Source organism: Schistocerca americana, chromosome 11 (genome assembly GCF_021461395.2).
Source record: "Schistocerca americana isolate TAMUIC-IGC-003095 chromosome 11, iqSchAmer2.1, whole genome shotgun sequence".
In the NCBI taxonomy this organism is placed as follows: domain Eukaryota; kingdom Metazoa; phylum Arthropoda; class Insecta; order Orthoptera; family Acrididae; genus Schistocerca; species Schistocerca americana.
Window position 1 is genome coordinate 193,631,953 of NC_060129.1, and position 144,179 is coordinate 193,776,131.

Genomic DNA, 144,179 nt, shown 5'->3' on the forward strand with positions numbered 1-144,179 from the left:
TTTCACAGCTGACATCATTTTCCAAAATTTTTGAGAAGGTGATGTATTCTAGAATAGCATCTCACCTTGGCAATAACAATATCCTCAGTACATCACAGTTTGGGTTTCAGAAGGGTTGCGCTACTGAGAATGCCATTTACGTGTCCACACACTAGGTACTACAAGTATTAAATAACAAAATAGCACAGAAAGGTATTTTCTGTGACCTATCAAAGGCTTTTGACTGTGTCAATCATAATATACCCCTAGATAAATTGAAGTTTTATGGATTGATGGTATAGCCAACGTGTCATATCTAACCAAAAGAATCGAGAAAGTTCTCCTTAGTAGTAATTCAACCAACAGAATCCTGTGTGATAATTTTGACTGGGGAGAAATCACTTATGGGGGTACCCCAAGGCTCAATCTTAGGTCCGCTACTCGTTCTCATGTATGTAAATGACCTACCGTCTAATGTACGACAAGCAGAATTAGTTCTTTTTGCACATGACTCCAGTATTGTAATCACTTCCAGGATGTAGCGGGAGTTTGAATTTCGCCGCGCTACACTCGTTCCCTCAGATAAAAAATATCCCGTCGCAGCGGTATGAGCGCTCGACGGCAGAGAAAATACTAAAATTGTAACTTTTTTTTGTTTTCTATCCGTTTCTTGTTTGTCTCTTGATAGCCGAAGCTTAAGGCAGACGTGGTCTGATGCTGACGTAAAAAGCTTAATAGCTAGTCTTGATCTGATTGTAATGTGTAGACATTGTGGAAGTTGTTATGAAATTCGGAGGATGGAGAGAAGCAACTAAAATAAATTGTATTTAAGATCAAGACGATTTTGTATACATTAGAAATTCCTGGACAATGAAACTTATTGCAAGATTTCGGAGCAGACTTTTCGCGCAGAAATGAAGTAGGAGATTTTTGAAGACCTGGACGCCGCATGAAAGAAGACATTTAACCTGGTAAAGGATGAACTCTTATCTACGCCATTTCCCCCTGTCAGTTATATTTTGTTATTCTCTGTTCTTTTTCAATACTTTTTGTAGTGGAAATTGGTTTAACTTTTGCTCAAAAACGCCACAAGGACCACCCCAACAATAGCTTTTCTGTAATACGAAGTCCGATTTGCTTTTCATTCTTTCCGTTTTTTTTTTTTCACGGTCATTTACGATTTTCAAACCCCCTTTTTATTCACGATTTCTTCCACATTTTCAACCTTTTCTTCTCTTCTTATTTTTCTTTTTTATTAACCACTACAAGGATACATACAGAAATGGAAGAAATGGTGAACAGAGTTCTCAAAAGTATAATTGACTGGTTTCCTGCGAATGGTCCCGGCCCGAATTTCGCGTCATATTCGGTTCTGCACCAATGATAAGGATAAAACACATGCTGTAGCTTGCGCCTGTTTGCCTGAGAATTTCGAACACTTCGCACCATTCTACGTCGTCGAAGGCTTTTTCTAGGTCGTGAAATCCTCTGAAGGTGTCTTAACTTTCCCGGAGTGGTGCCTTCAGTGCCAAAGGCAACGCCAGAACTGTCTCTCGCGGCCCTTCCCGTAACTGAGCCTCCTTTTATTTCCTCTTTCGGTGACAGCACCTCAGCGCTGAGAAGCGGACACAATTAATGCAGAAGCCGACGCCCAGATTTTCCCACTGTGCAGAGACGGAAAGGGAGCGGCGCGGCACGTATCGTGTTACGGCGCCCCCCTTGTCCGACGCGTCACAGGGACAGTGGATGGGGGCTGGGGGTGTCCGGCCATTGTCGTGTCTTGTCTCCGCTGAAGGCGGCCCGCACCCCGACAACAATGAGCCGAGAAAGATCAGAAGCGCGAAGCCGCCGCCAGCCCAGCTGACAAGCTGTCAGCCGCTGAGCTGAAGTGTTTGGGGCGTCACTTGCGGAAGGGGCTGTGCCCGGTTTAGAAGGACGCGCCACCTGCGTGCGTGGGAGGCGCGGGTGTTACGTCACCAACACCATCGCCACACATCGCTATTCTTAGCAGAGGGTGACTGGCAGGACCGATTGGGAAATGATTTTTCCAGACAAGCGACGTTTTGTTCGCAGAACACCACTGCTGCTTTCGTAAAGGTAATTGCCTAGACCAGGGGTTCCCAACAAAATTTTCTCGAGAACCCCCCCTCATCGAGCATGATTGTTACCTTGTCGTATCACAGTATCAAGTACCTAAAAAAGCCAAATTAATAGTCTTTTTATACGTTTTCTGTTTTTGGTGCTTAGAAAAAACATTGACATATTCATTATTGAGAAAATATTGAGCTTAAAACTTTTTCAATTTAGCCATCACTGTTATTGAGATTTTCACTCTGCAGCGGAGTGTGCGCTGATATGAAACTTCCTGGCAGATTAAAACTGTGTGCCCGACCGAGACTCGAACTCGGGACCTTTGTGTTTTGCGGGCAAGAGCACACACAGTTTTAGTCTGCCAGGAAGTTTTTTATTTGATTATTGCTCAAAATCTTTGTCTTCAAATCTGGGCGTTCAGTATAACAAACTCCTTTAAAAAAATAAAAATTGAGTATGAACTGAAAATGGCGGGAAAAAATTAAAACTGAGTGTATTGGTTTTTCAAGTATACTGCACTTGAGATTGCATTTCCAAGTAATCAGAGTTATATTTTCTAATTTTTCCGCTAAGCTTAACACTAATCTTAAAAGGGTTAGGTTCAAGGACGCCGACGATTTAGGTTCAGTGGACACTGACAACTTCGGTTCGAGAGTCACTGACTTACTTGCTTGAACATCAAAAGCATTACCTTCCTCTTCATCTGTAGGCCCTTCTCATTCTAACGAACCACTTTTTAACCAACGGTCCATTTTTAGCTACGCGAACTGTAGCTTCCGCGAAAAACAAACACTACTGTTTTAATACAGAATATTGAATATGTAAACAACACGGTCTGTGAACGCACTGGCAATAAATTAACGATGGAAGATTGTCGTCTGAAATGCGAGTTGCTGTGTAAAGTGACTGTCAGTTGTCAGCTGCGAAGAGGCATACAGCAGAACTATTTGCCTCTGTCTAATTCTACTTTTGCGCCAGTGTGTGCTAGTGTCAGTTGGCTCTAGGAAGACGCTAGACGCAGAAGTTAGCGTTCGCTAAAGGTCAGCTCATGCGAAAAATCTGTTACCATACGAAATATATTTAATACATTTTTTTTATTCTAATAGCATCTTGCTGACCCCTCTGACATAGATCGTGGACCACCTGTGTGGAACCACTGGCCTAGAACGTTTGCAACCCATGTATAGCGTCGTTACACACTATGTGATCAAAAGTATCCGGACACCCCCCAAACATACGTTTTTCATATTAGGTGCATTGTGCTGCCACCTACTGCCAGGCACTCCGTATCAGCGACCTCAGTAGTCATTAGACATCGTGAGAGAGCAGAATGGGGCGCTCCGCGGAACTCACGGACTTCGGACGTGGTCAGGTGATTGGGTGTCACTTGTGTCATACGTCTGTAGGGGAGATTTCCACACTCCTAAACATCCCTAGGTCCACTGTTTCCGATGTGATAGTGAAGTGGAGACGTGAAGGGACACGTACAGCACAAAAGTGTACAGGCCGACCTCGTCTGTTGACTGACACAGACCGCAGACAGTTGAAGAGGGTCGTAATGTGTAATAGGCAGACATCTATCCAGACCGTCACACAGGAATTCCAGACTGCACCAGGATCCACTGCAAGTACTATGACTTTTAGGCGGCAGGTGAGAAAACTTGGATTTCATGGTCGAGCGGCTGCTCATAAGCCACACACCACGCCGGTAAATGCCAAAGGACGCCTCGCTTGCTGTAAGGAGAGTAAACATTGGACGATTGTACAGTGGGAAAACGTTGTGTGAAGTGACGAATCACGGTACACAATTTGACGATCCCATGGCAGGGTGTGGGTATGGATATGTGTAATCTCCTTAGGTTGGTTAGGTTTAAGTAGTTCTAAGTTCTAGGAGACTGGTGATCATAGATGTTAAGTCCCGTAGTGCTCAGAGCCATTTTGAACCAACTACCCTTCGTTCGATCCCTGCGAGACCCTACATTTCAGCAGGATAATGCACGACCGCATGTTGCAAGTCCTGTACGAGCCTTTCTGTATAGGTCCTGTATGGGCCTTTCTGGATACAGAAAATGTTCGACTGCTGCCCTGGCCAGCAGTTTCTCCAGATGTCTCACCAATTGAAAACGTCTGGTCAATGGTGGCCGAGCAACTGGCTCATCACAATACGCCAGTCACTACTCTCGATGAACTGTGGTATCGTGTTGAAGCTGCACGGGCAGCTGTACCTGTACACGCCATCCGAGCTCTGTTTGACTCAATGCCCTGGCGTATCAAGGCCGTTATTACGGCTAGAGGTGGTTGTTCTGGGTTCTGATTTCGCAGTATCTATGCACCAAAACTGCGTGAAAATGTAATCACATGTCAGTTCTAGTATATTTGTCGAATGAATACCCGTTTATCATCTGCATTTCTTCTTGGTGTAGCAATTTCAATGGCCAGTAGTGTAGTTTGAGGTTAATCAAATGGTTCAAATGGCTCTGAGCCCTATGGGCCCTTGACATCTGAGGTCATCAGTCCCCTAGAACTTAGAACTACTTAAACCCAACTAAGCTAAGGACATCACACACATCCATGCCCGAGGCAGGATTCGAACCTGCGACCGTAGCGGACACGGTTCCAGACCGTAGCGCCTGGAACTGTTCTGTCACTTTGAGATTAATCCTGCGCTTGCCACACAGCGATATAATTTCGTACAGCAAGTGTTGGAGCGTTAATTTGCGAGGCACCCTGTACCAGCTCATAACGTGCCTCCGGATTTCCCTGTATCCACCGTGCAGCGATTTAATTGCAAACATCATATAATCGATCTTGAACATGTGAGTCAACCCGTGTCATGAGGGCCTCGTGCACCACCCACTATCCACCAAGGTGCGATATCCCGCCGAACAGTAGGTGATGGAGCATGAATATATGAGACACTCGAGATCCAGTCCGCGGCGACTTGCGGATCACCCTGTAGGCGCCACGCAGCCGTTTCATTGCCGACAGCGGGTGATGGAGCGTGAGAAAAATAATGCGTTGGGGCGACGCGGCGTGGCTACGCGTGAGTGGGTGAGTGCGTGCGCGTGCGTGTGCGTGATGTTGCCGCTTGAGCCGTCACGCTCGGGCGTTTGGGGAACGCGCGCCTGCGGTGGGAACACGTGTGGACACCGGTCGTAAACGGCCTTCTTCACACTTGGCGCGTTTGGTGTCTGGCGGAAAAGATCCGATCCGAACGTCGGAACCCCAACACAGACGTTCCTTGTCGGCCGGTAACAGACACCGAAAACCCCATCCCGGCGCCAACACACGGGGGTCTTCGCCGCGGCTTCGCCGTGACTGTTATCATCATCATCATCATCATCATTTAAGACTGATTATGCCTTTCAGCGTTCAGTCTGGAGCATAGCCCCCCTTATACAGTTCCTCCATGATCCCCTATTCAGTGCTAACATTGGTGCCTCTTCTGATGTTAAACCTATTACTTCAAAATCATTCTTAACCGAATCCAGGTACCTTCTCCTTGGTCTGCCCCGACTCCTCCTACCCTCTACTGCTGAACCCACGAGTCTCTTGGGTAACCTTGCTTCTCCCATGCGTGTAACACGACCCCACCATCTAAGCCTGCTCGCCCTGACTGCTACATCTATAGAGTTCATTCCCAGTTTGATTTCCTCATTGTGGACACCCTCCTGCCATTGTTCCCATCTACTAGTGCCTGCAATCATCCTAGCTACTTTCATAGCCGTAACCCCAACCTTGTTGATAAGGTAACCTGAATCCACCCAGCTTTCGCTCCCATACAACAAAGTTGGTCGAAAGATTGAACGGTGCACAGATAACTTAGTCTCGGTACTGACTTCCTTCTTGCAGAAGAGAGTAGATCGTAGCTGAGCGCTCACTGCATTAGCCTTGCTACACCTCGCTTCCAGTTCTTTCACTATGTTGCCGTCCTGTGAGAATATGCATCCTAAGTACTTGAAACCGTCCACCTGTTCTAACTTTGTTCCTCCTATTTGGCACTCAATCCGTTTATATCTCTTTCCCACTGACATTACTTTCGTTTTGGAGATGCTAATCTTCGTGCCATAGTCCTTACATTTCTGATCTAGCTCCGAAATATTACTTTGCAAACTTTCAATAGAATCTGCCGTCACAACTAAGTCATCCGCATATGCAAGACTGCTTATTTTGTGTTCACATATCTTAATCTCACCCAGCCAGTCTATTGTTTTCAACATATGATCCATAAATAGTATCAACAACAGTGGAGACAGGTTGCAGCCTTGTCTTACCCCTGAAACTACTCTGAACCATGAACTCAATTTACCGTCAACTCTAACTGCTGCCTGACTATCCATGTAAAGACATTTAATTGCTTGCAAAAGTTTGCCTCCTATTCGATAGTCTCGTAGAACAGACAATAACTTCCTTCTAGGAACCTGGTCATAAGCCTTTTCTAGATCTGTAAAGCATAGATACAATTCCCTGTTCCACTCATAACACTTCTCCATTATTTGCCGTAAGCTAAAGATCTGGTCCTGACAACCTCTAAGAGGCCTAAACCCACACTGATTTTCATCCAATTGGTCCTCAACTAATACTCGCACTTTCCTTTCAACAATACCTGCGAAGATTTTACCCACAACGCTGATTAAAGAGATACCTCTGTAGTTGTTACAATCTTTTCTGTTTCCATGTTTAAAGATTGGTGTGATTACTGTTTTTGTCCAGTCTGATGGAACCTGTCCCGACTCCCAGGCCATTTCAATTATCCTGTGTAGCCATTTAAGACCTGACATTCCACTGTATTTGATGAGTTCCGACTTAATTTCATCCACCCCAGCCGCTTTATTGCACTGATCGTTTGATCAGTTATTCAAAATGACAGTCACAATCGCATTACTTATTTTGCCGCCAACCGGTTTCAATCCGCGATGGGGTCATCTTCAGGGCAATTTAACCATTTAGGCGCTCGCTGGAGTCGTCACACTGCCTGTGCACGGTTGTTAACGACTCCAGCGAGCGACCGAATGGTGTGAATTGACCTGAAGATGACCCCATCGCGGGTTGAAACCGGTTGGCGGCAAAATAAATAATACGATTGTGACTGTCATTTTGAATAATAGAATAGAAGTAAGTTATTCGCTGTTTGTCTACATACAACTATGTTGCCTAAAAAAATATCGTTTGAAAACACAAAACCGATATAGGGATTAGTGAACACAGGGTTGTCGTAGCGAGACTACATAGTGTAAGCCCCAAATCCTAAAAAAATAAGCGAAAAATATACCTGTTCAAAAAAGCAGATAAAAATACTCTTAACACCTTCCTGAGAGACAATCTCCACTCATTCCAAATTAATAATACAAGTGTAGACCAGATGTGGATTGAATTCAAAGTAATAGTATCGGCAGAAATTGAGAGATTTATACCGGATAAATTAACAAACGACGGAGCTGATCCTCCTTGGTACACAAAACGAGTTAGAACACTGTTGTAGAAACAACGAAACAAATATGCCAAATTTAAACAGACGCAAAATCCCCAAGATTGGCGATCTTTTACAGAAGCTCGAAATTGGCGATCTTTTACAGAAGCTCGAAATTTAGCGCGGACCTCAATGCGAGATGCCTATGACTGTTTCCTCAACGAAACTTTCTCTCAAAACCTGTCAGAAAATCCAAACAGATTCTGGTCGTATGTAAAGTATGCTAACGGCAAGAAACAATCAAAGCCTTCCCTGCGCGATAGCAATGGAGATACTATCGAAGACAGTGCTGCCAAAGCAGAGTTAACTAAACACAGCCTTCCGAAAAGCCTTCACAAAAGAAGACGAAGTAAATATTCCAGAATTCGAATCTACAACAGCTGCCAACATGAGTAACGTAGAACTAAATATCCTCGGAGTAGTGAAGCAACTTAAATCACTCAATAAACGCAAGTCTTCTGTTCCAGACTGTATACCAATTAGGTTCCTTTCGGAGTTTGCTGATGCATTAGCTCCATACTTAACAATCATATACAACCGTTCGCTCGACGAAAGATCCGTACCCAAAGACTGGAAAGTTGCACAGGTCATACCAATATTCAAGAAAAGCAGTAGGAGTAATCCACTAAATTACAGGCCCATATCGTTAATGTCGATATGCAGCAGCATTCTGGAACATATGTTGTGTTCAAACATTATGAATTAGCTCGAAGAAAACGGGCTATTGACACACAGTGTACATGGGTTTAGAAAACATCCTTCCTATGAAACACAACTAGCTCTTTATTCACATGAAGTGTTGGTGCTATTCACGAGGGATTTCAGATCAATTGCGTATTCCTGGATTTCCAGAGGGCTTTTGACACTGTACCACGCAAGCCGCTCGTAGTGAAATTGCGTGCTTATGGAATATCGTCTCAGTTTATGTGAGTGTATTTGTAATTTCCTGTCAGAGAGGTCACAGTTCGTAGTAACTGACGGAAAGTCATCGAGTAAAACACAAGTGATCTCAGATTGTGAGTGACCTCAGCTGCGGAATCCTCTGCCCCCCCTTGCCTTCTCGTGGCTGTGTAGACAAGTGCGCGGCCGCCAGCTGTGCACACACGCACACACACACACACATACAAACACACGCCCTCAGCATTCATACAAGCTGAAGATGACGTCTATCCTGCGGGTTGCAACGCCACGGCTGGCCATAAAAACTTTCTCCGCCAAATACCAGCGGGTCGCCCCTCCCATACACGGCCCGGCGCGTTCGTTTCTTCATCGCTCATTTCTCTTTTTCTCGCTGTCCACAGCCCGCAGTCTGTTTTGTCCCCTTTTTTTTTTCAGCGTCTCGCCTTCGGAAGGTACCCCCTCCTTCTGTGGGACAAGCGAGCGGCACCTGCATTCACTCCGTGTTGTGACCCTACACAAAAGTACGCTACTGCGCCTTAAAATTGCAACAACATGAACGGGCCATGCAACAAGTGTACGGTACTCGCTCAGATGTACAAGTAATTGGTATTTCAGTGCGACCACACAAACGAAGTACCATTATCGCTGTCTACACTGATGAGACAAAACGTGCTTAATAGCTATGATAAAATGTTCTCGGGTTGACAGCCGAGTCAATGTGTTGTTCTCCAGAGTCGTTTCAGCAAGTTTCTTACTTGCCATCTTCAGGCTAAGTGTCGGTGTGGTGTGCGTACTGCAAGACCTTGGTTACACACACCATCAGATTATTTGACTTGTCGCTCTAACGAAGTAGGCGAGTGTCAGCAATATGTCTCGTGGTCTTATCGTGGCGTGTTTATCTTCTGCCGTTAGGTCAGACAATAGAAATGCCACTTGCACGGTTAGAGTAGCAGATTGACGGTGACCAACTTTAAACAGAACTTGATTAATTTTCACACACATTTATTAAAGTAATAAGAAGCATAGACATTACGTAACTTGGTTCTGGGTGCTATTTACAATTGACAATCAGAAGTTCATTTGGTCTGGGTACGTTAATCTTATTCTGACATATATCTCTGATACTTGACAAAGTGCCTATACATTTCTCTTCATGGCTATGTACAGGAATATGGTAATCTTATTAGTTGCAGACTGGTACAGACTAATGCAGACAAATGCAGACTGACTAATCGGAGGTCTGTACACTCGTTATAATACCTCGCGCGTTCAGGTATCACTGCGCGAGTGTGATCCGCGAGGAGAAAAGGTTCTACGTTAGCAGCAATCTCATTGGCTGCGTGACATATTAATACGCGGATCGGCGGAAGCAGAATTTGGTCCGTCTCTAAGGCAGCGCCATCTCGTAGTGCAGAGACGGACGAGCGCTGCGCCTGCGCTGTTGTGCTTAGTGGGAAAGTTGTGTATGCGCTGACTATGCGGAACTATATACACAACAGTTGGGTTTACTTCACCTGAAGATGGGAAGTAAGAAACTTGCTGAAACGTCACTGGAAAACAACACATTGGCTCGGCTGCCTACCCGAGAACATTTTGTCATCGAGATTCGCCAAGAGACCCTGCATTCTCATATATAGTTAATAGCTACTTTTGCCTGTCTTTGGAACGACATACATCAGTGATTCTGCTATCAGGGATCCGACAGTTGGTAGGTTTACGGAGCTGTTTGAAATTATACGTCTACGCACAGGTCGTGTAATTTACGTAAATAACAGGCCGCTGATGTGCGTACGCGCTGACGGCGCCCGATACCGACCCAGATGCGTTCCGCAGGATTTGCGTCGGGATAATTTGGGCGGCGATACGTGAACGCGAGTTCACTATAGTGCCCCTCAGACCACTGTAAGCACGGTTGTGGCTCCGAGACACGGACAATTATCCTGCTGAAAGATGACATCGCCATCGGGAAAGACATCGAGGGTGAAGGGATGCAGGCCATCCGCAGCTGTCAGCGTATCTTCGATTACAGCCACAGGTCCCACGCGAGCGCAGGAGAATGTCTCCACATAGCACAGTACTGCTCCCACCAGCCTTCGTCTGTGGTGTGCTGCACGTTTCGAGCCGCCGTTCACCTCCATGACTGCCTCTGTGGAGACGACGGTCGACCTACTGCAGCAAAAAATGTGGTTCACCCGAAGAGCCGGCACGTTTCCACTGGCCAACGGTCGTATCTCGATAGCGCCCACTGCAGTCGTAATTGATAACGTCTCACCAACTGCGACATGGTCTCACATATACAGGGCTATTACAAATGATTGAAGCGATTTCATAAATTCACTGTAGCTCCATTCGGCGATGATATGCCCAGTTTAAAGCTTCTGGATGCCTCTGTAAGGGGAAATCGACGGGTCGGCCTGCAGTGAGCGAAGAAACGGTTGAACGCGTGCGGGCAAGTTTCACGCGTAGCCCGCGGAAGTCGACGAATAAAGCAAGCAGGGAGCTAAACGTACCACAGCCGACGGTTTGGAAAATCTTACGGAAAAGGCTAAAGCAGAAGCCTTACCGTTTACAATTGCTACAAGCCCTGACACCCGATGACAAAGTCAAACGCTTTGAATTTTCGGCGCGGTTGCAACAGCTCATGGAAGAGGATGCGTTCAGTGCGAAACTTGTTTTCAGTGACGAAGCAACATTTTTTCTTAATGGTGAAGTGAACAGACACAATGTGCGAATCTGGGCGGTAGAGAATCCTCACGCATTCGTGCGGCAAATTCGCAATTCACCAAAAGTTAACGTGTTTTGTGCAATCTCACGGTTTAAAGTTTACGGTCCCTTTTTCTTCTGCGAAAAAAACCTTACAGGACACGTGTATCTGGACATGCTGGAAAATTGGCTCACGCCACAACTGGAGACCGACAGCGCCGACTTCATGTTTCAACAGGATGGTGCTCCACCGTACTTCCATCGTGATGTTCGGCATTTCTTAAACAGGAGATTGGAAAACCGATGGATCGGTCGTGGTGGAGATCATGATCAGCAATTCATGTCATGGCCTCCACGCTCTCCCGACTTAACCCCATGCGATTTCTTTCTGTGGGGTTATGTGAACGATTCAGAGTTTAAACCTCCTCTACCAAGAAACGTGCCAGAACTGCGAGCTCGCATCAACGATGCTTTCGAACTCATTGATGGGGACATGCTGCGCCGAGTGTGGGAGGAACTTGATTATCGGCTTGATGTCTGCCGAATCACTAAAGGGGCACATATCGAACATTTGTGAATGCCTAAAAAAACTTTTTGGGTTTTTGTATGTGTGTGCAAAGCATTGTGAAAATATCTCAAATAATAAAGTTATTGTATAGCTGTGAAATCGCTTCAATCATTTGTAATAACCCTGTACAGTGATCCAATATTGTCAGATGTTTTCTATTCCAGTCTTTGATCACAATATGAATTCTTTAGACTATGACTGGTTTCAGTCCGTAATGAGCATCACTTTAGGACATGGTGTAAAAAAGATCTGAGGATGGTCATTATAGACTGAAACCAGTCATCGTCTAAATAATTCGTATTGTGGTCAAAGACTGGAATAAAAAACGTAGCGGTTGTCTGCTGCGGAGCCCCATATTCGACAATATGCGACGAAAGACTTGCGCGCGCACCAGCGTTGTGCTGTTTCGGCACAGATGCTGCAGATCAAAACCCTCCAGACCGCAGGTTCTGTGAAGAGTCGTGGACAGTCCAGCTATTCAGTGCCTGCTAGATGCTTTCTGAAGAAAGCACTGAGACTGGACTAAGCCGTCTTCAGATGCTGCAGGACTGGTTTTTTCCAAACCTTCTGGACGACTCGAATGACCTCATCTCCCATCAGGATAGTGCCCCACCACACTGTCACGACGAAGTACGTCAGTTTCTGAGTGAATGACGCTCTGCCTCAAAGCTGGATAGGGCTCAAGGGACCCCGAGACCCACTCCCCTTCCATTCTTGGATACCGAGATCGCCAGGAATGAACCTTAAGCGATTTTGCCTTATGGGGCCTTCAACTGCGCTCCTTCTAAGGCCGGTATTACACTATCAAATTTCTTTGTCAAAGATTTGATCAATGATGTGATCAAATATTCCGTCAAATATATTTGACAAAGATCTTTGACGTAGCGCTAGAAGGGGTATTACACTGTCATCATATTTTTCGTCAAAGTTCAAGATGGCGGACAACAACAACTTGTTATTAACTGCAGCAGTTGCATGTACCACAACTGCACTGTGTGCACATGCGGAAGAGAAGCGGGGGGGCAGAGGGGGAGGAAACATACCTGGGTGATGCCGTGGATTTTACAACGACACGATAAAAGCATTCAACAAAACTTGTTACGTGAGCTTATAGTGGAGGACGTTAAGTCGTATATCAATTACTTAGGAATGGATGAGCATACATTCCTGTATGTGCTCAGTGAAGTGTATCGTCATATCACAAATCACAATATTCACTTAAGAACTGCTACATCTGCAGAAGACAGGCTCACTAACACTCCGATTCCTTGCTACAGGGGAGGGTTAGGTTATGTTAGGTTAGGTCAGGTCTCCAATTTTCTTAATCTATTTTTGTATTCATCGTGCCTCACGTTGTAAAGCGCCTCATCAGCTTCATACATCTCTATTAATTCTGTAGTTGTCGGCACTCACCAATTGTATTTACTGGCGATGTTTATAAAAACACTACAGACGACAGAATGCAGTGATGCTAGCGCTCCATGTGGTAACATGTCACATTGCAGTGAACAGAAGACAAGCGACTTGTTTGATCAAATCTACGGCGAGGCCCTAGATTTGATCAAATATTGGACGAAATTTGACAAAGTTCCCTATTACACCATCCAATATTTTTGACAAAGATATTGGACAGAGATATTTGACAAAGAAATTTGATAGTGTAATACCGGCCTAAGTAATAGAACCCAGTATGTTGTCCTCGACTGCGAGTGTTCATCAGAGACAAGGGTATGGTCAGGAGTGCCCCAGGGAAGTGTGATAGGACCACTGCTGTTCCCTCTGTATACGTAACTGATCTGGCAGACAATCTGCGGTTGTTTGCTGACGATGCCGTGGTGTACGGTGGGGAGTCGAAGCTGAATCGCCGTAGGAGGATACAAGATGATTTAGAGAACATGACGGATGACAGCTGGCTCAAAATATAGAAACATGTAAGTTAACACAGATGAGTTCGAAAAATTATCCGATAATATATGAGGTGCATTCAAGTTCTAAGGCCTCCGATTTTTTTTCTCCGGACTGGAGAGAGATAGAAACATGCGCATCGTTTTAAAATGAGGCCGTGTTCATTGTCAATACGCCCCAGAGATGGCAGCACCGTACGGCAGATGGAATTTTACAGCCAGCGGCGAGAATGAGAACTGTTTTAAATACTTAAAATGGCGACGTTTTCCTTACTCGAACAGCGTGCAATCATTCGTTTCCTGAATTTGCGTGGTGTGAAACCAATTGAAATTCATCGACAGTCGAAGGAGACACGTGGTGACGGAGTTACGGATGTGTCGAAAGTGCGTTCGTGGGTGCGACAGTTTAATGAAGGCAGAACATCGTGTGACAACAAACCGAAACAACCTCGGGCTCGCACAAGCCAGTCTGACGACACGATCGAGAAAGTGGAGAGAATTGCTTTGGGGGTTCGCCGAATGACTGTTGAACAGATCGCCTCCAGAGTTGGCATTTCTGTGGGTTCTGTGCACACAGTCCTGCATGACGACCTGAAAATGCGAAAAGTGTCATCCAGGTGGGTGCCACGAATGCTGACGGACGACCACACGGCTGCCCGTGTGGCACGTTGCCGAGCAATGTTGACGCGCAACGACAGCACGAATGGGACTTTCTTTTCGTCGGTTGTGACAGTGGATACACGGCCGTCACTGGCACCGAGGCAGAACCAGCTTTCACCAGAAAACTCAACAGACCTCCACCCTGCCCTCCAATCAGCTCTCGCTTGACACCACTGATACTGCGAAATGGCGAGTAGTTTGTCGTCCAGTGGAATGTACTCTACACGGCGTCTGCGTCGAAGCTGTCCTTGAACTAATCGAATTGGAACAGTTTTTGTTGTTGTTGTGGTGAGGTCTTATGGGACCAAACTGCCGAGGTCATCGGTGGTCCCTTTGCAACAGTTCCTTATGCCACACTGTGCTGCTCAAATTGCTGGTGCAGACGGAGCACGATACGCCGCAGCCATTCGCCCAAGACGACGGCCTCCCCTGCCGGTAGTGGCACGTTGTTGTGCAGAGCCCGGTCTTCTGACGACCACCGCTGCCAGCAGTCATACACAGTGGCTACATTCCTGCCAGGTGTTTTTTCTGCGGTATCGCTGAAGGAACACTCAGCTTCTCGTAGCACTACTACACGACCTCGCTCAAACTCAGTGGGGTGTCCATAATGGTGTCTTTGCAGCCTTGTAGGTACTCATGACAGACATCAACTAACCACGTCCGGTCTCAAATGGATGCCTGTTAGAAGATGACGTCATCCGAGTCGTCCAGGAGGTTTGGAAAGAAGCCAGTTCTGCAGCATCTGAAGACGGCTTATTCCAGCATCCCACCGTCGTTTGATGAGCAAAGTAAGAGCGTATGGACTATCAGACCAACTGTGTGTTTGGATTGAAGAGTTCCTAGACAACAGAACGCAGCATGTTATTCTCAATGTAGAGAACCCTTCCGAAGTAAGAGTGATTTCAGGTGTACCGCAGGGGAGTGTCGTAGGACCGTTGCTATTCACAATATGCATAAATGACCTTGTGGATGACATCGGAAGTTCACTGAGGCTTTTTGCGGATGATGCTGTGGTGTATCGAGAGGTTGTAACAATGGAAAATTGTACTGAAATGCAGGAGGATCTGCAGCGAATTGACGCATGGTGCAGGAAATGGCAATTGAATCTCAACGTAGACAAGTGTAATCTGCTGTGAATACATAGAAAGAAAGATCCCTTATCATTTAGCTACAATATAGCAGGTCAGCAACTGGAAGCACTTAATTCCATAAATTATCTGGGAGTAGGCATTAGGAGTGATTTAAAATGGAATGATCGTATGAAGTTGATCGTCGGTAAAGCAGATGCCAGACTGAGATTCATTGGAAGAATTCTAAGGAAATGCAATCCGAAAACAAAGGAAGTAGGTTACAGTACGCTTGCTCGCCCACTGCTTGAATACTGCTCAGCAGTGTGGGACCCGTACCAGATAGGGTCGATAGAAGAGATAGAGAAGATCCAACGGAGAGCAGCGCGCTTCGTTACAGGATCATTTAGTAATCGCGAAAGCGTTACGGAGATGATAGATAAACTCCAGTGGAAGACTCTGCAGGAGAGACGCTCAGTAGCTCGGTACGGGCTTTTGTTAAAGTCTCGAGAACATACCTTCACCGAAGAGTCAAGCAGTATATTGCTCCCTCCTACGTATATCTCGCGAAGAGACCGTGAGGATAAAATCGGAGAGATTAGAGCCCACACAGAGGCATACCTACAATCTTTCTTTCCACGAACAATACCAGACTGGAATAGAAGGGAGAACCGATAGAGGTACTCAGGGTATCCTCCGCCACACACCGTCAGGTTGCTTGCGCAGTATGCATGTAGATGTAGATGTAAGTTACGCCCACGACCGATACAGCACGCATTTAAAGCAAACCTTAGCTGTATCCTCATATTCATCCTTTGCATCTGCAGCTCTTGTCTTTCTTTCCATGTCTGCAGTTAAATTATAGTATATAGGTTCCATCTGCATGCAGAAACACTGTTTTCCCTTTTGTGTTGGCAGAAGAGCCAACACCGTGTTACGAGTGGAGGCCGAAATGCACGCGTTTTAGCTGACGCAGGCTGGCGTGAGGAGGGAAGGACTATACTGACGTGAGGTCTGGAACATGACAAGGAATTAGAATTCAGAAAGCGGACGTAATTTGATACTTGATTTTAATCCATTAATGATGAACGTCGCTCTTGACGGTACATGATTCACAATATTATCTGTTCCTATAGTAACTGAATATGGCGCCTTGCTAGGTCGTAGCAAATGACGTAGCTGAAGGCTATGCTAAACTGTCGTCTCTGCAACTGAGAGCGTATGTAGGCAGTGAACCAGTGCTAGGAAGTCTCTCTAGACCTGCCGTGTGGCGGCGCTCGGTCTGCTATCACTGACAGAGGCGACACGCGGGTCCGACGTATACTAACGGACCGCGGCCGATTTAAGGGCTGCCACCTAGCAAGTGTGGCGTCTGGCGGTGACGCCACATTCTCTTTTTACCCAAACATGTTTCGGCTCCTCTGTTCCATCACCAGTGGGTTTTGTTTACTAAAAACTGTAAAAAGTGAACGTAAATCAGCTTGTAACTGATTTTTTTAGCTTGTAACTGATCTATCAAAGTCACTTTGTTACATCATTTACAACCTAAAACTTGTTCACTATGGTTTTTTTTTAGCTTGTAACGATCTAACAAAGTCATTTACTTAGGTCTGTAACAACCTAAAATATAACTTAAATGTTTGACACTACAAAAGTGAAGCCATAGTCACAGTGTATAAAATTTTCAATTAATGTAATTAATAATAACGTAATAATTAATTGACTTACATTTGAAAATTACAACGTTTCGTAGAAACCGGTAATGTCATTGAATTGACTGAAAATTTTATATACTGTGATTGTGGCTTCGGTATTGTAGTGTCAAGTAAACATTTAAGTTATGTTTTAGTCACACTCCTTGTGACAATCACGTCGGAATATAGGACCTACAATATTTAAATCTTTTCAACATTTCGTGGCCCTGTCAGCAACTGTATAAATATTAGTTTTAATCTTAGTAACCTACAGCGTCAGTTGCACCGTTTACCTAGAAATTACCTAGGTTTCAGTCGGGATAACCCAATCTTTTGCAGAATAAAAAGTAACTACCGCTTGTCCATAGTGGACATCGTCAAGCTAAAACTACAAATCCATAAATTATCATCAGAGTATCAAAACTTACCTGGAACTGCCTCGGTCCCACTTCGCGACCGCGATGCGGCAGCCACGAGTTCTGTACTGGAACTCAGGATTTGTAGTTTCAGCTCGACGATGTCCACTATGGACGAACGGTAGCTACTTTTTATTCTGAAAAAGCTTGGGTTATCCCCACTGAAACCTAGGTAAATTCGAGGTAAGCGGTGCAACTGAGGCTGTAGGTTATTAAATTTAAAACTAACCCGAAATATGTTCACTTTTTACGCTTCTCGGCAAACAAAAGCCACTGATGATGGCACAGAGGTGTCGAAACGACTCTGCGTGAAAAGGAAAAAACAATGTTCTTACGTAAAGGTGGAGCCTATAACTTGTAACTGCATCCTTATAGTGGAATACGTATCATTTTCCAGATGTCGAAACACACCCACTCACTTTCGTTCATGTTGCCCAACTCCTCCTTGGTGTTACGATTTTTTTCCGTGAGTGTAAATCGTCTCCAGGACGACGATAGGTCTAAATGTGAGATTCCAGATCACTGTCGTCAACACGCGACACCCGACGGACATTCCATTATATTACTGAACATAGACGGCACATTTCTTGGAAGTATGCCAGTCCGTCAACACATGATGGCGAAACGACATGTTCCGGTTTGTCTCTGACAGATATCTCCATCTCGGCTACAAGACGCAATGCCTCTAACTCGAAAATGGAAAAACAGGACATGGTCCAATCCTTCATCAATTAAAACTTCCGGGCTGAATTGCCGTGGTCCATATATAAAACTTCTTCTCCTTCCTGACGTTTCGTTGCCTACTGCGGGCAACATCTTCTGAGCGCTTAGATGACCCCAACCACTCGTCACGTGCTTCCGACATTAAAACTATCTCTGGCTAGTCCATCTCTCTCCATTACAGGTAATCGATTGTCACTTCGTTGGTGCAAAGTCGACCGCCGTATCTTGTCTAGTTTTAATCCTTCCTCTTTTCTATTAAAATTATTTCCCTGCTTGTAGATCTCTATAGCTTCTCTATACATGCGACTGTAATAATGTGAGGTCCTAGCTATCACATTTGCCTCACTACATTTTATTTCGTGATCACCGTCTTTGAAAACGTGTTCCGCTACAGCTGATTTGTCAATCTGTCCCAATCTACAGTTCCTTCTGTGTTCCGTTAGGCGGGTAGTAACACTCCTTTTAGTTGTTCCAATATAAACCGTGCCGCAGCTACACGGAATTTTACACACACCTGGGTTAGCTAAGGGGTGTCGTGCATCTTTCACCGATCTTAAAGTTTCACTAATATTCTTGGTAGGTCGAAAGAGTGTCTCCACTTGAAACTTGGCCAAAACTTTACCAATACAGTCCGTGATGTTATGAATAAATGGAAGAAAAACTTTTCCAGCCGACGGTTGTTGTTGTCGTCTACTTTCGGACACTTTTCTTCTAGGGTGGAGTGCTCGATCTATTTACTTGTCAGTGTGCCCATTTCTCTTGAAAGCTGTTCGCAAATGGCTTAATTCATCATGCAAGTAAATTGGCTCACAGATGTTATTAGCTCTGTCCACTAAAGTTTTTATGACTCCTGCCTAGGATGATGATTCGAATTCTTATGCAGGTAGCGATGGGTGTGTGTGTCTTTCCTATATACCTTGTGCCCTAAAGTCCCATCTGCCCGTTTAATAACCAAATACATCCAAAAAATTTAGTTGTCCATTACTCTCTTTCTCCGTGGTGAATTGTATCTTTGGATTGAAACTGTCTATGTGCACCAAAAAGTCACTCAGTTCTTCTTCAGCATGATTCCATATCACAAAGGTGTCATCCACGTATCGATACCAGTTGGCCGACTGCAGCACCTGTTGTTCGAAAAATTCCATGAATAGATTAGCAATAGCAGGGTTCAGAGGGCTACCCATGGCCACCCCATCAATTTGTTCATAAAACTCGTTGTTATATTGAAAATAAGTCGAGGATAGGCAATGTCGAAACAGAGCTATTATATCAGTAGGAAACATATCAGCTATGTAAGAAAGAGCTTCGTCAACAGGGGCCATGGTGAACAGGGATACTACATCGAAACTGACGAGGATGTCACTTGGACTAACTGTGATCTCCCTAAGTTTTTCGATGAATGCATGGAATTTTTAATATGAGTGTCAGTTTTACCTATATACGGTTGCAACAAAGAAGTAAGATATCTAGCCAGCTCTTGAGAAGGAGCTGTCGGTCTCAGTGGCACATTGGGCTTGTGTATCTTTGTTTGTTGTTGTTGTCTTCAGTCCTGAGACTGGTTTGATGCAGCTCTCCATGCTACTCTATCCTGTGCAACCTGCTTCATCTCCCAGTACCTACTGCAGCCTTCTGAATCTGCTTAGTGTATTCATCTCTTGGTCTCCCTCTACGATTTTTACCCTCCACGCTGCCCTCCAATGCTAAATTGATGATCCCTTGATGCCTCAGAACATGTCCTACCAACCGATCCCTTCTTCTAGTCAAGTTGTGCCACAAACTCCTCTTCTCCCCAATTCTACTCAATACCTCCTCATTAGTTATATGATGTACCCATCTAATCTTCAGCATTCTTCTGTAGCACCACATTTCAAAAGCTTCTATTTTCTTCTTGTCCAAACTATTTATCGTCCATGTTTCACTTCCATACATGGCTACACTCCATACAAATACTTTCAGAAACGACTTCCTGACACTGCCATAGCCAGTCTACATTTTATATCCTCTCTACTTCGACCATCATCAGTTATTTTGCTCCCCAAATAGCAAAACTCCTTTACTACTTTAAGTGTCTCATTTCCTAATCTAATTCCCTCAGCAACACCCGACTTAATTCGACTACATTCCATTATCCTCGTTTTGATTTTGTTGATGTTCATCTTATATCCTCCCTTCAAGACACTGTCCATTCCGTTCAACTGTTCTTCCAAGTCCTTTGCTGTCTCTCACAGAATTACAATGTCATCGGCGAACCTCAAAGTTTTTATTTCTTCTCCATGGATTTTAATACCTACTCCGAACTCCTCTTTTGTTTCCTTCACTGCTTGCATCGGGGAGAGGCTACAACCCTGTCTCACTCCCTTCCCAACCACTGCTTCCCCTTCATGCCCCTCTTATAACTGCCATTTGGTTTCTATACAAATTGCAAATAGCCTTTCGCTCCCTGTATTTTACCCCTGCCACCTTTAGAATTTGAAAGAGAGGTAACCCATACAGTCTAGGAGGGTAAGCTTCAGTTTTGCAAAGGTATCTTTTATCTTCTGTAGGAATGGAAGAGCTTTTTACTAATCGCTGGGTAGCACTTAACACTTTCGTTGTAGGGTCCTTTTTCAGTTTCTTATAGGTGGTAGGATCCAAGAGGTCACTGATCTTTCTATGATAATCCTCACTCTTCAGCACGACAGTAGCATTACCCTTATCAGCAGTAAGTACAATAATTTTCCTGTCCACATTAATCTCCCGTAACGCCTTCCTTTCTCCTAGGGATAAATTACTGCTGGGTGCCGTGGCTTTACGTAATATCCTGGCTATTTCCATCCTGATTTCATCGGCAGAATGCGGTGATAACAGACGATTCCCTGCTTCTATATTGGCTACAATATCTTCCGTGGTCCAGTTCTGACTTTTTTTTTCTTTGTTTTTCCTCCGCCATCGAAATCAGGGGTTGTTGGTTAGACGCAGGTGACAAACAGCAGGTGGTGGCCGATGTTTTCGGGCCGGGCTATAGCGGCAACGCAGGCGCCCGCTATCAGCCGATGAACCGACAGCTTCCGGCTGCACCCCCTCCCCTCTCCTCCCCCCCCCCGTCTCCCTCCTATTCCCCCACCCACTCCTAGTCCTGTCTGTCTATCTCGCTCCGGGAGGCGTGTGTCCTTACTCCAGGGGGGACCGACCGAAACAGACGCCGACATCGCCTTATCGGCTTACTCTCGCGGCTAGCAATGTGTGGAGCGGCGAATACGAGGTAAAGTCTCCAAACACCTGACTTACACCTAATTACTGCAGGCGAAGTAGCTTTTACTGAATGCCGCACTGCACTTCAAAGAGACAGAGCTAAAACGACACACTGTTTTTCGACACGGTCGCCAGTTTTCTGTAACCAAATATCTGAACGCCCTATCAATCTTCCGGTTCCTCGACGGCAGACATCCGCTTCTCGGTCACGCAGGCATTCGAGAAACGGTGTGTGAACATCGTCGTCGTCGGTGAATCTGCGACTGATTCCAATCGGTTCCTTCCGATTTTCTGGACTTTATATATAAACTATGATGGTATCTGTTCTTTCGGACATGTCCGAATGTAGTGCGGGACAATACTTTGAGAATGTCAGTTTCGCGGGAGGTGTGCCAGAGATAAATCCCTGTAGTCGCGCTATCCTCTGTGTCCTCGGTGGCTCAGATGGATGGAGCGTCTGCCATGTAAGCAGGAGATCCCGGGTTCGAGTCCCGGTCGGGGCACACATATTCATCTGTCCCCGTTGACGTATGTCAACGCCTGTAAGCAGCTAAAGGTGTTCAATTCATTGTAATTCTCTGGACTTTGTCGTCTGTACGATACGATAATGATGGAAACTGAAGAAATAAATTAAAATTTGTGCCACTGCCGAGACTCGAACTTTGGCCTTACTGCTTACTTGATAGAAATCCTTATCATTACACTGCCGTAGCACTATGGTGAGTATTGCTGCACGAACTGCAGAATTCCAATTCCTCCCCCCCCCCCCCCCCCCTCCCAAATGCAAACTTCAATTCATATCTTTAGTTTGTGTTGGGAAAGGCATTGGACTTCTGTTGTTGTTGTGGTCTCCAGTCCAGAGACATTTGATGCAGCTTTCCATTCTACTCTATCCTGTGCAACCTTCTTCATCTCCTACTACCTACTGCAGCCTACATCCTTCTGAATCTGTTTAGTGTATTCAACTCTTCGTCTCACTCTACCATTTTTACCCTCCACGCTGCCCTCCAATACTAAATTGGTGATCCCTTCACACCTCCAACTAACCGATCCCTTCTTCTACTCAAGTTGTGCCACAAATTCCTCTTCTCCCCTATTCTGTTCAGTACCTTCTCTAATCTTCAGCATTCTTCTGTAGCACCACATTTCGAATGCTTCTATTCTCTTCTTGTCTAAACTGTTTATCGTCCGTGTTTCACTTCCGTACCTGGCTACACTCCTTACATATACTATCATTTCTGCCTAGTAAACAGCAAAAAGGAGAGTCAATAAAACTTGTCTGGGTTTGTGAGCGCATTGTTAATATATGTAAAAATATCGACGTTTCGGTCCCTATTGCAACTGACCTTCTGAAGAATGGACCGAAACGTCGGAAGTTGTATATACAGGGTGATTCAAAAAGAATACCACAACTTTAAAAATGTGTATTTAATTAAAGAAACATAATATAACCTTCTGTTATACATCATTACAAAGAGTATTTAAAAAGGATTTTTTTCACTCAAATACAAGTTCAGAGATGTTCAATATGGCCCCCTCCAGACACTCGAGCAATATCAACCCGATACTCCAACTCGTTCCACACTCTCTGTAGCATATCAGGCGTAACAGTTTGGATAGCTGCTGTTATTTCTCGTTTCAAATCATCAATGGTGGCTGGGAGAGGTGGCCGAAACACCATATCCTTAACATACCCCCATAAGAAAAAATCGCAGGGGGTAAGATCAGGGCTTCTTGGAGGCCAGTGATGAAGTGCTCTGTCACGGGCTGCCTGGCGGCCGATCCATCGCCTCGGGTAGTTGACGTTCAGGTAGTTACGGACAGATAAGTGACAATGTGGTGGCGCTCCATCCTGCTGAAATAGTTGATTGTGGAATTTGCAGCTCTCTGCTAGCTCTGCGAGTCGATTTTCCTGGGTTGCGAACAAATGCTTGCTGGATGCGTGCTACATTTTCATCACTCGTTCTCGGCCGTCCAGAACTTTTCCCTTTGCACAAACACCCATTCTCTGTAAACTGTTTATACCAACGTTTAATACACCTCCTATCAGGAGGTTTAACACCATACTTCGTTCGAAATGCACGCTGAACAACTGTCGTCGATTCACTTCTGCGGTACTCAATAACACAAAAAGCTTTCTGTTGAGCGGTCGCCATCTTAGCATCAACTGACGCTGACGCCTAGTCAACAGCGCCTCAAGCGAACAAATGTACAACTAAATGAAACTTTATAGCTCCCTTAATTCGCCGACAGATAGTGCTTAGCTCTGCCTTTTGTCGTTGCAGAGTTTTAAATTCCTAAAGTTGTGGTATTCTTTTTGAATCACCCTGTATATTGACAATTCGCTCACAAACCCAGACAAAAAATTTTATTGAATGTGACAATAAAATTATAAACAGCCGACCAGTTGCAATGGATAAAGAAATTCTTTACGTAGGTTTCGACAAATACAAATATGTCTTCTTCAGAAGGTAGAAGATCCATGAACTATTTTATATTTACGTGACGAACCCTAATTTTATGGCTATATTTTATTTTTGACACATGGATCTATGCCGACAATTGTAAAAAGTGCGATGGTTCATTAGTCTTTACTAATGTAAAATTGCCGCCTTCTGAAGAAGATAAATTTTAAATCTGTCGAAACCTAGGTAAAGAATTTCTTTATCCATTGCAACTGGACGGCTATTTATAATTTCATTACGTGAAACCGTTGCTGTTGTGCAGCTATGTTTAAAATATTGAATGTGACAACGTTATGTTATTTTGCGTCGTTTTACTGATGGTAAACAATTTTTATCATTAATAACGCAAAAAAAACTACACTGCCCTTGGCCTGGTACTGTAAAACACGTCTGTACTGCTCACCAACACCAGATATGCAAATAAACAATTCTCCACCTCAAGATGGATGCTGTGAACCATGGAAACGCGCAGTGGGAAAATAAGCAAGTGGCTGACGAAGAAACTGTTTTTCATTTGTGTTTATCAACAGTCGCAGCCTTCGTAATGCTGTCCCTTACGGACGAAATATTCAGTGTGTTGACATGTACTGCTTTCTTTTCTGGCTAGGTTGTGAGCATTGCCAAGCTGTGAATAGATTTTTTTTTATCCGTAGTCGTGTGGGTATGGGTATGTGTGTGTGTGTGCGTGTGTGCGTGCGTGCGTGTGTGTGTGTGTGTGTGTGTGTGTGTGTGTGCGCGTGCGCGTGTGCTTGCTTCCGTGTGATAGACGGAGGTTAGATTAAGGGGGGTGGGGGGGGGGGGGGAGGAAGAGCACTCTTCCTCACACACACACACACACACACACACACACACAAACACACACACAGATACATCTGCGGCGATGACAAACCTCCTGTCGTCGATTCATCGCGCCCGACATTAATTACTTTAATTGGCCGAGACGCCATCTCTCCTAGCGTCTGCCGGCTGAGGCATTAGCGTAGCAGAAAACAAAAAACGAGGAGAGTGAGAGAGAGGGGGGGGGGAAAGAAATAGATAGAGAGAGTGAGAGGATGAAAAACAAGTCAGTGGTGCTATAGAAGAGACAGTGGAAGTGAAAGCGAGAGGAGAGTCAGGGGGTGCTAATGGAAACTTGAGTGGGAGCAAGAAAAACGGGCGACGCATTCCTGTGCGGTGTGTCTCAATTACGGTAAACATTACGGCAACAGGCGTTCCGTTGTTTGGGAGAAGCGTGGGTGCTCAACGGAAGCGGTCAATCAGCTCGCGTTTGGGAACTGGATGCACCGCCTGGACCAGATCTTCAACCGTACAGGCATATTTCTCACGTCTTCCTCCGACGCATCTTACCGTGTACCTGAAGTCTCACTTCCCTGGTCGGTTATTAGGAACACTGCTGTCAGTATACAAGTATGTGACATTTGTACGCTCATCCACTTTAAAAAGAGCGAGCTGGTCGCTCCGTAGCAACACCGACTCAAAGGAAGGCCTCGGCGCTTGTTGGTGACGTCACGTCAGCTAGGCACGGCGAACGCCAGGTCTGTTGCAGGCATACTCATAATGGTGGTGTCTCCCTCCCTGACACAGGAAAATGTGAAACTATTGGCGGTAGTTGACCAACACACATTGTTCTGAGAGATTTCATTACACTTCCTGACAAGTAGTGTACTCCTGAACTTAATTTTCCACCTGTTTTAAGGGTTGACATACAGAAACAACATCAGGGTCCAGCAGCAACAGAATTCGTGCTTCTTTACCTTGTTTGTAAATCTGAGGAAGTTACGTTTGTAATGGGTTTGCTTTTACAAGAAACTGTGAACATATTGGTGCTCTTCTTTAGGTATCTTGGTTGACTATGGGCTGAGGAGCACTGAATGATAATGAAATATCTTGCGACTGTACACGTTGGGGGAGGGGGTGGGGGACAGAAGATGAGGAAAAAGAGAGATACTTGTTTTAACAAATAAAGTTTTTTTTATCTTATAAAGTTTCTCCTTTCATTTGCCAGAGGGGAATACTTATCTTTTCTAATGTGCATGTTTAAAAAAGTTTAAGCTCAGCAGTACTTTCGATGTATGAAGCTATTTTGTTTCCTGTTTAGAATTCATTTCGTTCAAAACGACTGTAATCTTATGACTGGCAACAGTTGGACATTTACACATGTAAATTGGTTCACATTTCCAGTGACGATGTCGAACGAAAATAAATAAATAAATAAAAGAAACGAGTTCATTGTAAGGGGGTAGGGGTAAGTTTCGATAACAAAATGGATCAAGTAAATATAGTTACTTGTATGTAAAATTTCCGAAGCTTGCGATGGGGCAGAGCATCTTCTCATATTGATCTACGTTTGTTTCGACAGGATTCAGTAATACAGAACTACAATCTTCATTTGTAGCTTTACGATAGTAAGAAAATCTTTCACCTAAAATAAAACTGCAGAATCGAAAACAATACCAAACATTTTGTCCAAAAATAAGAGATTTATAGTGATATGAACGCCCAGGCGTTTCTGCCTGCAACAGACCTGCCGTTCGCCGTGCCTAGCTGACGTGACGTCACCAACAAGCGCCGAGGCCTTCCTTTGAGTCGGTGTTGCTACAGAGCGCTTTGGACAGTGTACGAGGAGCGTTCGGTAAGTTATGCAAATTTTTTTTTTATCGGCCAATGTCCGGTGAAAAAAAAGCGAAATTTCTTGTGGGACATCGCGGAAAATTCCCGCTTCAGCCCCTATAGTTTCATGACAGGTCTCGGCGCTGTACGCAACCTCCAAGATGGCGTCTGTAACGGAAGTGAGTTGTAAGCATAGAGCTGTCACTGAGCGGCTTTCGGCGTAAACCCAAAAACGTCGCAGATATTCGTAGCAGCTGGCGGGGCGTCTACGGAGACCTGGCAGTGAACAAAAGCACGGTGAGTCGTTGGGCGAGGCGTCCGTCATCTTCGCAGCAAGGTCGCAGAAAACCTGTCAGATATCGCGCGTGCTGGCCGGCCGCCAGCTCTGCCTCGTGCAGTGTTGGAACGTGCGGACACTCTCGTCCGAGGTGATGGACGGATTAAAAACACGTGGCTGCTCGACTGGACGTCTCCGTTGGTATTGCTGACGCACTCATCTGCCATCTTCTGTATTAAAAGTTGTTAGATTAGATTAGATTAAATTAAATAAATACTAGTTCCATGGATCATGAATGCGATATTTCCTAATGATGTGGAACGAGTCAAATTTTCTAATACATGACATAATTAAGTTAATTTAACAACATAATTAAGTTAATATAGCAACTTTTTAATTTTTTTGTTTTTTAATTATTTTTATAATTTTTTGTTTGTTTGCTTTTTTTCTTTTTTTCTTAATTTATATCTAAAAATTCCTCTATGGAGTAGAAGGAGTTGTCATTCAGAAATTCTTTTAATTTATTCTTAAATACTCGTTGGTCATCTGTCAGACTTTTGATACTATTTGGTAAGTGACCAAAGACTTTAGTGGCAGTATAATTCACCCCTTTCTGTGCCAAAGTTAGATTTAATCTTGAATAGTGAAGATCATCCTTTCTCCTGGTATTGTAGTTATGCACACTGCTATTACTTTTGAATTGGGTTTGGTTGTTAATAACAAATTTCGTAAGAGAATACACTGAGAAGCTACTGTGAATATCCCTAGATCCTTAAATAAATGTCTGCAGGATGATCTTGGGTGGACTCCAGCTATTATTCTGATTACACGCTTTTGTGCAATAAATACTTTATTCCTCAGTGGTGAATTACCCCAAAATATGATGCCATATGAAAGCAATGAGTGAAAATAGGCGTAGTAAGCTAATTTACTAAGATGTTTATCACCAAAATTTTGCAACGACCCTTATTGCGTAAGTGGCTGAACTCAAACGTATCAGCAGATCATCAATGTGTTTCTTCCAATTTAATCTCTCATCAATGGACACACCTAAAAATTTTGAATATTCTACCTTAGCTATATGCTTCTGATTAAGATCTATATTTATTAATGGCGTCATACCATTTACTGTACGCAACTGTATGTACTGTGTCTTATCAAAATTCGGTGTGAGTCCGTTTACAAGGAACCACTTAGTAATTTTCTGAAAGACAGTATTGACAATTTCATCAGTTAATTCTTGTTTGTCAGGTGTGGTTACAATACTTGTATCATCAGCAAAGAGAACTAACTTTGCCTCTTCATGAATATAGAATGGCAAGTCATTAATATATAATAAGAACAACAAAGGACCCAAGACTGACCCTTGTGGAACCCCATTCTTGATAGTTCCCCAGTTTGAGGAATGTGCTGATCTTTGCTGGGTTGCTCACCGCCTAACAGAAGACCACGAAGGACAACAAAGGACATCTACATGCTATATCTTCCGCGCTACGAAACAGATTGTGGCGATTTCCCTAAACTTTCGTGTCAGGCGATGGACCACGGCTTCGTCACTTCGAACCGGAAACAGAACGGCATTCCGTGAAAATGCGCCATACCACCTCTGAAGAAAAAAGTTCAAAGTCGCGCTCTACGCCGGTAAAGCCATGCCGACTGTCTCTGAGGGGGTAATTCTGTTTGATGTCCTCCTCCATGGTGCCACTGTCAACTCTAAAGACTATCGGACTAGCAATCAGGAAATTCTAGAAACGACTTCATCTTGTTCGCCGCCATAAAAATCGCCAAAGAAATTCTGCTTTTCCATCCGACGCAAGACCTCGGCCAAGTCTGTGCAGGCGAGAGGAGCTCACAAGACTTCACTGGACTGTCCTCCCTCACGCACCCTGCAGCTCGGATCTCGGGCCTTCCGACTTCCACCTGCTTCGCCCGATGAAGGATGCACTCCGCGCGAAGCAGCACGCGGATGACGTGAAAGCTATTGATGCACTCAAGACATTTTCTCTGACGTCGACCAGTACAGCGGTGCCGTTTGGAGGGGGGTGGGGGGGGGGGGCATGGGCCCTCCCAATAAGATGGCGCCAGACAGTCACACTCAGCGGAGGGTATGCTGAAAAATATGGTTTTGTGGCGAGAATAGTGGGGAATACTGTGATGTATTGGAATCCTAAGGCGAAACAAGGCCCCGGGAGTGGATAACATTCCATTAGAACTAATGATAGCCTCGGGAGAGCCAGCCATGACAAAACTGTACCATATAGTGGGCATGACGTAAGAGACAGGCGAAATACCCTCAGACTTCAAGAAGAATATAATAGTTGCAATCCCAAAGAGAGCAGGTGTTGACAGATATGAAAATTACCGAACTGTAAGTTTAATATGTCACGGATGCAAAATACTAACACGAATTCTTTACAGACGAATGGAAAAACTGGTAGAAGCTGATCTCGAGGAAGATCAGATTGGATTCCGTAGAAATGTTGGAACACGTGAGGCAATACTGACCTTACGACTTATCTTAGAAGAAAGATTAAGGAAATGCAAACCTACGTTTCTAGCATTTGTAGACTTAGAGAAAGCTTTTGACAATGTTAACTGGAATACTCTCTTTCAAATTCTGAAGGTGGCAGGGGTAAACTACAGGGAGCGAAAGGCTATTTACAATTTGTACAGAAACCAGATGCCAGTTATAAGAGTCGAGGGGCATGAAAGCGAAGCAGTGGTTGGGAAGAGAGTGAGACAGGGTTGTAGCCTCTCCCCGATGTTATTCAATCTGTATATTGAGCAAGTACTCAAGGAAACAAAAGAAAAATTCGGAGTAGGAATTAAAGCCGAGGGAGAAGAAATGAAAAGCTTGGCGTTTGCCAGTGACATTGTAACCCTTTCAGAGACAGCAAAGGACCTGGAAGAGCAGTTGAACGGAATGGACAGTGTCTTGAACATCAACAAAAGCAAAACGAGGATAATTGAATGTATTCAAATTAAATCGGGTGATGCTGAAGGAATTAGGTTAGGAAATGAGAAAGTAGTAAAGGAGTTTTGCTATTTGGGGAGCAAAATAACTGATGATGGTCGAAGTAGAGAGGATATAAAATGTAGACTGGCAATGGCAAGGAAAGCGTTTCTGAAGAAGAGAAATTTGTTAACATCGAGTATACATTTAAATGTCAGGAAGTCGTTTCTGAAAGTATTTGTATGGAGTGTAGCCATGTATGGAAGTGAAACGATAAATAGTTTGGACAAGAAGACAATAGAGGCTTTCGAAATGTGGTGCTACAGATGAATGCTGAAGATTAGATGGGTAGATCACATAACTAATGAGGAGGTATTGAATAGGATTGGGGAGAAGAGCAGTTTGTGGCACAACTTGACTAGAAGAAGGGATCGGTTGGTAGGACATGTTCTGAGGCATCAGGGGATCACCAATTTAGTACTGGAGGGCAGCGTGGAAAGTAAAAATCGTACAGGGAGACCAAGAGATGAATACACTAAGCAGATTCAGAAGGATGTAGGTTGCAGTAGGTACTGGGAGATGAAGAAGGTTGCACAGGATAGAGTAGCATGCATCAAACCAGTCCCAGGTCTGAAGACCACAACAACAACAACACTATGTGATCAAAAGTATCCGAACACATGGCTGAAAATGACTTACAAGTTCCTGGCGCCCTCCATCGGTAATGCTGGAATTCAGTATGGTGTTGGCCCACCCTTAGCCTTGATGACAGCTTCCGCTATCGCAGGCATACATTCAGTCAGGTGCTGGAAGGTTTCTTGGGGAATGGCAGCCCACTCTTCACGGAGTGCTGCACTGAGGAGAGGTATCGATGTCGGTCGGTGAGGCCTGGCACGAAGTCGGCGTTCCAAAACATCCCAAAGGTGTTCTGTAGGGTTCAGGTCAGGACTCTGTGCAGGCCAGTCCATTACACGGATGTTACTGTCGTGTAACCACTCCGCCACAGGCCGTGCATTATGAACAGGTGCTCGATCGTGTTGAAAGATGCAATCGCCATCCCCGAATTGCTCTTCAACAGTGAGAAGCAAGAAGGTGCTTAAAACATCAATGTGGGCCTGTGCTGTGATAGTGCCACGCAAAACAACAAGGGGTGCAAACCGCCGCCATGAAAAACACGACCACACCAGAACACCACCGTCTACGAATTTTACTGTTGGCACTACACACGCTGGCAGATGACGTTCACCGGACATTCGCCATACCCACACCCTGCCATCGGATCGCAACATTGTGTACCGTGATTCGTCACTCCACACAAAATTTTTCCACTGTTCAGTCGTCCAATGCTTACGCTCCTTACACCAAGCGAGGTGTCGTTTGGCATTTACCGGCGTGATGTGTGGCTTATGAGCAGCGACCAGACCACGAAATCCTTCTCACCTCCTCCGACTAACTGTCATAGTACTTGCAGTGGACCCTGATGCAGTTTGGAATTCCTGTGTGACGGTCTGGATAGACGTCTGCCTATTACACATTACGGCCCTCTTCAACTGTCGGCGGTCTCTGTCAGTCAACAGACGAGGTCGGCCTGTACGCTTTTGTGCTGTACGTGTCCCTTCCACTTCACTATGACATCGGACCAAGGGATGTTTAGGAGTGTGGAAATCTCTCGTACAGACGTATGACACAAGTGGACACCCAATATCACCTGACCACGTCCGAAGTCCGTGAGTTCCGCGGAGCGCCCCATTCTGCTCTCTCACGATGTCTAATGATTACTGAGGTCGCTGATATGGAGTACCTGGCAGTAGGTGGCAGCACAATGCACCTAATATGAGAAACATATACTTTTGATCACATTGTGTATCAGAATAAGTATAACATAAAATACCTTGGAACATTTGTATATGATGCTAATTTCTCTAATCATATCTCAGGGCATTGTCAAGCCATGTGAACACACTACAGCAAACTGGAACTGCTAATATTTACAGAATTAATACACTCTCATAATGAAACATAGTTGTACGCTTTCAATAAATTTATCGTACACAAAATACTTAATCTTGATTGTTGTGACCAAGTGCTGTCAAAACTGAATCTAAGAGACATTTTTGCCCTTAAGCTGGTGTAACAGTCCCTGTTGTTTCAAATGGTTCAAATGGCTCTGAGCACTATGGGACGTAACATCTGTGGTCATCAGTCCCCTAGAACTTAGAACAATTTAAACCTGACAAACCTAAGGACAGCACACACATCCATGCCTGAGGCAGGATTCGAACCTGCGACCGTAGCGGTCGCGCAGTTCCAGGCTGCAGCGCCTAGAACCGCTCGGCCACCTCGGCCGGCTGTCCCTGTTGAGATATGTATCTATAGAGCAGAAGTTGCCTATCGAAAAGTCTTTCAAACTCTGTTTAGATTGTGTTTTATGTGAAACCAAGTTTTTGATGGTTGCTGGCAATTTACTGAAAATGTTTGTTCCCGAATATTTGACCCGTTTCTGTGCCAACGTAAGCGATTTTAGGTTTTCGTGTAGTTTCTTCTTATTCTTAGCATTGATAATGTGTATTGAGGTCTTGTTTAGAAATGGAGATAATTGCTTGCAACAAATTTCATTAAGGAGTAAGCAGTGGGTAGAGTACAATGTTCCATGAACAGGTTTCTACTCGATGTTGTTGTATTTACACTGCAAATGAGTCTTATTACACAGTTTTTATCTCCTTTCGCCAACTAAATTCAGTATCTCCTCTGAAACACTCACAATTATCTCACAAACGGCACGTCTGCGGTCACATGTTTACTGGAAAGTTTTCTGCATCTAATATTGCATACTTTTACCCCTGTCTGTCATGACATGAATACACGACTGCCGATTAATCACTGGAACCAGTAATATGGTCTGTATGTTTGATCAGTTTTAGGCGTCGTTGTAGTAGATTGACTGTGTACAGATGAGAGCAAAAATTTGTTTACTGTATTTGTGGTCTGACAATGGAGCATAGTAGTGCCCAAAGTTAAAGGATATCTGCCTACCTTGCGACCAAACACATTTTCCGGAAGGCGCACTGTTTCGTTGAACAACGATTTGTTTAGTCTCTGTTGACCCATCATGGACAGGCGACATCAGCTGGTCAAGTAATTATCAACGACATTCCCCAAGAGCGGTGTAATTAATATGTTATTTTATTTTGGCTACCAGTTTCGGCATTCCACTACACCATCTTCAGGACACATATGCATTTCTCAAAAATAAATAATATTGTTATACAGTGCCAGTTTGTTAACGAAACGTTTTACCAAAGTGGTCCAGCGGATTTACGTAGCAATCATCAGCGATTAATTTTCTAAGGCACTACACTTTCTAACCCTTTCACCTCTCTTTGTTCAAGTATTAGTTTTGAGAATTATTATCAGTTGCGTGAGAGAGAATTGGACGAACTCAGTGTCCTTCAACTGCTTAAAGAGCTGAAGCAAAGAGGTTACTCTTAGAACCTGATCTTTAATTTGAAGGTGAATGTTTTAAGTAATTGCATTAACTCATCTCGAATGACTATGTACATTATATCTTCTTCTTAGCCTCGACACAGTGTCTTGGAGTATGTTATTCCCACATGGCACAAAAGTATAACAGATTCATTTTATCCGATGTGTTAAGTCGCAGGCGCTCATGTTGGTTCTTCTGCGCTTTTATTTCGCATTGTCAAATGATATTACTCCAGGAAATATTCCCAGTAAGAATTCTCGGTACCACACGAATCCGGGTTGCACAACCGACTTCCCGTTAACGTTCTGTCAGCCGAGGACAGAACTTAAGCATACGTCAAGGACATTATTTGCCCGAAAAAATGAATAACTTATCGATAATCTTTTCTCAAATTAGTATTTGAGTTTTTTAAACTAAAAGTTTCAACATCAATGACTTCTACTGTAATTATATTGGACAACAGAATTCCTTTCTAAATAAATTCAATGTGTAAAAAATATCGAAGTTTGTTGCAAAACTAATACAGTTAATATTATACATATTGCGTTCCTCTTTAGACGTGTACCTTGTATGCAAGTGCAAATAACCAATTTATTTATTTCAAATGGCTCCGAGCACTATGGGACTTAACTTCTGAGGTCATCAGTCCCCTAGAACTTAGAACTACTTAAACCTAACTAACCTAAGGACATCACACACATCCATGCCCGGGGCAGGATTCGAACCTGCGACCGTTGCAGTCGCGCGGTTCCCGATTGAAGCGCCTAGAACCACTCGGCCACCCCGGCCGGATTTTATTTATTTCATTCAAACTATAAGGAATGCGAAATTGTCAGTCGAACTTTGTTGGATCCCATCTTGAACTTATGGAACTGATCGCGTAGTTCTTCAAATAGTGAAAGTGAGCCATTCACTTATTACATTACAACCTGCAATGTAAAGTGGGTAGTGAAACCCGCCGTTGACATAAAGTCTTCGGTGTAGTTTCCGTAGTTAACTTCATAACTTAAAGGCAGACGTTTAAATACAGTTCAAGGGTTCATTCATAAGGCAATAAAAAGATAACCATATCCGTCGGACATAGGACAGGCAGTTCAACGCGGTATTATTTCTGGTCTTCCCCAAGTTCCGAGTGTTAAGGTAACCATGAACCTGTTTCGAATTTCACGCACGAAGGAAAACGTCCTAAAGGTGCTGAACACTGTTTTAATTGCTGAATATGCCACTAAGGCGATAGCATCAGCAATACTGTGCAACGTAAAATCGTTTAAAACCCCGTCTAAGTGTAGGGGTTAAGTACCTCCGTTGTAAAGTGGCGGAATCTTATCAGCAACTTTGAGGAGTTTCTGCGGAATTATCACGTCCTCAAACCGTAAAACCTGGTGCGCATTCCTTGTCCTACGAGTGCGCGCGCGGAGCGTAATCTCGCGTCCGGGCTCTTAATTAATACTGTCGGCCCTTCTGCCGGCGCCCTTATTAAAGGGCAGAAAAGGGCTCGGCTATCAGGTAAAGCCGTGCGCGTCGCGGTCCCACCTGTTGCTCTCTGCAGGCAGAAGCGTGCGTATTTCGGCCTTCCGAAATGCCCTTCTGCCTATATTATCTGATCGAAAGCCTCCAAACACGTTTGTGTAGAGCGGAATTGACCAGTAGATGTCAGCAGAATCCGACCCGCTTGTACAGGGTACACAGAAAAACGGTAACATTTCCGCAATCCAATAAAACTAGACGTGATGAAAGGAGAGAAATTGTATTCATAGTAATTGAAAGCATACTACTCTGCCATTTACGAAACATGGATGGATGGCATTTCACTTTTAAAAATTACGTCCTGTAGACGGCCTACTCCTGTTCGTGAAATCTGCTGTTCAGATTCCTGACTGACCGCTGCAACATATCAGCTGTGCTACTGTGAACTGCATCCCGAATTCCCTGTTTTAACTCATCGAGGGTTCAGAGTCGAGTCTGCAGACTTTGCTATCGAAGTAGCCCCACAAGAAAAAAATCACAGACGCGAAAGGAGGAAAAGCCGAGTACCCGGCGTGTTTATACCAACCTCAAAGGGTCGTGCACATGACAGGTGTTTTCAAATTGTTCAAATGGCTCTGAGCACTATGGGACTTAACATCTGAGGTCATCAGTCCCCTAGAACCTAGAACCTAATTAACCTAAGGACATCACACACATTCTTGCCCGAGGCAGGATTCAAACCTCCGACCGTAGCAGTCCCGGGTTCCCGATTGACGCGCCTAGAACCGCTCGGTCACACCGGCCGGCCCAAGTGTTTTCATTTACGTATTCTGACACATACAGCGCCATGTGTTGAACAGTTTTCACACTATTTTTTCTTCTTCCCCCATACGTTTGCCCCCCTTCTGCGATAAAATTCCGTTGCAATTTGACGTCATTCTGACGAGTGATGTTATTTCTACGGCTTTTTGATAGTTTAACTTATATTACACTACTGGCCATTAAAATTGCTACACCACGAAGATGACGTGCTACAGACGCGAAATTTAACCGACAGGAAGAAGATGCTGTGATATGTAAACGATTAGCTTTTCAGAGCATTCGCACCAAGGTTGTCGCCGGTTGCGACACCTACAACGTGCTGACATGAGAAACGTTTCCGACCGATTTCTCATACACAAACAGTAGTTGACCGGCATAGCCTGGTAAAAAGTTGTCATGATGCCTCGTGTAAGGAGGAGAAATGCGTACCATCACGTTTCCGACTTTGATAAAGGTCGGATTGCAGCCTATCGCGATTGCGGTTTATCGTATCGCGACATTGCTGCTCGTGTTGGTCGAGATCCAATGACTGTTAGCAGAATATGGAATCAGTGGGTTCAGAAGGGTAATACGGAACGCCGTGCTGGATCCCAACGGCCTCGTATCACTAGCAGTCGAGATGACAGGCATCTTATCCGCACGGCTGTAACGGATCGTGCAGCCACGTCTTGATCCCTGAGTCGACAGATGGGGACGTTTGCAAGACAACAACCATCTGCACGAACGTTTGCAGCAGCACGGACTATCAGCTCGGAGACCGTGGCTGCGGTTACCCTTGACGCTGCATCACAGACAGGAGCGCCTGCGATGGTGTACTCGACGACGAACCTGGGTGCACGAATGGCAAAACGTCATTTTTTCGGAAGAATCCAGGTTCTGTTTACAGCATCAGGATGGTCGCATCCATGTTTGGCGACATCGCGGTGAACACACATTGGGAGCGTGTATTCGTCACCACCATACTGGCATATCACCCGGCGTGATGGTATGGGGTGCCATCGGTTACACGTCTCGGTCACCTCTCGTTCGCACTGAAGGCACTTTGAACAGTGGACGCTACATTTCAGGTGTGTTACGAACCGTGGCTGTACCCTTCATTCGATCCCTGCGAAACCCTACATTTCAGCAGGATAATGCACGACCGCATGTTGCAGGTCCTGTACGTGCCTTTCTGGATACAGAAAATGTTCGACTGCTGCCCTAGCCAGCACATTCTCCAGATCTCTCACCAACTGAAAACGTCTGGTGAATGGTGGCCGAGCAACTGGCTCGTCACAATACACCAGTCACTACTCTTGATGAACTGTGGTATCGTGTTGGAGCTGCATGGGCAGGTGTACCTGTACACGCCATCCAAGCTCTGACTAAATGCCCAGGCATATCGAGGCCGTTATTACGGCAGAGGTGGTTGTTCTGGGTACTGATTTCTCAGGATGTATGCACCCAAATTGCGTGAAAATGTAATCACATGTCAGTTCTACTACAATATATTTGTCCAATGTAAACCCGTTTATCATCTGCATTTCTTCTTGGTGTAGCAATTTTAATGGTCAGTAGTTATAATCATCCTACACTCCGCTTTTCGTTATAAAGATACCACTTCACCTCTGTTACGTACGTTTGACGTAGTCCGCATTGTCTGCGATTATTACTCTCCAGGAATGTCTCAAAAATGGTTTAAATGGCTCTGAGCACTATGGGACTTAACTTCCAAAGTCCCCTAGGACTTAGAACTAGTTAAACCTGACCAACCTAAGGGCATCACACACATCCATGCCCGAGGCAGGATTCGAACCTGCGACCGTAGCGCAGGAATGTCTCTGTTCCGTAGAAATTGTCGAGCATTGTATTAGTTGGTAGCCGGTGTGATGTACGAGGGACCGTATGACGTATTTGCGGATAGAGACTTAGAGCAGGGTGCACTGTTCAATCCTCGGTTCTCCGCACGTGCGACAGTAACAGGTAGAGAGACACTTAATGGAGTCTGCGAACAGTACCCGACTGCAGGAAGCGATTACTTTGCGCGCCTCGCGGGCTCTGTTAAGACTCGCCTTGCAGCCCGCTGCGGACCGGCAGAGGTACATAAAGATAAGACGCAATCTGGGTTATCACCGCCAGACGCTGATAGCCGAGCAATTTGCTTAGCCATCTCCGGTGCGTGCGGCGCGTTACCTTGCCCACGTACGCCTACGCACTTCTCTACTGTAGTCTGAATTTCCGGGAAGCCCAGGTGCGGCTGCCGCCGGCTCGCGAGTAGAGGGGCAGTCACAATTCTAGCTCCCCAGTAACGCGTCCATAAGCTCCCCCTCCTAATTAAACTTCGATATGTCCGCCCCTTTCCGTCACGTGCTACCCCCCTCCCCCCCTCCCCAATCCGACCCCCTCAGTGTACCAGAAATACTTATCAAGCATCCTATATAAAAATTTTGTCTTCTCCACATCTTCCCCTTAACTTACTTAATTTTTCTCTCAATTCCTTTCTGTCTTCTGCTAATCCCCGAATTTCACTACAAATTTTCGTCCATTGTCCTCTTACAGGGTGGTCAGAAACGGTCTTGAAAGCTAGTAAGGGCGCTGCAGGGCAGGTTGTGCTGCCCCTTAACTTACTTCATTTTTCTCTCAGTTCCTTTCCGTCTTCTGCTAATCCCCGAATTTTACCACAAATTCTCGTCCATTGTCCTCTTACAGGGTGGTCAGAAACGGTCTTAAAAGCTAGTAAGGGTGCTGCAGAGCGGGTTGCGGTGCCCCTTAACTTACTTCATTTTTCTCTCAATTCCTTTCCGTCTCCTGCTAATCACCAAATTTTACCACAAATTCTCATCCATTGTCCTCTTACAGGGTGGTCAGAAACGGTCTTAAAAGCTTGTAAGGGCGCTGTAGGACGGGTTGTGCTGCCCCTTGACTTACTTCATTTTTCTCTCAATTCCTTTCCATCTTCCGCTAATCGCCGAATTTTACCACAAAAAACCTCATCCATTGTCCTCTTAAAATGTCTCTGAGCACTATGGGACTCAACTGCTGAGGTCATTAGTCCCCTAGAACTTAGAACTAGTTAAACCTAACTAACCTAAGGACATCACAAACATCCATGCCCGAGGCAGGATTCGAACCTGCGACCGTAGCGGTCTTGCGGTTCCAGACTGCAGCGACTTTAACCGCATGGCCACTTCGGCCGGCCATTTTCCTCTTACAGGGTGGTCAGAAACGGTCTTAAAAGCTTGTAAGAGCGCTGCAGGGCGGGTTGCGCTGCCCCTTAACTTACTTCATTTTTCTCTCAATTCCTTTCCATCTTCCGCTAATCCCCGAATTTTACCACAAATTCTCATCCATTGTCCTCTTACAGGGTGGTCAGAAACGGTCTTAAAAGCTAGTAAGGGCGCTGCAGGGCGGGTTGTGCTGCTTCTTAACTTACTTCATTTTCTCTCAATTCCTTTCCGTCTTCTGCTAATCCCCAAATTTCACTACAAATTCTCATCCATTGTCCTCTTACAGGGTGGTCAGAAACGGTCTTAAAAGCTAGTAAGGGCGCTGTAGGGCGGGTTGTGCTGCCCCTTAACTTACTTCATTTTTCTCTCAATTCCTTTCCATCTTCCGCTAATCCCCGAATTTTACCACAAATTCTCATCCATTGTCCTCTTACAGGGTGGTCAGAAACGGTCTTAAAAGCTAGTAAGGGCGCTGCAGGGCGGGTTGCGCTGAGAAATAACTGCAAAGAAAAAAAAACGATACGCTTCACCATTTCGAAGGTATTTAGCACAGAAGTCAGCCGATCAGCCCGGTACGCTCACAAATTCTAGCAGCCTGACACAGGCGGTGTCGGCAAACGAGTTTTTCGTTTGGTTTCCCCAAATCGAACACACGTAGCTTCTGCTCACCTTGCTTAAATTTATGACTTCCGAAAAAGGCACATTTTAACCGGTAATGAGCATTTCAACAAGTGCTAACTGACGGACCCAAAAATGCCTGTGCATTACCACATTTTAGTCCGCCCATGGTAGCTGAATGGTTCATGGCAACTACAGTAACTGAAGACAGATTGTTTGAAGAGGTGAACTACGTTTCAGATTACGTCAGTCACGACGTTCTGAAGAGATGGGAAGATTATGAAGAGCAGCAGGGAGGAACCGTGGTTAGAGGTGTTCAACAAACTTAATGAACGGCACATACCACATAAAAACCGCCTGGCCATCGTCGAATATGTACTCGGCTTATCATGGTCGCACACACCTACAGAACGAGTGTTTTCGTTGATGAATACTATGTGGACATCGGAAAAAAACTTCTCTTAAAACTGAAACACTACATGCAGAGCAGATTGTGTAATTCAATATGGGAACTTGTGAAAATTTTTGTGAAATTCTATGTCAAAACCAAGATTTAGTAAAAAAGTGTCACTCAAGTCACAAATCAGATTTAAGAAATAAATGTAAAATTAATAAATTAAAAAAAAATGGTCAGCGTGACGGATTGTCAATCCTGTGGGCCCGGGTTCGATTCCCGGCTGGGTCGGGCAATTTTCTCCGCCCGGGGACTGGGTGCTGTGCTGTCCTCGACATCATCCTCTCATCCTCATCGACTGCAGGTCGCCGAAGTGGCGTCACATTGAAAGACCGGCATCCGGCGAACGAGGGGCCCTAGCCATACGACTAAATAAATATCACATTTTAGCGCGAGCAAGTGTTTGTGCTAAATAACTTGGAAGAGGCGCAACTTTTATTTATTTATTGTTCCGTGGGACCAAATTAAGGAGAAGTCTCCATGGTCATGGAACGAGTCAATACATGAAATTATAACACGATAGTAGAAACAGATAAAATGAAATATGAGAAACATGTTGAGGCGACAAGTCGTAAGTTTAAATAAAAAGAAAATCAACAATGTAACACGGGAATTTGCTTAATTTTTCAACTCTTCCAGGAGCTCCTCGACTTAATAGAAGGAGTGAGCCATGAGGAAACTCTTCAGTTTAGACTTAAAAGTGTTTGGGGCTACTGCTAAAATTTTCGAGTTCTTGTGGCAGCTTATTGAAAATGGATGCAGCAGAATACTGCACTCCTTTCTGCACAAGAGTCGAGGAAGTGCATTCCACATGCAGATTTGGTTTCTGCCTAGTATTAACTGACTGAAAGCTGCTAACTCTTGGGAATAAGCTAATGTTGCTAACAACAAACGACATTAAAGAAAATATATACTGTGTGGGCAATGTCAGAATTCCCAGACTATTGAATAGGGGTCGACAAGAGGTTCTCGAACTTACACCACACATAGCTCGAACAGCCCGTTTTTGAGCCAAAAATACCCTTTTTGAATCAGAAGAATTACCCCAAACAATTATACCATGTGCCATAAGCGTATGAAAATATGCGAAGTAGACTACTTTTCGTGTTGAACTGTCACTTACTTCAGATACTGTTCTAATGGTAAATAAAGCAGCATTTAGTTTCTGAACAAGATTCTGAACATGGACTTTCCACAACAGCTTACTATCTATCCGAACGCCTAGGAACTTGAACTGTTCCGTCTCGCTTATAATATGCCCATTCTGTCTGATCAAAATATCGGTTCTTGTTTCGAATTTCTCTCTTAACAGTTATTTCTAGTCATAACCTGTCCTGCAACATCGTCACAACCTTTTAAGACTCTTTTTTTGTGTGTCCATCCTTGTGAAAGGTGGTCTGGGGGAACTACGGCCGTTCACTGTTGCAAAATGAAACTCCAACAGCCGTCCTTATTATCTTATTTATTGTGTAGCCACCAGTTTCGGCGCTTCAGTGCGCCATCTTCAGGACTTAGTTGATGTCGAAGGGGTTATGACGATCCGTATATATACGACGCATCAGTGGCCAACATAACTGGTTTACTCAGACTGGCTGTAATCCAAGCATTAACTGTCACATATAAATGGATCGTGATAACCCCTTCAGCATCGCCTAAGGCCTGAAGATAGCGCATTGAAGCGCCGAAACTGGTAGCTGTACAATAAATAAGATAATAAGGACGGTTGTAGCTGTTTCATTTTCTTACAATTTTGAGAATGCTTCTGACCATCCTGTATAAACTGGTGACCTTTCGCCGACCGGGGTGACCGATTGGTTCTAGGCGCTACAGTCTGGAACCGCGCGACCGCTACGGTTGCAGGTTCGAATCCTGCCTCGGGCATGGATGTGTGTGATGTCCTTAGGTTAGTTAGGTTTAAGTAGTTCTAAGTTCTAGGGGACTGATGACCTTAGAAGTTAAGTCCCGTAGTGCTCAGAGCCATTTGAACTATTTTTGATGACCTTTCCGCATCTTCCTCCCGACACTCGTAAGGGGGTAATCCTCTGTGAAAACATGAAAAATAGGTGATTTTGATGATTTTTCTTTTTCATGTAACATAAAAAGTATTGCTAAATCTTATGATACAATTTTGTTCCTTACACCTTTTCCCTTTGAGAAATCATTTTTCTGTGCACAATGATCGCTCTCTGTAATATCTGCTCCAGATAGAAGGACCGCGTGCAGCCAGAAAGTGCATCACCGCGGAAACTCCAGAAGCCCTTCTGCTGGACCCGTAGCGAAATAAACTTGTACAAGTCATTTTCAATATATTTTCTATCACTTTACGTAGGCTAATTCAAAAACATTACTTTCCAACAAAATGGTGAAGTGTTGGACCAAGTGTCATCTTCTTTGCCCACAAAAGTCGAGACAAAAGGTTGCACCGAAAATTGGCGTTTGAAGATGTCGCAAAACTTTACGACGTTTTTTCTGGATGTACGATGGATCTTACCACTTACCCACAACTTGCATTTTAGATTACCTGTTATGGCCCACTTTGGATATATGGTATTTTCAAAATCAGCTTTTATGTTATAACGGGTCCCACTGCTGCTATAAGACACATAATAAAATTATCTCCTTCATATGAGTATCCAAAACCGTTTGCTTGACTGTTTTCATTTGTGTTGCATCAACTGTAAATGTATGATGGGTTCTGACCCATTGCTCGTGCAAAAGGGTATAACTAGAGTGCCATGTAAAACTTCCTGGCAGATTAAAACTGTGTGCCCGACCGAGACTCGAACTCGGGACCTTTGCCTTTCGCGGGCAAGTGCTCTACCGACTGAGCTACCCAAGCACGACTCACGCCCCGTCCTCACAGCTTTACTTCTGCCAGTACCTCGTCTCCTACCTTCCACACTTTACAGAAGCTCTCCTGCGAAACTTGCAGAACTAGCACTCCTGAAAAAAAGGATATTGCGGAGACATGGCTTAGCCACAGCCTGGGGGATGTTTCCAGGAGTCTCGGGTACACAGTTTTAATCTGCCAGGAAGTTTCATATCAGCGCACACTCCGCTGCAGAGTGAAAATCTCATTCTAGAGTGCCATGTATTTTTTTTGGGACAAAGCCTTTATACTTTAAAAAAGAACGCTGTTTCCTTATACCCAAGTTCTGTTTGTATCATACGAGAAATATTTCTACAAATAATAGGTGTGTCAGTAGAGGTATCTACAAAGCTGGCGTATTTCGTACACTTGTCTCTAGCCACTCACGAGTGCGCTAAACGATCTCTGCATCCACAATGTGCTTTTAAAACATTCTGCTTTCATAATTACGATGATTTTTTAAATTTATATAAAGTGTTCACATGTCCCAACGCGACGAATAAGATGTATCAGCTCGTCGTTAAATACGATAAAAAATTGTTAGTCTGCACCCTATATATATAACACGTAATGTGTTTCATGGCATTTCACCTGCTATATTGTGACATACATTGTGTAATTACCACTATTAATGTATTTCACTTCTTGGTTTCAGTGTAATATTCTATGTAAATTATAAACTTTATATCTCTGACTCCCTACGCCAGATGGTGGTTACTGTGTTATAACAAATTCTGTTATACACTCCTGGAAATGGAAAAAAGAACACATTGACACCGGTGTGTCAGACCCACCATACTTGCTCCGGACACTGCGAGAGGGCTGTACAAGCAATGATCACACGCACGGCACAGCGGACACACCAGGAACCGCGGTGTTGGCCGTCGAATGGCGCTAGCTGCGCAGCATTTGTGCACCGCCGCCGTCAGTGTCAGCCAGTTTGCCGTGGCATACGGAGCTCCATCGCAGTCTTTAACACTGGTAGCATGCCGCGACAGCGTGGACGTGAACCGTATGTGCAGTTGACGGTCTTTGAGCGAGGGCGCATAGTGGGCATGCGGGAGGCCGGGTGGACGTACCGCCGAATTGCTCAACACGTGGGGCGTGAGGTCTCCACAGTACATCGATGTTGTCGCCAGTGGTCGGCGGAAGGTGCACGTGCCCGTCGACCTGGGACCGGACCGCAGCGACGCACGGATGCACGCCAAGACCGTAGGATCCTACGCAGTGCCGTAGGGGACCGCACCGCCACTTCCCAGCAAATTAGGGACACTGTTGCTCCTGGGGTATCGGCGAGGACCATTCGCAACCGTCTCCATGAAGCTGGGCTACGGTCCCGCACACCGTTAGGCCGTCTTCCGCTCACGCCCCAACATCGTGCAGCCCGCCTCCAGTGGTGTCGCGACAGGCGTGAATGGAGGGACGAATGGAGACGTGTCGTCTTCAGCGATGAGAGTCGCTTCTGCCTTGGTGCCAATGATGGTCGTATGCGTGTTTGGCGCCGTGCAGGTGAGCGCCACAATCAGGACTGCATACGACCGAGGCACAAAGGGCCAACACCCGGCATCATGGTGTGGGGAGCGATCTCCTACACTGGCCGTACACCACTGGTGATCGTCGAGGGGACACTGAATAGTGCACGGTACATCCAAACCGTCCTCGAACCGATCGTTCTACCATTCCTAGACCGGCAAGGGAACTTGCTGTTCCAACAGGACAGTGCACGTCCGCATGTATCCCGTGCCACCCAACGTGCTCTAGAAGGTGTAAGTCAACTACCCTGGCCAGCAAGATGTCCGGATCTGTCCCCCATTGAGCATGTTTGGGACTGGATGAAGCGTCGTCTCACGCGGTCTGCACGTCCAGCACGAACGCTGGTCCAACTGAGGCGCCAGGTGGAAATGGCATGGCAAGCCGTTCCACAGGACTACATCCAGCATCTCTACGATCGTCTCCATGGGAGAATAGCAGCCTGCATTGCTGCGAAAGGTGGATATACACTGTACTAGTGCCGACATTGTGCATGCTCTGTTGCCTGTGTCTATGTGCCTGTGGTTCTGTCAGTGTGATCATGTGATGTATCTGACTCCAGGAATGTGTCAATAAAGTTTCCCCTTCCTGGGACAATGAATCACGGTGTTCTTATTTCAATTTCCAGGAGTGTATTTGATGTCATGTTATTTGCATATTTTTCTTCTTTACTAGTCCTGCAATCTGACACCATATAATTTTACCTGTTTATTTTTATTCTTACATGTTTTTTTAAGTTGTTTGAAAATAAGACGCCGGCGTGTGTTGGCAAGACGTGCGTTTCCCCCTTTCTTTTTTGCTATGCGTTTTTTAATGTAGAACTTTAAAATTGAAACATTCAATTAATGATTTGCAAGTGCACTTTGGTATTTTGTGGTAATCTCTTCCCAAATAAATTATTGTTAAGTAGCCGGCCCGGGTTGCCGAGCGGTTCTAGGCGTTACAGTCTGGAACCGCGCGACCGCTACGGTCGCAGGTTCGAATCCTGCCTCGGGCATGGATGTGTGTGATGTCCTTAGGTTAGTTAGGTTTAACTAGTTCTACGTTCCAGGGGCCTGATGACCTGAGAAGTTAAGTTCCATAGTGCTCAGAGCCATTTGAACCATTTATTGTTAAGTCTTCACGTGACACATGTCACATAGAGGGCGTTCCATGTCCGTGTCACAACGAGGCCTGCTGTATAGTTGAATGTAAACAGCGGCTTCAGTTATTGTGATCGCTTCTCAGTTTTGGTTACTGATAATAACTTGATACCAGTGCCTATGAGTTTAATTTGTACGCTAAAGGTATGTTCTTTCCAACAGTTGGTTTATACTCAGGTGTATTTGTAGACTTTTGTTTTTTATTCACTGATAGCTCGGTGAAATTTTTAAACTTCCAGCGCTGAAGATGATCACTTTGTGATCGAAAATCGATTTTGCTATCAATGAACCGTCAATATTACGGCCAACGCTGACCTTCCTCTTAATTTAACATATGTGGTCATTGGGCACACAGCGCTCCATGGAGTCACCAATCAATATTGAAAAACGGCTACGTATTCCGCTAGAGACTTCCGTTTAGAATGCCGAAATCAGGTTCGGATCAAAACCGTACACACCGTTCTCAAGTGAGGTTTCCAGCCAAGGTGCAAAATGCGGTTTCGAGAAAAACGCGTTTAAAAGTTTTGAGTTACATATTTTGCAGTTATGTTAAACATACCTCTAGTCAGCGATAGCTGCAGCACAGAGAAATCCTCCCAGATCAAAAAGGAAGCCCTCCCTCCATCTTCTTCAACTGACCTCCTTGGGACATTCTGACACACCGTGTGCTGCTCTCGCGATACTCTTTTCGTCTATTTTTGAGCAGAACTTGTAACAAGCTGGTCCGAACTCAAGTTTGAGCACGTTCAAATTTTCATATTGCCTGTTAGGCCCTTGTTAAAATTAAATGCCGCCACATTGGACGCGATGTCGACTATTGTTTCTGTTCTTTTGCCGCTGTTAATGGTTTTGGGAGATACTTATTCGGAGATCCTTTTTGGTAAATCTCTTTGTAACTGGATAACGTAGTTACCGGCGGACTCCCAGGGAACACTTTAAGAAAAAAAAATCGATTTTTAGAAATTTTGAAAGAGGACAACCCCATTAATACCTACTCCATTATAGTCCTCATTTCCTTTCTACCCGTTCTAACCCGTCAACTTAACACATACACTCATCCAACGTCTTCCATAACTCCTCTCTTCTACAAATCTTTCCTTGGCGATTTGAAAACTTAATTCACTCTACTGCCCATTTCTTTCCTACCTGTGCCAACCCTCTCAATTTGCCCCATACATGCATCGAAAGTCCTCTACAACTGTTTCTGCCTTCTCTATCCCTCTTCCTCGTCCATACAACGAGTTGCTTCGTTGCATTCTGCATTACTTTGCGCTCTGTGCTAATATCCTGAACTTCGGAAATCGACTTATCAAACGTCGTCGGCAGTTTCTGACCTATCGAAATGTTTCTCTCTGTTTTTTTCTTTGCTCCTAAGAATTGTATCTCTCGAACAAAGCTGCTCCATTTGTGAAATTTGTAAATAGCCGTTATTTGAACCATGTATGTATGAAGGACATTGTCGCCATTGCGCTGACGAACGATTTAAAAACAAAGGGTGGTATCGACGTTACAACTTCTACTTTGTTACACCGTACCTGCTAGGCGTATATTTTTTGTGATTAAATAAATGATGTAAAGAAATTAATAAATGAACGACAGCACTTTCTCATGTGGCTTTTTTCTTTATTTTCTAGGTGAGTGGAGCTGCACTGTCCAAAACACGTATGCTACACTCGTAAGTATTCATCCAACGTTTTTCCGTCTCTCCTATGTTTCTGCCTCATATGGAGGACATTATAAAAAATATAAGGAAAAAAATGTCTACATCTACATGGATACTCTTCAAATCACATTCAGGTGCATGGCAGAGGGTTCATCGAACCACCTTCACAATTCTCTGTTATTCCAATTTCGTATAGCGCGTTGAAAGAATGAACACCTACATATTTCCGTACGAGCGCTGATTTCCCTTATTTTATCGCGATGATCGTTTCTCTCTATGTGCGTCGGTGTCAACTAAATATTTTCGAATTTGGGGGAGAAAGTTGGTGATCGCAATTTCGTGAGAAGATTCCGTCGCAACAAAAAACGCCTTTCTTTTAATGATTTCCAGCCCAAATCCTGTATAATTTCTGTGACACTCTCTCCCACACTTCGCGATAATACAAAACGTGCCGCTTTTCTTTCAACTTTTTCGATGTACTCCGTCAGTCCTACCTGGTAAGGATCCCACACCGCGCAGCAGTATTCTAAAAGAGGACGGACAAGCGTAGTGTAGGCAGTCTCCTTAGGGCTTAGTAGGTCTGTTACATTTTCCAAGTGTCCTGCCAACAAAACGCAGCCTTTGGTTAGCCTTCCCCACAATATTTCTTATGTGTTCCTCCCAATTTAAGTTGTTGTTGATTGTATTTCCTAGGTATTTAGATGAATTTACGGTCTTTAGATTAGACTGATATATCGTGTAACCGAAGTTTAACGAGTTCCTTTTAGCACTCATGTGGATGACCTCACACTTTTCGTTCTTCAGGGTCAACTGTAGATTTTTGCACCATAAGATACTTTTTCTAAATCGTTTTGCAGTTTGTTTTGATCTTCTGATGACTTTATTAGTCGATAAACGACAGCGTCATCTGCAAACAACCGAAGGCGGCTGCTCAGATTGTCTCCCAAATCGTTTATGTAGATAAGAAACAGCAAAGTGCCTATGACACTACCTTGGGAACCCCTGAAATCTTTCTGTTTTAGTCGATGACTTTCCGTCAATTACTACGAACTGTGCGCTCTCTGACAGGAAATCACAAATCCACTCATATAACTGAGACGATGTTCCATAAGCAGGCAATTTCACTACGAGCCGCTTGCGTCGTACAGTGTCAAAAGCCTTCCGGAAATCTAGGAATACGTGATCAATTTGAAATGCCTTGTCAATAGCACTCAGCACTTCATGTCCGAGAAACGTGGGCTCCAAAATGTCTACTTTAAGAGAGCGGATGTGTTTCACACTAGCGAAGATGAACAGGTGCTCTTACCTCCTCACAAGTATGCATTTTAGTGTCCACGTTGACTGGCCTTTCTTTTTTGGCACCTCAAATTGATACATTTATTCTTCTCAATCAGAGCCAAGAAAGTTTGTAACATCCTCACGCAACCACCCTGTATGTGTACATACACTAGTGGCCATTGAAATTGCTACACTAAGAAGAAATGAAGATGATAAACGGGTATTCATTGGACAAATATATTATGCTGTAACTGACATGTGATTACATTTTCACGCAGTTTCGGTGCATACATCCTGAGAAATCAGTACCCAGAAGAACCACCTCTGGCCGTAATAACGGCCTCGATACGCCTGGGCATTGAGTCAAACAGAGCTCGGATGGCGTGTACAGGTACAGCTGCCCGTGCAGCTTCAACACGATACCACAGTTCATCGAGAGTAGTGACTGGCGTATTGTGACGAGACAGTTGCTCGGCCACCATTGACCAGACGTTTCCAATTGGTGAGAGATCTGGAGACTGCGCTGGACAGGGCAGCAGTCGAACATTTTCTGTATCCAGAAAGGCCCGTGCGGGACCTGCAACATGCGGTCGTGCATTATCCTGCTGAAATGTAGGGTTTCGCAGGGATCGAATGAAGGGTAGAGCCAGGGGTCGTAACACATCTGAAATGTAACGTCCACTGTTCAAAGTGCCGTCAATGCGAACAAGAGGTGAGCGAGACGTGTAACCAATGGCATCCCACACCATCACGCAGGGCGATACGTCAGTATGGCGATGACGAATACACGCTTCCAGTGTGCGTTCACCGCGATGTCGCCAAACTACGGATGCGACCATCCTGATGCTGTAAACAGAACCTGGATTCATCCGAAAAAATGACTTTTCGCCATTCGTGCACCCAGGTTCGTCGTCGAGTACACCATCGCAGGCGCTCCTGTCTGTGATGCAGCGTCAAGGGTAAACGCAGCCACGGTCTCCGAGCTGATAGTCCGTGCTGCTGCAAACGTCGTCGAACTGTTCGTGCAGATGGTTGTTGTCTTTCAAACGTCCCCATCTGTTGACTCGGGGATCGAGACGTGGCTGCAGGATCCGTTACAGCCGTGCGGATAAGATGCCTGTCATCTCGACTGCTAGTGATACGAGGCCGTTGGGATCCAGCACGGCGTTCCGTATTACCCTCCTGAACCCACCGATTCCATATTCTGCCAACAGTCATTGGATCTCGACCGACGCGAGCAGCAATGTCGCGATACGATAAACCGCAATCGCGATAGGCTACAATCCGACCTTTATCAAAGTCGGAAACGTGATGGTACGCATTTCTCCTCCTTACACGAGGCATCACAGCAACGTTTCACCAGGCAACGCTGGTCAACTGCTGTTTGTGTATGAGAAATCGGTTGGAAACTTTCCTCGTGTCAGCACGTTGTAGGTGTCGCCACCGGCGCCAACCTTGTGTGAATGCTCTGAAAAGCTAATCATTTGCGTAGCACAGCATCTTCTTGCTGTCGGTTAAATTTCGCGTCTGTAGCGCGTCATCTTCGTGGTGTAGCAATTTTAATGGCCAGTAGTGTAACATCAGAAGAGGCACCAATGTTAGCACTGAATAGGGGATCATGGAGGAGTTTTATAAGGGGTACTGTGCTCCAGACTGAACGTTGAAAGGCATGATCAGTCTTAAATGATGATGATGATGAAGAGTAGTGTACATTTAGAGGCACCAACGCCTGTAGCTTTGACGCTGTGTAGCGCCGTTTGACGAGGCTGCCCGAGACGGGTTGCTGTGTACAGCCTGAGCTACCGAGTCCCCTCTACAACCTCTAGGAGTGTGTAGCGTGAACTGTGAACGGGCCCAGCAGATGTAAGACGTCTGTACTGACGCGCTGGAGATGAAGGCAGACAGCGGGCGCCGGCAGAAACCGCTCGCAGCTTTTGTTCTGTGCCGGAGACGCCACAGAGCAAGTGAGTCCGACACAGACAATCAGAGCCGGAGCGGAGCGGTGTAAGGCCTGGAGAATTACATTCGCCGGCGACGCTGATCAAATCTCCTCTGCGGTCTGACCTGTTCGCCTCCACTTGTTACTTCATTCCCTCCCCCCCCCCCCCCCCCCCCTATCTACCCTCGTCCACCACATCAGACTCGACGCAGGAGTCGCTGTTGCCAAAGTCTGCTCAAGATCCCGGCAGAGCAACCTCCTCTCCCCCACACAGCATCCGTTGTTATCTCAGATCACATTGCTGCTGCCACCGGTCCAGATAGGAGAAGACAAAGAAGAAGTCGCCTGGAGAAATTTCTCTTTTTTTTCGTCTCCCCCTCCTCTCCCCCCCCCCTCTCCCACACACACACACACACACACACACACACACACACACACACACACACACACACAAGCCTCACCCAATTCAATGTGCTGTTCTCCAGTCAGCAGCTACGACAACGCATGGAGACTCAGGTTGCTTAAGACGAGAAAAACGTTCCAGCTGAAACACATGTCAAATGGATGGTTCAAATGACTCTGAGCACTATGCGACTTAACATCTGAGGTCATCTGTCCCCCAGAACTTAGAACTGCTTAAACCTAACTAACCTAAGGACATCACAAACATCCATGCCCGAGGCAGGATTCGAACCTGCGACCGTAGCAGTCGCGCGGTTCCAGACTGAAGCGCCTAGAACCGCTCGGCCACACCGGCCAGCTCAAATGGATGGGCCAGCAGGAATGCCTCCGACCATTCGAGGGCTCCTTCCGCTACTTGCGTAAATCCGGAATCGGCCACCTCCTACTATATCTGTCCAGTGTAGTTTCGGCGCCAATGAAGCCAACGGCGTTAATACAACCGGTTTCCGCCCAGTCACCGAAGTAGAGCAACGTTGGGCTTGGCTAGTACTTGAATGGGTGACCGTCCAGGGAACTCGCCAGAAGTGCCGTCCAACTTGCACTGGTCTCATGCGCCAGTCAACAGTTACTTATTTTAATACAAATAAACGAAGGAAAGGCAAACCTACGTTTCTAGCATTTGTAGACTTAGATAAAGCTTTTGACAATGTTGACTGGAATACTCTCTTTCAAATTCTAAAGGTGGCAGGGGTAAAATACAGGCAGCCAAAGGCTATTTACAATTTGTACAGAAACCAGAAGGCCGGTATAAGAGTCGAGGGGCACGAAAGGGAAGCAGTGGTTGGGAAAGGAGTGAGACAGGGTTGTAGCCTCTCCCTGATGTTATTCAATCTGTGTATTGAGCAAGCAGTTACAGAAACAAAAGAAAAATTCGGAGTAGGTATTCAAATCCATGGACAAGAAATAAAAACTTTAAGGTTCGCCGATGATATTGTAATTCTGTCAGAGACAGCAAAGGACTTGGGAGAGCAGCTGAACGGAGGATATAAGATGAACATGAACAAAAAGAAAACGAGGATAATGGAATGTAGTCGAATTAAGTCGGGCGATGCTGAGGGAATTAGATTAGGAAATGAGATATTTAAAGCAGTAAAGGAGTTTTGCTATTTGGGGAGCAAAATAACTGATGATGGTCGAAGTAGAGAGGAAATAAAATGCAGACTGTCAGTGGGGAGGAAAGCGTTTCTCAAGAAGAGAAATTTGTTAACATCGAGTATAGATTTAAGTGTCAGGAAGTCGTTTCTGAAAGTATTTGTATGGAGTGTAGCCATGTATGGAAGTCAAACATGGACGATAACTAGTTTGGACAAGAAGAGAATAGAACCTTTCGAAATGTGGTGCTACAGAAGAATGCTGAAGATGAGATGGGTACATCACATAACTGATGAGGAGGTATTGAACAGAATTGGGGAGAAGAGGAGTTTGTGGCACAACTTGACTAGAAGAAGGGATCGGTTGGTAGGACATGTTCTGAGGCATCAAGGGATCACCAATTTAGTATTGGAGGGCAGCGTGGAGGGTAAAAATCGTAGAGGGAGACCAAGAGATGAATACACTAAGCAGATTCAGAAGGATGTGGATTCCAGTAGGTACTGGGAGATGAAGAAGCTTGCAGAGGACAGACTAGCATCGAGAGCTGCATCAAACCAGTCTCAGGACTGAAGACCACAACAACAACAACAACAAAACAAAGAATCTTCATAAAAAGAAATGTACGCTGATGATGTGGGCCGAAGCAGCGAATTAAAATTTGTACCTTCGTCGGGATTTCGAACCTAGGTCTCCTGCAATTCACGCAACTGTGCTAGCCTTTACGACACACTGGAACTGCAGCTATCACAGAAACGTCAACTGCATGTGAGTAAAAAGACAGATGTTACTAGTAATGGGAGTCTCAGCATAAAACAAATTTACCGTATTCCTCATACATACGCAGGGAGACCCGTTTCGGTATGACTACATGTCTGCAGAACAGTTACTGGAAGCAGTTATTTCCGTAGTATATTTATCATTATGGGCACGCAGTATATTAAAGTGGAAGTACCACATAAAGCTGGTCGCAGGAAAGACAGATGCAAGACAGTGATTCATTGCGAAAAGGGATAACAAGTACAGCCCACCCAGAAAGGAGATTTCAAAACCGCATCCGACCGATGCTTCAGCATTGCTCGTCAGTCAGGGATCGGTACCAGGTAGGAATGTAGAGGATATGAAGAATATCCAAAGAAGAGCAGCGCGCTTCGTTACAGGTTCGTTTAGTAAGCGGGAAAGCGCCACAGAAATGTTCACCCAACTCCACTGGCAGACGCTCCAAGAGAGGCGATCTGTATCGCTGTCTGGTTTGCTGATAAAATTCCGAGAGCGTGCTTTCCTAGAAGAGTCAACCAATATTCTCTTGACACAGTTGCGTTAAACTTCATTGGTAGGGACATCTGAATCATTTCAAAGTCCTTCTGTAATATATACTAAGATCTTAGTGTATATATAATATAGACTAATATATATATAATATATACTAATATATACTAAGATCTTAGTATATATATATATATATATATATATATATAGTTAAGCCTCACCGGCCACTTGACCATCTTCTTCTTCTTCTCTGCGAATGCACGCACAGTGCCCGAACTCTTACGGGAATCGGCAACGCGCCGCGAGTAATGAGTATAATGGGGGGGGGGGGGGGGGGGGGGGGGGCACTACGAATGTAGTGCGGGACAATACGTTGAGAATGTGGGATTCGCGGGAGGCGTGCCAGAGATAAATCCCTGCAGTCGCGCTATCCTCCGTGTCCTCGGTGGCTCAGGTGGATACAGCGTCTGCCATGTAAGCAGAAGATCCCGGGTTCGAGTCCCGGTCGGGGCACACATGTTCATCTGTCCCAGTTGACGTATGTCAACGCCTGTAAGCAGCTAAGGGTGTTCATTTCATTCTAAGTCCTTCTGTAAAACGTCTATGGGAGATCACGCCATGGGGAACAACTCACGTTGCAGGCAGAATGTTCACTTACGCTTCCTGGCGATGCTAGCCGTCTTTCTATTGAATTCGCCAGCTTTGGAACGACAAGATTTCGCCGAACTAGCGGGGTCTACTGTGAGATGTGCTGCTTCTGCACAGTACCCACCTCCATGAGCTTTGAATAAGCAAACATAAGAATGACCGTGCCTAAGAGAAGAACGATGTTTAAAAGTGAACCAGGAAATTTGGATTTCCTCAGCATAACACCTTTTGCGTGAATCGGATGACTAGATGGTAGGCAACCCGCATCACATACGAATGTGACAGAGTGCATGTCCACTGGAGCCATTCAGGGGCATAATACACTGCTGGCCATTAAAATTGCTACACCAAGAAGAAATGCAGATGGTAAACGGGTATTCATTGGACAAATATATTATACTAGAACTGACGTGTGATTACATTTTCACACAATTTGGGTGCATAGATCCTGAGAAATCAGTACCCAGAACAACCACCTCTGGCCGTAATAACGGCCTCGATACGCCTGGGCTTTGTCCAACAGAGCTCGGATGGCGTGTACAGGTACAGCTGCCCGTGCAGCTTCAACACGATACGACAGTTCAACGAGAGTAGTGACTGGCGTATTGTGACGAGCCAGTTGCTCGGCCACCATTGACGAGACGTTTTCAATTGGAGAGAGATCTGGAGAATGTGCTGGCCAGGGCAGATGTCGGACATTTTCTGTATCGAGAAAGGCCGGTGCAGGACCTGCAACATGCGGTCGTGCATTATCCTACTGAAATGTAGGGTTTCGCAGGGATCGAATGAAGGGTAGAGCCACGGGTCGTAACACATCTGAAATGTAACGTCCACTGTTCAAAGCGCCGTCAATGCGAACAAGAGGTGACCGAGACGTATAACCGATGGCACCCCATACCATCACGCCGGGTGATACGCCAGTATGGCGATGACGAATACACGCTTCGCCAAACACGGATGCGACCATCGTGATGCTGTAAACAGAACCTGGATGCATCCAAAAAAATGGCGTTTTGCCATTCGTGCAACCAGGTTCGTCGTCGAGTACACCATCGCAGACGCTCCTGTCTGTGATGCAGCGTCAAGGGTAACCGCAGCCACGGTCTCCGAGCTGATAGTCCGTGCTGCTGCAAACGTCGTCGAACTGTTCGTGCAGATGGTTCTCGTCTTGCAAACGTCCCCATCTGTTGACTCAGGGATCGAGACGCGGCTGCACGATCCGTTACAGCCGTGCGGATAAGATGCCTGTCATCTCGACTGCTAGCGATACGAGGCCTTTGGGATCCAGCACGGCGTTCCGTATTACCCTCCTGAACCCACCGATTCCATATTCTGCTAACAGTCATTGGATCTCGACCAACGCGAGCGGCAATGTCGCGATTCGATAAACCGCAATCGCGATAGACTACAATCCGACCTTTATCAAAGCCGGAAACGTGATGGTACGCATTTCTCCTCCTCACACGAGGCATCACAACAACGTTTCACCAGGCAACGCAGGTCAACTGCTGTTTGTGTATGAGAAATCGGTTGGCAACTTTCCTCATGTCAGCACGTTGTAGGTGTCGCCACCGGCGCCAACCTTGTGTGAACGCTCTGAAAAGCTAATCATTTGCATATCGCAGCATCTTCTTGCTGTAGGTCAAATTTCCCGTCTGTAGCACGTCATCTTCGTGGTGTAGCAATTTTATTGGCCAGTAGTGTAAATAGTGAGAGACACCTGGCGTCACTGAACATTTTGTCACTAACAAAAGTTATTACCCGTGACTTTGAGTCATCGTGCATACAAAATTATTGCAGTTCATCAATTTCATGAACACTGCAAGAAACGGCGAACACAAAATGGGCTGGTTAATATTTTTCCGCGCCGGGCGGAGCGGCCGTGCGGTTTTAGGCGCTCCAGTCTGGATCCGAGAGACCGCTACGGTCGTAGGTTCGAATCCTGCTCGGGCATGGATGTGTGTGCTGTCCTTAGGTTAGGACTAGGCGACTGATGACCTCAGCAGTTAAGTCCCATAGTGCTCAGTGCCAATATTTTTTTTCCAGTAAACATCCCTCTCATCTCTCCCCCTTGCTACAATGAACATCAGACGATCAGATGATAGTAAATAACAGTTAACAAAGATTTATTTCATTAGCAGCACCTGGTTGTTTCCTAAATAGGACATTTTCGAGCTCCACAAAATCTTCGGTGGGAGGGAAGCGGAAATGTAGCTTTGAAGGGGAACAAGATAAATGCGCTCTTCTCTTGTTCTGAGTTACCCTCTTCCCCTGCCCCTTGTCCACCCACTCTCTCCTCAACCATCCCCCTCGTTATTTCCCCACGGCGTCTCCCCCAAGCTTGTGTTGCCGCGTCACGTAGCGGCTGTTGGTTACAGGGGGAGTCCCCGTTCCATCACGGGGAATCCCCTCACTGAACCTCGGGCAGCACAACGAGGTTTGTTGGTTCGTTGCAAGGCCGCCAGAGGTCTCTGCTGCTCATATTTTCTCTCTGTCTCTCTCTCTCTCTCTCACTGACACACGCACACACACACACACACACACACACACAGACACATGTGGAAGCTCTCGCCGTTGCTGGTATTACTCTGCAACTTGAAATTTCTCTGAGAGCGCAACGGAAACGAGCACTCTGCGAAACTCACGTGGGGAGAGAGACAGAGAGAGAGAGAGAGAGAGAGAGAGAGAGAGAGAGAGAGAGAAGGCAAACTTCATAAAGCACAAGCACTGTTCTCTTCTCTGTAGGCGTTTTGTCTTGCAGCTAAATGACGACATTCTTAGTTAAATTAGTTAAATTCAAGTTCTCTCATTATTTTATTATTGAAACTCTAAGCATGTTTCTTGAAAATATTCCATCTTTCGATTACCAATTTTTAATTGTTACTTATTTTTAATATGGCTGAACTACAGCGTCGGTTACAGATCAGCAGGTATAAAAGACATGCAACCAGTTGCAATAAATGGTCCTTTTCAAATAATCTTTACCATCGTTTCGACGAGTTTAAAACTCTCTTCTTCGGAAGAACAAACAAGTTGCACATTAGCAATTCGTTCAGTAATAGCTGTCTCCACAAGACTTGTCATGTATCAGGAACTGTCTGTATGTCAATAGGTCAAAATTAAGGCCCCTATAGTCGAGGACCTTGTCACATGACAGATGATGTTGGTAGCTACATGCCGTCTCGACAGAGTCTTTTGCTTGGCTGCCTTTTATACCTGCTCAACCTTTTCCCTCGAATATTCCAATTTTTACAGAACTGCCTAGTCTTCTTCCCATGTTCCCCCCTTTCCTTACTTTTGTCGCCGTTGTTCCTGGTTTGTTATGCACCAGTAACCCCTGCACCCTCGCTTCTTCAAAGAGTCGATGTCCCATCTCATATCTCCTGAATTGTGCTGAAGTTCGTGGAACCGTCATACCTGCTGTGTTCACCGCCACCGCCTACCGTATAAATGCTCTGAAGATGGTCACATTCTGACCGAAACAGCTAATCGTTTTCAATCAAATATTTTGTTCCGGTCAAGACTGTTTTTCACAAACTGCGACACGGTCCCGATTCGAACAGTGATCCAGAAAGTGTTCCCGTCGGTGATCACGAAATGTTAGGTCCTGACACTACTGGTTTCTGTCAGCAGAGATCTGCTTTAAAAACATGTCCTTATATAATGGACCCACGCCCGGGTTCCCGGGTTCGATTCCCGGCGGGGTCAGGGATTTTCTCTGCCTCGTGGTGACTGGGTGTTGTGTGATGTCCTTAGGTTAGTTAGGTTTAAGTAGTTCTAAGTTCTAGGGGACTGATGACCATAGATGTTAAGTCCCATAGTGCTCAGAGCCATTTTAACCATATAATGGAGCCATAGTGGCAACCTTGTCTTTGTCTTCAGACGGTGCCACTGCGGCTCTATTACATTAGGACATGTTTTTAAAACAGATCTGAAGATGATCATTGCTGACCGAAACCAGTAGTCTGAGGACCTGTGATTTTGTGATTATATCCGGAAATAAAGAAATGTTTTTGATCCATTTTCAAAGCGTTTTTGCCAGAGTGCTGTTTCTGCGAAAAATGTTCTCAAATATTCCCGAACAAGGAAGCGACACAAAAATTGTACATGGGACGGAAGTAAGGATCGAACCCGAGCAAAAGACTCAGCAGTCTCGTGAGCTATCGTCTACGCTATGAGAACAACTTATTGTTAGACTATTGTATCTGGCGGGCCGCTTCAACCTGCGTGATTAGCTAACTTCAGTGCTAATTATCTCCGAAACGGTACAACGTATCAAATATTTACTCTCAACAGTTATTTCTCAGCACAACCCACCGTGCCACACCCTTATAAGCTTGTCACATTCTTTCTGATCAACCTGTATACATTTGCAATTTCCATTTTGTACTGTGCACAGGACATTGTTTGAAGTGGTTATTTATTATTCCATCAACCGGTTTTCGAACCTTTTCAGGCTCATTTTCAGATGGTTTTCCGGAAATTGCATAAATATTTCAAGGATAACATGTGGAACTTCTTCCGGGAAACCTTGTAAGCCGGCCGGTGTGGCCGTGCGGTTAAAGGCGCTTCAGTCTGGAACCGCGTGACCGCTACGGTCGCAGGTTCGAATCCTGCCTCGGGCATGGATGTGTGTGATGTCCTTAGGTTAGTTAGGTTTAATTAGTTCTAAGTTCTAGGCGACTGATGACCTCAGCAGTTAAGTCGCATAGTGCTCAGAGCCATTTGAAGCCATTTTTGAAACCTTGTAAAGATGAGTCTGATAGACTACATAAATGACTATTTAGAAAAAAGTGACTGGCTGCAGTTTTATGCATTTACACTGATTAATCAGGCAGGTGTTCTAAAATATGTGTAGTCAATAAGCTTAATGTATCATGTGTGATGTCCAAGACGTGGAATTTCAGGGCAAGTCGGCAATAAGAGCCGGCCGCTGTGGCAGAGCGGTTCTAGGCGTTTTAGTCTGGAACTGCGCGACGGCTACGGTCGCAGGTTCGAATCCTGCCTGGCGCATGAATGTGTGTGATGTCCTTAGGTTAATTAGGTTTAAGTAGTTCTAAGCTCTAGGGGACTGATGACCTCAGATGTTAAGTCCTATAGTACTCAGAGCCATTTGAACCATTTTCGGCAACAAGAAGTTCGTAAATAGAAGAAACCTTCAAACTTCATGGCAGATTTAAACTGTGTGCCGGAGCACTTGACTGCGAAAGGCAACGGTCCCGAGTTCGAGTCTCGGTCCGGCACACAGTTTTAATCTGCCAGCAAGTTTCATATCAGCGCACACTCCGCTGCAGAGTGAAAATTTCATTCCAGAACAGATTTTTCCAAATCTCGCAACAACTCTGTATAAAGATGGACGAGTAATTAAAAATTGGATGTGCCTTTTATATAACTGTAAAGGCAGCGGAATTATGCAATACTTCAGACACCGGAAACTTCACGATTACATGGCATAGCACGGTGAGAACACGCTTAGAAATGGGAATCATTTCCGCAGATATGACGTGCAAAATATAAACAAAGGGAAAATTGTGAGTGGTAACAGAGAAAGTTATTTCACAAACAAACCGAAACTTGCAAAACTCCTACACAACATTAGCCTGTGCGTGAGTTGGAATGCATCAGACGCACAGATGAGGTTCTTAGAGCTGATTCCAAAGTAGGAGTTTTCTCTCTCTCTCTCTCTCTCTCTTTCTCTCTGCAAACTGTGTGACGTGTTACCCAAGTCCGTAATCCAACGCATCGCCGTCTTATACCACGACGAATCTGGCCGCCTTAGTTCATTACCCTAAGAGGGCAGCCTACCTAACTATAAAGAAGAGAACAAAATAAATAACGAATTCGGTCGGCGGGTGAGGTTAGCATTTCGGCGTAATCTACAGCATCTTGCTTTCCGTAATCTTGGGCGAGCAAAATAATTTAATAACGGCCCGCATTAAGAGTCGGGAGAGGTAAAGTAGCGATAATAGTGCGTAATAATGCGATGATTGTGTCGCGGTGTGTGCCGGTGACCGGCTATGACGTCAGCGCTGGACTCCAGCACCGCTGCAGCTGGAGCGATGCCTATCTGTCAATCTGGAGCGCAGTGCCGCAGCAGTTCGGTCACGGTCTCGTGACGAGTTAAAAAAAAAAAAGAAAAAGAAAAGAAAAGAAAAAGCATCCCTGCGACACGGGGGGGCTTTGTCCGCCGTTCGTCAACGCGGACGCTATATGCGGGAGACGGCCCATCAGCATTCGCGACGTATATATGGGTGTACAGCGGGACGCTGACTCACAGGGGCAGCCGTATACTTTTAACGACCCGGCACTGTGATGTAGCCTAGGGCGGACTGTTGACGATTCAATTGTGTCCGCGAAGGCGATGACGTCACGCTCTCGTCAGAATCCGGTTCCAGTTTTACGAGATTGCGCTATGGTCTCCTGTTCGCCATACATGGAGAGAAGAGCGAATTATGATGGCGTGTCACGGAGCGATTTTTTCGTCGTTTTCTGCCCAGAGAGTTCTTTTATAGGTACGTGGCGTCATCGCCTTGTAATTGGAGATTTAATGAGAGAACTTTGAAACCATTAGCAGCGTCATACCTTAGCAAGAGATCTTGCTGAAAACCCAAAATCGGTAAGCGCGTCGAATGGTTCCATCCAGTCACTCACCACCGATCAGTCTGGCCTGGCAACGGAAGACAGCAAAACGAAAGCTGAAATTTTAAATCTAGCACTTGAGAAACCTTTCACACAAGAGGATCGTACAAACATACCGCCGTTTGAGTCTCGTACAGATTCCCGTATGGAGGACATAGTGATAGACATGCCCGGGGTTGTGAAGCAGCTGAATGGGTTGAAAATAAATCAATCGCCTGGTCCTGTTGCGATTCCAATTCGGTTTCACAGAGAGTACTCTACTCTATTGGCTCCTTGCTTAGCCTGCATTTATCGCGAATCTCTTGCCCAACGTAAAGTCCCGAGTGACTGGAAAAAAGCGCAGGTGACGCCTGTATATAAGAAGGGTAGAAGGACGGATCCTCAAAATTACAGACCAATATCCTTAACATCGGTTTGTTGCAGGAGTCTCGAACATATTCTCAGTTCGAATATAATGAATTTCCTTGAGACAGAGAAGTTGCTGTCCATGCATCAGCACGGTTTTAGAAAGCATCGTTCCTGCGAAACGCAACTCGCTCTTTTTTCACACGATATCTTGCGAACTGTGGATGAAGGGTATCAGACGGATGCCATATTCCTTGACTTCCGGAAAGCGTTTGACTCGGTGCCCCACTGCAGACTCCTAACTAAGGTACGAGCATATGGGATTGGTTCCCAAGTATGTGAGTGGCTCGAACACTTCTCAAGTAATAGAACCCAGTACGTTGTCCTCGACGGTGAGTGTTCATCGGAGGTGAGGGTATCATCTGGAGTGCCCCAGGGAATTGTGGCGGGTCCGCTGTTGTTTTCTATCTACATAAATGATCTTTTGGATAGGGTGGATAGCAATGTGCGGCTGTTTGCTGATGATGCTGTGGTATCGTCGTTGAGTAACTGTAGGAGGATACGAGATGACTTGGACAGGATTTGTGATTGGTGTAAAGAATGGCAGCTAACTCTAAATATAGATAAATGTAAATTAATGCAGATGAGTGGGAAAAAGAATCCCGTAATGTTTGAATACTGCATTAGTAGTGTAGCGCTTGACACAGTCACGACTATTAAATATTTGGGCGTAACATTGCAGGGTGATATGAAGTGGGACGAGCATGTAATGGCAGTTGTGGGGAAGGCGGATAGTCGTCTTCGGTTCATTGGTAGAATTTTGGGAAGATGTGGTTCATCTGTAAAGGAGACCGCTTATAAAACACTAATACGTCCTACTCTTGAGTACTGCTCGAGCGTTTGAGACCCCTATCAGGTCGGATTGAGGGAGGACATAGAAGCAATTCAGAGGCGGGCTGCTAGATTTGTTACTGGTAGGTTTGATCATCACGCAAGAGTTACGGAAATGCTTCAGGAACTCGGGTGGGAGTCTCTGGAGGAAAGGAGGCGTTCTTTTCGTGATTCACTACTGAGAAAATTTAGAGAACCAGCATTTGAGGCTGACTGCAGTACAATTTTACTGCCGCCAACTTACATTTCGCGGAAAGACCACAAAGATAAGATAAGAGAGATTAGGGCTCGTACAGAGGCATATAGGCAGTCATTTTTCCCTCGTTCTGTTTGGGAGTGGAACAGGTAGAGAAGATGCTAGTTGTGGTACGAGGTACCCTCCGCCACGCACCGTATGGTGGATTGCGGAGTATGTATGTAGATGTAGATGTAGAGTGGTTGTCGGAAAATTATTTTCCGCACATGGCAAGTTGATATATGTCGGTCTTCGATCACTAGGGCCTTCTATCCTCTTACAGTACTCAGTTCGTAACAGAGAGATGGTCAGCCATTCGGTTTCTCGTGGTTTAGTTTTGTCTTGACGACAATGGAAGTGTCTCTGCCCCGTCACAACTGTGCCATATGATGGTCTCGCCGTCCATTGTTGCAGTTTTGTTTCCTTTCGAAAGCAGGTAAAGCGATTGCGTGCTGCAGTTCTGTGTCGCGGGGATTTCAGTGTGTATCAGCAGTGCATGACAAGTAACTATAAGCAAACCAGAAATTTAATGACGTAATTTCAGTTTGGTCAGTGTGATAACTGAAACTTTATGCACCTCCTATAGAGTATATACAGCGCGATTCTGCTGCCCCTACCTATAGCTCTTATACAACCCGCAACACCTTCAAATACCACTCGCAAGATATTCACATTCTCTCCCTCACTACACGTAAACTGTTAGCTCCACAAGAATATGGACGTGACCTATTTTTTTAGGATATTTAGTGTTTCATAGTTACATTTTGTACTGGCATATGTTTTCGCTAGAAGCCGTAGTTCCGAATTATTCAAGGAAAACGTGCAAAAGCAATCGCCGCGCGGGATTAGCCGAGCGGTCTAAAGGCGCTGCGGTCATGGACTGTGCGGCTGGTCCCGGCGGAGGTTCGAGTCCTCCCTCGGGCATGGGTGTGTGTGTTTATCCTTAGAATAATTTAGGGTAGATAGTGTGTAAGCTTAGGGACTGATGACCTTAGCAGTTAAGTCCCATAAGATTCCACACACATTTGATTTTGGAAAAGCGATCCTCAAACGCGTTTTTCTTGCACAACTGGAAAACAATGGCCTCCAACGAAAACGTATACAAGTACTAAATTTCCTACAAAAAACGGTTTTGTTCATTTTTTTCTGTAGGACTAGTACACTTAAGCGTCAAAGAAAGTGGTGTAGGCATGCATATTCACATACAGACTTATACACTGCTGGCCACCGTAACAAGAGGTAGCACAACAAAATTTGTTTTGTAGATAACATGTTGACCAAGTATCAAATGATTACGTTTACAGACGTCTGTGACATGTGGTTCCTGCCAGAATCAGTAGCCAGAGTAGCCGCCATTGTTGGAGATCACCGCTGCCACACGTCTCGGCATTGAGTCAAAGAGACGTTGGATGTGTTCCTGGGGTACAGCAGCCCAAGCAGCTTCCACACGTTGCCGAAGATCATCTGGTGTGGCAGCTGGGAATGTAATCTGGGTCACTCGTTGAGCAACCATGGACCACATGTTTTCTATCGGCGAAAGATCCGGAGAGCGAGCCGGCCAGGGAAGCAATTCAATCTGGTTATTGACGAAGAACCTTTGGACAATGTGTGCCACGTGTGGTCGCGCATTATCCTGTTGAAATATGGCTGTGGCCGAGCCCTGAAGGTAAGGAAGGACAACTGGCTCCAGCACCTCGGATATGTAGCGCCGGCTATTTAAAGTACCGGCAATGCGTACTAGAGGCGTGCGAGAGTAATATCCAATACCGCCCCATACCATAATACCCGGTGCAAGACCAGTGTGGCGGTGCATAATGCAGCTGTCCAGCATCCTCTCTCCACGGTGTCTCCACACTCGAATCCGACCATCGTGGTGCTGCAGACAGAAGCGTGCCTCGTCAGTAAAGACAACGTCATTCCATTCTGCCGTCAACATCCGTCTGTCATCACACCATTGGCGACGGAGACGTCTGTGGTTCTGCGTCAGTGGTAGACGAAGCAATGGACGTCTTGCGGACAGACCACTCTGCTGCAAACGGCGTCGAATGGTACGCGCAGACACTGGATGATGCGTTACAGACGCAATGTGCTGTGCTACGGTTCGGGATGTCACTGAGCGATCCGTCACTGCCATACGCACAATTTGCCCATCAGCACGTGCAGTGGTGCACCGAGGTGAATGCGATCGACCACGTCGGTCCGTCGTACCCTCTTGCATCCAACGGTCACATATCCGCATTACAGTTTTTTGGTTTCGTCCAACACGACTAGCGATTTCTCTGTATGATAATCCACAATCTCGGTAAGCCACTATCCTTCCTCTGTCGAACTCGGATACTTGATCAAACGATGTTCGCTGTTGTCTACGAGGCATAACTGATCGTCTTGTGAAACAACCACAAGGTAAACACACGCGCCGAACGTACACTCGTCGAAATCGCCAAGCCTTAAGTGGCGCTATGAGGTGGCGCCACAGGCGCGCGTGATGTGCGTCTGCGCTGAAATTCTAATCAGTCGCCTATCTCATCGCTGCAAACCCATGGTGTAAATTTCACTTGATTCGGATGCTTCCTTCAGGGTGTTGCATTTACGGTGGACAGCAGTGTATATTAACAGGCAGAATACGGCGCAGCTGTCGGCAAAGCCTGTATAAGACAACAAGTGTCTGGCGCTGTTGTTAGATCACTTACTGCTGCTACAATGGCGGGTTAGCAACATTTAAGTGAGTTCGAACGTGCTGTTATAGTCGGCGCAAGACCGATGGGACACAGCATCTCCGAGGTAGCGATGAAGTGGCGATTTTCCCTTACGACCATTTCACGAGTGTACCGTGAATATAAGGAATCCGGTAAAACATCAAATCTCCGACATCGCTGCAGCCGGAAAAAGATCCTGCAAGAACGGGTCCAACGTAGACTGAAGAGAATCGTTCAACGTGATAGAAGTGCAATCCTTCCGCAAATTGCTGCAGATTTCACTGCTGGGCCATCAGCAAGTGTCAGCGTGCGAACCATTCAACGAAACATCATCGATATGGGCTTTCGGAGCCGAAGGCCCACTCGTGTACCCTCGATGACAGCACGACACAAAGCTTTACGCCTCGCCTGGACCCGTCAACGCCGACATTGGACTGTTGGTGACTGGAAACATGTTGCCTGGGCGGACGAGTCTCGTTCCAAATTGTATCGAGCTGATGGACTGTACGGGTATGGAGACAACGTCACGAATCTGTGGAACTTGCATGTCAGCAGGGGACTGTTCAAGCTGGTGGAGGCTCTGTCATGGTGTGGGACGTGTGCAGTTGGAGTGATGTGGGACCCCTGATACGTCTAGATACGACTCTGACAGGTGACACGTACGTAAGCATCCTGTCTGATCACCTGCATCCATTCGTGTCCATTGTGCATTCCGACAGACTTGGGCAATTCCAGCAGGACAATGCGACACTCCACACGTCCACAATTGATCATGGGTGTCTTCAGGAACTGTCTTCTGGGTTTAAATACTACTGCTGGCCACTGAACTCCCCAGATATGAACATTATTGAACATGTCTGGGATGCCTTGCAACGTGCTCTTCAGAAGAGATCTCCACCCCCTCGTACTCTTACGGATTTATGGACAGCCCTGCAGGATTCATGGTGTCAGTTCCCTCCAGCACTACTCCAGGCATTAGTCGACTCCATGCCACGTCGTGTTGCGGCACTTCTGCGCACTCGCGATGTAGCAATTTCTTTGGCTCCTCAGTGTATGTATTGTGACGTCGCAATTAATATGCGTAGCTACATGATGTCCTTGGGTGAACACCACATGGTATCCTCACTGCTCTCTTTTATACAATCAAAGCTTGCTTTGTAAGTGATGTGCTACCCCAGAAAATTATTCCCTAAGGCGTTATTCAGCCTCTCTTGGAGCGTCTGCCAGTGGAGTTGGGTGAACATTTCTGTGGCGCTTTCCCGCTTACTAGACGAACCTGTAACGAAGCGCGCTGCTCTTCTTTGCATATTGTTCATTTGTATGGAGTGTAGCCATGTATGGAAGTGAAACATGGACGATAAATAGTTTGGACAAGAAAAGAAGAGAAGCTTTCAAAATGTGGTGCTACAGATGAATGCTGAACATTGGATGGGTAGGTCACATAACTAATGAGGAGGTATTGAATAGAATTGGGGAGAAGGGGAGTTTGTGGCACAACTTGATTAGAAGAAGGGACCGGTTGGTAGGGCATGTTCTGAGGTATCAAGGGATCACCAATTTAGTATTGGAGGGCAGCGTGGAGGGTAAAAATCATAGAGGGAAACCAAGAGATGAATACACTAAGCAGATTCTGAAGGATGTAGATTGCAGTAGGTACTGGGAGATGAAGAAGGTTGCACAGAATAGAGTAGCATGGAGAGCTGCATCAAACCAGTCTCAGGACTGAAGACCGCAACAACAACAACAACAACAACAACAACAACAACGGCTTCCGAAATGGAATGTTCGATGTCTGTAGCTCCGAGTACCATTACGGATTCAAATTCTTTTGATTGCCGTCGTACAGCCATAACCATGTCGGAAACTGTTTCACGTGAATGACCTGAGTACAAATAATAGATCCGCCAACGTAGTGCATTGTACGCAATATTACCGCTTTCCGTATACGTGCATATCGCTATCCCCTTTGTTTTGTGACCTCATTCTAATGACCCTGGAGGGTACTTATCCCCTTTCCAGTCGAGAACAAACATCTCCATACCATAAGAATTATTCAGCCATTTCACAACCCATTTATTCCTCCGCACGAAATTCGTCATACTACACTACTGGCCATTAAAATTGCTACACCAAGAAGAAATGCAGATGATAAACGGGTATTCATTCGACGAATACATTATACTAGAACTGACATGTGATTAGATTTTCAAGCAATTTGGGTGCATACATCCGCAGAAAACAGAACCCAGAACAACCACCTCTGGCCGTAGAAACGGCCTCGATACGCCTGGGCATTGAGTCAAACAGAGCTTGGATGGCGTTTACAGGTACAGCTGCCCGTGCAGCTTCAACACGATACCACAGTTCATCAAGAGTAGTGACTGGCGTATTGTGACGAGCCAGTTGCTCGGCCACCATTGACCAGACGTTTTCAATTGGTGAGAGATCTAGAGAATGTGCTGGCCAGGGCAGCAGTCGAACATTTTCTGTATCCAGAAAGGCCCGTACAGGACCTGCAACATGCGGTCGCGCATTATCCTGCTGAAATGTAGGGTTTCGCAGGGATTGAATCAGGGGTAGAGCCACGGGTCGTAACATATCTGAAATGTAACGTCCACCGTTCAAAGTGCCGTCAATGCGAACAAGAGGTGACCGAGACGTGTAACCGATGGCACCCCATACCATCACGCCGGGTGATAGGCCAGTATGGCGATGACGAATACACGCTTCCAATGTGCGTTCACCGCATTGTCGCCAAACGCGGATGCGACCATCGTGATGCTGTAAACAGAACCTGGGTTCACCCGAAAAAATGATGTTTTGCCATTCGTGCACCCAGGTTCGTCGTCGAGTACACCATCGCAGGCGCTCCTGTCTGTGATGCAGCGTCAAAGGTAACCGCAGCCACAGTCTCCGAGCTGATAGTCCGTGCTGCTGCAAACGTCGTCGAACTGTTCGTGCAGATGGTTGTTGTCTTGCAAACGTCCCCATCTGTTGACTCAGGGATCGAGACGTGGCTGCACGATCCGTTACAGCCATGCCGTAAGATGCGTGTTATCTCGACTGGTAGTGATACGAGGCCGTTGGGATCCAGCACGGCGTTCCGTATTACCCGCCTGAACGCACCGATTCCATATTCTGGTAACAGTCATCGAATCTCGACCAACGCGAGCAGCAATGTCGCGATACGATAAACCGCAATCGCGATAGGCTACAATCCGACCTTTATCAAAGTCGGAAACGTGATGGTACGCATTTCTCCTCCTTACACGAGGCATCACAACAACGTTTCACCAGGTAACGCCGGTCAACTGCTGTTTGTGTATGAGAAATCGGTTGGAAACTTTCCTCATGCCAGCACGTTGTAGGTGTCGCCACCGGCGTCAACTTTGTGTGAATGGTCTGAAAAGCTAATCATTTGCATATCACAGCATCTTCTTCCTGTCGGTTAAATTTCGCGTCTGTAGTGCGTCATCTTCGTGGTGTAGCAATTTTAATGGCCAGTAGTGTATTTTGTGTAAAGCATTGTACGTCCTTCACCAAGTTACCGCCACACGTGACTCACGCCGGTGGTGAGTGTAACTAGACGGCAATCGGCCCATCCATCAAACGCCCGCATAATTCGTCTAATAGGGAGCCATTATCGAAACACCTTGCGGCTGTATAATCCGTCTCGCCTCATATGCGAGCTGTGAGGTGGGTTTTTTTGGTGGTTTCGTTCGTGTATTATGTCTCATTTTCTGCTGTAAATATTGATGCATCTTCATGATTGAAACAAGGCGATGTTCAGGGCCAGAGAAATCACTACATAGTTTAATGGGTTGTTTCAGGTGTCCCCCAAGGTAGCTTTTTAGGGCCGTTTCTATCTATGTTGATCGAACATGAATTGATACATTACTTTCGCAAATTCAAAGTCAAACGTCACATTAATCCAGTGATTTGTATTTGCTTACTCAGGCTGAATTACCTAAAATTGCGCAATAAATATTGCCAAAATGGAAAGTGCTGTTGATGTGCGGTTTTCACTAAATGTATTGGTAGTCATAGGGTCTTACTGATCAGAGCGTAATAATACTTAGAAAGTGTATTTTTATGCAAACATCTACATGATTACTCTGCAATTCACACTTAAGTGCCTGGCGGAGGGTTCATCCAACCATTTTCATACTACTTGTCTACCATTCCACTCTCGAATGGCGCGTGGGAAAAAGAAACACCTCAATCTTTCCGTGCGAGCTCTGATTTCCCTTGTTTTATTATGATGATCATTTCTCCCTGCGTAGGTGGGTGTCAACAAAATATTTTCGCATTCGGAAGACAAAGTTGGTAATTGAAATTTCGTAAACAGACCTCGCCGCAAAGAAAACCGCCTTTGTTTCAGTGACTGCCACCCCAACTCGCGTATCATATCAGTGACGCTCTCACCCCTATTGCGCGATAACACGAAACGGGCTGCCCTTCTTTGCACTTTTTCGATGTCCTCCGTCAATCCCACACCGCGCAGCAGTATTCCAACTGAGGACGGACAAGTGTAATGTAGGCTGCCTCTTTAGTGGGTTTCTCGCATCTTCTAAGTGTTCTGCCAACAAAGCGCAGTCTTTGTTTCGCCTTCCCCACAACATTACCTATCCGGTCTTTCCAATTTAAGTTGATCACAATTGTAATTCCTAGGTATTTAGTCGAATTGACAGCCCTTAGATTTGTGCGATTTATCGAATACCCAAAATTTATCGGATTTCTTTTAGTACCCATGTGGATGACCTCGCACTTTTCTTTGTTTAGTGCCAATTGCCACTTTTCGCACCATACAGAAATTCTCTCATTTTGTAATTGGAATTGATCGTCTGATGATTTTACTACAGGGTAAATTACAGCAGCGTCATCTGCAAACAATCTAAAGGGGCTGCTCAGATTATCACCTAGATCATTTATGCGAATCAGGAACAGCAGAGGGTCTATGACACTACCTTGCGGAACGCCAGATGTCACTTCTGTTCTACTCGATGATTCACCGTCTATCACTACGAACTGTGACCTCTTTGAGGGGAAATCACGAATCCAGTCACACAACTGAACCGATACTCCATATGCACGCAATTTGATTAATAGTCGCTTGTGAGGAACGGTATCAAAAGCCTTTTGGAAATCTAGGAATATGGAATCGATCTGAGATCCCTTGTCGACAGCACTCATTAATTCATGGGAATAAAGAGCTAGCTGTGTTGCACAAGAACGATATTTTCTGAATCCGTGTTGATTATGTATCAACAAGTCATTTTCTTCAAGGTAGATTCATAAAGTTCGAGTACAGTATATGCTCCAAAATCCTACTGCAAATCGAGGTCAGTGATATGGGTGTGTAATTCGATGGGTTACTTCTATTTCCTTTCTTGAATATTGTTGTGACCTGTTCTACTTTCCAGTCTTTAGGAACAGACCTTTCGTCCAGTGAGCGGTTGTATGTGACTGCTAAGAAAGGCGCTATTGTGTCTGCATACTCTGAAAGGAACCTGATTGGTATACCATCTGGACCGGAAGACTTGCCTTTCTTAAGTGATCTGAGTTGTTTCACAACATCTAAGATATCTACTTTTACGTCACTCATGCTAACAGCTGTTCTGGTTTAGAATTCTGGAATATCTACTTCGTCTTCTTTCGTGGAGGAATTACGGAAAGCTGTATTTAGTAACTCCGCTTTAGTGGCACCAGCATCGGTAACATTTCCATCGCTATCGGGCGATGACGGTATGGACTGGTTTTCGCCTCTGGTGTACTGTTTTTTGCCACTGGTATATGACCCGAATCTCTTTGCGTTTTCTACCATATTTTGAGACAAATGTTTCAACGTGGAAACTATTAAAAGCATCTCGCATTGACCTCCGCGCTAAATTTCGAGCTTCCGTAACTCTTAGTTAGCTCTCTAAATCAAACAAAAGTAGAGTAAGTTAGAATGTCAGTGGTGTTTATGAGACATCGTACACTACTGGCCATTAAAATTGCTACACCAAGGAGAAATGCAGATGATAAACCGGTATTCAATGGACAAATATATTGTACTAGAACTGACATGTCATTACATTTTCACGCAGTTTGGGTGCATAGATCCTGAGAAATCAGTACCCAGAACAACCACCTCTGGTCGTAATAACGGCCTCGATACGCCTGGGCATTGAGTCAAACAGAGCTTGGATGGTGTGTACAGGTACAGCTGCCCGTGCAGCTTCAACACGATACCACAGTTCATCGAGAGTAGTGACTGGCGTATTGTGACGAGCCAGTTGCTCGGCCACCATTGACCAGACGTTTTCAATTGGTGATAGATCTGGAGAATGTGCTGGCCAGGGCAGCAGTCGAACATTTTCTGTATCCAGAAAGGCCCGTACAGGACCTGCAACATGCGGTCGTGCATTATCCTGCTGGAATGTAGGGTTTCGCAGGGATCGAATGAAGTGTAGAGCTGGGGGTCGTAACCCATCTGAAATGTAACGTCCACTGTTCAAAGTGCCGTCAATGCGAACAAGAGGTGACCGAGACGTTTAACCAATGGCACCTCATACAGTCACGTCCAATGTGCGTTCACCGCGATGTCGCCAAACACGGATGCGACCATCGTGATGTTGTAAACAAAACGTGGATTTATCCGAAAAAATGTTTTGCCATTCGTGCACCCAGGTTCGTCGTCGAGTTCACCATCGCAGGCGCTCCTGTCTGTGATGCAGCGTCAAGGGTAACCGCAGCCACGGTCTCCGAGCTGGTAGTCCGTGCTGCTGGAAACGTCGTCGAACTGTTCGTGCAGATGGTTGTTGTCTTGCAAACGTCCCCATCTGTTGACTCAGGGATCGAGACGTGGCTGCACGATCCGTTACAACTGTGCGGATAAGATGCCTGTCATCTCGACTGCTGGCATTTCAGCGGAGATATTCGAGCAGGCTGCAGTAATACGCCATTGCGTATCATCGGCTGGTGTGTCCTCGTAGACAGACTCTTTCAGCTTTCCCGTCAGGAAAAAAGTCTACAGGTGTCAAACGCGCGGAACGGACATGTCGCCTGCTTGGTGTTGTAGTTTTAAAGCATAGCCGACAAGTGCGAGAATTATCGCACAGTCAGTTTAACAGCTCATGCATCCAAGCTGCTGACGAGTGTAACATAAAGAGGAATGAAAAAGAAAATTGTGGATGTGTTAAATAACGACCAGTTTGGCTTTAGGAAGGGTAAAGATACTAGAGATACAGTTCCGACGCTGCGCTTGGTGATGGAAGCAAGACTGAAGAAAAATCAAGACACGTTTGTAGGATTTGTCGACCTGGAAAAAGCGTTCGACGCTGTCAGATTTTGCAAGATTTATTGCTCGCCAGACTCAAATGTTCATACCTTGGCTGATGTGAATATGGAATCAATTTGTTTTGGGTGGGCTATACTCATCGCCATGTACCATTACCGCGGCCCCACGCGACTACCGCCCGAGAGGAACGATGTATTGCTTGCCCGACTGTAATGTCCCTGCCTTGGCTGAAGTGAATATGGAATCAATTTGTTTTGCGTGGGCTATACTCAAAATTCTGAGAAAAATAGGAGTAAGCTGTAGAAAAAGGGCGGGTAATCACAGTATGTACAAGAATCAAGAAGGAACAATAAGACTGGAAGAGCAAGAACGGAGTATTCGGAGTAAGAAGTGTGTAAGACTAGGATATAGTGTTTCGTCCCTGCTGTTCAATCTATACATGGAAGAAACAATGACGACAATAAAGGAAACGTTCAGGACTGGGATTAAAATTCAAGGTGAAGGGATATTAATGATAAAATTCGATGATGACATTGCTACCCTGAGTCAAAGTGAACAAGAATTACAGGACCTGTTGAATGAAATGGACAGTCTAATGAGTAAACAATATGGATTGAGAGTAAATCAAAGAAAGACGAAAGTAATGAGAAGTAGCAGGAATGAGAACAGCGAGAAACTTCACTTCAGGATTGGTGATCAGGAAGCAGACGAAGTTTGGGAATTCTACTATCTATGTACCAAAATAGCTAATGACAGACCAGGAAGGAGGACATCAAAAGCAGACTAGGACTGACGTTCCTGACCAAGAGAGGCCTTAACCAGTGGAAGAAATTTCCTAGAATGTACTTTTGGAGCTCAGCATTGTATGGTAGTGAAACATGAGTGGAGAAAACCGGAACAGAAGAGAATCGAAGCATTTGTGATGTGGTGCTAGAGAAGAATGTTGAAAGTTAAATAGACAGATAAAATAAGGAATGAGGAAGTTATCCGCAGAATTGGTGAGGAAAGGAATATCCGGAAAACTCTGACAAGAAGAGACAGGATGGTAAGACATGTGTTAAGACATCAGGGAATGACTTCCATGGTACTAGAGGAAACTATAGAGAGCAAAATCTGTACAGGAAGACAGAGATAGGGATACATCCAGCAAGTAATTGAGGACGTGGGTTGCAAGTGCTATTCTGAGATTAAAAGATTGACACAGGAGAGAAATTCGTGGTGGATCGAATCAAACGACTCAGAGGACAGATGAGTCAAAAAAATAAAAAACTGCATAGGAGGACACTTCAGCAGTGAGGAGTATGAGTTAATATGCCGACATGTGCAAGCTAAAAGCAGTTTGGAAAATAGTACAGTATTTATCGAAATTCAGGTCGTGACCGAATTTACAACGCTTAAGACATCAGCGTCAGATGTACTCAATGGGTAACCTTTTATATATGCGCTGCCAAAGTCGACACAATACCGCCTTTCATTGGAAAAAGGGATTCCCACTAGTATAATTACATTGTCTTCACAAGTCCGTGTTTTAGGTTTCTTTCCCTTTCATTTCCGTAGTCTCCTTTTATTATTATTATTTTTTCCACATTTTAGATTACGCCTGTCATGTGTATTCAATTTTCACGCCTGTGTACCGTTCCCGCTGACCGCTTTTGCCTTTCGTACATCTGATCTCTTGCCCGCATCCACCTTTTCTTTATAATTTCCGCGAGCGTAACATTTTTGACGCGTTAGAATTGTCATATTACGTTATTAAGAGACATTTTATTATCCTTGGGAGTGCGCGCCAATATCAGTTTTGTGTAAAAGCGGGCAGTGAAAACAGACAGAATCCCGAACCATACCTGTCTGAAACATCACTTATTTTAACGAATACGTCCTGCCCACAGAAATTTCTTTCCACACCAAGAATCGATCTGAGATTTCCTGTTTCATATCTAGAGCTATGACACAGCCATAGTCTAAGTCAGAAACTGAAATAAGCACAACAGAGTATCGCGAACTTTGTTTTTTTTTTTTCTTTTTTTTTTAACTTCGACAATCCAGGCTACTTCTTACGTGTGCTTTCATCTAGTTGATAGAAAACACAATTTGTACAGTAACCAACAGCCGGCCGCTGTGGCCGAGCGGTTCTAGGGGCTTCAGTCCGGAACCGAGCGGCTGCTGCGATCGCAGGTTCGAATCCTGCCTCGCGCATAGATGTGTGTGATGTCCTTAGGTTAGTTAGGTTTAGGTAGTTCTAAGTCTAGGGGACTGATGACCTCAGATGTTAAGTCCCATAGTGCTTACAGCTATTTGAACAATTTTTTTTTTTTCGGCAACCAATAACTCACGATCTAGTGGTGCCTATCGGTTCCGTCTCTATTGTAGTAAATTACTATTCCAGCTCCCGTTATAACTCAGCATTATTCTCTATGATATTTTATTTTTCTATATAAGCTTATTTCCGCTCTATTGCCTTCATCAGTACAATCCTAACGTTGTTGATTGACATACGTCAACATCAAGTAGGCTATTACTGCTGTTACAAGTAATTTTTTTTCAGTAACTTGCCCCATGATTTGATGTTGCACCTATATTGTAATACGTTTTTTAATTGTTCTGACTATCGTAGAAATTCAAGTTTCACAGGTAGTTGTTTACTTATATTTGGTTGTAAAGCAGATATAGCGAATACTTCAGGGTGATTTACGAAGATATGCAAAAAATTTAATATGTTATTGTACAAGTGAAACTGAAGAAAAAAGTTCACATAAACATAGTTCCGCATATGTTTAGTTACGGAGTTACGGCTAAAAAAAGATTTTGCCTGAAATTTACCACCTTCGCTGATAGGAAGCCATAGCAAAACTGTACGAGTTTAAGTGAAGCACGATCTTCGTGTATTTGGTTGTTACTGGTCTGGCAAATCTAATAAAACATGTCCCAGACATGTATCTGCAGTAGTTTTCCAGAACATCCAGGACATCCAAAGAAGCAAAGATTATTATACACGTAGATTTGTTTTGTTCCCATTAACAATGTAGATACGTTTGTGTCATTGTTGGCAACAGTTAGTGCAGTAAACTCGGTGGAGACATTTTCGAACATGTATTGTGAATATATTGTGAAATTGTATGTACATTGTACAACTTCCTTAACACTGAGCTTTGTTTTTCACGGTTTAACAAGAATTCACGTGTGCTATGGTATTAATAAAAGCAGATCATCTGACACCTTCATACACTTTCTGTTAACGTTATTACCATCATTTTTCCAAAATTGAATTCTCTGCAACTTCTGTTGAAAACTTCGTGCAATTGTCTGGAATTAAAAAAAAAAAAAAAAACAAATTGGGGCAAGAGGTTAATAAAAACTTTTACGAAATTACTTATTTGCTTCTCTGGATGTTCTGGAAAACTACTGCAGATACACGTCTGGGACATGTTTCATTAGATTCACCAGACCAATAACAACAAAATAAATGGAAATCGTGCTTTACTTTAACCTCGTGCAGTTTTGCTATGGCTTCATATTACCGAAGTTGCTAAATTTCAGGCAAAATCCTTTATTAGCTGTAACCCCGTAACTGAACATTTGCGGACCTATGTTTAAATGAACTTTATTCTTTGGTTTTACTTGTAGAATGACATATTAAAATATTTGCGTATCTTCGTGAATCGACCTGTATTTAGGTTTTTGATTGTTGATGCAGCTCTCCATGCTACCCTATCCTGTGCAAGCTTCTTCATCTCCCAGTACCTACTGCAACCTACATCCTTCTGAATCTGCTTAAATCTATCTAAATCTACATCTACACGACTTCTCTACAATTCACCCTTAAGTGCCTGGCGGGGAGTGCAGTGAACCAGTTCCACATTGTTTCTCTAGTGCTCCAGTGTCGATCATAGCTTACTCCCCTAAAATTTTTACCTCCTAACTCCACAATTCCCTCCATCACGAAAGTAAGGATTCCTTCACGCTAGAGCACGCGTCCCGTCAACCGATCCCTTCTTATAGTAAAGTTGCACCACAAATATCTTTTCTTCCCACGCCGATTCAGTGTATCTAGCTAGCCATCTAATTTTCCGTATCGCAATTTGTCGCCACGGGTCCAAAGCTTCTTTTCTATTCTTGTCTGGCCTGTTTCAGTTCCGCAGAAGCCTACACTGCAGACAAATACCTACACAAAAGACTTACTAACACTTTAACGTGTATGTGAAGTTAACAAATTCCTCTTATTTTTTCGCAAGTGCTTTTCTTGATACTGCCGATCTGCTCTTTATATCTTCTCTCCTTTATTTTGCTGCCCCAACAGTCAAACTCATCTACTACTTTCGATATCTCATTTCCTAATATGTTTGTCTGACGATAGCCTGGTTTACTTCCCACTACATTGGTTGTCGTTTGTCGATGATCGTGTAACAATCTCTTTTGAAGAGATGGTGCATGCCGTTAAGGTTGCAGCTGCAAGTCCTTAGACAGCTCAGAGAGCGAAACGCAATGTTTTTTAGAGGACTGTGCCTCAATCCGTAAAAACGGAACCCTTACAGGATCTGTCGGTCTGTCGTTAAGGACTCTTTTCCTCAGGAACAAGTGGACGCCTCAATTTGAAATTTATATCACTCGTTAAGATCTATGGTTCGTTGGCGGTGAAAAAATTTTAAGCTTTTACGTCAGTGCAGTCAATAGATAGGGCCATTCAGGTTTTCCGTGATTTCCCTAAATAGCTCCAGGCAAATGCCGGGATGGTTCCTCTGAAAGGGCACGGCCGACTTCCTTCCCCGTCCTTCCCTAATCCGACGAGAGCGATGACCTCGCTGTCTGGTCTCCTCCCCCACAACAACCCAAGACACGGCCGTTTATCTCACGTAATTCGATATTCGAAAACTCACTCACCGAAACATATAGGGTACCTCCTCTTGACCTCCTAGAATCATGAAAATTGGCAAGAAACACGCTTTCGCAGCACAAGTAAAGGAAAAATTCCAAAAATACTACTTCGTGATTATATAACGCGAAAAAATATTTTTTGTCATTTTTTTTAATCCGTCTGTCGGTTTGTCTGTTCGTCTGTTGAGATCTTTTTTCCTTTATCTCTGGAATAATTTGGCGTATCAAGTTGAAATTTATGGCAGATACTAAGGTCGATTGTTCCCTGGCATGGTAAAAATTTTAACGGGGTTGTTTTGGGGAAAGAGACCAGACAGCGAGGTCATCGCTCTCATTGGATTAGGGAAGGATGGGGAAGGAAGTCGGCCGTGCTCTTTCAGAGGAACCATCCCGGCATTTGCCTGGAGCGATTTAGGGAAATCACGGAAAACCTCAATCAGGATGGCCGGACGCAGCATTGAACCGTCGTCCTCCCTGAAGAAGAGTTCAGCGTCTAACCACTGCGCCACCTCGCTCGGTGATAAAAATTTTACCGTTCTAAGTGGATGTTATATGTTATTCATACTCGAAAGCTCACTCATCAAAACCTGGAGGGTACTTTCCTAGGTCTACAGTCATTAAATTTGATAGGAAGCAAGGTTTCACAGTACAAGTAAACGAAAAAAAAATCCGAAAATCCTTGATTTGTAATTATATAAGACGAAAAAACGATTTTTTGTCATTGTTTTGTCCGTCTGTCAGTTTTTCTGTGCGTCTGTTAAGACCGTTGTTCTCTCGAACAATTTACCGTATCAAATTGAAATTTATGCCACATGCTAAGGTCTTTGGTCCCTTGGCGGTGTAATAGTTTTAAGCTTCTAAGTCAGTGCAGTCAAAAGATACGACCAATTATTTCACATAGAAAAACCCATAGCGTACTTCTAGTTGACCTAAAATCATGAAATTTGACAGGAACCAAGGTTGCACAGTACAAGTAAGTAAAAAAAAAATCCGTAAACGGTTAGATTGTAGTTTATGAGACGATTTTTCTGAGATTCTCGAAAGTCTTCGAATTCGCAGGATCGATATTTTGCCAGTATTGATGTCGATAAAGGGTAAATATCGTCAGTATTTTCGATTTTCCGGGTGGATGAACTGTCCGTATACATAATTAAGATTGTACGGAATTCTCGGTGCGATGTTCTCTTATCCGGACTTCTTTTTTGTTTCATGTGTTTGAACTTTATTTCCCTGTCATAATTGCTGCTTCTTTTCCTTTACTGCTTGCTCAATATATAGACTGAATAACATCGGGGATAGACTACAACCCCGTCTCACTCCCTTCACAACCACTGCTTCCCTTTCCAGTTCTTAGAGTGTTTCAACTCATACTTTTCTCAGTACCAACTATTCGTGTAGCGGACAAAAAGAAATGTAGATATTTTTTTTATACGCCTACGACGGAAGAGTGAGTATTAAGTCCGACAGTGGCTATGCTTCGTGTACGTCGCCGAACAACAACAAGAAACTTGCAACCTGCCGAACCGGGACACGAACGTCGGATCTTCGCGTTTTGCCGGCGACTGCTCTATCGACTGAGCTACGCAGGAACGTCTCACAACCTGACCACGACAGTTACAGCGACTGACGTCTGCTCTCTACTTAACACATCGTCAACTTCAGCTCATGGTGCTATTCTGAGTAATTTTAAATAAAATAGTTATCGCGATCTAGACTGACTTTTTTCCGCTACTTTTACGTAGATTTATTCGCGCCGGTGCCTCATCTCCCACCTTCAGTATTTCACACGATTTCTCCGGTATTACATTGCACCTCTGCGATGTCCTTGGAGTGTCTGACACGCAAGAAATGATGCCGGAGAGCTTCTGCGAAGTTTGGAAGGTAGGAGACGAGGTACTGCCCGAATTAAAGCCATGAGGATGGGACGTGACTCGTGCTTGGGTAGCTAAGTCGGTAGAGCACTTGTCTGCGAAAGGCAAAGGTCCCGATTTCGAGTCTCGGTCCGGCACACAGTTTTAATCTGCCAGGAAGTTTCGTATCAGCGCACATTCCGCTGCAGAGTGAAAATCTCATTCTGGAAACATCCCCCAGGCTGTGGCTAAGCCGTGCCTGCGCAATATCCTTTCTTTCAGGAGTGCTAGTTCTGCAAGGTTCGCAGGAGAGCTTCTGTAAAGTTTGGTAGGTAGGAGAGGAGGTACTGGCAGAAGTAAAGCTGTGAGTACCGGGCGCGAGTCGTGCTTCGGTAGCTCAGTTGGTAGAGCACTTGCCCGCGAAAGGCAAAGGTCCCGAGTTCGAGTCTCGGTCCGGCACACAGTTTTCATCTGCCAGGAAGTTTCAAATCATCACAAACTTTGCTGTAGAATGAAAGAACCATTCTGGAAGGAAGAAGATGAGAGCTGACGCAGTCGGTGCCAAACACCTGCTGTCTTTCTCTGGAGCGTGTCGTGCGTTCGTTCATTCTGCTGAAAGATTGACACGGCTACAAAAGCTGTCTTTGAGCCCTGCGAAATCTGAGGCGGTGCTTCCTGCGTGCTGAACGTACACACACACACACACACACACACACAAACACACACACACACACACAGAGAGAGAGAACAGATGCAACCTCAATTGCTGGCGCACCAGTTTAGTACCCTTGCAGTGCTGCCAACTTGAGCGTTTCAGAGCGCACAGTACAACCGCATCTACATAGCTATTCCGCGAGGCGCTGTACAGTGCATAGCAGAGCGTGTATCGTACCAATATTGCCGTTTTGCAAGGCATTCCAGTTGCTCCACGAGCGAAGGGAAAATAATATTCCTCTATATGCGTCACAATCTCTTCTTCTTCTTCTTCTTATTTTCTCCCTGATCTAAAGCCTGTTTCCTTCAGTACCCCTCACTCTACCCTGAGTTTCTCGCTCCACTTTTTCCTTGGATGGCCAATATTTCTTTTACCAGCTGGTAATTTATTTATTACGATTTTCGCAATCTTCCATTCATCCATCCTCTCTATGTGTTCATTCCTCTCACACTCTCTCTTATGTATTACGCAGTCTCTCTTATGTACTAATGGAATCTACTCTACACACTTTTCTAATGCTTTCACTTCTCTCCCTCAATCTCCCAGTATTTTCCCTGTAATCCTTTGCAGAATTTTCATTTCCGTTGTTTCCAAAACTCTTTTTCGATGTCTCCGGCCTTATCTCAGCTGTGTACGTCATAACTGAGGACCGTCTTTACAAAACTCACTTTAGACATTTTTTAAATACTTTTTTGTTTATTAAAAAATACCGTTCAGCTTCCTCTACAAGCCTATCTAGCCGGCTTCAGCAAAACTTGCTTTATTCCATCTTACAGAACAGAGAATACAGCCCGCTTTTACAAAACTTGCCTCGTGCATGTGTAGGGTATTTACAAAAACCCACTTTACGCTACGTAGCTTGCGAAGCCGTAAGGGGTATATACTGTGAATAGACTGTAAAAGTTCGATCTCTGCCAAGGCTGCCTATTGGAGAAGTCTTTTATGAACGCCAGGTATGGTTCTATAAGCTGACTATGGTGATACGTGAACTAAAACAAGGTAACTATACCGTTTCTCATTATATTTGGTGCGAAACGGAAGATGGAAAAGGTGCAAATGAAATCTCATCTCCTCTACAACATTTTCTCCTACATTATCCGGAAGGGCGTTTTAAACGTATCGGTAAGAGCGGATTGAAACTCGAGCTTTTTCCAGATTCGTCCACCAACCAGAACAAGAATTCTGTGATGCTCTGTACGGTGGCACATTTTACTGAAATCTCTAAGAGTTTTAAGACTATTTTCCTATTCGCGGACAATTTGTTGCTACCGGATCATGTATTCCGTATAGCTGAGATGTAATATGGGAGGAGAGAAGAGATATCACACTGTGAATACAGGAATTTTATAGCGAAGCTTGGAAAGGTTCTGGTGTGGTGAAAAGATTGGTTTTACCAAGACTTCTAATGGTTTTCTAAGGAATGAAAGCACTGTGGCCGACATGCATTGTGTTAGCATCTTCAATCGCCTCAAATTATTTATTCATTTATGTATTTATATATTCATTTTCGATGTCGCGCAGTTAGCTGATCCGCAATCAGCTAGCCCCGTAAGAATTCCAAAAGGCAATTTTTGCGATGGTGCTCAGGTGTGGATAGCGGCTTCAGCATTAATATTTTTCTATAAACAATTGTTTTACTGCGAGGAAGACTGCGGGGCGCGTGTAGTCGCTACTAGATTCATAGCGTACGTAAGCAATTTGAAATCTGCTTCTAAATATACATTCTACAAGTCAAAGAATGGCGGCATTTTAAGATACTTCTAGCCGCGTTTAACACGAATAATCAAGATTGCCACTGTTATTCCAGTCGTCGTCGTCGTCGTCGTGGTTGTTGTTGTGCTCTTCAGTCCTGAGACTGGTTTGATGCAGCTCTCCATGCTACTCTATCCTGTGCAAGCTTCTTCATCTCCCAGTACCTACTGCAGCCTACATCCTTCTGAATCTGCTTAGTGTATTCATCTCTTGGTCTCCCTCTACAATTTTTACCCTCCGCGCTGCCCTCCAGTACTAAATTTGTGATCCCTTGATGCCTCAGAACATGTCCTACCAACCGATCCCTTCTTCTAGTCAAGTTGTGCTACAAGCTCCTCTTCTCCGCAATTCTATACAATCGACACCCCCGGGATAACAAGGCCGCCCAGCAGTGTTAGTGACGTCACACTAAGCGGCCCATAGCCGACGCAGCAGTCTACGGACACCTCCGTACAGACGCGCCTGATGCTAACGATCTTCTGTCCGTCATACAGAAAGGAGCGAACTATAATTCGAACCAAAGGCCAAATTATATATATTCTTGTAAACAGCATAAAGGTTCGTAACGAAATACCGATTACATGTACGGGCAGGAATAGGTTCTAGAACTCCTCTGAAAAGTGTTTATCTTCAGTACCAGAATGAACATCAAATTGTCAGGTTTTCTAAATAGAAAAGCACTTTGTTAGTAACAGACAGCAATAATAAGACTTGTAGTTGGTGATTTCTACGTGGAAAAGGAAATAAGCTGTAGAGAGATTGAAAATGGTAAGTAAAGAGAGCCTCAGCCTTTTTCTCACATTCTTACATGTAATGCACTTGGTTGTTTTTCATTTCATTACCTTTTATAACATTTTTAATATTGTTTCAAGAAGTGTATCTTCAATAGCAGAGTGAACTTCAAATTGTCAGGCTTTTCTTAAAGGAAAGAGCAGTCCCTTAGTATCACAGTGCAAGACAGAATCTTGTGTTCAGTGATGTCTATGTTAAAAGGAGAATATTTGATATCTGTCTTTTGTTTCCATTCTTTATTACTGGGGATAGACTTGTAAAAATTCTTGAAAAGAGCTGTCACCATGAACATATGAGTAAATTCACAATAGTCATGTGTTTTATGAGATAAAGTGAACTCTTGTTACCTTATTGTAAACGAAAGTTGTGAGGGTTTTGCTATGTATGACAGTGTTTAAGATAATTTACATTCAGTGTAATAGCTTGAAAATGTTAAGTCCTGCTGTCAGTTGGCATTTGTCACCACCTGTATGCGAGTTTTAAAGCTAAATAGTGTACTGACAATTATAAAATAGTGGCAAAGTTCCTCAATCGATTAAACTTATTCCTGCCCGTACATGTAATCGGTATTTCGTTACGAACCTTTATGCTGTTTACAAGAATATATATAATTTGGTCTTTGGTTCGAATTACAGTTCGCTCCTTTCTGTGTGACGGACAGAAGATGGTTAGCATCAGGCGCGTCTGTACGGAGGTGTCCGTGGACTGCTGCGTCGGCTATGGGCCGCTTAGTGTGACGTCACCAACGCTGCTGGGCGGCCTTGTTATCCCGGGGGTGTCGATACAATACCTCCTCATTAGTTATGTGATCTACCCATCTAATCTTCAACATTCTTCTGTAGCACCACATTTCGAAAGCTTCTATTCTCTTCTTGTCCAAACTATTTATCGTCCATGTTTCACTTCCAGACACGACTACACTCCATACAAATACTTTCAGAAAAGTCTTGCTAACACCTAAATTTAGTAGTATCAGAAAGAAGAAACACTTCCTAATGTTCTGCAAAACTTTATTTGTTTTGTCACGAACAGGCTTTGGCTTCTGAGGGCGCCTTCAGGTGGCATCTGAGCGTCGCAAACAGAGGTAAACATGACTTGCGACGTACACATATTATTTCTACAAAAAATACAAGAGTGACAAAGAGTTCACATAGGATGCATACATGCATTACATTAACTGCAAAAGAGGATAAAGAAAGTTTTTGTGTGGAGATATTGCCCGCATCTCGTGGTCGTGCGGTAGCGTTCTCGCTTCCCACGCCCGGGTTCCCGGGTTCGATTCCCGGCGGGGTCAGGGATTTTCTCTGCCTCGTGATGGCTGGGTGTTGTGTGCTGTCCTTAGGTTAGTTAGGCTTAAGTAGTTCTAAGTTCTAGGGGACTTATGACCACAGCAGTTGAGTCCCATAGTGCTCAGAGCCATTTCAACCATTTTGTGTGGAGATACATGCAACAAATCACGAGAAATAAAATGAATTTACTTTGAAACTAGTGTTTGAAACGAAAATTTCATTTAACAAGGCAGAAAATCGATGTCTTGACTGTAAAACCTTCATGGGAACCACGAGGCCGGCCTCGGTGGCTGAGCGGTTCTAGGCGCTTCATTCTGCAACCGCGCGACCGCTACGGTCGCAGGTTCGAATCCGAATCCTGCTTCGGGCATGGATGTGTGTGATGTCCCTAAATTAGTTAGGTTTAAGTAGTTCTAGGGATCTGATGACCTCAGATGTTAGGTCCCATAGTGTTCAGAGCCATTTGAACCATTTTGAACCACGAGATGTGCCAGCGTGGTAAATCAATTAATAATCTTGTATGGGGGCTTAATTATTATGCAATAATTTTAGTAGCTGTGTGTCCGGTTACGAATGCTCGTAACCGGTTGGCCCTGACTAGTATTAGCACGCAATCTGACTGCATAAAATTAAAATAAAGAGTAATAAGTAATTTACATTAACACAATTGATTAATTAAGTCCCCTGCAACTATGAAAGCTACGAAACAACAAAACACAAGTGTAACTGTTCTGTGTGTGCTAGTGTGACTCCACGTACATGTATCTGGCTCGGTTCTTCCTCAATAGCCGGCCGAAGTGGCCGTGCGGTTAAAGGCGCTGCAGTCTGGAACAGCAAGACCGCTACGGTCGCAGGTTCGAATCCTGCCTCGGGCATGGATGTTTGTGATGTCCTTAGGTTAGTTAGGTTTAACTGGTTCTAAGTTCTAGGGGACTAATGACCTCAGCAGTTAAGTCCCATAGTGCTCAGAGCCATTTTTTTCTTCCTCAATACGACAAGATATTTTAAATACCATTTACAATGAACTAATTGAAAAATCAGAAATGCTATAATTGCACATAGAAACCAGAATTACAAGTCTAATACATGAACACGAGCCAGATGCTTTGTTGACTGAACCCGTGACCAACAGGTATTGTCATTAAGGAAATATGAATTAATTTTTTTTGTTACCTCCATATATACTGACGAAAAATACACTGTGATCATTGCAACATCTTCCATGTATACATTACACCAGGGCCGGCCAAACGCTGCACAGTGCGCAGACGTGCGGAATTGCTGCACATGTGCGCACGTGCGCGACAGCGAGCGACAGCGACATCTGTTGTTAGACATGTGTCCTAAATGAACGGCGGCGGCTCCACTTCGCTGTTTATGTGGTACAAGCAAGAGTGCAACGTACCCAGTCTCATTTACCCCTGGTAACCGTAACCTTAACAGAGAAGTACTGAGAAATGGCAGGTACTGTGAAAAAGCAAAGGACGGGAGATCTATGTTCTCAGTCGTTTAAAAATGACTGGGAACCGCAATTCTTTTTTGTAATTGTTGGTGAAAACTCACAGTGTTTGCTGTGCCGCCGAATAACAGGCGGCCGGCGTAAGTTTTTAAGTGAAAGACACTAAAATACATATCACAAAGACGAGTGTAGTGTGCTGAACAGTGAAGAACGGCAAGCAAAATTAAATGTCCTTCAGAAAATGGACGAGACACATAAACTCGATTTTACTGTACGTCAAAGTGACTGATACTTCTTGAACCCTGGTGTTACATTTATGTCTGTTTTACTGTACGCTGTACTGTTTTCAATTTTCCAGAATGACAACCACACTAAATCTTCACTGCGAGCAAGTTTTAAAATCGCATTAAGAATTGCACAACCTGGGAAACCCTTTTCCGAAGGGGAGTTTGTGGTTCAAATGGCTCTGAGCACTATGGGACTCAACTGCTGTGGTCATAAGTCCCCTAGAACTTAGAACTACTTAAACCTAACTAACCTAAGGACAGCACACAACACCCAGCCATCACGAGGCAGAGAAAATCCCTGACCCCGCCGGGAATCGAACCCGGGAACCCGGGCGTGGGAAGCGAGAACGCTACCGCACGACCACGAGATGCGGGCGAGGGGGAGTTTGTGAAAGGGTGTCTGATTGATGCTGCAGAACTTGTGTGTCCCACGAACGTTGGCAGGTTTCAAGAAATCAGTCTATCCAAACAAACAGTGACAGGACGTATCAGTGCTATGGCCGGCGATCTGCACAGGCAGCTAATAAATAAGGCTAAATACTTTGTTGCTTTCTCTGTTGCGCCCAGGTTGTGATGTACATACGAGCAGTCGATAACGCACTTTGTGTAACAGAGGAGCGACATCTGTGCGTAGAAACGTGCACTACGTGAACGCTGACGGCAGCGGCTTTTGCACGCTGCGACCCGGAAGTTGCACACGTGCAGGAGCACCGCACGCGTGCAGAAATTCTGGCCGGCCCTGCATTACACCAACCGAACAGCGTCTACTCTCTCGCCCAACAGAACAACAACTGCTCTCGACATCCTCTGAACTACTACTGCACCAGTGGAGGCGGCGGAATAATAATGTTTGGCGCAATCTCTGGCGCAGTGTCTCAGTGTAGCCACCTTTCAATATGTGAGAAGAAATACACTCCTGGAAATGGAAAAAAGAACACATTGACACCGGTGTGTCAGACCCACCATACTTGCTCCGGACACTGCGAGAGGGCTGTACAAGCAACGATCACACGCACGGCACAGCGGACACACCAGGAACCGCGGTGTTGGCCGTCGAATGGCGCTAGCTGCGCAGCATTTGTGCACCGCCGCCGTCAGTGTCAGCCAGTTTGCCGTGGCATACGGAGCTCCATCGCAGTCTTTAACACTGGTAGCATGCCGCGACAGCGTGGACGTGAACCGTATGTGCAGTTGACGGACTTTGAGCGAGGGCGTATAGTAGGCATGCGGGAGGCCGGGTGGACGTACCGCCGAATTGCTCAACACGTGGGGCGTGAGGTCTCTACAGTACATCGATGTTGTCGCCAGTGGTCGGCGGAAGGTGCACGTGCCCGTCGACCTGGGACCGGACCGCAGCGACGCACGGATGCACGCCAAGACCGTAGGATCCTACGCAGTGCCGTAGGGGACCGCACCGCCACTTCCCAGCAAATTAGGGACACTGTTGCCCCTGGGGTATCGACGAGGACCATTCGCAACCGTCTCCATGAATCTGGGCTACGGTCCCGCACACCGTTAGGCCGTCTTCCGCTCACGCCCCAACATCGTGCAGCCCGCCTCCAGTGGTGTCGCGACAGCCGTGAATGGAGGGACGAATGGAGACGTGTCGTCTTCAGCGATGAGAGTCGCTTCTGCCTTGGTGCCAATGATGGTCGTATGCGTGTTTGGCGCCGTGCAGGTGAGCGCCACAATCAGGACTGCATACGACCGAGGCACACAGGGCCAACACCCGGCATCATGGTGTGGGGAGCGATCTCCTACACTGGCCGTACACCACTGGTGATCGTCGAGGGGACACTGAATAGTGCACGGTACATCCAAACCGTCATCGAACCCATCGTTCTACCATTCCTAGACCGGCAAGGGAACTTGCTGTTCCAACAGGACAATGCACGTCCGCATGTATCCCGTGCCACCCAACGTGCTCTAGAAGGTGTAAGTCAACTGCCCTGGCCAGCAAGATCTCCGGATCTGTCCCCCATTGAGCATGTTTGGGACTGGATGAAGCGTCGTCTCACGCGGTCTGCACGTCCAGCTCGAACGCTGGTCCAACTGAGGCGCCAGGTGGAAATGGCATGGCAAGCCGTTCCACAGGACTACATCCAGCATCTCTACGATCGTCTCCATGGGAGAATAGCAGCCTGCATTGCTGCGAAAGGTGGATATACACTGTACTAGTGCCGACATTGTGCATGCTCTGTTGCCTGTGTCTATGTGCCTGTGGTTCTGTCAGTGTGATCATGTGATGTATCTGACCCCAGGAATGTGTCAATAAAGTTTCCCCTTCCTGGGACAATGAATTCACGGTGTTCTTATTTCAATTTCCAGGAGTGTAGATAGATGTGTGACATGTGGACGTTCGGGTCGGTCCGGGGAGTGTGCACGGGTAGCCGAAGCGGCGAGGCGACGTCTCGCTATCAGCGGGAAATCCGGGTTCGGGTGACGGGCCGGCACCAATGTCCATACGTCACTCTAGGCAGTACACCTATACCTGTTACAGTGAAGCTGAGTTTTAGGAACAGGTTGCTGTATTTTTCTGTGAGAAAGCACATTATAACTGTAGACCGACTCGTTCCACACCGTAAGGAGGGAAGGATGGAAAATTACAGAGCTTACCGTCTCATCGATGTCGACACCATTAGAGACGGTTCACATGCTCTGATTACGGAAGTATGGGGAAGGAAATCGGCCGTGCCCTTTTAAATGAACCATCCCGGACGCGGGTTTGAACCGTCGTTCTTCCGAATGCGAGTCCAGTGCGGCGACCATGCTGTAGCCATCTCGCTAGGGTTCCGCATGATCCACGGAATTCAGAACTTACTGATAACAATACCCTTGCAGACACCTTGCAAGACCGAGCGAAAATTCAGCTCGTGTTTCCTAGGCGCACACACACACACACACACACACACACACACACACACACACACACACACACACACGCATTAGCTCTGACGTTTCGACAGGAGCTGTCCGCACGTCACAGCGGCATCCTGTTAGTTTGCAGCACAAGTCTCGCTGTTTGTTTTGACCTCATTTCTCGACTTCCTCCCAACTCCTTCCTGCGCCTACTCAACTTTCCCCCACAATTCCCCTCACCGCCTCCAGGAATCACTCCAACCCAAACTAAACCAGCGACTTCATGGAAGGCGATATGACACCCGTTTATTTTTGCGACGGATGTTCCACGAAATTTTTGTTGCGCGTGTGTTCTTGCTACACAGTGTAGGAAATTCTTACATACTTTTGTACCATTCTTGGCTCTTTTTTCCATACCGCCCTAATCTCGTCACACCTCACTGTTTCGCTGGTACAAGTGAAACTCGCATGAGACATCTGATATGTGCTACCTGTTGAATAAGGTAGCTGATATTCATGCGTGCGTGTACCTACGTAAATTTACTTCGGAGGCAAAAATTAAGCCGACCGCTATAGCCGAGCGGTTCTAGGCGCTTCAGTCCGGAACCGCGCGACTGCTACGGTCGCAGGTTCGAATCCTGCCTCGGGCATCGATGTGTGTGATGGCCTTAGGTTGGTTAGGTTTAAGTAGTTCTAAGTTCTAGGGGGCTGATGACCTCAGCAGTTAAGTCCCATAGTGCTCAAAGCCATTTTTCATTTTCCCAAAAATTACATTTACAGTGCGCATACTAAATTTTGTGGATATGCACAACATTGGACCCTGTAGATTCATCATACACTGAAGTAATCAGAAAAGGGCATCAGTCGTCGCCATAGTCAGCAAAAATCTACATCGGTCGCCAACATAATGGCGGTCTAAAGTCAAAAGTTATGACAGAGCAAAACTTGGGAAACACAATGATAAATTTTCCTGCCGTAGCACAAAAAAGGCGAATATGTTCTGGACGGAGCTAGGGATGTAAAAGAAAAGAAGCGGCTTTCCGACTTATCTGACAACTTGAAAGGTATTTAAATCAAAACATCCTAATATATTCGTGCTTTTTTTTTTACGAGTTAATCGTACTTCTTCAAAGCAGTGAGCTCTCTTAGCTGCAAGGTGTTGTTGGCACACCTGCATCTTCCAATGTCGAATACCAGAAGATTCGCCAGCCACAGTAAACAATATATGGTATCATGTGGCTGAAAAGTATACCTGTTATAGTTATAAATGATTTTGTGGGGGGGGGGGGGGGGGGGGGAGATCAAATTTTGAAGTGTGTGTTTGTTGCATAAGAGAGGACATCATGCATCATGTTACATTACTTGACACGATGTATTGTATTACATGGGACGCGTAGTAATCCTAACAAGTAAAAAGGTGCGAGTATGTGAAGATGTTTTGATTTAAATGTCTTTGAAGCCGACAAACACAAGCCGAAAAGCTGGTTCCCACCTTTTACACCCCTAACTCTGCCCAGGGCATATTCGCCTTCTTTAGTGCTACGGTACGAGTATTTTTCATTCTGTTTATTATTGTCCAGTGCCGATGTAACGTTGTATCTTTGTTGCAAGGCCAGTTAAATGGAGAATTGATCAAAAGGTTTACGTACGCAAAATACATTCTTACTAAGTAGGGAAACGCTTCGTACTGAAGTTCTTTGGCTTCTAGTTACCATACGTTCGCACGTACTCAAGTTCTTTGGCTTCTGGTTACCATACGTTCGCAATTCTCTCACAAAATGATTAGTTTGCGTAGCTTTGTTAACAATTAAGTTACGGGATGGTTGGACGTCCCATGAGTCATCAACTGCCGTAGCAGGGCTTCTATTTATAGAGAAATACGTGCTGTTCTTTCGTTAGTATAATATTAAACGAAAATCGTACACATAACAATTGATCGTTTTTTCTTCCTCGAACTCGCTTTCAGCAGAAAACCTGCATATTAGGAATGTTGTATTCGTGGCTTACTGGCTTGCGATCACAGTACTGTCGTGCAGTCTGAAGTATCGGAAACTTGGTAACACCGTTGGAAGATTAAAACTAGGGGAAATAATGTCCATGAAGTTGCCATTCTCACAGTTCCAGCGAATGCAGATATCGCTCTAACCTGCCCCACCCCCCTCCCCCCGTTACGGTGATGCCAACCGATTTACCCACTCCATTTGAGCGCATCAAGGTTCGTTTGTGGTAGCAATAAAGAGGGGACAAGGTCAGATATGCAGATACGGTGGAACTGATTTACGATCAGAGTGTTTTTATCATCACCAATTGTGTGCGCCCTTGCAATAAGTCTTCCCAAATAACATCGCAAAACCTAAAACAGTACACTTATACTATTAGGACACATGCTGTATATATTATTTAAACAACAGCTGTATACAGAAGAAAGAGCATGTACGAGTAATACTACGGAATTGATTTGCGATCAGAGTCTTTTTATCATGGGCAATTGTATGTGCCCTTCCACTAACACTTAACAAACACTATCCCGCCAAAACCTAAAATTATACACTTACAATATTAGGACACATGCTGCATATATTATTCAAACAACAGCTGTATACAGAAGAAAGAACATGTAATAGTACAGATGTGCTGTGAATATGAGCAGTTTTTTTTTTCTTCCCCGCAGTCGCTTTTGACTACGTTTGCAGGGCATTTGTAAAGAATCAGACAAATTTTTCGCATGGGTAATTGTGTGTTGCCTTTTCACGGAATGACAGTTCAGAAAACCGGTTCATACTGTGGCCTCACAGTAACCATGAAATGAAAAATGTCACTACTTACTCTCAGCATGCTGGATGGCAACAAGGCGGCAACTTGAAATGATCCAACAAAATTGTTAAAAGCCTTCAAAGTGGCAGAACCCCACTCCTGCATCATTGCATGCAACACAGCACTTAAAGTAGTAAAGGAGTTTTGCTATTTGGGGAGCAAAATAACTGATGATGGTCGAAGTAGAGAGGATATAAAATGTAGACTGCCAGTGGCAAGGAAAGCGTTTCTGAAGACGAGAAATTTGTTAACATCGAGTATAGATTTAAGTTTCAGGAACTCGTTTCTGAAAGTATTTGTATGGAGTGTAGCCATGTATGGAAGTGAAACATGGACGATAAATAGTTTGGACAAGAAGAGAATAGAAGCTTTCGAGATGTGGTGCTACGGAAGAATGCTGAAGATTAGATGGGTAAATCACATAACTAATGAGGAGGTATTGAATAGGATTGGGGAGAAGAGAAGTTTGTGGCACAACTTGATTAGAAGAAGGGATCGGTTGGTAGGACATGTTGCGAGTCATCAAGGGATCACAAATTTAGTATTGGAGGGCAGCGTGGAGGGTAAAAATCGTAGAGGGAGACCAAGATATGAATACACTAAACAGATTCAGAGGGATGTAGGTTGCAGTAGGCACATCTACATCTACATGATTACTCTGCAATTCACATTTAAGTGCTTGGCAGAGGGTTCATCGAACCACAATCATACTATCTCTCTACCATTCCACTCCCGAACAGCGCGCGGGAAAAACGGACACCTAAACCTTTCTGTTCGAGCTCTGATTTCTCTTATTTTATTTTGATGATCATTCGTACCTATGTAGGTTGGGCTCAACAAAATATTTTCGCATTCGGAAGAGAAAGTTGGTGACTGAAATTTCGTAAATAGATCTCGCCGCGACGAAAAACGTCTTTGCTTTAATGACTTCCATCCCAATTCGCGTATCGTATGTGCCACACTCTCTCCCCTATTACGTGATAATACAAAACGAGCTGCCCTTTTTTGCACCCTTTCTATGTCCTCCGTCAATCCCACCTGGTAAGGATCCCACACCGCGCAGCAATATTCAGGAGGACAAACGAGTGTACTGTAAGCTGTCTCTTTAGTGAACTTGTTGCATCTTCTAAGTGTCCTGCCAATGAAACGCAACCTTTGGCTCGCCTTCCCCGCAATATTATCTATGTGGTCTTTCCAACTGAATTTGTTCGTAATTTTAACACCCAGGTACTTAGTTGAATTGACAGCCTCGAGAATTGTACTATTTATCGAGTAATCGAATTCTTTTCGAACTCGTGTGGATCACCTCACACTTTTCGTTATTTAGCGTCAACTGCCACCTGCCACACCATACAGCAATCTTTTCTAAATCGCTTTGCAACTGATACTGGTCTTCGGATGACCTTACTAGACGGTAAATTACAGCATCATCTGCGAACAACCTAAGAGAACTGCTGAGATTGTCACCCAGGTCATTTACATAGATCAGGAACAGCAGAGGTCCCAGGACGCTTCCCTGGAGAACACCTGATATCACTTCAGTTTTACTCGATGATTTGGCGTCTATTACTACGAACTGCGACCTTCCTGACAGGTACTGGTAGATGAAGAAGCTTACACAGGATAGAGTAGCATGGAGAGCTGCATCAAACCAGTCTCAGGACTGAAGACCACAACAAGAACAATAATGGAACATCAGTGTGTAAAAAAAGGGGGCGGGGGGTTGGTTGAGGGGTCCACTGGCGATAAGCGGGCAATCCGGGTTCGAGGCCCGGTCACGGAGAAATTTTCATATTTTGGGCAGTAGATCTATAGCCAATATAGCGAATCTCAATAAATTCGCATACAACGAATTAATTTCGAAGTATTTCGGACGCCCGTGGATCGTCAGCACTGTCTGTTCTTTCCGACGTGGCGTGTAAGGCTAGGAAACCGTTGAGAAGTCCTGTGCGCGCGCCAGACGTCGCGTAGTGCCATTTGGTATTCAGAGGTTTGCAGCCCTGCGGACGTCTCCAGTTGCACCTCTGTCGTTGAGGCGAGGCGGTAGGCGGGTTCTCGTCTGTGGCTTGCTGGCTGGCTGGCTAGCTACTGCGGCGGTCTTATCTCGCTGGCGTAAGCGCTACGCCCGCAGACACGCACTTGCGTGCGCCCGTGTGTGTGTGTGTGTGTGTGTGTGTGTGTGTGTGTGGCTGTGTGTGGGCACGCAAGGGCAGGGCTGCAGACTGCCTCGTAAAATATATATATATATAAACCAATCCCAGGTTATGCGGGCTAGGGTCGTACATCTGACGTAGTGGTCATCGACAGTTAATAGCGGTGTGGGTTGTTCCCTCCACCTGTAGAGCGTAGACTAGGATACTGGCCTATCGGTTCCCTCTGTGCTAACGCTTGAGCTGCGGAAAGAAACGATGGAGGTAGTTCTCAAGTAGGACACTTACCTGCACTCCTATTTCTACATCCTGTCTTAGAATACGACCCACGTGTGTGGCAACCGTACCAAATACGACTGTCGTATCCAGAGAAGATGATGCTGTCATTTACCGTCTTGTAACGTCATTAGATGATCAAAACGACTTGCAAAATGGTTTAGATAAGATATCTGTATGGATATGGATAGTGTCTTGAAAGGAGGATATAAGATGAACATCAACAAAAGCAAAACGAGGATCATGGAATGTAGTCGAATGAAGTCGGGAGATGCTGAGGGTATTAGATTAGGAAATGAGACACTTAAAGTAGTAAAGGAGTTTTGCGTGTAGCCATGTATGGAAGTGAAACATGGACGATAAATAGTTTAGACAAGAAGAGAATAGAAGCTTTCGAAATGTGGTGCTAGAGAAGAATGCTGAAGATTAGATGGGTAGATCACATAACTAATGAGGAGGTATAGAATAGGATTGGGGAGAAGGGAAGTTTGTGGCACAACTTGACTAGAAGAAGGGATCGGTTGGTAGGACATGTTCTGAGGCATCAAGGGATCACCAACTTAGTATTGGAGGCCAGCGTTGAGGGTAAAAATCGTAGAGGAAGACCAAGAGATGAATACACTAAGCAGATTCAGAAGGATGTAGGTTGCAGTAGGTACTGGGAGATGAAGGAGCTTGCACAGGATAGAGTAGCATGGAGAGCTGCATCAAACCAGTCTCTGAAGACCACAACAACAACAACAATGTGTATGGTGCGAAAAGTGGCAATTGACCCTGAATAAAGAAAAGTGTCAAGTTATTCACATGAGTACTAAAAGAAATCCGCTAAATTTAGATTACGCGATAAGTGACACAAATCTGAAGGCTGTAAATTCAGCTAAATACGTAGGGATTACAATTACAAATGACCTAAATTGGAACAATCACATAGATAATTATGTGGGTAGAGCAAACCAAAGACTGTCATTCATTGGCAGAACACTTAGAAGATGCAACAGGTCTACTAATGAAACCACGCTTGTCTGCCATATTCTGGAGTATTGCTGTGCGGTGTGGGATCCGCATCAGGTGGGACTGACGGATGACATGGAAAAAGTACAAAAGAAGGGAAGCTCGTTTTGTACTATCGCGAAATAGGGGGAGGTAGTGTCACAGACATGATACGTGAATTTGAGTGGCAATCATTAAAACAAAGGCGTTTTTCGTTGCGACGGGATCTTCTCATGAAATTTGAATCACCAGTTTTCTCCCGCGATTGCGAAAACATTCTATTGGCACCCACCTACATAGGGAGAAATGATCATCACGATAAAATAAGAGAAATCAGGGCTCGCAGGGAAAAAATTTAAGTGCTCGTTTTTCCCGCGTGCGGTTCTAGAGTGGAACTGTAGAGAGACAGCATGAACGTGGTTCATTGAACCCTCTGCCAGGCACTTTATTGTGAATAGTAGAGTAATCAAGTAGATGCAGATGTAGAAGGGCGCACAGGAATCGTCGCAGTTACCTTATAGATCAGTCTCTACATCTACATTTACTTGGATACTCTGCAAATCACACTTAAATGCCTGGCAGGGAGTTCTACGAATTTTTATAAAAATTCTTTTAAAAAATCGAACCTCCATGTGTGAATCAACTTCAGACTTCTGATCATTTTAGAAAAGGGTTAATGTCTTAAAACGTTTGGCGTTAAGCGCGTAAACATCTTACTTGCGCAGGTATCAGCTTACGTGCAATGTAGGAAATGCGTAACACAAATGCTGTCTTTAGTGCAATTTATGTAATAAACTGGAACACCTACAGCCGTCCTTATGACGTCATTCATTGTATGGCTACCAGTTTCGCGGTGCTTCAGTGCGCCATCTTCACGACTTAATTGACGCCGAGGGAGGGGGGGGGGGGGGGGGTTGACACCATCGGTATACACGATTCGTGAGAGGGCACCATCTGTAACTGCTTTTCGTGGACTACCCGCAACAGGAATGTTGTCTCCCCACGATAAAATAAGGGAAATCAGAGCTCGTAGGGAAAGATATAGGTGTTCATTCTTTACGCGCGCAATACGAGATTGGATTAATAGGGAATTGTGAAGGTGGTTCGATGAACCCTCTGCCAGGCACTTAAACGTGATTTGCAGAGTATCCATGTAGATGTAGATGTAGTATCCTAACCTCTGCGCCACCTCACTCCGTTTGAACTGGAAGAAACATGTTACTGAGCTTGTCAAACAATCAAGTTCATCCACTTTTGCTCTTCGTATAATTGCTAATCTTGGAAACTAACGAATCAGCCTCCTGACATGCGTTCCTTATTTCCACTCAATAATGTCCTATGGTATAATATTCTGGCCTAACCCACCACTTGGAAAGAAAATGCTGTTGGAGTCAAAGCGAGCAGTAATAGTAATATGTGAAGTTGACCCACGGACGTCACGCAGCCACCTGTTGAAGGAGCTTGGCATTTTAACTGTGCCGACACAATACAAGCATTCGATAGTGAAATTCGTCATAAATAATCCATCAGAATTTGAGAAAAACAATGATGGCCGTACCTACAACACTAGATCGAAAGATGACCTTCATTACCCCTTGTTAAAGCTGTCAATGGCTCAGAGACCAGTTCATTAGGCGGCAACAAAAAGTTCTGATCATTTGCCCAGTAACATACTAAATTCTTTGACAGATAGTTGCGCAAGATCGAAAACTAACTCAAAATTTTTAAAAATTGGAAGTTAGAAAATAAATAAACAACTGTTGATGGTGTTAGGACAGCAACCAGCCACAAATTTACTTTCAGTTCCTTTATTCAAAGGGTACCGTTACCGGTTTCGAATAGTTGTGATTCATCCTCAGACGGTTTACACGCTTTCTTTATGACATGTTGTGTGTTTTTTTGCAGATTAATTGTCCTAAAATATAAATAGTACATAATTATAAACACGCCACACACAGATGGTTGCGTTACAGATTTTCGTTGCATGTGACTTAACGTGAAACGTCGGTTTGAAGTGTTTGTTTCCATAACATCCATTCAACAGATGTAAATGCATTCCCACTGCATTCTTATTGTTGCGCACGTACATTGTTCTCACAAAACACTTTAGATTTGTCACTGAGAAGATTTCTACCACGCACTACATGTTTTGATACATACAAAGAGCTTACAAACGTATGAGTATCACAGATGCTATGATATATTGTATCATTTGACGATGATGTCCTATGTTTGGAAAGGATCATTATGTTCATTTACGCAACTGTAATGCCCTTTACACTAGTACAGAGACATTGAATTATTAAGTTGATATTGTTAAAATAATTATATATATATATATATATATATATATATATATATATATATAGAACTGTATAGGTAAAATAGTGTATTATTTAATTACATTTAGCATCATGAGAATTATAGTAACGTATAAATTTGCTATTTGATCTGCAGATAGGTGTACTACTATTATTTGCTTTTGAGGCTGGAAAGTAATTTTTGGAAATTTTTCAGGAAAGGGGTGTTAACTAACTCTGTTTGTTCGTTAAGGATATAGTCTGGGGTGCTGTTTTTGTGTGTGCGTATTTCTAATTCTTCTAATATATTCATAGTGGCTCCTTTTTCTGCTAGATGCAAAATTTTTGAGTTCTCCTCAATGTTTCCCACTGAACAGTTTTCTTCAGCAATATGGGCTGGAAATGCTGATTTGTTCAAGTTACCAAGTCTTAAAGCATCAATATGTTCTTTGTATCTAATTTCAAAACTTCTGCCTGTCGGTCCGATAAATAAACAAAAGAAAACCTTGAATTTGTAAGTGTAATTGCGTGAGTAGGACTAAAGTAACAGTTCGTTCATTAACGCGAACAGTAATCGTGTTTACATATTCCGTAGACTGACTCGTTCCACGTCATCAGAGAATCGTTCAAAAGATCTGTGGAATATGGAACTTGTAACTGATTAACTAACATGGCTAATCATATGGTTCAAATGGCTCTGAGCACTATGGGACTTAACATCTGAGGTCATCAGTCCCCTAGAACTTAGAACTACTTAAACCTAACTAACCTAAAGACATCACACACATCCATGACCGAGGCAGGACTCGAACCTGCGACCGTAGCGGTCGCGCGGTTCCAAACTGAAGCGCCTAGAATCGCTCGGCCACTGCGGCCGGCCATGACTAATCACTGGCCATGATTCCCGATAAAATCACTTCAGTTGCAAAAAAAAACATTCCATTGAGTAGCTTCAGAGAGTATGAAATCAGTCACGCAAAGTGACGGAAGCATATTGATCGAAGTGCTTGGAAAACTCAAAGCTGATGACGAAGTAACTTCGGCGGTGCAACGAACACGGCAATCCTAAGCGTTACAGACCACACACGCGGGCCCATGTATTTATCGTCTCCCCCGAGCCGTGTCGTACGGATATCACGAGTTTGCTTTTAAATTGCCCTTTCGCTGCTGCGTATGGCAATGTGGCCCCGTGAAGCGGCAATCACGTTTCGTGGAGGCGCAAATAATTACTGCAGCATGTCACAAGTCGGACACTGTGCGACTATCTTCTTGTGTGTGTGAGTGTGTGTGTGTGTGTAAAGCCAGTTCCTTCCGAAAACTATCAAAAGAGTTATGAACTCCGCTAACAACACTCATATGTCTGTTGCTACCGGATCATTTTTCTTGTTCTTTTTTGTTATCACCGCCACGAATTCCTCTCCTGTGCGAACCTCTACATCTCAGAGCAGCGCTGGCAACCTACTTCCTCAATTATTTGCTGAATGTATTCCAACCTCCGCTTTCCTCCACAATTTTCACCCTCTACAGCTCCCTATAGTAGCATGCAAGTTATTCCTTGATCTCTTTACATACAGGGCTATTACAAATGATTGAAGCGATTTAATAAATTCACTGTAGCTCCATTCATTGACATATGGTCACGACACACTACAGATAAATAGAAAAACTCATAAAGTTTTGTTCGGCTGAAGCCGCACTTCAGGTTTCTGCCGCCAGAGCGCTCGAGAGCGCAGTGAGACAAAATGGCGACAGGAGCCGAGAAAGCGTATGTCGTGCTTGAAATGCACTCACATCAGTCAGTCATAACAGTGCAACGACACTTCAGGACGAAGTTCAACAAAGATCCACCAACTGCCAACTCCATTCGGCGATGGTATGCGCAGTTTTTAAAGCTTCTGGATGCCTCTGTAAGGGGAAATCAACGGGTCGGCCTGCAGTGAGCGAAGAAACGGTTGAACGCGTGCGGGCAAGTTTCACGCGTAGCCCGCGGAAGTCGAAGAATAAAGCAAGCAGGCAGCTAAACGTACCACAGCCGACGGTTTGGAAAATCTTACGGAAAAGGCTAAAACAGAAGCCTTACCGTTTACAATTGCTACAAGCCCTGACACCCGATGACAAAGTCAAACGCTTTGAATTTTCGGCGCGGTTGCAACAGCTCGTGGAAGAGGATGCGTTCAGTGCGAAACTTGTTTTCAGTGATGAAGCAACATTTTTTCTTGATGGGGAAGTGAACAGACACAATGTGCGAATCTGGGCGGTAGAGAATCCTCACGCATTCGTGCAGCAAATTCGCAATTCACCAAAAGTTAACGTGTTTTGTGCAATCTCACGGTTTAAAGTTTACGGCCCCTTTTTCTTCTGCGAAAAAAACGTTACAGGACACGTGTATCTGGACATGCTGGAAAATTGGCTCACGCCACAACTGGAGACCGACAGCGCCGACTTCATCTTTCAACAGGATGGTGCTCCACCGCACTTCCATCGTGATGTTCGGCATTTCTTAAACAGGAGACTGGAAAACCAACGGATCGGTCGTGGTGGAGATCACGATCAGCTATTCGTATCATGGCCTCCACGCTCTGCCGACTTAACCCCATGCGATTTCTTTCTGTGGGGTTATGTGAAAGATTCAGTGTTTAAACCTCCTCTACCAAGAAACGTGCCAGAACTGCGAGCTCGCATCAACGATGCTTTCGAACTCATTGATGGGGACATGCTGCGCCGAGTGTGGGAGGAACCTGATTATCGGCTTGGTGTCTGCCGAATCACTAAAGGGGCACATGTCGAACATTTGTGAATGCCTAAAAAAACTTTTTGAGTTTTTGTATGTGTGTGCAAAGCATTGTGAAAATATCTCAAATAATAAAGTTATTGTAGAGCTGTGAAGTCGCTTCAATCATTTGTAATAACCCTGTATGTCCTATCATCCTATCCTTTTTTCTTGGGACCGGTGGCCTTTGTAGTCTGGTCCCTTCAACCCTAACAAACCATAACAACCTTCTTCTTTCTTTTGTATGTTCATCCTTTTAGCAGGACGTGTCTGGGACGACGGCAGTTTGCTATCGTGACAAAAAATAAAAACACCTGCGGCTGTCCTCATGATTTTATTCTACTTTGCCGCTACCAGTTTCGACGCTTCATTGCGTCATCTTCAGGCTGTTTTGATGCGGTACAGGTTGATACGATCCCCATGCATAACACATCAGTTGGCAGCATTACTGGATTCGCAGATAATGTGTCAGCACTCCAACCGTTAACTGTCAACTGATGGGTTACGCATGGGGATCGTATCAACCTGTACCGCATGAAAAGAACCTGAAGATGACGCAATGAAGCGTCGAAACTGGTAGCAAAAATGGCTCTGAGCACTATGGGACTTAACATCTATGGTCATGAGTCCCCTAGAACATAGAACTACTTAAACCTAAGTAACCTAAGGACAGCACACAACGCCCAGTCATCACGAGGCAGAGAAAATCCCTGACCCCGCCGGGAATCGAAACTGGTAGCGACAAAATGAAATGAAATCATAGGGACGGCTGTAGGTGTCTTTATTTTTTGTAGCCTTCTTCTTGTCAGTGTTTTGCATGCACTCCTCTCCTCGTCGATTCTGCACAGTACCTCCTCATTCCTTACCTCATCACTCCAACTAATTTTCAACATTCTTCCGTAGCACCACTTCTCAAATGCTTCGATTCTCTTCTTTTCCAGTTTTTCCAGATGCTATGCTCCAAATATACTTCCTCACAAAATTCTTCCTAGATTTAAGAGCGAAGTTTGGTCGTAGTAGACTTCTTTTGGCCAGGAATGCATGTGGTAGTCTGCTTTTCATTTCCTGCCTGCTTCGTCTGTCGTTTGTTATTTTCCATCAAAAGTAGCAGAATTCCTCCACTTAGCCTACCACGCGATTCCCACTTTTTATCTTAAGTAGTTCACTAATCTCATTTCTGCTGCTCCTCATTCCTTTTGGCTTTCTTTGATTTACTCTCGTTACACATTCTGTGTGTGAAAGTGGGAGGAGAGAGATCAGCTTGGACTATACAGAAGAATGGCTTGAGGCAAGGAAGGTGCACTTTTACCATTGCTCCTCATTGTAGTGATGTATGATATAATGAGTACAGTAGCGCAAGTGATTTGGTGAAAGGAAGATGAAGGTTATGGTGTTTGCAGATCATCTGATGAATTGGGGGGATAAGGAGAAGGAATTACAAGGGCAGTTGGACGTGTGGGAACGAACAGTACAAGAATATGGGGTGATATTTAGTATAAGTGAGAGTGAGATGATAAGATATGTCTTTCATCTATCCCCATACACAAAAATCCACTGGTGTTAAATAAATGGAAATCGTGCTTTACTTTAATGTCGTAGAGCTTTGCGATGGCTACATATTAGCGAAGTTCTTAAATTTCAGGCGAAATCTTTTATTAGTCGTAAGTCCGTAACCAAACATTTGCGGACCTGTGTTTATATGAACCTTTATCTTTACTTTTACTTGTAGAATAACATATTAAAATATTTTCACATCTTCGTGAATCAGTCTGTATACGTAGAAAAATCTGGAACCGTGCTGCTGCTACGGTCGCAGGTTCGAATCCTGCCTCGGGTATGGATGTGTGTGATGTCCTTAGGTTAGTTAGGTTTAAATAGTTCCAGGTCTAGGGGACTGATGACCCCCAGGTGTTAAGTCCCACAGTGCACAGAGCCATTTGAACCATGTAGAAAAAAAAGCAATTGCAGCATACAGTAATGGGCATAAAATATGGATGCCTAATGAAACGCTTCTGGCTGTTAAAAATCCACGGAGTGAATCCCTCGATGACTACCACAACATATTATTATCGAAATAACTCTCATAAAACCCAAAGAAATTGTGGTCGTATGTCAAGACAAGTCTCTGTTTCCAAGTGTAGGTTATAAAATTTCGCAATTACGCGTTTTAGTACGTTCGTACTTGCCGGTGGGCAGAAAGGGCAGCAACTTGTTACACACTGTTGAACCCCGCTCGCTCCTGTGGCCTCACGAATTTTCTCCGAGCGGCCGGGCGAGATCTGGTTTCCTTAAAAGGGCCGCCATGCAATTTGGCAGCCGCCACTGCTAACACACACACACACACACACACACACACACGCGGCAGACAGACAGAGGGCTTCCATTACGGTCCCCGCAGACGAAACCCGGCTCCTGATGAGGTGGGTGCCCATTACCGGCCGAAACGCATCGCAGATCTGCTCCGATAGCCTCGCGCGCATAATAAGCTAACCGCCTTTCTGGTTAGTTGGAGATCACTTCTCGAACGAAAAAGGATATTCTCGCAAGAAAGTAGCTCGCTATCGCAGGAACGAATACTGGAGGTAATTTAGTGTAGTGTGACTCCCGTTCCCTTCAAACACGTCACACTGCCCCCCCCCCCGCCCCCCCTCCCACGGTTTACAAGCAGTGATGGTCGGCTTTACTAGCTTCAGACAGTCGAATCTTGTAACGGCGGTATGGGATACGATTCTCCATACGTTCAGCCCAATTTAGACTGTCGCACGCATCTACATGTACTTCTTATATACACTACTGGCCATTACAATTGCTCCACCAAGAAGAAATGCAGATAATAAACGGGTATTCATTGGACAAATATATTATACTAGAACTGACATGTGATTACATTTTCACGCAGTTTGGGTGCATAGATCCCGAGAAATCAGTACCCGGAACAACCACCTCTGGCCGTAATAACGGCCTCGATACGCCTGGGCATTGAGTCAAACAGAGCTCGGATGGCGTGTACAGGTACAGCTGCCCATGCAGCTTCAACACGATACCACAGTTCGTCAAGAGTAGCGACTGGCGTATTGTGACGAGCCAGTTGCTCGGCCAACATTGACCAGACGTTTTGAATTAGATCTGGCGAATTCAAGGAACTTCTTTTTATGGAATATATATATATATATATATATATATATATATATATATATATATAAACTTAACAGTAAATGTGTTAATTTTATATAAAGGATTGTACAAAGCTTCATTGCCGTACCTTCAAAATTGCGCATTTGGTGCAGGTTTTAAAAAGCGTTTACATGAAGGTACCCCCTTAAGCGACTTCTGGTTCCGGAATCTTTATATTCGTTATCTTCAGTTACAGATCGTACAAAAGTGCTGAGATTACAGATAAATTGTGCGGGGTACTTCTCTTGCGACCGATTTCAGCTTTTATTGGTGGTCTCAACCTTCACGGGTCGTTTAACAGTCTCTCAGTTCTTTACGTCGCCCTAAGCCTTCCCGAACCCATCTCTTCAACCTGTTTCCCTATATCCACACAATATCGCATATACGATTGCTCTCTTCGTTGAATCCCGGCCGGTGAACAAGAAAGAGAGGAACTCCTAGCTACTTAACGTCTCGAAGAAGCGCCGAAGCTGCTTCTGATGATGTCGTTCACATTGTCGATGGAAACGCAACAGGATCCAGCTCCTGTGTGCCTCACATGTGGTAACATTCCTCTTATTTTTTGTAAACCACTTTTGGAGCGAAATGAGCATGTTTCGCGTTGTGACGTTCTCAGAATTGTCGATATATTTATACTCAACTGGTTCCGTCTCCAGCTCGCCTCTTATAAATCAGGGAGTCGGCGTGAAAACTCCACAATGTTATCGCTATGTAGAGGTTCCTAATTCGAGCACCAGTATAGCTATTCTGCATCCGAAATTTCTGCGAGTGTACTTGCCACCGTTAAGATGTTAAAACAACGTCCCTCGTACCTTATTTTCTCCTTCTTCCATGGTTCAAATGGCTCTGAGCATATAACACTACAACAGCATTTACGTAGCTTACGTAATCAAATACCAAATTTGGTTTATTACTTATTATGCCCCAACAGAACAAATAGTCCTGTCACGGAAAAGCCACGTATAACACTCCCGTCTGCTACTGTTGTATCATACCCTTAAAGTTGGAAGCAGGTCGTGAAATAAAACTATCTTGTTAAAGCAACTATGGTATAAAGCGACAGAGCAGTGTTACCCTCTGAGAGGAATTTCGTTATGTTGACCGTGTTATTCCTAACGGAGGTGGATTATCGGAAATGAAAGTCAGAATTACGTACATATTTGAACAGTAACAAACGAAATTTTGCCTATCTGCACTGTTCAATGGATAAAGAAAACGGTCGCCAGCCTAACTAGGCAAGAGAATGATTAACGTTCTCGTTCAAGAAAATAGTTATTAGTAACTTTAATGGATAAACACACCCTATACTTGGCCACACGCGAGTGCAATGAACTCTGACACACTCATGTGTTTACGGTAAGATTGAAACTAACAGTTGGAGCAGCACAAACTATTTGCAAAATTATAACAGGTACAGAAAAACACTATCACTTTCAGGGCTTACACAAACTGAGTAGTCTTTATAACACTACCATTAACATTCCTTCTAGGATCATAAATTGGACATAGGTTTAGGTTAAGTCTCTCTCAGTTAAATACTTTACTATTTAAAATGAAAGTTAGTTGAAATTCACTGACAGGTTACTTACCACTGTCTTTCTAATAAACAGATTATGGTTTTCATAAATAGAGATCTTTCCGTTGTTTGTTACCTAGCATTAGCACACTAGACAAACTGTGGATCTTGTTATAGTGTTAATATGCACTTATAATACACAAGAGAGACAAACACTTAGTAATCATGAACATATAATTTCCTACTATGCAGTTTTCCACTTTTACTACCGCGAGACATAAAATTAACATTTATGTAAGATACTGACTCACTTTCTGCGGTTAACAACAGGCAGTAATGTGATCATTTACTAAGCAAAACTCTATAAGCCTCAGTCTTGAGAAATTTTAATTTGAAGTTGGCAACAACACATTAATAAGCAGTTTTACTAGGAAAATTATTTCAGCAAGCATCATTAACTTTAACTCACTCTCTTGCCACATTAACTTTACCTTTCTCTTTACTATGTTCAAGAGGCATTAATTAGAAAACTGGGTTTTAATGTACTTTCGGTAAGGACACTCGGTAATCACTTTAGTTCAAACGGAGAGGACCCTGAGAGGTGTTATGATGAGGAGAAAAATCAAGGTAGGTACATAAATTCAGATATAAATTACCTTATATTTCAGCACATTAGCACATCCATTAAGCTGATCCTTCACTGTACATCATTATAGTATTACGTTGCAATGATCGCGCGATGTTGTGGCAACTGCATGTTGGTAGGTGGAATTGCAGGCCGAATTGCTGGACTCGGTCATTTCTTGGTGGCGATGATAGATACAAATTCCAGAATATTTCCAGCTATTTATCCATCCATCCGAGGCCTTGGAAAGAAGCAGGAAAAGCCTCTCTCGGAATCAGCACAATATGCATCTTTTACATGGCAGTGCACGGACTGGTGGCTCGTCCACGACTGACTATCAGTTCCACCTTTTCCACCTAGGCCAACCACAATTTGCGCGCGCTACACAGTTCCGTTCCCGAGGGGAACCACTACACCTTTTACATACAAACTAACTAGGAACCCTAAGTGAGGATCAGCAATTTACATAACAGCAACCAAATGCATTAAATAAAACAAAACATTTACACATATTGACATCTCTACAAAAAATTATTCACACAAAATTACAATTATATGCAGTAAGTTTTGTTCCCTCCAAATGGGACAAAGCATTTAAACGACTGCATAGAACCAAACCATGACATCAAAGTTTGTGCAAAGAAAGAAATATAAAGTTTTTATGTTATCTATTCAATCAAACACATTTACAGGAGCTCAGCGATGTAACATTAAATGAAACAAAAGCAAAATAAATCAGTACAGCATTAGAGCTATGGTGTTACAAGCACTATGGGACTTAACATCTCAGGTGATCAGCCCCCTAGAACTTAGAACACTTAAACCTAACTAACCTAAGGACATCACACACATCCATGCCCGAGGCAGGATTCGAACCTGCGACCGTAGAGGTCGCGTGGTTCCAGACCGAAGCGCCTAGAACCGCTCTTCCACACCGGCCGGCTGTAGTACCTCTGTTTTTTCTCCTCTAACACAGCAATAAATAGTATAGATATGTAAATTTTAAACAGGTTTTACCCCCTACGATAGGGAAACTTGAACATTATTTTCTGTGTATTATTGTACCTCCTTTTTTTTCTTTTTCGAAGACTGTGACGATGCCAGGGAAGTTGGTTCGTTAACTGATGCGCTATTATCAGCTATCGACAGTTAGAAGAAATTGCAGTAAAAGAAGAAATGTATTTAAATAGCAACTGCATACTCAGAATAATGCTATGCGCCAAGGAATGTAAAAACACTAAGTTCTTCTGTCTGTTGTGTGTGTTGTTAATACAGAAGAGTTCTGAATTCCCACAACTACATTCACAGAGCAGCAAGGAATTACTTTATTGTTACGGTATTCTAAGTCCCTAGTTAGAGGCGCCACGGAAGGTGACTATATAATTTATGTGGGACAAGTAAAACAAAAAATAAAAATGATACGAAAGACATTAAGTGGGAAAAGTAAACGAGATAAAGCAAGTAACGCCTAACACACTGTACCGTTAACACCTCACTGAATGCTGGACCGCATAGCACCTTTTGCGTATTTCTCGAGATTTCATCACCACATGCTGAGGAGAAACTTACTGTTGATCAATTTTGGCGCGTGCAGTTACCATCATTGGCTGCAGATGAACATAGTCAAGGCAGATGTTTTACGAAACTGCATGCCTGCTCTGGAAAAAGGGCCTGTGTCACGTACTTTCAGTATTTCCTGCAAAGTCACCAAAACAGTGTTACTGTTCCATGCACGCATTGAAGTTTCCCGGACAGGTCTTCGTCCTCAAATATACGCGAAGGATTCCGACGAACTTCCACCTCTCATTTAGAAGCTTTTAGTCCGTGCGGCAGCTGATGAAAAGGCAGAGAATGCCCATACAGCTCCACAACCATTCCAAAAATTTGGTGTGCGTGATAGCCCTGCGACGTTTTTGGGTATTTAGACAATCTGTCACAATTCGCATTCAGTTATTGATCGGTGCGTGGAAACCGTCGGTACTGCTGTAACCAATCTACATCTACTCCGCAAACCACCCAACGGTGTGTGGCGGAGGGCACTTTACGTGACACTGCATTACCTCCCTTTCCTGTTCCAGTCGCGTATTGTTCGCGGGAAGAACGACTGCCGGAAAGCATCCGTGCGCGCTCGAATCGCTCTGATTTTACATTCGTGATCTCCTCGGGAGGTATAAGTAGGGGGAAGCAGTATATTCGATACCTCATCCAGAAACACACCCTCTCGAAACCTGGACAGCGAGCTACACCGCGATGCAGAGCGCCTCTCTTGCAGAGTCTGCCACTTGAGTTTGCTAAACATCTCCGTAACGCTATCACGCTTACCAAATAACCCTGTGACGAAACGCGCCGCTCTTCTTTGGATCTTCTCTATCTCCTCCGTCAACCCGACCTGGTACGGATCCCACACTGATGAGCAATACTCAAGTATGGGTCGAACGAGTGTTTTGTAAGCCACCTCCTTTGTTGATGGACTACATTTTCTAAGGACTCTCCCAATGAATCTCAACCTGGCACCCGCCTTAACAGCAATTAATTTTATATGATCATTCCACTTCAAATCGTTCCGCACGCATACTCCCAGATATTTTACAGAAGTAACTGCTACCAGTGTTTGTTCCGCTATCATATAATCATACAATAAAGGATCCATCTTTCAATGTATTCGCAATACATTACATTTGTCTGTGTTAAGGTTCAGTTGCTACTCCCTGCACCAAGTGCCTATCCGTTGGATTTCGCTACAATTTTCTAATGCTGCAACTTCTCTGTATAGTACAGCATCATCCGCGAAAAGCCGCACGGAACTTCCGACACTATCTACTACGTCATTTACATATATAGTGAAAAGCAATGGTCCCATAACACTCCGCTGTGGCACGCCAGAGGTTACTTTAACGTCTCTCCATTGATAACAACATGCTGTGTTCTGTTTGCTAAAAACTCTTCAATCCAGCCACACAGCTGGTCTGATGTTCCGTAGGCTCTTACTTTGTTTATCAGGCGACAGTGCGGAACTGTTTCGATCGCCTTCGGGAGATCAAGGAAAATGGCATCTAATATTGGTATCTAATATTTTCTGGGTCTCATGAAGTAATAAAGCGAGTTGGGTCTCACTCGATCGCTGTTTCCGGAATCCATGTTGATTCCTACAGATTCTGGGTTTCCAGAAATGACATGATACTCGAGCAAAAAACATGTTCTAAAATTCTACAATAGATCGATGTCAGTGATATAGGCCTATAGTTTTGCGCATCTGCTCGACGACCCTTCTTGAAGATTGGGACTACCTGTGCTCTTTTCCAAACATTTGGAACCCTCCGTTCCTCTAGAGACTCGCGGTACACGGCTGTCTTAAAACGCATGGTGAAACGGGCCTCTTTCAGATGGATTAAACCTTGACAGCGAATATACTTTCTTCTGATATTTAATTTTTTGGCTGTAATGATATGAATGTTTGCAGATTCGCCTCATTACAGGAAGAATATGGTAAGAAAGGAAAATTGTTTGTGTAATCACTAGCAAAAGTAATCGCGATATAGATTTGTGGATTTCGTTCGTTGCCCAAACAACCTGCGATGACATTTCGTCATATGCGAACCAAATTCTGCAAAGCGCTGGTTTCCGCAATTTCACTTGAAACTGAGAGTTTTCGACATTTACATACACGGTTGTTATTTTCGGGTGATCTGACAACGCATTTTTTTAATCCGCAATCAGTTTATGGCGCATTCCGATGTTTGATTCAGATTTGGAAGTATATCTCGGCGAAGTATTACAAAAACCAAAGCAATCCGACTTCAGGCCACAAGTGGCCCATCGGGACCGTCCGACCGCCGTGTCATCCTCAGTTGAGGATGCGGATAGGAGGGGCGTGTGGTCAGCACACCGCTCTCCCGGACGTTATGATGGTTTTCTTTGACCGGGGCCGCTACCATTCGGTAGAGTAGCTTCTCAATTGGCATCACGAGGCTGAGTGCACCTCGAAAAATGGCAACAGCGCATGGCGGCTGGATGGTCACCCATGCAAGTGCCGGCCACGCCCGACAGCGCTTAACTTCGGAGATCTGACGGGAACCGGTGTATCCACTGCGGCAGGCGCGTTGCCAGCAAAAACCAATATTTCTGCGAATTCACACACTCAAAATTTTAGGAATTTTTTGAAATACATGCAACTGCTTGGTTACTTGATTATAATTCTCACAGTAGTCGCAATTGGAACAATCGTCCTGGTAGAGACATCTGACAGAATGCGCAATTAACTGATTATCAGATATTTTCACAAAGACTTCATCTGCGTTTATTTTCACCAGATATGTACAGTGGTAGACCACGTGTTAGTAAACCGTTCCTTAAAAGCTGAACTTGGTTCTAGCGTGGACCAGAAGGGGATGAAAACAGTTTTCAAAGACATTCGTACATGCATTATTCATTGACTTGTTTCATAATAAAATCGGGATCACTGTAGATGGTGTACAGTAGTAAATCGTAGCTCGTGAAGAACGACCTGCGACGCAGATCCCGGCAGTGTGCGTCTGACATTCACAATTTAAGGAATTTTTTGAAATACATGCAACCACTTATAGTTGTCACTAAACAGAAAAATTATTGTAATCGAATGGTTAAATTTCTTGTGCATAATACCGTAGACCGGCCACCATTTTTAAGCGTAGACGAAGCCACGGGGAGGAAGTGCGCTAGAGCAGGTCCATATAAACAAGAAAACGTGTACTAATGTACTGTCGTATGCTGACGACATTGTGTTAATGGTAAATTCTGAAAGCGAGCTGCAGAATTGTATACATCTCTTAAACTTACATTGAAAGGATTATGGTTTTAATAGCTCAGTAAATAAAACTATGTCAACAGCATTCCAAAGGAAATACGGAAAACGAAACAAAACTGTAACTGAGGATCAGATTGTGGAACGAGTTCAGCACTTCAGTTACCTTGAGGGCAATAGAGGACACTCCAGGAGGAATGCCAATCAGCGGTTTTTGGAACAAGCGTTCAGTTCACAGTGCTGTGGAATTAGAGAAAAAAACCGCAAATTGGCATTCACAAGAAGAAGAACAACAGCAAAAATGCAACAGGTGCGTAATATGTAAGAAATTGTCCACTCAACCTGCCACTGATGATGCCTTGCAGGAAATAAAGGCGAAACGCGTATGGCACTAAAATTGTGTTTTATTCAGTTGCTGTCAGACGGTCCATAAGTGAAAACTATCAATATACCGTAATTGACAGTTCTTCCTGGGACACTCTGCATTACTTTTAACGAAAGTGAGGATGTAGATATTAAATTAAAAAAGGCGCGAAACGGACACAATTCTGTAAGGTGATGGCTGTAACATGTGTATAGTATAGAAGTGAAATCTGTTTTATGAAGAGGGGAGATTCTACACATGTTCAGGTATTTGAAATGAACTTTTTACGAGCAGTGTTGTTCTTAATGAAAACAATTACAAAAGAACTGAATATTTCCGAAGAAAATGACAAGACAGAAGAAGATCCCCAAAGCCGGAATGAACATGTGGAAGGAATAGAAGAAAGAAGAATTCCAAAGATGGCCTTATAGCATGTTGTTGTTGTTGTGGTCTTCAGCCCAGAGACTGGTTTGATGCAGCTCTCCATGCTACTCTATCCTGTGCAAGCTTCTTCATCTCCCAGTGCCTACTGCAGCCTACATTATTCTGAATCTGCTTAGTGTATTCACATCTTGGTCTCCCTGTACTATTTTTACCCTCCACGCTGCCCTCCAGTACTAAATTGGTGATCCCTCGATGCCTCAGAACGTCCTACCAACCGATCCCTTCTTCTAGTCAAGTTGTGCCACAAATTCCTCTTCTCCCCAATCCTATTCAATACCTCCTCATTAGTTATGTGATCTACCCATCTAATCTTCAGCATTCTTCTGTAGCGCCACATTTCGAAAGCTTCTATTCTCTTCTTGTCTAAACTGTTTATCGTCAAGTTTCACTTCCATTCATGGCTACACTCCATACAAATACTTTCAGAAACGACTTCCTGACACTAAAATCTATACTCGATGTTAACAAATTTCTCTTCTTCAGAAACGCTTTCCTTGCCATTGCCAGTCTACATTTTATATCCTCTATACTTCGACCATCATCAGTTATTTTGCTCCCCAAATAGCAAAACTCCTTTACTACTTTAAGTGTCTCATTTCCTAATCTAATTCCCTCTTATTCGACTACATTCCGTTATCCTCGTTTTGCTTTTGTTGATGTTCATCTTATATCCTCCTTTCAAGACGCTATCCATTCCGTTGAACTCCTCTTCCAAGTCCTTTGCTGTCTCTGACATAATTACAATGTCATCGGCGAACCTCAAAGTTTTTATTTCTTCTCCATGGATTTCAATTCCAACTCCAAATTTTTCTTTTGTTTCCTTTACTGTTTGCTCAATATACAGATTGAATAACAACGGGGATGGGCTACAACCCTGTCTTATTCCCTCCCCAACCACTGCTTCCCTTTCATGTCCCTCGACTCTTATATCTGCCATCTGGTTTCTGTACAAACTGTAAATCGCCTTTCGCTCCCTGTATTTTACCCCTGCCACCTTATAGTATAAACTCAAAGAATTCCGAGTCCAGAACTGGTCTAGAGGCCTAATCTGCGAAAGGCAGAGGAAGAAGAAGATCATACATCGTGTAGCTGACAAAATCTTCGGCGATAATGCACAAGTTTTGAATCGCCATACATGCTTGCGTCATTCCCTTTAAACCGCACGTAAACTTTATTCAACTTCCTGCTCAACCCACCAGCTATTTATGGGCAGTACGATGTCTGGCGCTTGCTCATTTGCAACTATATGAAACTTCCACTCCTGCTTTTTAAAAGCTCTGAACGTTCACGGACTCGAACGTCGGCCTACAATGCGTCGTACAACTGTATACAAATTAAACCTCGCCCGCGCCAACTCGCATTATGCGCCCGCAAATTAAATTACGGTGAAGTTTCTCTAGCTGGTGGTTAGGGGCAGTCTTATGTGACCCTCGCTCCGAGCTGTGTGTTGTGTGTGTAATAAGTGCAGTCCCACGCGCGCCCCTGTCCAGAAGGACGCTGATTTTCTCTCCCGCCTCTTCGGACAACGGCTGCCGGCGTCAGAGATCTTAACTCTCCGGTTTTCCGCTGCCGCAGCGGCGACCGCCAGAGATCGTTTTATTGCCCTGCGCTTGCGCCGGTGCGCCTCGCGATTCGCTACTGTCCGCTGCAGTCTGCGCGACCGCAGCGCCGCGCCGCGGCCGAAGCCGTCGCTCGCGCCTGTTAACTCTGGTTTAACGCCCGCCCGCGCAGCCCGGACTTTCGCACGCACTGCGTGTGTGGCGCCACCACGCACACACACACACACACACACACACACACACACACACACACATACGCTAACGTGCGCGCAGACAAGCTGCGCGACTTTCACAGCGGGCGCGCAGATCTCGAACGGCCGCCTTCCGTCTCTCGCGCTCTTCGTTTTTCGTCTGGCGCGCCTCGCGCTGCGTTTTTGTTTTTTTCTGTTTGGCGGTCTCTGGTCGCCGACGCGGCCCGATTCGCGACTGTCTGCCGCCGCAGACACACGTGCGCGCAGTTGTTTGGCGCATGCGCAGACGCTTTCGTCACGGCTGCGCGCGCGCCTTACCACTCGTCGCAGATGATCGGCAACAATGGAACGTCCTACTTAAAGAGAATCGCTGCATATCTCGGCGCTATAACTTCTTTCGAGCGCCGTGGGTCTAATGCCATCGCGACACGGGGCGAAGCAGCTAACGTTGACGCGGTCACGGATGGGAAATCCAACATCTCGACACAGCCCTGGACTCACAATACAGACTCGTCGCCATTCGGGACGAAAAAGTTAACTTGGTCTTGTCCTCTTCTGCGGCAGCTGTCTCCTTTATTTAGCTCGCAAACCACACAGTTTGTGTACGTCAATGGGCGGTGCGCGTAAAATTCTTACATTAGCTTTATTAAAACACACATAACCTCCCCCCTCCATACATTAGCCATTTTGTTCTCTCTGTAGTGTAGGAGCGGTCTTCAGTTAGAAACGCAATACTTTTTTTGCTGAAAGCAGCATGGGTTTATTCAAGACACCAGTACATCATATTATTCTCCACTCTTTTCGCTGCAAAATCGCATTTTTCAACGTAATCTACGTTCAGTGCGACGGCCTTACGGCATCTTACTAGGGGATCTATATTCCCGCATGCGACAGCTCTACGTCGGATCCAATCTCTTGCTACACCAGTAACCACCCCATCAGCCACGTATCGCTCCACGCAGAGTTCTTCCTTTCATTGCGCCAAACAGACGGAAGTTCACATACCCATAGACATAGTGCTAGCGCTTACGAATATCTGCGATGCTCTCGTTTTCCATTCTCTCTGATTCGAACACACCTCCGTTACGGACGCCATTTTGAAGGGGACGTACAGCGCTGCCACCTCTCGGATCTTCATGAAACTATAGTGGGGAATATTCCAGGGTGTCCACAACAAATTCCACCTTTTTCTTTTTCAAAGCGAAATTGCCCGACAAAGGAAATGCGCTGGATTACGTATTGAACGCCCGTCATACATAAACAGTTCAATATCCGTGAACATGGGTTGTTGTTGATGTTGTTGCTGTTGTTGTTGTGGCCTTCAGTCGTGAGACTGCTTTGATGCATCTCGCCATGGTACTCTATCCTGTGCAAGCTTGTTCATCTCCCAGTACCTACTGCAGCCTACATCCTTCTGAATCTGCTTAGTCTATTCATCTCTTGGTCTCCCTCTACGATTTTTACCCTCCAAGCCGCCCTTCAATACTGAATTGGTGACTCCTTGATGCCTCAGAACATGTCCTACCAACCGATCCCTTCTTCTAGTCAAGTTGTGCCACAAACTTCTCTTCTCCCCAATCCTAGTCAATACCTCCTCATTAGTTACGTGATCTACCGATCTAATCTTCATCATTCTTCTGTAGCACCACATTTCGAAAGCTTCTATTCTCCTCTTGTCCAAACTAGTTATCGTCCATGTTTCACTTCCATACATGTCTACCCTCCATACAAATACTTTCAGAAACGACTTCCTGACACTTAAATCAATACTCGATGTTAACAAATTTCTGTTCTTCAGAAACGCTTTCCTTGCCATTGCCAGTCTACATTTTATATCCTCTCTACTTCGACCATGATCAGTGATTTTGCTCCCCAAATAGCAAAACTCCTTTACTACTTTAAGTGTCTCATTTCCTAATCTAATTCCCTCAGCACCACCCAACTTAATTCGACTACATTCCATTATCCTCATTTTGCTTTTGTTGATGTTCATGTTTTATCCTTCTTTCAAGACACTGTCCATTCCGTTCAGCTGCTCTTCCAAGTCCTTTGCTGTCTCTGACAGAATTACAATGTCATCGGCGAACGTCAAAGTTTTTATTTCTTCTCCATGGATTTTAATAACTACTCCGAACTTTGCTTTTGTTTTCTTTACTGCTTGCTCAATATACAGATTCAATAACATTGGGGAGAGGCTACAACCCTGTCTCACTCCCTTCCCAACCACTGCTTCCCTTTCATGCCCCTCGACTCTTATAACTGCCATCTGGTTTTCATACAAATTGTAAATAGCCTTTTGCTCCTTGTATTTTACCCTTGCCACCTATAGAATTTGAAAGAGAGTATGCCAGTGAACATTGTCTCTCTCTAAGTCTAAAAATGCTACAAACGTAGGTTTGTCTTTCCTTAATCTTTCTTCTCAAATAAGTCATAAGGTCAGTATTGCCTCACGTGTTCCAACATTTCTATGGAATCCAAACTGATCTTCCCCGAGGTCGGCTTCTACCAGTTTTTCCATTGGTGTGTAAAGAATTCGCGTTAGTATTTTGCAGCTGTGACTTATTAAACTGATAGTTCGGTAATTTTCACAACTGTCAACACCTGCTTTCTTTGGGATTGGAATTATGTCCACTCACTAAGGAATGAGCTTACTTGTCCACAAAAACGAACAAACTCCGTCCTAACAGAGAACGCACTTACATTTACATAATATGAAATATTACAGTAGTTGTTTCCATTAATTTACTAAGAAACTGGTACAACCTCCTAAGAAAAGAACAATTTAGAAGAAATGTAGTTACAGTGGGACGTGAATCTGTCATCTGCTCTTTTGTAACATGGCGCCCCTACGAACTATACCACGCCGAACTTGGGTATCCGTCGTATCGGATACGTTGATCGTACGCCCCACGCTGATTTGTGCGGTTATTTCGCGCAGTGTTGCTTGTCTGTGAGCACTGACAGCTGTACGCAAACGGCACTGCGTTGTCCGTGGTGAGAGGCCACACTAGAAATTTGTTATTATCGGCACAGTCTAGACACGGTGGATCTCGTAATACTGATTTCCCTAACGATTTCGGAAATGGAATCTCAGATGCGTCTACCTCCAATTGCCACTCGGCGTTCAAAGTCTCTTAATTCCTGTCGAGCGGCCAAAATGACGTCGGAAAACTCTTGTCGTGAATCTCCTAACAAGCTGCAACAAATGAACGCAACAGTTTCAAAATCTACATCTACATTTATACTCCGCAAGCCACGCAACGGTGTGTGGCGGAGGGCACTTTACGTGCCACTGTCATTACCTCCCTTTCCTGTTCCAGTCGCGTATGGTTCGCGGGAAGAACGACTGCCGCAAAGCCTCCGTGCGCGCTCGAATCTCTCTAATTTTACATTCGTGATCTCTTCGGGAGGTATAAGTAGGGGGAAGCAATATATTCGATACCTCATCCAGAAACGCACCCTCTCGAAACCTCGACAGCGAGCTACACCGCGATGCAGAGCGCCTCTCTTGCAGAGTCTGCCAATCGAGTTTGCTAAACATCTCCGTAACGCTATCACGCTTACCAAATAGCCCCGCGACGAAACGCGACGCTCTTCTTTGGATTTTCTCTATCTCCTCCGTCAACCCGACATGGTACGGATCCCACACTGGCGAGCAATACTCAAGTATAGGTCGAACGAGTGTTTTGTAAGCCACCTCCTTTGTTGATGGACTACATTTTCTAAGGACTCTCCCAATGAATCTCAACCTGGTACCCGCCTTACCAACAATTAATTTTATATGACCATTCCATTTCAAATCGTTCCGCACGCATACTCCCAGATATTTTACAGAAGTTTCTCTGTGATCTATCAAGACATATGTTTATTTGAACGTCTTTGAAGTTGCTTTCATTTTTGGAAGTTAGCACTCTTGAAATCCTTCGTTGTAACATAGTTCGCACCTGATCTGTTCGTTATTTTCGTTTCTGCGAGATGCCTATGTGGTAACTCGCCTGCTCCCGCTATTCTTCACAGTTACTTGCGACGCTAACGTATTCTTACCACATGACTCGTATTCTATGACCAATGTATGGTATGAGAACTGCCAACACTACAGAAAGAGAACAAACATTTCAATGACCGAACGGACAGTTGATAATGTTGTGGAAAAAAAATAAATAACCGCCTCCAGAGAGTTTTGCACACGGTCCAGCACTGACCCCACATTTTTTTTTTTTCGTTGTATTGTCACATGACATCCGTTGAAGCTCGTCGTTGATCCCTTCACATAGTTTTTTTTATTTCTATTTCTTTTTAATTTTTTTTTTATTACAGAGACCGACCAGCTCTCTGACCGAACACGCCCAGCTACCCTGCCGGCAAAAAGAAATGACTCCATTAATCACGACTCCATTTCTCTTTCAAACTGTCCTATATTGCACTTCTTCTGCTTGTACCGGTCACTATTTCTATTTTGCTTACTTTTTTTTAACACACTCCAGTACATCTTATTCATGTTTTCACTCTTGATCTGTGTTCACTTTTTGACGGGCGATCTACTGCGCCATCTTACCACCACTGCGATGGGGGATTCCCCTTGTGAGTGCAGTTTACAGTTCTGCCAATGCACTGGCCTTTTATACCTCTGGTACGCCATACTGCCGCCATACGTATATGTACATATCACTGTCCCACGAGTTTCGTCTCCTCGTTGTAATCGGTTCTGCACCCACTATCGACTGTTTCAGCTTCATCCATGAGGTATGGGAGGCTCTCTACTCGTTGTACACTACTGGCCATTAAAATCCCTACACCACGAAGATGACGTGCTACAGGCGAGAAATTTCAACCGACAGGAAGAAGATGTTGTGATATGCAAATGATTAGCTTTTCAGAGCATTCACACAAGGTTGGCGCCGGTGGCGACAGCTGCAACGTCCTGACATGAGGAAATTTTCCAACCGATTTCTCATACACAAACTGCAGTTGACCGGCGTTGCCTGGTGAAACGTTGTTGTGATGCCTCGTGTAAGGAGGAGAAATGCGTACCATCACGTTTCCGACTTTGATTGTAGCCTATCACGGTTTATCGTATCGCGACATTGCAGTTGGCTTCGCTCGAGATCCAATGACTGTTAGCAGAATATGCAATCGGTGGGTTCAGGAGGGTAATACGGAACGCCGTGCTGGATCCCAACGGCCTCGTATCTCTAGCAGTCGAGATGACAGGCATCTTATCCACACGGCTGTAACGGATCGCGCAGCCACCTCTCGATCCCTGAGTCAACAGATGGGGACGTTTGCAAGACGACAACCATATGCTCGAACAGTTGGACGACGTTTGCAGCAGCACGGACTATCAGCTCGGAGACCGTGGCTGCGGTTACCCTTGACCCTGTATCACAGACAGGAGCGCCTGCGATGGTGTACTGGACGCCGAACTTGGGTGCACGAATGGCAAAACGCCATTTTTTTGGATGAATCCGGGTTCTGTTTACAGCATCACGATGGTCGCATCCGTGTTTGGCGAAGCGTGTATTCGTCATCGCCATACTGGCATATCACCCGGCGTGATGGTATGGGGTGCCATCGGTTACACGTCTCGGTCACCTCTTGTTCGCATTGACGGCACTTTGAACAGTGGACGTTACATTTCAGATGTGTTACGACCCGTGGCTCTACCCTTCATTCGATCCCTGCGAAACCCTACATTTCAGCAGGATAATGCACGACCGCATGTTGCAGGTCCTGTACGGGCCTTTCTCGATACAGAAAATGTCCGACTTCTGCCCTGGCCAGCACATTCTCCAGATCTCTCTCCAATTGAAAACGTCTCGTCAATGGTGGCCGAGCAACTGGTTCGTCACAATACGCCAGTCACTACTCTTGATGAACTGTGTTATCGTATTGAAGGTGCACGGGCAGCTGTACCTGTACACGCCATCCGAGCTCTGTTTGACTCAATGCCCAGGCGTATCGAGGCCGTTATTACGGCCAGAGGTGGTTGTTCTGGGTACTGATTTCTCAGGATCTATGCACCCAAATTGCGTGAAAATGTAATCACATGTCAGTTCTAGTATAATATATTTGTGCAATGAATACCCGTTTATCGTCTGCATTTCTGCTTGGTGTAGCAATTTTAATGGCCAGTAGTGTACAAATATTCCCATTCTACGGGTCAACTTATACGTATGGTTTAAGACTTTATAGGTGACCCGGAGTGTCGAGCACTTGCGCATGCGCGTACGTGTCCCGCCAGAGATAATCTCCCTCAGCGCTCTCCCCTGCCAGGCGGACCGCTTTTCGGTCACGCCGAATTCTCTCTGGACGCCGGTGGTTTGCTTTTTTTTTTATGTATCTTTGCCTCTTTGAAAAGCGCCGCCGTTTCTGGGAAAGCGGAAACAAAAGACGGAGAAGAGGTCGGCGTTCTATTGTGATCGCCATCACAGACGCGCCACGGGCAGGTTGGAGGGAAGGAGTTTCTTTTCTGGGGGAGGGAGCGGGGGGCGGGGGGGGGGGGGGGGGGTTCAGAAATTCCAATTTGTGCGTGAGGTGGTTGCATATGGCGACGCGGCCAGAATGGTGGACGCGGCTTCTCAGAAATCCGGCATCGCGAAATGGGCCCGTCGGTGGACCTCCTGCCGAGTTTTATTGCGCTCTGCGCAATTGCCCCACACGTAGAAACGATGGACACTTATCGAGTTTTATCACATTAGGAAAATTACATTACGTAATTCTTTCCCCTGTGTGTCTGCAGTATTTGACTCTAATACCAGCCATGATACCCCACCCAAAAAACAAAACAAAAAAATATTTTTATTAATTTTAATATGATGAATATTTCGTATTCAATATACTGGATGTATCAATCTAAAAAACGCCTTCAGTCACAACTTTTTTTACTTCTTTTCCATGAACTTTTCAGTTTCCTTTTCAAATCTCGCTTATTATTTGCTCAACACTTTCATTCCTTTTTCCCTGAACTTTTCAATTTCCATCCCAACTTTCACTTATTATTTGCTCGATGTTTTTACTTCTTCACCATGAACTTTTCAATTTTCTTCCCAAATTTAACTTATTATTCGCTTAATGTCTTGATTCCTTCTCCCTGAACTTCTCAATGTCCTTCCCAAATTTCATTTATTTTTTGCTTGATGTTTTTACTCCTTCTGCATGAACTTTTTAATTTTCTTCCCAAATTTCACTTATTATTTGCTCAATGTCTTTGTTCCTTCTCCCAATCTTCTCAATTTACATCCTAAATATCACTTATTATTTGGTCAATGTATTTGTTCCTTCTCCCGAACTACTCAGTTTCCATCCCAAATTTCACTTATTATTCGCTCAATGTTTTTATTCCTTCTCCAAGAACTTTTCAATTTTCTCCCCAAATTTCACTTATTATTTGCTCAACGTCTTTGTTCCTTCTCCTGAACTTCTCAATTTCCATCCTAAATTTCACTTATTATTTGCTCAACGTATTTGTTCCTTCTCTCAAACTTCTCAATTTCCATCCTAAATTTCACTTATTATTCACTCAATGTTTTTATTCCTGCTCCATGATCTTTTCAATTTTCTTCCCAAATTTCACTTATTATTTGCTCAACGTATTTGTTCCTTCTCCCGAACTTCTCAGTTTCCATCTTAAATTTCACTTATTATTCGCTCAATGTTTTTATTACTGCTCCATGATCTGTTCAATTTTCTTCCCAAATTTCACTTATTATTTGCTCAACGTCTTCGTTCCTTCTCCCGAACTTCTCAATTTCCATCCTAAATTTCACTTATTATTCGCTCAATGTTTTTATTCCTGCTCCATGATCTTTTCAATTTTCTTCCCAAATTTCACTTATTATTTGCTCAACGTATTTGTTCCCTCTCCCGAACTTCTCAATTTCCATTCTAAATTTCACTTATTATTCGCTCAATGTTTTTATTCCTGTTCCATGATCTGTCCAATTTTCTTCCCAATTTTCACTTATTATTTGCTCAACGTATTAGTTCCTTCTCCCGAACTTCTCAATTTCCATCCAAAATTTCACTTATTATTCGCTCAATCTTTTTATTCCTGCTCCATGATCTTTTCAATTTTCTTCCCAAATTTCACTTATTATTTGCTCAACGTCTTTGTTCCTTCTCCCGAACTTCTCAATTTCCATCCTAAATTTCACCTACTATTTTCTCAATGTTTTTATTCCTTCTCCATGAACTTTTCAATTTTCTTCCCAAATTTCACTTATTATTCGCTCAACGTATTTGTTCCTTCTCCCGAACTTCTCAATTTCCATCCTGAATTTCACTTATTATTCGCTCAATGTTTTTATTCCTGCTCCATGATCTTTTCAATTTTCTTCCCACATTTCACTTATTATTTGCTCAACGTATTTGTTCCTTCACGTGAACTTCTCAATTTCCATCCTAAATTTCACTTATTATTTGCTTAATGTTTTTACTCCTTCTCCATGAACTTTTCAATTTTCTGCCCAAATTTAACTTGTTATTTGCTTCATGTCTTGATTCCTTCCCCCTGAACTTTTCAATTTCTGTTCCAAATTTCACCTATTATTTGCTCAATTTTTTTATTCCTTCTCCGTGAACTTTTCAAGTTTCTTCCCAAATTTCACCTATTATTTGCTCAACATCTTTATTCCTTCTCCCGGAACTTTTCAATGTCCTCCCTAAGTTTCTCCTTCATTTATTACTTGCTCAGTGTTTTTATTGCTCCATTGCTCCTCCCTGAATTTCATCTTCACTTATGGTTTCCCAAACTTCGTACTTCTTATCACTGTACTTTTAATTTCCTTCCCAAATATCTCCTTCATTTGTTATTTTTGAGTATTTTTCGCCATTCTGATATGCAGATGGTAGAATACTTTGTTTTATTTGGGGGGGGGGGGGGGAGGGGTTGCAGTTAATGTGTGAGGACCAAACAACTTCGGCTCTGCAGAAGAATCCTGATTCCAGAGTTGCGTGTGTAACGAACCGTTAGTTCACAGGCGGACACAGGCACGCGCCCGTTCCACTCTTAACACTAGCGCGCGGACCCGGCACGGCACAATAGGAGCAAAACGGAGACTGAGAGACGCGGCCGGGGTATACACTTTGGCAGCCTCGGCAAAGGCATAAATATTTAGCGGCCGGCGCGTCCAGGAAGCGGCCGCTGCTAATGGCACCTCGGCTGCTTGTTTTCGAGTGTCGGGTCGCAGCCTGCCGGAACACAACCGAAACGCCTCTCCCGTCATCGGCGGCGGGCGCCGCGTTATTCGCGGATCAGCGCCGTATACTGTATACTGTGTACTGGCGGGATACACTGACCTACTTGTAGCCGGCCGTTCCTCCCAGCTGACTCACACGGCACCACAGTCGCTTCTCAGCGGTCTGGCCTCCAGGCGTTTACAGATAGCGGAGTCGTAACATTTGGTGTGCCCCAGAAGCGGGATTGTGGTAGGATCGATCAGAGTGGAAAAGTTATCATTTTTTCATTATTCTTTTATCAGTCTTCTGACGTGTTCGATTCGTTTGGCTATAACTTCCTATCTTTTTGAGGCTCTTCATTTCAGAGCAGCACTTCCACCTTCGTCCTCAGTTACTTGCTAGACGTATTTCAATTTACTCGTTTGTACCGCCCCAAACTTGTTAGCCTCCACATTCCCCTATGACTTACCTTAGAAGCCAGCTTAAGGAAAGGCAAACCTACGTTTCTAGCATTTGTAGACTTAGAGAAACCTTTTGCCAATGTTGACTGGAATACTCTCTTTCAAATTCTGAAGGTAGCAGGGGTAAAATACAGGGAGCGAATGGCTATTTACAATTTGTACAGAAACCAGATAGCAGTTATAAGAGTCGAGTTACATGAAAGGGAAGCAGTGGTTGGGAAGGGAGTGAGACAGGGGTGTAGCCTCTCCCAGATGCTACTCAATCTGTATATTGAGCAAGCAATAAAGGAAACAAAAGAAAAATTTAGAGTAGCAATTGAAATCCATGGAGAAGAAATAAAAACTTTGAGGTCCGCCGATGACATTGTAATTCTGTCAGACAGCAAAGGACTTGCAAGAACAGTTGAACGGAATGGACAGTGTCTTGAAAGGAGGGTATAAGATGAACATCAACAAAAGCAAAACGAGGATAATGGAATGTAGTCTAGTTAAGTCGGATGATGCTGAGGGAATTAGATTAGGAAATGAGACACTTAAAGTAGTAAAGGAGTTTTGCTATTCGGGGAGCAAAATAACTGATGATGTTCGAAGTAGAGAGGATATAAAATGTAGACTGGCAATGGCAAGCAAAGGGTTTCTGAAGAAGAGAAATTTGTTAACATCGAGTTATACTCGATCGTCGTTTCTGAAAGTATTTGTATGGAGTGTTGCCATGTATGGAAGTGAAACATGGACGATAACTAGTTTGGACAAGAAGAGAATAGAAGCTTTCGAAATCTGGTGCTACAGAAGAATGCTGAAGATTAGATGGGTAGATCACATAACTAATGAGGAGGTATTGAATAGGATTGGGAAGAAGAGAAGTTTGTGGCACAACTTGACTAGAAGAAGGGATCGGTTGGTAGGACATGTTCTGAGGCATCAAGGGGTCACAAATTTAGCACTGGAGGGCAGCGTGGAGGGTAAAAAGCGTAGAGGGAGACCAGGAGATGAATACACTAAGCAGATTCAGAAGGATGTAGGTTGCAGTAGGTACTGGGAGATGAAGAAGCTTGCAGAGCATAGAGTAGCATGGAGAGCTGCATCAAACCAGTCTCTGGACTGAAAATGATGATGATGATGATGATGATGATGTTTGGTTTGTGGGACGCTCAACTGTGCTGTTATCAGCGCCCGTACAAATTCCAAACCTTTGCTCAGTCTGAACTCGTCACTTTCATGAACGATGATGAAACGATGAGGACAACACAAACACCCAGTCATCTCGAGGCAGGTGAAAATCCCTGACCTTCGGACTGAAGATCACGACGGCAACAACATACAGAACAACGTCTTAATAATGGCTCTGAGCACTATGGGACTTAACATCTGAGGTCATCAGTCCCCCAGAACTTAGAACTACTTGAACCTAACTAACCTAAGGGCATCACACACATCCATGCCCGAGGCAGGATTCGAACCTGCGACCAAGCAGTCGCGCGGTTCCAGACTGCAGCGCCCAGAAGTGCTCGGTCACACCGGCCGGCGAACCACGTCTTAATCGATTCGATTATCTGCTGGTCCAGTTTTCCGACACTCCATGTATCACTACCATACAATTCTGTCCTCCAAATGTGCGTTCTCAGAAATTTCTTCCCCAAATTAAGGCCGGTGTTTGATACGAGCAGACTTCTTTTGGACAGGAATGCCGAATGCCTTCTTAGCGTGTCCTCCTTCCTCTGTCCCTTGTGGGTTATTGCGCTGCCTACGAAGCGGAATTCCTCAATTTTGTCCACTTCGTGGTCCCCAGTTTTGATAAGTTTACTACTGCCCTCATTTCTGCACTTCTCATTAGTTTCATCTTTCTTCGGTTTTATCTCAGTCCGCCTAACCTGTTCATTCCATTCTACAGCTCTTGTAATTCTTCACCACTTTTTTTTTAAGCTGTTGAGATTGTTTCACCTCGTGGCCTTTTTTCTACTTCCGCCATTGCTCCCTTGTGGTATGGATCCAACAATCGAGCGAAAAAAAACTATATCCTTGCCCTACACCTTTTTCTAATTCGAGTGCTTCCTTGTTTCTCTTACATCCTCACTAACCCCACTTGCTTTTTGTGCGTATTGTACATAACCTTCTTTCCCTACAACTTACGCCTGTTTTACTCAGAATTTTGAACACTTTGCACCAATTTAAACTGTTAATCGCTTTCTCTTTCCAGGGGTCGCATATCAGTCTTACTGCACACGCCCCACACCATTACAGAGCCTCCTCCAGCTTGAACAGGCCCCTGCTGACACGCAGGGACCATGGAATCATGAGGTTGTCTCCACACCCGTACACGTCCAGCTGCTGGATTTGAAACGAGACTCGTCCTACCAGGCAACATGTTACCAGTCATCGACAGTCCAATGTCGGTGTTGACGGGCCCAGACGAGGCGTAAAGCTTTGTGTCGTGCAGTCATCAAGGGTACACGAGTGGTCCTTCGGCTCCGGAAGCCCATATCGATGATGTTTCATTGAATGGTTCGCACGCTGACACCTGTTGATGGCCAGCACTGGAATCTGCAGCAATGTGCGGAAGGGTTGCACTTCTGTCACGTTGAACGATTCCATTGACTCATCGTTGATCTTGCGCCATCTTTTCCCGGGAACAGCGATGTCGGAGACTTGATGTTTTACCAGATTCTTCATGTTCAAGTTACACACCTAAAATGATCGTACGGAAAATCCCCACTTCATCGCTACCTCGGAGATGCTGTGTCCCATCTCTCGTGCGCCGACTATAACACCACGTTCAAACTCACTTCAATCTTGATAACCTGCCACTGTAGCAGCAGGACCGATGTAACAACTGCGCCAGACACTTGTTGTCTTATATAGCCGTTGCCGACCGCAGCGCGTATTCTGCCTGTTTACGTATATCTGCATGTGAATACGCATGGGTATATCAGTTTTCTGGCGGTTCAGTGTGAGAGCGTGCCCATTCGTGGGCAGTAATTCCCCGACCTCAAGGAAATTTGTTATATGTGAACTCAGAATATTGTCAATAATTCCGCAGGGAACAGATGTTGACGATCCTGGTGTGTAATTTTTCGGCTCCGTCGTTTTGCCCTTGTTAAATACAGGATTCACCTGCGCCTGTCTTGCTGTCGCTTCGGACTTAGTCCTGATCGAGAGGTTTGCAGTACATGAGAGTTAAGTAAGCACGTTTCACTGTCGTTTGCAGGGTTTGGATGTAGATGATGACAGGTTTTCCTCTTACACTAGTCGGCATTAAAATTGCTACACCACAAAGATGACGTGCTACAGACGCGAAATTTGACAGCAAGAAGATGCTGTTATATGCAAATGATTAGCTTTTCGGAGCATTCACACAAGGTTGTAGCCGGTGGCGACACCTACAACGTGCTGACACGAGGAAATAGCAGTTGACCGGCGTTGCCTGGCGAAACGTTGTTGTGATGCCTCGTGTAAGGAGGAGAAATGCGTACCATCACGTTTCCGACTTTGATAAAGGTCGGATTGTAGCCTATCGCGATTGCAGTTTATCGTATCGCGACGTTGGTCGAGATCCAATAACTGTCAGCAGAATATGGAATCGGTGGGTTCAGGAGGGTAATACGGAACGCCGTGCTGGATCCCAACGGCCTCCTATCACTAGCAGTCGAGATGACAGACATCTTATCCGCACGGCTGTAACGGATCGTGCAGCCACGTCTCGATCCCTGAGTCAACAGATGGGGACGTTTGCAAGACGACAACCATATGCACGAACAGTTCGACGACGTTTGCAGCAGCACGGACTATCAGCTCGGAGACCGTGGCTGCGGTTACCCTTTGACGCTGCACCACAGACAGGAGCGCCTGCGACGGTGTACTCGACGACGAACCTGCGTGCACGAATGGCAAAACGTCATTTTTTCGGATAAATCCAGGTTCTGTTTACAGCATCACGATGGTCACATCCGTGTTTGGCGACATCGCGGTGAACGCACATAGGAAGCGTGTATTCGTCATCACCATACTGGCGTATCACCCGGCGTGATGGTATGGGGTGCTATTGGTTACACGTCTCGGTCACTTGTTCACATTGACGGCACTTTGAACAGTGGACGTTACATTTCAGATGTGTATCGACCCGTGGCTCTACCCTTCATTCGATCCCTGCGATACCCTACATTTCAGCAGGATAATGCACGACCGCATGTTGCAGGTCCTCTATGGGCCTTTCTGGGTACAGAAAATTTTCGACTGCTGCTCTGGCCAGCATATTCTCCAGATCTCTCACCAATTGAAAACGTCTGGTCAATGGTGGCCGAGCAACTGGCTCGTCACAATACGCCAGTCACTACTCTCGATGAACTGTGGTATCGTGTTGAAGCTGCACGGACAGCTGTACCTGTACACTCCATCCGAGCTCTGTTTGACTCAATGCCCAGGCGTATCGAGGTCGTTATTACGGCCAGAGGTGGTTGTTCTGGGTACTGATTTGTCAGGATCTATGCACCCAAATTGCGCGGAAATGTAGTCACACGTCAGTTCTAGTATAATATATTCGTTCAATGAATACCGCTTTATCGTCTGCATTTTTTCTTGCTGTAGCAATTTTAATGGCCAGTAGTGAAATTTGTGACGACATCAAGCCGTACGGGATCGGTGGACGAGCGATGTACGTGTAGTTGTGACACTAGGCGAATCGCGTCGCGCCGCGTAGATGAAGCCAGACCTCTGTCTGTCTCCGCTGGCACCGGTTTACGCCGTATCCAGTGGGGCAGCCGCCCACGCCAGACGGGTCCATTCCGCACAGCTCGCACCGGCGAGTAGCGGGGACATAAAACCTCTCCCTGAACACTCCTGCCTGCCTCTATCTCCTTCTGCAACTCAGCTTCCGGCGCGCGCTTTCTAAATATACGCCGCAGAACAGGGCACAGCTTTTGACAGCCCAACTGGCGCTCTGCTATCACAGCTGCACTCGAAACGGCACTGCTTACAGCTCGATTTAGGCGTCTCTCGGCTGCTCCCGTTTCAGAAGTGCGTCCCAAGTACTGACCGCCGATAGGTTGGACATGGGCCGCTGGCCCCGGCTGAACTCAGGCGCCGAACGAGGTCTCTTTTGGGGTTTCTGTAACTTTCACTCACAAAAAAAAGGCGGAAAATGGCGATGATGATCACCTTCACTTTAAGCATTACGGATTTAAAATTTTTTTGGGTTGTTAGACCGAGTCATATTTCTTGAAACAACCGACGTTTCGACCCCTCTGCTGGCATCTTCTTCAGGATCTCGTACCATCCGCTGTAGACTGCGCGCTGACGGAGACCAGTCTCGCCTTCTCTCATAAAGCAGGGTTTTCCCGCGCTCCAGGTGAACTCTGGCACCAAAGGAAGTTTCATTTATGCTTCTGTTTCTTTCACTCGCATCAAGGAAGAAAATCATCTTCTTCTTCTTCACTTTTAAGCGTTACGGCTTTCGAAGTTAAAAATCTTCGTTATTAGATCGAATCGTGTTTCTTTAAACAACCGACGTTTCGGCCCGTCTCCTGGGATCGTCTTCAGGATCTTCTGGTGTCCACTGCAGAGCGAGCGCTGTCGGAGACCAGTGTCGCCTTCTCTTATAAAGGAGGGTTTTCCCGCACTCCGGATGAACTCTCTGGCACCAAACGAAGTCTTATTTGTGCTTCTGTTTCTTTCATTCACAAAAAGGAAGAAAATCATCATCATCAGCATCACTTCAAGCATTAGAACTTTCAAACTTAAAAATCTTTTGGGTTGTTAGACCGAGTCATATCTCTTGAAACAACCGACGTTTCGACCCCTCTGCTGGGATCATCGTCAGGACCTCGTATCATCCACTGTAGATTGCGCGCTGTCGGAGACCAGTGTCGCCATCTCTTATAAAGGAGGGTTTTCCCGCACTCCAGATGAACTCCGGCACCAAACGAAGTCTTATTTGTGCTTTCTTTCATTCACAAAAAGGAAGAAAATCATCATCATCATCATCACTTCAAGCATTAGAGCTTTCAAATTTAAAAATCTTTTGGGTTGTTAGACCGAGTCATATCTCTTGAAACAACCGACGTTTCGACTCCTCTGCTGGGATCATCGTCAGGATCTCATATCATCCACTGTAGATTGCGCGCTGTCGGAGACCAGTGTCGCCTTCTCTTATAAAGGAGGGTTTTCCCGCACTCCAGATGAACTCTGGCACCAAACGAAATCTTATTTGTGCTTTCTTTCATTCACAAAAAGGAAGAAAATCATCATCATCATCATCATCATCACTTCAAGCATTAGAGCTTTCGAATTTAAAAATCTTTTGGGTTGTTAGACAGAGTCATATCTCTTGAAACAACCGACGTTTCGACCCCTCTGCTGGGATCATCGTCAGGATCTCATATCATCCACTGTAGATAGCGCACTGTCGGAGACCAGTGTCGCCGTCTCTTATAAAGGAGGGTTTTCCCGCACTCCAAATTAACTCCTGCCCCAAACGAAGTCTCGTTTGTGTTTCTGTTTCTTTCACTCGCAAAAAGGAAGAAAATCATCTTCGTCGTCATCTTCACTTCAAGCGTTAGGGCTTTCGAAGTGAAAAGTATGCTTCGTTAGACCGAATCGTGTTTCTTCAAATAACCGACGTTTCGACCCCTCTGCTGGGATCTTCTTCAGGATCTCGTATCATCCGCTGTAGACTGCGCGCTGACGGAGACCAGTCTCCCCTTCTCTCATACAGCAGGGTTTTTCCCGCGCTCCAGGTGAACTCTGGCACCAAACGAAGTCTCGTTTCTGCTTCTGTTTCTTTCACTCACGAAAAGGAAGAAAATGATTATCACTTCAAGCATTAGGGCTTTCGAAGTTAAAAATCTTCTGCGTAGTTAGACCTGGTGTTTCTTCAAACAACCGACGTTTCGACCCCTCTGCTGGTATCTTCTTCAGGATCTTGTGGTGTCCACTGCATAGTGGGCGCAGTCAGAGGGCAGTGTCGCCTTCTCTTATAAAGGGGAGTTTTCCCGCGCTAGTGCTGGAGAAGTGGGATTATTGCGTGAAATAACTTGGGCTACCAGTTTGCGGGCCATCGTCACTGAAAAGTAAAAGAAATTTTAGCCAGTAACACTCTTCTTCGACATTGTAGGAGGAAAACTTCTCTTACTGTCCAACGACGGTGGACCACCAACTGTTAACCCAAAATTTTTTATCCAGTAATTCCATTCCTCCAGCATAAACCCGGGAAAATTCCCCTCTTCAGTGCTCAGTCTACAGTGAACCCCACAGTCCTGAAGAGAATCGCAGCAGAGGGGTCGGAACGCCGATTTTTTTTTAAAGAAATATGTCGTGGCCTAACAACCCAGAAGATTTTAACTTCGGTGACAACTTCGACGAAAGCCAGCAGATTTACGTTAGGACTTTTTTGTTTTGCCTGTTCCAGTACCCATCGTTTCCTTGTTCTTCATTGTCTTTTTCGCCCAACTGACTGAAATCTTCTTATCTGGAGAGGTAATCTTTCACCACTCATTCTTTAGGGGTCTTCGTCCCTGTTCCTCCTATTTTCTTGTATTTTACTATCTTAAATATATTCAGTTCTTCCTTCATAGCCAGAGCACACAAACTTTCTCACTCACACGTACAGTGCTATGTTAAAGTGGAGTGCCCTGAGGACGGGTAAAAACGATATGACTAGAAAAAAAGAGTCTGAGGATGGACAATACGACAAAGGAGAGAAGAAGAGGAGAGGAGAGGAAAGTAAAGTTGAAAGGAAAGAGGATAAGGTGAAGAGACAGGAGATTAGAGGAAAATCGAAAGGAAAGATGGAACAGGACAAGAAAGGGAAGTACAGAGGGAGCAGGACTAGCATTAGGACAGTAGAGAAAAGGAGAAAGAAAAGTGTAAGGAAATGCGAAGGTGAGAGACTAAAGAAAAGAAAGCAAAAGTGGGGAGAGAAGAGGAAACTGAGGAGACACAACAGAATATGGTAACTAATATGATAATCAAGTGAATAAAGGGTGTGGAAGGCAGCTGAAATGGATGCTTTCCTGAGCTATAGAAACTTATCAGTCCCTCCGTAACTCCAGCCTGTAGCACTCGTTTCAAATACTAAATGAAGTGCAAAAAAAAAAAAAAAAAAAAAAAAAAGTATCTTAAACATGACTGAGATTCAGGGAACTGTATAAATTTCCAAATATTCGAAAAATTTGCAACTGGCTGGCTGATTTTAACCTTTAAAATTACTCCTGGCATTCCAGAGATATGGTGGTCAAACCATTGGGTAAAGTAGTTAATATATTATTATTTTTTCAAAATTACGTATTTGCTTCTCTCGATGTTCTGGAAAACTGCTGCAGATACACGTCTGGGAATTGTTTTATTATATTCACCAGACCAATAGCAACAAAATAAATGCAAATCGTGCTTTACTTTGACCTCGTACTGTTTTGCGATGGCTTCATATTAGCGAAGTTGCTAAATTTCAGGCAAAATCTTGTATTAGCCGTAACTGCGTAACTAAACATTTGCGGACCTATGTTTATATGATTTTTTTCTTTAGTTTTGCTTGTAGAATAACATATTAAAATATTTGCACATCTTCGTTCGTGTCTCGCCCACGCTGTGAATGGTATAGCCGGCGGTCTGACGACAAAGTACGGTGCTGTCAGGGTTCCTCCGAGCCATAATCCTTGGGTAGCGGTCACCCACTGCAGTAGCAGCCCTCGGGCGGCCTGAGCGAGGCATGTCATCGACAGTTCCTGTCTCTCTGTATCTCCTACACGTCCGAACAACATCGCTTTGGTTCACTCCGAGACGCCTGGACACTTACCTTGTTGAGAGCCCTTCCTGGTACAAAGTAACAATGCGGAGGCGATCGAACCGCTGTACTGACCGTCTAGGCACGGTTGAACTCCAGACAACACGAGCTGTGTACCTCCTTCCTGGTGGAATGACTGGAACTGATCGGCTGTCCGACCCCCTCCGTCTAATAGGCGCTGCTCATGCATGGTTGTTTACATATTTGGGCGGGTTTAGTGACATCTCTGAACAGTCAGAGGAACTGTGTCTGTGACACAATATCCACAGCCAACGTCTGTCTTCAGAAGTTCTGGGGACCGGGGTGATACAAAACTTTTTTTGGTGTGTGTATTTTCTTAAGAAAACACACGTTTCATTTACTGTCGTTGATTTTTAATTATGACATAACCTTCTAATGTTGTATAGATGTGTAAGAAAGGTTCTGAACCCGAAAATATGGATATGACATTTGTGCGAAAAGTCACATTCACTACTAAGTTAGTGACTGAATAATTTAAAACAGTTGCGAAATCTGATGAATAAAAAAATTTTTTTTCAGAATTTTAAAATATAAAGTACCAGACTAGAGAGCAACATTTTCAAAACATGAGCACGAAATCCCCCTCCGGGTATTGCGAGAATTAAACAGGTTGACTCATAACATTTCTACAGATATGTGTGTATTGCTCACGTGTCTGGCATATTTTCTGTATGTATTTCTCGATCTCGTTATACTTGCCTTAATAACAAAGACATTTCTCTTTCTTGTTTCAGGTGAGTGTCTGAAGCAGACTCTCCTGCAGGCCTATCAATTTGAGGTCGCCCTCGCGACTGTGTAAGTACCAGTTTCAGTTTCTTCAGCAATGTAGAGACTGATAAAAATATGGTTGTGGACCTCCATGTTTTCTGCTCTGTTTTTCGCTACCAGAGAGGGAATAATGATGTTACAAAATCAAATCTTCAAATATGTGTGTAATCATACTGGACTTAACTGCTAAGGTCATCGGTCCCTAAGCTTACACACTACTTAACCTAAATTATCCTAAGGACAAACACACACACCATGAGGACTCGAACCTCCGCCTGGACCAGCCGCACAGTCCATGACTGCAGCGCCTTAAACCGCTCGGCTAATCCCGCGCGGCAATGATGTTATACTTCATAATACGAACAACACTTAGGAAATATCAAGGTAGTGTCCTATCATTTGTCGGCCATGAAAGGTCGTTCGGTGGTTGAAAGTGGTGGTACTTGAAATTCTTATTAAAACATGTGTAAATTACGGGGAAAGACGGCTAATATAGAATACTGCACGAGAACCAACTGGGAACAGTAGGAATCGAAGACCAAGAGCCGGCCAGAGTGGCCGAGCGGTTCTAGGCGCTACAGTCTGGAACCGCACGACTGCTACGGTCGCAGGTTCGAATGCTGCCTCGGGCATGGATGTGTGTGATGTCCTTAGGTTAGTTAGGTTTAAGTAGTTCTAAGTTCTAGGGGACTGATGACCTCGGATGTTAAGTCCCATAGTGCTCAGAGCCATTTGAACCATTTTTGAAGACCAAAAGCGAAGTGCGTGGATTAAAACGGGCGCAAGTTAGGGATGCAGTCTTTCGCCCCTACTCTTCAGTCTGTCCTACGACGAACCAATGACAGAAATAAAAGAAATGTTCAAGAATGGAACTGAAATTCGTGCTCGAAGGACTTGAAATTGGTCACTTTGCCGTCCTCAGTGAAAGTGAAGAACTGCCGGGGTGTATGGAGAGTAATTGAAGATGTGATTAATGATGAACAGCAGAAATAAGAATAGTGGCAAACTGAATGCCGAATTTTCTGATTGGAAATTTGTCGTAAGGTGGTATGGGACCAAACTGCTGAGATCATCGGTCCCTAAGCTTACACACTACTTAATCTAACTTACGCTAAGGACGACACACACACCCATGCCCGAGGGAGGACTCGAACTTCCGGGGGGGGGGGGGGGGCGGACCGTGACAAGGCGCCTAAGACCGCTCGGCTACCCTGAGCGTCCATTTTTGGATCACAGAGTAGATAAACTGAAAGAATTCCGCTGCCGTGGAAGAAAAATAACAGACGACAGCCGAAGCCAAAATATCGGCCTTGATTTGAGGAAGAAATTTTTGTGAATGTGCGTTTGGGGCGTTGAATTGAATCGTGGGCTGTGGGAAAACGGTAAACTAAGAAGTCGAGGTTTTGGATATGTTGTGTTATAAAAGAATATTGAAAGTTAGGTGGACTAATGAGGTAAAGAGAGGGGGGGTTCTCTACAGTGTCGACGGAGACGGGGGAAAATTAGTGACAAGAAGAAGTGACTGCATGATAGGCGGGAGTAACTTGCAGAGTACAAGAGGCAGCTGTAGAGGGTGAAAACTGTAGACGAAGACAGAGATTGGAATACATGCAGCAAATGATTGAGGAGGTAGAGGTGCTACTTTGAGATGAAGAAGTTGGTGGAGAAGAGGAATTCGTGGCGGGCCATATCAAGTCAGGCAGAAGACTGAAGACTCAAAGAAAAGTCAAATGAAATAAAGTAAAGTGAAGGAAGTATGTGGTACGTTTTTTTTTAAAGTACTGCCTCTAACAAAATTTTGAAGTACTTTGTGCTTTAAGAAAAGGCAATCATCTACTTCCTGAAATCGCTGCATGTGGAGGGAATGTTGTTTGTCGGCTGGAAGACCGATGACCCCCGACCGGCGGTTTACGAGTTGACGTCACAACTTCCCGAAAAGAAGGCGTTAAAAGGAACACAGTGGCTTGCGGAGTGAAAATTACACACGCATCGTTTCGTAACTTGCAAGAAGGTGAGCGAAAAAAAAAGAGAGAGAGGAGAAAAGGGGGCAGTTATTGCGAGAGGGACTGGGGAGAGAGAAATAAAAATATGCGAGATGAGTGCGAGATTATGACAGAGCGAGCGGAGATGACGGACAGACGAGAAGGAGAGAGAGAGAAAGAGAGAGAGAGAGAGGGAGATAGAGGGGAAAAAACAGAACTATGAAAATGAAGTGCGTGTAGCGCGACAGTGTTAAGGGGAAGAGCACACACAAACACGTCGCCTTTATAGGGTAACATTACACACGTATCTGTATACACAGACACAAACACATACACAGGTCGCTGCGAGACGCACGAGTGCGTAATGTTTGCGTGAAAAATCTGTCGGTGCCAGCTACCGGGAAGTCGACGCCAAAAAGTCGCGCGGTGGTTGCGCAATGTTTAACCAGAAACCAGCTCCCGAGTGACGCGACGAAAATGTTGCAGAGTTCGTTCGCTGCCTCTCCTCCAGCGCTCCACTGCTGCGATGTGCAACACACGAGGACTGCGAAGCAGCGTACGTCGGTGGATCTTCGAGCATACGAAACCTGCTCAAAAAATTCCGGGACTTTGTCCGTAAAATTTTTCTACGCTTTTCTTTTACTTATTGTGCACGGTTTCCTTCGAAGTACTCAGCCGGCCGCTGTGGCCGAGAGGTTGTAGGCGCTTCAGTCCGGAACCGCGCGACCGCTACGGTCGCAGGTTCGAATGCTGTCTCGGGCATGGATGTGTGTGATGTCCTTAGGTTAGTTGTGTTTAAGTAGTCCCAAGTTCTAGGGGCCTGATGACCATAGATGTTAAGTCCCATAGTGGTCAGAGCCATTTGAACCATTTTTTTCTTTTCGAAATACTCTCCTCCACAACTGGTACAACGCTCGCAACATAGTTTCCACTTCCGGAAGCAGTCTTGGTACGCCTATTGACGGATCTTGCGAAGTGCCGTCTGCAAATTTTTCTTTTATCTCGTGTATCGTTGCAAATTTTCACGCTTTCTAAGGAGTTTTCAACTTTCCAAAAAAAAAGAAGAATTCCTCAAGTACCAGATCTCGAGAGTACGGCAGATGAGGCAGCCCAGTGATTTCGTTTCTTGTGCAACAGTCACGCACCAACACGGTTCAATGGGCGGGTGCGTTATCGCGAAGCAAGAGTCACGAATTGTCTCGCCACATTTCAAGCCCCTTCCTTCTCACATTTTCTCGCAGGCGTCGCAACACGCCCCAATATTTCCATCTGTTAACAGTTTGTCCCTGTGACACGAATTCGTGATGAAGTAATCCTTCAAAGTCAAAGAAAACTAGCTTTGACATTAGACCTGACCTGGTGAGCTTTTTTTGCTCTCGGAGAATTTCTCCCGGCCCATTGTGAAGACTGAACCTCCGTCTCAACATCATAAACGTAGACCCATGTACACTACTGGCCATTAAAATTGCTACACCACGAAGATGACGTGCTACAGACGCGAAATGTAACCGACAGGAAGAAGATGCTGTCATATGCAAATGATTAGCTTTTCAGAGCATTCACACAAGGTTGGCACCAGTGGCGACACCTACAACGTGCTGACACGAGGAAAGTTTCGAACCGATTGCTCATACACAAACAGCAGTTGACCGGCGTTGCCTGGTGAAACGTCGTTGTGATGCCTCGTGTAAGGAGGAGAAATGCGTACCATCACGTTTCCGACTTTGATAAAGGTCGGATTGTAGCCTATCGCGATTGCGGTGTATCGTATCGCGACACTGCTGCTCGCGTTGGTCGAGATCCAATGACTGTTAGCAGAATATGGAATCGGTGGGTTCAGTAGGGTAATACGGAACGCCGTGCTGGATCCCAACGGCCTCGTATCACTAGCAGTCGAGATGACAGGCATCTTATCCGCACGGCTGTAACGGATCGTGCAGCCACGTCTCGATCCCTGAGTGAACAGATGGGGACGTTTGCAAGACAACAGCCATCTGCACGAACAGTTCGACGACGTTTGGAGCAGCACCGACTATCAGCTCGGAGACCGTGGCTGCGGTTACTCTTGACGCTGCATCACAGACAGAAGCGCCTGCGATGGTGTACTCGACGACGAACCTGGGAGCACGAATGGCAAAACGTCATTTTTTCGGATGAATCCGGGTTCCGTTTACAGCATCACGATGGTCGCATCCGTGTTTGGCGACATCGCGGTGAACGCACATTGAAAGCGTGTATTCGTCATCGCCATACTGGCGTATCACCCGGCGTGATGGTATGGGGTGCCATTGGTTACACGTCTCGGTCACCTCTTGTTCGCATTGACGGCACTTTGAACAGTGGACGTTACATTTCAGATGTGTTACGACCCGTGGCTCTACCCTTCATTCGATCCCTGCGAAACCCTACATTTAAGCAGGGTAATGCACGTCCGCATGTTGCAGGTCCTGTACGGGCCTTTCTGGATACAGAAAGCACATTCTCCAGATCTGTCACCAACTGAAAACGTCTGGTCAATGGTGGCCGAGCAACTGGCTCGTCACAATACGCCAGTCACTACTCTCGATGAACTGTGGTATCGTGTTGAAGCTGCATGGGCAGCTGTACCTGTACACACCATCCAAGCTCTGTTTGACTCAATGCCCAGGCGTATCGAGGCCTTTATTACGGCCAGAGGTGGTTGTTCTGGGTGCTGATTTCTCAGGATCTGTGCACCCAAATTGCGTGAAAATGTAATCACATGTCAGTTCTAGTATAATATATTTCTCGAATGAGTACCCGTTTATCATCGGCATTTCTTCTTGGTGTAGCAATTTTAATGGACAGTACTGTATGATAAATCGAGTCCTAGCGTAATGGTGCAGTTCAAGGGGCTAAAACAGAGGGGCGGCCTGGGGAGGGGATGTGAACCACTAATGAACCACAAAAAATATTTGTATGCTAATGAGAAGGGTGCCAATTTGCATGCCCCCTTTTTTTCGCAGTGTGGTATTCTCCGACCGTCTGACTATTGCAGAAACGTGTGCTGGGCCCGGTATTGGATGGTGAATTTTTTAAGAGTTGGAGACGTGTTCTGCGGTCGGCCGACCGTACCACACCTGCTACACACACACACACACACACACACACACACGAGATCTCGCGCCTGAAGACGTGCTGTGCATCGATGGATGAGCAGAAACACAAAGTTGCGCGCTCGATGGCAACTTAACATTCCGGACACAGCTAACGGAATCCGATGCGAATCGGACGCCTGCTTTGCTTTTGCAGATCAGATACGCTTTCCCACGCTACAGACACGACCATCTGTGCGTTGATAATCTAAATCTACATCTACATCTACATCTGCAACGTGTCGGACGCATCGCGTATATAGTTTTCCCTGTCCCGTGCCAGCCTCCTAACGTTTTCGTCTTAGATTAGCATTTGAAACCTACGTCCTCAGTAATTTGCTGGATATTTTTACAAGCTCTGTCTTCCTCTACAATTTTTACACTCTTAAGTTCCCTATACTGCCATGGAAGTTATTCCCTCATGTCGTAAACATACACCCTATCATCCGGTCTCTTCCTCTTGTCAGTGTTTTCCACATACTTTTCTCCTCGCCGATTCTGCCTAGAACCTCCTCATTACTTACGTTGTCACGGCACATAAACTTCAACAGCCTCCTATAACACCACTTCTCGAACGCTTTAATTCTCGACTTTTTTCGGTTCTTCCACAGTCCTTGATTGGCTACCACACAACGCTGTGTGCAAGATGTACATTGGTCAGAAAATTCGCTCTAAGACCAAGACCCATCACGGTTGATTCCAGCAGACTTCTTTTGGTTATCAGTGCCCTCTCTTCCCGTGCCAAGTGCTTTTTATCTTCTCCTTGATGCGTTATTTTGCCCGCAAGGCACCAGAATCACTTAACTTGGTCTACTCTGTGATCCTCAATTTTATCGTTAATCTCGTTTCTGCTGATCCACGTTACTTTCGTCTGTCGTTGGTTTACTCTTTATCCGTAGTGTTTGCTCATTAAAGACAGTTCACTCCACTCAACAGGTTCTGCAATCCTTCTTCGATTTCATTGACGAGAGGAATGTCATCAGCGAATCTTACATCCTTTCACCGTGAACTCTTAATTCCGTCACTGCTTCTTCGACACAAGCAGTGAACAGCAGGGACGAAAATCTACATCTTTGTGTTACAACCTTTCCAAACCGAGCATTGCGTTCTAGCTGTTCCTTTTTTTACTGTGAATAGCCGGTCTGACGTGCACGTTCCGATTTCAGTTCTTCATTCTTTTTTCTTCTCTTCCAGTATGCTTTCATCTGTTGGCTGTGTCGGGTCAATTGCGTGTTAAAAATAGCGCGAATATATTGGCATGACGAAATGTTTGGGAAACTTTTTAAAGGTGCCAAGGAAGGCAGGATGTGGCAGCTAGTACCCTACTTCTCAGTCAGTCTTTTAAACAAACGTTTTGTGTGCCTCGATAGCAGCACTTTTCCGGTGGTACAGAATCTAATGAAAACATTGCCGGATATCTGCTTACAGTGTTTTCAAATTCTCTTTCTTCGGTGATGTCGTCTCTCTGCCGAAAATGCGCGCAGAGCGAAATTCTGTTAGAATCTTTTTTTTTTTTTTTGTACTGTTCCTATGCACGTGCTTTTGCGTTTGAGTGAACAAATTTTGCTTCACCCTGTCTATACAGGGTGGTCCATTGATAGCGACCGGGCCAAATATCTCACGAAATAAGAATCAAACGATAAAACTGCAAAGAACGAAACTCGTCTAGCTTGAAGGGGGAAACCAGATGGCGCTATGGTTGGCCCGCTAGATGGCGCTGCCATAGGTCAAACGGGGTCAAACGGATATAAACTGCGGTTTTTTTTAAAATAGGAACCCCCTTTTATATTACATATTCGTGTAGTACCTAAAGAAATGTTTTAGTTGGACCACTCTTTTCGTTTTGTGATAGATGGCGCTGTAATAGTCACAAACGTATAAGTACGTGGTATCACGTAACATTCCGCCAGTGCGGACGGTATTTCCTTCGTGATACATTATCCGTGTTAAAATGGACCGTTTACCAATTGCGGGAAAGGTCGATATCGTGTTGATGTATGGCTGTTGTGATCAAAATGCCCAACGGGCGTGTGCTATGTATGCTGCTCGGTATCCTGGACGACACCATCCAAGTGTCCGGACCGTTCGCCGGATAGTTACGTTATTTAAGGAAACAGGAAGTGTTCAGCCACGTGTGAAACGTCAACCACGACCTGCAACAAATGATGATGCCCAAGTAGGTGTTTTAGCTGCTGTCGCGGCTAATCCACACATCAGTAGCAGACAAATTGCGCGAGTATCGGGAATCTCAAAAACGACGGTGTTGAGAATGCTACATCGACATCGATTGCACCCGAACCATATTTCTATGCACCAGGAATCGCATGGCGACGACTTTGAATGTTGTGTACAGTTCTGCCACTGGGCACAAGAGAAATTATGGGACAGATTCTTTGCACGCGTTCTATTTAGCGACGAAGCGTCATTCTCCAACAGCGGTAACGTAAACCGGCGTAATATGCACTATTGGGCAACGGAAAATCCACGGTGGCTGCGACAAGTGGAACATCGGCGACCTTGGCGGGTTAATGTATGGTGCGGCATTATGGGAGGAAGGATAATTGGCCCCCATTTTATCGATGGCAATCTAAATGGTGCAATGTATGCTGATTTCCTACGTAATGTTCTACCGATGTTACTACAACATGTTTCAGTGCATTACAGAATGGCGATGTACTTCCACCGTGATGGATGTCCGGCACATAGCTCGCGTGCGGTTGAAGCGGTATTGAATAGCATATTTCATGACAGGTGGATTGGTCGTCGAAGCACCATACCGTGGCCCACACGTTCACCGGATCTGACGTCCAACATGCGTCAGCGCATTGTCAGTGCATGTGCGAACATTACGGAAGGCGAACTACTCGCTGTTGAGAGGAATGTCGTTACACGTATTGCCAAATGCATTGAGGTTGACGGACATAATTTTGAGCATTTTTTGCATTAATTTGGTATTTACAGGTAATCAGGCTGTAACAGCATGCGTTCTCAGAAATGATAAGTTCACAAAGGTACATGTATCACATTGGAGAAAGCGAAATAAAATATTCAAACGTACCTACGGTCTGTATTTCAATTTAAAAAACCTACCTGTTGCCAACTGTTCGCCGCCCGGTGTGGCCGAGCGGTTCAAGGCGCTTCAGTCTGGAACCGCGCGACCGGTACGGTCGCAGGTTCAAATCCTGCCTCGGGCATGAAAGTGTGTGATGTCCTTAGGTTAGTTAGGTTTAAGTAGTTGTAAGTCTAGGGGACTGATGACCTCAGATGTTAAGTCCCATAGTGCTCACAGCCATTTGAAGCATTTTTTAACCAACTATTCGTCCAAAATTGTGAGCCATATGTTTGTGACTATTACAGCGCCATCTATCACAAAGCGAAAAAAGTGGTCCAACTAAGACATTCATATTTCTTTACGTTCTATACGAATATGTAATAAAAAATGCGGGTTCCTATTTAAAAACGCAGTTGATATCCGTTTGACCTATGGCAGCGCCATCTAGCGGGCCAACCATAGCGCCATCTGGTTTCCCCCTTCAAGCTAGACGAGTTTCGTCCTTTGTAGTTTTTTCTTTTGACGCTTATTTCGTGAGATATTTGGCCCGGTCACGATCAATGGATCAACCTGTATAATTCCCGACTTTAGTCTGCGAAAGCCGCAACGAATTACAGTCTCAATATCGGAAGCAATTGTAAGCTTTTGGAACGCCACACGTTTCAAGCTGCGAGCTCGTAATTCCGCGGCGAAATAGACCACACGCGCCGATAACACGTGTTCCCGTTTACACACGCCCCCGCACCCTGCGTGTGCGTGACTGTCCGCAAGTGTGTGTGTGTGAGTGTGTGTGTGCGAGTGTGTGTGTGTGTGTGTGTGTGTGTGTGTGTGTGTGTGTATGTGTGTGTCGTATTTCGGCGCCAGACGAAAAGGGGAGCTATTAGCGCAGGCCGTATTCTGGGATAGCGATTCAGCGAACACAAGTGTGTCGCCGCTTGGTGAATGCATTATGTCCGCCCAGCTGGTGTGTCCCTCTAATACACACACACACACACGTGACACGTTACGCGCTATGAATAAATCTGGGCGTGCCCCATGTCCACACCCCGTTCGCCCGCGCACGCTCGCACGCACGCGTTCATACACATATACATATAGCCAATCCACACAGCAAGGGGCTTACTCGCCGTAACTTGTCCGTGTCCGCAATTTAGCAGCTTATTCTCGGCGATTTACGCGTTTCTTCCCCCTCCACGCCACGCCCGTTTCCCTTCAACAGTAATTTCCACTCTTTTTTTTCGGTTTACCTCTCTCGCCGTAAATCGGTTTTCACGGACTCTGCGCGCGCTTCCGAGCGGCCACAAAATTTTCGCTCCCGTGAGGGGACGAAAGAGAGAGAGAGAGAGAGAGAGAGAGAGAGAGAGAGAGAGGTTCGATGGAGGTCCGAGATAAAAATCGGACCGGAATGTGCAGTGGGGCGCAGCGAACACGTGTAATTAAGGTCGAAAATTGTTGTGCCGCGATGCTAATCGGAGACCTTCAGAGCGAGACTGCACCTAGCAGCGAGAATGTTTCAACCGCGGGCGGTTCGCGGCGCTGCGATGCAACAGGTGGTTCGGCGTGGCGTATCGCTTCGTTCGCCGTTGGGGTGTATTGTCGCGCTACAAATACAGCTTAACCCTCAGACGGAGTGGTGACTTCTTAGTATCATAATTTTATCCATGAACATTAATATACTTTACTTTCATTAGAAATATTTATTTATAAATTCCTTAATTGCCTACGTTACAACACAAAACTTCAGTTAAACTAAAAAAAAAAAATCTCTATAAAAATCACAAAAGGAAAAGTTTATTCAACACTACTTAACATTGAAATGAAATGCAATATAAAAATTCAAACTAGTTTATTGTATCAGAAATAACACGAAACAGTAATAGATTGCTGTGCTGTGAGATAAATACAGGGCTATTACAAATGATTGAAGCGATTTCATAAATTCGCTGTAGCTCCATTCATTGACATACGGTCACGACACACTACAGATACGTACAAAAACTCATAAAGTTTTGTTCGGCTGAAGCCGCACTTCAGGTTTCTGCCGCCAGACCGCTCGAGAGCGCAGTGAGACAAAATGGCGACAGGAGCCGAGAAAGCGTACGTCGTGCTTGAAATGCACTCACATCAGTCAGTCGTAACAGTGTAACCACACTTCAGGACCAAGTTCAACAAAGATCCACCAACTGCCAACTCCATTCGGCGACGGTATGCGCAGTTTAAAGCTTCTGGATGCCTCTGTAAGGGGAAATCAACGGGTCGGCCTGCAGTGAGCGAAGAAACGGTTGAACGCGTGCGGGCAAGTTTCACGCGTAGCCCGCGGAAGTCGACGAATAAAGCAAACAGGGAGCTAAACGTACCACAGCCGACGGTTTGGAAAATCTTACGGCAAAGGCTAAAGCACAAGTCTTACCGTTTACAATTGCTACAAGCCCTGACACCCGATGACAAAGTCAAACGCTTTGAATTTTCGGCGCGGTTGCAACAGCGCAGGGAAGAGGATGCGTTCAGTGCGAAACTTGTTTTCAGTGATGAAGCAACATTTTTTCTTAATGGTGAAGTGAACAGACACAATGTGCGAATCTGGGCGGTAGAGAATCCTGACGCATTCGTGCAGCAAATTCGCAATTCGCCCAAAGTTAACGTGTTTTGTGCAATCTCACGGTTTAAAGTTTACGGCCCCTTTTTCTTCTGCGAAAAAGACGTTACAGGACACGTGTATCTGGACATGCTGGAAAATTGGCTCATGCCACGACTGGAGACCGACAGCGCCGACTTCACCTTTCAACAGGATGGTGCTCCACCGCACTTCCATCGTGATGTTCGGCATTTCTTAAACAGGAGATTGGAAAACCGACGGATCGGTCGTGGTGGAGATCACGATCAGCAATTCGTGTCATGGCCTCCACGCTCTGCCGACTTAACCCCATGCGATTTCTTTCTGTGGGGTTATGTGAAAGATTCAGTGTTTAAACCTCCTCTACCAAGAAACGTGCCAGAACTGCGAGCTCGCATCAACGATGCTTTCGAACTCATTGATGGGGACATGCTGCGCCGAGTGTGGGAGGAACTTGATTATCGGCTTGGTGTCTGCCGAATCACTAAAGGGGCACATATCGAACATTTGTGAATGCCTAAAAAAACTTTTTGAGTTTTTGTATGTGTGTGCAAAGCATTGTGAAAATATCTCAAATAATAAAGTTATTGTAGAGCTGTGAAATCGCTTCAATCATTTGTAATAACCCTGCATATAGCGTTTGAAAAATTAGCTGCATGTAATGAACATCAAATATGAATTGATACAGAGTTTCTCACAAATCGTCAATAATCACCCGCATTCTCCTCTCCACACTCTTTACAGACAACCGAACGACAGGTTTTTGCAAACTGGGCGACTGCAGCAGGTACAATACTGGTTTGTCTTTTTCTCGCACGTGGACAAAGAGCACATCGTTTCCTCTTTGAATCCAGAGTGGGCATTTGTGATTTTGGGAGAGGTTTCTTCAAAAGTCCTGAGATTGTTACACTTAGTTCTTTCGGTAGTCTGCCATTCATCGGCCTCTCATTGAGATAGGGTTCAGTAAGCTGCCTGGCCAGTGTCCTGATGAATTCAAACTGGGAAACAGGTATGTAGTTCTTGCAGGACGTTTGTGTTACATACGAGTTAACTCAGAGTGTGTTCAGGACTGCATAAAATACAGCAAGAGGCCATCTGCGTGTTCGTCTGCCTGTGCTGTAGGTAGCACACTTGTGGTCGAGAGAGTCTGCGTCACCTTGTGTGCTATTGTAAAAGGAAATTATTTCTGGTTTTCCTGTTTTCGGATCTGTGCTTTTTGAATGATGCATACTGGAAATCAAAATGACAGCTTTTCCTTTTTTAGGGACATAAGAAATCAATGTTCTGTCATTTGTGAAGCCATGAAGTGTTGAACCTTCCGCACGCCTCTTAGATGAGATTCGGGTGGGATTTCATTTTTGTTATTCCTCAATGTACCAACATAGGTCAACTTCCGTTTTTTCAACTCCGAAACTAATTCAATAGAGCCAAAGTAGTTGTCAGCTGTAATGTTACGGTTTGTTCCTTGAATGGGCTTCGTTAAACTCAGGACCGATTGAGTAGGTTTCTGAAATTTTTTTTCTTCTGGTGTAAAGCCAGCGCCATCACTGTCTTTTCCAGTGTATAAATAGGCATTCAGAAGGTAATTTGTTTGAGCATCAGCTAAAATCATTATTTTCAGCCCATATTTCGCTGGTTTACTAGCCATATAAACCGTAAATGCGCATCTCCCACGAAAACCAACCAGCATTTCATCCCCGCATCCATGTGAACATATGTTATAAGATGCCTGAGAATTGTGAACTATTCTATCGAAAATCCAAGAAATCGCTGCTGCTGGCTCATTTTTCTTCCTCTCACCTCTGCTAGTTATGTCATCAAATCTTAGGCAGTGAAGCAATATCAGCGCTCTCTTCATGGGTAGTGTGACGCGGAAAATACCTCTTCCAGTGCCGTCTGTTGCAAACATAGACTCCAGATTTTCACGGTTAGATTTGAGAATGGCACTGAAGTATAATAATCCAAATAGTGCCCTAAGTTCATTGGCGTTCATGTCTCGTAGTTCCTGTGCTCTGCTGATCGAAAAACTTTTGATCGATATCAAGAAATTTTCACGTTGGTATGACTCACAGTTTCTTCTAACATATCTCTGGTAAACAGACACTCGCACGCTTCCAGTGGACTGCAAGTGTCTCACAATCGGCTTGCAGTGCCTTTCAGTGTAGGAACTTCTATTATCAAGTTGCGGGCTGGTGTTCTCACATTCCTTTTAGGATCTAGAGTGGACTACTTATACCTATTTCTGCCATAGAAACTAGATGATTCCCCTCTATGTTTATTTCCCTCTAATTTATCTGATTCACTAGAGTCACGACTTTGTTCTGAACCAGTTTCATGTTCACTGTTGTAAGAAGGGTCATTTTCATCGTCCAGATCATTGTGCGTCGCTACCCTCTTCTCCCCCCTCTTAGTTCTTCTAGCGTTTTTCTCACAAAGCCTGCAAAACTTGGATCGAGCACTGACATGCGTGAATGAGAGCTCGAAGCCGTAGTAACCCTGAAAATACATGAAAACGCTCACTAAGCCCAAAAATAGAATGGGGTTCGATTCCCGGCGGGGTCAGGCATTTTCTCTGCCTCGTGATGACTGGGTGTTGTGTGATGTCCTTAGGTTAGTTAGGTTTAAGTAGTTCTAAGTTCTAGGGGACTGAT

The 144,179-nt window shown here is 44.8% G+C and overlaps 1 non-coding gene across 1 annotated transcript; it reads left to right on the plus strand.

Annotated features, from left to right (window-relative positions):
- The first annotated feature begins 53,442 nt into the window (after window positions 1–53,442).
- Trnat-ugu lies at window positions 53,443–53,516 on the plus strand. The gene has a single exon. It is a non-coding gene; the product is annotated as a tRNA-Thr (tRNA).
- Window positions 53,517–144,179: the final 90,663 nt, after the last annotated feature.